This window comes from Rhipicephalus sanguineus, chromosome 8, assembly GCF_013339695.2.
Source record: "Rhipicephalus sanguineus isolate Rsan-2018 chromosome 8, BIME_Rsan_1.4, whole genome shotgun sequence".
In the NCBI taxonomy this organism is placed as follows: domain Eukaryota; kingdom Metazoa; phylum Arthropoda; class Arachnida; order Ixodida; family Ixodidae; genus Rhipicephalus; species Rhipicephalus sanguineus.
The window spans coordinates 14,503,771-14,646,562 of NC_051183.1; the positions used below are offsets into that span (position 1 = coordinate 14,503,771).

General features: G+C 45.3%; 6 protein-coding genes and 1 long non-coding RNA gene across 15 annotated transcripts; 3 read left to right on the forward strand and 4 right to left on the reverse strand.

The window, feature by feature from the left end:
* The first annotated feature begins 4,665 nt into the window (after nucleotides 1-4,665).
* Nucleotides 4,666-12,378, forward strand: LOC119401425 (uncharacterized). 2 transcript variants are annotated; one of them, XM_037668214.2, is made up of 4 exons: nucleotides 4,666-5,533; nucleotides 7,482-7,563; nucleotides 9,020-9,055; nucleotides 11,480-12,378. In XM_037668214.2, the coding sequence occupies exons 1-4, from the start codon at nucleotides 4,740-4,742 to the stop codon at nucleotides 11,492-11,494; spliced, it is 927 nt and encodes a 308-aa protein (XP_037524142.1). In that variant the 5' UTR covers nucleotides 4,666-4,739; the 3' UTR covers nucleotides 11,495-12,378. The 2 variants fall into 2 exon arrangements, with proteins under 2 accessions (XP_037524142.1, XP_037524143.1); XM_037668215.2 differs by having other exon boundaries at nucleotides 4,666-5,529.
* A 4,978-nt stretch (nucleotides 12,379-17,356) lies between these two features.
* LOC119401426 (uncharacterized) lies at nucleotides 17,357-36,153 on the forward strand. 3 transcript variants are annotated; one of them, XM_037668220.2, is made up of 8 exons: nucleotides 17,357-17,666; nucleotides 23,599-23,677; nucleotides 24,355-24,390; nucleotides 26,447-26,482; nucleotides 26,570-26,605; nucleotides 29,369-29,407; nucleotides 31,521-31,651; nucleotides 33,089-36,153. In XM_037668220.2, exons 1-7 carry the CDS (start codon nucleotides 17,383-17,385, stop codon nucleotides 31,626-31,628), a joined length of 618 nt encoding a protein of 205 aa, XP_037524148.1. In that variant the 5' UTR covers nucleotides 17,357-17,382; the 3' UTR covers nucleotides 31,629-31,651; nucleotides 33,089-36,153. The 3 variants fall into 3 exon arrangements, with proteins under 3 accessions (XP_037524148.1, XP_037524144.1, XP_037524146.1); XM_037668216.2 differs by lacking the exon at nucleotides 17,357-17,666 and adding an exon at nucleotides 18,167-19,309; XM_037668218.2 differs by lacking the exons at nucleotides 17,357-17,666; nucleotides 31,521-31,651 and adding an exon at nucleotides 18,167-19,309.
* A 2,418-nt stretch (nucleotides 36,154-38,571) lies between these two features.
* On the forward strand, nucleotides 38,572-61,687 carry LOC119401427 (oocyte zinc finger protein XlCOF20). Of its 6 annotated transcripts, none has more exons than XM_037668227.2 (9): nucleotides 38,572-38,744; nucleotides 39,945-40,011; nucleotides 42,429-42,464; nucleotides 42,585-42,620; nucleotides 42,719-42,754; nucleotides 43,903-44,041; nucleotides 44,387-44,487; nucleotides 60,572-60,697; nucleotides 60,881-61,687. In XM_037668227.2, the coding sequence occupies exons 2-8, from the start codon at nucleotides 39,988-39,990 to the stop codon at nucleotides 60,590-60,592; spliced, it is 393 nt and encodes a 130-aa protein (XP_037524155.1). In that variant the 5' UTR covers nucleotides 38,572-38,744; nucleotides 39,945-39,987; the 3' UTR covers nucleotides 60,593-60,697; nucleotides 60,881-61,687. The 6 variants fall into 6 exon arrangements, 4 of the variants coding, with proteins under 4 accessions (XP_037524155.1, XP_037524149.1, XP_037524153.1 ...); XM_037668221.2 differs by having other exon boundaries at nucleotides 38,584-38,744; nucleotides 44,387-44,501; XM_037668222.2 differs by having other exon boundaries at nucleotides 38,670-38,682; nucleotides 44,387-44,501.
* A 3,588-nt stretch (nucleotides 61,688-65,275) lies between these two features.
* LOC119402552 (uncharacterized) lies at nucleotides 65,276-72,410 on the reverse strand. Its single transcript, XM_037669703.2, has 4 exons — nucleotides 72,289-72,410; nucleotides 70,552-70,766; nucleotides 69,159-69,442; nucleotides 65,276-65,717 (listed from the first exon to the last, which is right to left on the reverse strand). The coding sequence occupies exons 1-4, from the start codon at nucleotides 72,377-72,379 to the stop codon at nucleotides 65,435-65,437; spliced, it is 873 nt and encodes a 290-aa protein (XP_037525631.2). The 5' UTR covers nucleotides 72,380-72,410; the 3' UTR covers nucleotides 65,276-65,434.
* A 2,333-nt stretch (nucleotides 72,411-74,743) lies between these two features.
* On the reverse strand, nucleotides 74,744-78,684 carry LOC119402606 (uncharacterized). Its single transcript, XR_005185844.2, has 3 exons — nucleotides 78,583-78,684; nucleotides 78,366-78,453; nucleotides 74,744-74,899 (listed from the first exon to the last, which is right to left on the reverse strand). It is a non-coding gene; the product is annotated as an uncharacterized LOC119402606 (long non-coding RNA).
* A 5,557-nt stretch (nucleotides 78,685-84,241) lies between these two features.
* LOC119402553 (uncharacterized) lies at nucleotides 84,242-95,562 on the reverse strand. Its single transcript, XM_037669704.1, has 7 exons — nucleotides 95,464-95,562; nucleotides 93,645-93,803; nucleotides 91,767-91,911; nucleotides 90,244-90,458; nucleotides 89,427-89,710; nucleotides 85,504-85,648; nucleotides 84,242-84,289 (listed from the first exon to the last, which is right to left on the reverse strand). The coding sequence occupies exons 1-7, from the start codon at nucleotides 95,560-95,562 to the stop codon at nucleotides 84,242-84,244; spliced, it is 1,095 nt and encodes a 364-aa protein (XP_037525632.1).
* Nucleotides 95,563-109,581: 14,019 nt separating this feature from the next.
* Nucleotides 109,582-138,791, reverse strand: LOC119402607 (venom metalloproteinase antarease-like TtrivMP_A). The gene is made up of 14 exons (XM_037669738.2): nucleotides 138,620-138,791; nucleotides 131,827-132,014; nucleotides 130,674-130,772; nucleotides 127,795-127,906; nucleotides 127,088-127,153; nucleotides 126,230-126,345; nucleotides 125,466-125,537; nucleotides 125,264-125,394; nucleotides 124,575-124,627; nucleotides 116,276-116,384; nucleotides 114,211-114,378; nucleotides 112,886-113,024; nucleotides 110,880-110,999; nucleotides 109,582-109,744 (listed from the first exon to the last, which is right to left on the reverse strand). The coding sequence occupies exons 1-14, from the start codon at nucleotides 138,687-138,689 to the stop codon at nucleotides 109,718-109,720; spliced, it is 1,470 nt and encodes a 489-aa protein (XP_037525666.1). The 5' UTR covers nucleotides 138,690-138,791; the 3' UTR covers nucleotides 109,582-109,717.
* Nucleotides 138,792-142,792: the final 4,001 nt, after the last annotated feature.

The window sequence follows — 142,792 nt, forward strand, 5'->3', positions numbered from 1 at the left end:
GCGCATGCGCAGCACGGCTCATGATGACCCACGCGAAACCGGCTCTGGCTAGGCAAGTGTAGCTAACGCTACAAAAAGTGGCCGCAGGGGAGGAGGGGGAGTGCGGGGGGGGGGGGGCGCTTGCTCGGTCATTGGCGCTTATTTCAGATCTCCCGAAAAAGGGAGGGGGGCGCTTTCTCGGGTGGCGGCGCTTGCTCGGCATTTTACGGTATACACAATACATATATGGGACATGATGGCAACGCCGACGGCAAAAACCAGCCGAGAGGGTCCATATAATTGCTATCGCAATAAAAGCCACCTAAACATTGTGCAGCGTTGGCGGCGTAAGCACGTTTCATGGTGGCTATGCCCTGTGCTGCCGAGCAAAATTAGCGCTGTGGTGTATCCAGAAATTGCCTACCGTAAAGTCCCGAGCAAGCACAACCCCCCCCCCCCCCCCCCTACGGTGGAAGCTAATCGGACAAGATATGGAGGGGGGCCCTTGCTCGGTCGTGGACCAAAATTCAAGATGGCTGCAGAAGAGCCTCTAAGAATAATGCACACTTGTGCTTCTAATTAAGCGCGTTATTGAATACGCATGCATTTACTGTTTAACTGAACTGGGGGGAATCCTTGTGTGACAGTTCATTTTTTATGACAAGAGGGGAAAGACGTTCTTGAAATGCTGCGAAAATATGTGACAACTGAGAATGCAACTCCGAGGCACGACAATATAAAAGTACTAAGAAATCGTGCACATATCTAAAGACTATCGGAACTTGGGTTAACCGCTCCTTCGGGATACTGCTATTCTGCAGCGGAGGACAGGTTGAAAAAAATGTGTGAGGGAGGGGGAGGGGCGCTTGCTCGGTCATTGGCGCATATTTGAAATCTCCCGAAAAGGAGTAGAGGGCGTTCGCTCGGGTAGGGGTGCTTGCACGGGATTTTGGCAGTCAAGTTGACAAGAGGAAGGTGAAACTTGGAGGCACTCAACAGCGTATCTGTCCTGCTTTGTTGAGTTACCAAGCGAGTGTTCACTTGAAAGTAACAGAGATTGCTAAAACTTTGTGTACACTGTGGTCGATCAGTTTAGATGAATTAACCGTGTGGCCTATCAGTAGGGCTCCGTGTTTCCGGTGTTTATTTTTCTTGAAAATCGGCGGGTGTTTATCGGAGTTTATATTTTTGGCGGAAATTCGGCGTTTATCGGAGTTTATTTCTCATATCTGAATACTAAAACACCAAAACACACGAAGCACATTTTTTTCTAGGAGGTTTGAATGCACAAAAACATATACGCACAAGCGAAATACTTGAACACATAACACCGGTATTTGTGCGTATAGCAACCTTATGCTTAAAGCTTATTGTAAAACACGCAAGCATACTTTGCGAGGTTGCTGTCAGTGATCGAAGCGCGCTCCTTTCGATTAACGACCCTCAGCTTTCAAAATGCCCTTTCAACGTTAGCGCTAGAAACAGAAAGCACCAGAAGACGCAGCGCGCAGCGAGAAAGCACTGGCCACTGGACATTGTGAAGTCTCCAAAACGACAGGGTTTCAACAATGTTACATATTTCATAGCACTAATAGTTCGCAAAATCACTCAGGAGCTGGCTCATGTCGTTAGTTTCAAGAAGCACTAATTGAAAACTAGGCGCATAGGTTTCGAACACGGAGGCAGCTCATGCTTCACATTTGGATTCATATTTGAACGCAGTATCAAAACGATTCTTTGGTGTACGGTAGTTGATCACACAGGTTCCTCTCAGATGTCTGTCTCCACTTTTCGGCGACAGCAGCGTAGTATCTGTGAAAGTCTGCGACAGTCGTTAAGCGGTCCGGCTCGTCAAGAAGGCCCAACAGACTTGTGACATCTGATGCGAAGATCTCGGTTGGATCATGTCATTGACTGGTGAGTGCGTGCAAACGAACCCCCAGTATGGGATAAACTTGGTGTACCAGGGCACTCTCTGCCTCAAGTTCCTTAATGATTGAGAGCACGGCACACGAATTGGTCTTAAACCTCATCTTAACGAGCAAGTCATGCACAGCTTCAGGCGATGAAATAAGACTCTTGAGCTTCTCACACTTCGTTCCCTTGGCTTCGTCGCTTCTCAAGAAAGACAAAATGGCGCGCCAGTAGTCCAAAATATCTTCTAGAGCTTCATAAAAAGCGAACCACCTCGACGGACATATGGTTTTCAGCGACTTGATGGACATGCCCATGGCCAAGCACACAAACCAAACTTACTGCGCAGCTCCCGCGACGACTTCAACAGGGCAGAAAAGTGCACAACAAAATCATGAACTACGTTAAACGAGCTTGTATTGATTCCATCCTCCAGAGCGTTGTTGAGTAGGTGGCACGGATCTTTGAAGTGAAGTGCCTTGAATTCGGGGTTGGAGAGTTGCAAGTCCTTGTGAAGCTTCTGCATGTAGGAAGGTGAGTCGGAACACAATACAGCTATGTCGCCTGCGGTAAACTTTAAATCGGTCAAACCAGAAGATGTATCAATGAGCGCTTAGAACTTGCCCTTTCGATAGAGAACGGAACCAGGTCATATTGGACCTTGAAATCGGAGTTTATCGGATAAATCCGAATTGTCAAAAATTTTACCGGCGAATGTTTATCGGATTTTTTCGGACAAAACCAAAAACCCGGAGCCCTAGCTATCAGTGGTGTTCCGATGTAAGCGCATGGTAACACTCAGTGCGCTTCACAAAATGAGGGATTTGACTTGGTAAGCTTCACCGCTGCACAGTGGCGTAATGCGAAGAAAACTAAACGTCATGCTGTGAACCGTAGTACTGCGCCTGTAGCGGCGTTTGTTGCCGGAAAGAGAATCGCCGCATTGCGTCGAAGGCGCAAAGTGTTCCCTTCACCCACAAGCACGTTTCACAAGAAGGGGTTGATCAAAAAAAAAAATTCTCCCACCTCGCCGAAGGGAATCGTGAGGAAATGCGAATGCATTTCTTGCGCCGAGAGAGGGTACCGTTGCCGTCAGACATTCGCCTTCACCGACTTCTGCCATCGCCTTGAGAGGCTCCCAGCCAGCGAACGGTCGAGAGTGAGGCGCGAGCGGACGGGAGATTGGGGCGTCAGCGTTCTCGGCTCGGCGTTGGCGCTTTACAGCGGCGTCTCGAGCACACATTTCCGGATGTCCTTGAGAGGCGCCCAGCCAGCGAACGGTCGAGAGTGAGGCGCGAGCGGACGGGAGAGTGGGGCGCAGGGAGGAGAGAGAGCGAACGGCGAGAGAAGGAGCGGCGAAGCACTGCACCTACCCTCTCCTACACTCTATCACACCACATGCTCCGGTTGCTAGGGGCGAGGATAAGCGCGCGCGCCCGTAGCTGTTGCTATGGGAGATGGCGCCGCGGACAACGCCGGGCGCCTGACATAGCCCGACTAAGAAATGCATTCGCATTTAAAATGAACATTAGGTAAACTTTTACGGCTTTGGAGTCACTTTTAAATAAAGCTTTTGGGCGCATTTTCCATTTGTAATGATGGATACATACAACTATTTCGCGATTCCTTTCATCACGTGGGAGTGTCCGGAAAGGCCTCCAGATATTACGAGCTGGAAGGACCTCGACCAAGCCCAGCGAGCCGCTCGCGCCAGTGGAGCCCTGGACTGAGGGGCCAAACACGCTCGCCTGACAATTTTTTTTATTTAAGTTCATAGCACTTTAGGGGCTCGACTTGTCGTCCATCCAGTGTCTCGTGCCGCATGGTCACGCTCAAAATCAAGTGGTCAATATAGGCCTAAAACAAGGCTAGCAATGCTCAAAGCCGGGTTAAAATAAACGAACTTTGTCTAAAATAATATAACTAACAGAAAGAACGAGGAAATAATCGCCATAATTAGCTGAAAATAGCTAAAAACGCTTGGGTAACATGCGGCTAACACCCGAGCATCGCAAGAGAGAGCGATTGCTCCTCCTACCGGTGCTTCGCCGGCGCTTCGTCGCTACATCTGAAGGGAAAAACAACCTGACGGAACTCGCTGCAGTCGTCACCTATCTCAACTGCCGTAACAAACATGAACTCGATAGAACTAGCGCGCTTGTCGGACAGCGAGTTTGCGAGTCTCCCTAACAAGATTCTACTTGTGCCGCGGAAACCGTACATGCTTACCTCGCTGGGAGCCCGTGCAACGCATTTCCTCATGTTTCACAGCAGTGGAGCCGTGGAGCTGCATTTATCGCAGGATTTAAAACTCTGCACCAATCGCTACACAACAACATTTTTGCTTCTCAACCCGCCTTCCTCTGAAAGCTCTCTGCACCTAACGTGGTTTTGCATTGCCTCCAGGATCGCAGGCATTGCAAGCTTTGTGCACCTCAAAATTCTAGAGGCCCGTGTATTTAGATTTAGGTGCGCGTTAAATAACCCCAGGTGGTTGAAATTTCCGGAGCCCTCCACTACGGCGTCCCTCATAATCATATCGTGGTTTTGGGACGCCACACAAGGAGCCCGCATAGACACTAGCACCAAATTTCCCTCTATGAACCTCTCTTCGCGTGTGCAGGGAAATCTCGGAGGTCATAAGGCGAAAAGTGGAGGAGAGACGAAACTGCCCTCTCTTGTCGGCTGCGGTGGCTACTACGGTCCCTAAAATTATCGGGACCGTAATTCCCGTAATCTGGCTCGGTTACCTTGGGACACAAGGTACGTGCACTTTGTGTCCTGTAGCGCCCTCGTTCAGTGCCACCGCCACCACCGCTGGCTGTGTGTCCACGTGTATCGTCGACATGGGGCGCCGGCGTATCGTGAGAACGCCGTCCGAGGAGCGCGAATACAAGCTGAGACGTAAGGAAATGAGGCGGGCCCGCATACGTGCCCGGACAGATGAACAACGTGCGATCGAAAGAGCGAAGCACGCCGAACTTCAACGTCGAAGGCGACAGGATGCGGCGCTGCGCGAACGCGAGGCCGCGGAGAGGCGAAAGCGTCGGGAGGACCCCGAAGTTCGGCAGCTGGAAGCGGAGGCACAGCGCGCACGGCGAGAAGATGCGGCGCTGCGTCGTCGGGAGGCCGAGGCGAGACGTAAACGGCGACAGGACCCGGCACTTCGGCAGATGGAAGCCGAGGCACGTCGTGCACGCCGCGAGGACGAAGCCGTGCGAGCGCGCGAAGCCGAGGCAAGGCGCGAACGCCGGCAGGACCCCGTAACTCGGCAGCTGGAAGCGGCCAAACACCGTGCCCGCCGCGAAGATCCAGTAGTACGGGAACGTGAGAGAGAGACAAGGCGACAGAGACGCCTGAGGCAGCAAGCTGTACAAACGGGAGGACGATTCAATGATAACCCTTTCGGATATGCATGCGATGTTTGCAGTAGTCTCGGGTTTAAAGCAGACCTTTCGCCTGTCAGCAGCACGCACGTACCTCTGCTTGCTCCCAAGTTTCCATACGAAGATGTATCTTCATTTATGTTGTGCTCCACGTGCCACCGCATGCTTCGAAAGGGCACAATTCCTACTCGTCGGACTGATTGCTTGCATCCGGTGGATCCCTCTGAGTTACTTGAAGTCGACGTTGTGTGTAGGTAGTGAGCCATTGCACAAATTTTGTGAAAATGTTGTGACAGCCCTGTCTGACCTAAGTGCTGCATGCTGACAAAGAAAGTATTTTTCTTCCTCCATACTCGGTAAACCATTGTAGATGTTGCTAGGGCAGCTTATACAGCGTGCAAATTTTTTGGCCCACTAGTATAGTGCATGTTTTCATGGAGAAACCATACATTCTTGAAAATAGGTGTCAACTAAGGTGTATATCCGCACCAGAAATCCTGATGTACTTGGCCGACGATGAGCATACTGACCATAAATATGTTCTTTTGCAATTGAACAGCAGCGCAAACTATATGCACAGATCACAGAGAAAAAGCACAGCGATGTACTTAGTCGACGATGAGCATGTGGCCAATACACATTGAACTGAGCACATTTGCGTTGCCTTTCAGTGCACGTAAATTTTGCCATTGCCAGTCAGCACTTGCATACATTACATCCTTGTCTCTCGTTCAAAAATACTGTTTCATAGACTATGGAACATCATGTTTGTGTAGCTGTAACTAGGTGATTGTGTTCAATGCAGGTGTAATAATCATACCCTGACCATAAATACAGTTACACAATTGAACAGCAGTGCAAACTATACGCACACATTACAGAGGAAAAGGACAGCATAGTTTGCACTAGCTTTTTATTCATGTGCATTTCATTCAACTCGCCCCAGTATCAATGCTATTACATGTAGTATTGCTGCCATGTTATCATGCGCATAGGCGTGTGCACAGGGGGGGGGGGGGGAGGGGGGCGGCCGCCCCCCCTAATCACCTAAGAGGGGGGTGCAAAATCGGCCCTGTACATTGACCCTTCTAGTTACCTAAGAGGGGGGGGGGCACAAAATCTGCCCCATACGTTGACTTAGTAGGGGGGGGGCGCTGCGATGAACCTTTGCCCCCCCCCCCTCCCCCTGATGGGGAACTCTGCGCACGCCTATGATCATGCTTGTTTGCCACAGTACCATCTGTTCAGTTATTTCCAACTTCTCTAGGTGTCACTGGGATGCGTGGTAGTGTTCTCGGGTAGTGCGCACATCATTTTGCACTGTGGTAGTGCACTGAGGTGTGCCCTGAAGCACAACCGTAAGCACGTTGCTGCATGTGACCCCAGGAGCTGTGTTGCGGCACTTTCCAATGGTGAATGGTCCAGTGCTACATCTCCGTCGATAGCGTATTTACTGCTAAAACACAACCAAGTGGGCATGTCATGATCTTGTGGTTAGCTCAGCTTTGCAGTGGAACTGGGGCACTCTAGTTCCTTCTGCTGGTAGCACGACACATGAGCATTTATGCCTAGTCGCTCTGTGAATATCACGCTGTGGTTTTTTACACAAAGAATTTTTACTCGCAACGTACCTTCTATTTATAAAAGCCCAAAGAACACAATTTGTTTTGCATGATGTGATCACACGCCAACCGTTGGCAAGCAACTTATTCATTAACTAAGTATTTATATACTTGCATTGGTTTGTAAGCGTTTAGTATGCCGTTTTCACATGTATGAAATGATTGTGGTTTGAAAGCAACGAAGTGCGTGAAAGAGTAATGGACAGCAGCTTTGTACATGTGTGCAGATTCGTAGTAGTACGTGAAGTCACTTGCTATATAATCTGAGGCTGTCCTGTTTTGTAGACAATTGTAAGCAAAGTAATCTTTTTCGAAATGCTGTGGCTTATGCCAGGATGCACACATTTGCTTGTGAAAGATGACATCGTGCGTTTAATTTAAGTCAGCTGTTTAGTGCAAACGGTTTGAGGGCCTTAATGAAGTTGATGAAGTGGTGCTTTCTCACATTTGCTTTAATCTGCCAAGAGTGAATGTTGAAAGAAAAAATCTTAATGCCTGAAATTTGTGCATAATGCCCGAGACATCATGGAGTTCGCCGATAAATTGAGCAAATGTTGTCTATGCATTTTCTGTATTGCAGCAGCGATGATGAAGACTTGCAGAATTCCTTGCACAGCCTTGCCAAACAACTCGGTTGTGAACAGAATGCTGAAGAAAACAAGGTGAGGTTTAGTCAGTGCAATGGCTTAGTGCTGTGTGCTTCGACCCAGGAAGAGGACTGTATGAGGGATGTTGGGTTCAGTTCAGTTCATTAATGGAGAAGTTGGCAGCTATTAATCTGTCCTTTTGTTGTTCTGTCAAGAGGCATGCTTTACCGCCAATGGAGGCTCTTTCCTTTTGCCTTGAATAGTGTCAGCAAGCGGCGTTCCTTCCCCATTTTCTCCCATCTGCCAGAGTGCCTAGGAGCCACGTCACATTCACATGGCCACTCCCACCTCCTTGAATTTCTGTTCCTATTTTGCTTCGTAGGACATTTCCTGTGGAAGCAGCATGTATTTTACATTGGATGAGTAACATTAGTCATCGTCGGGGCAAAAGTTGTGCCAACCTTTTGGCATATTTCTCCGCTTTTGTAGCTATCCATGCAATCCTTTATGAATATAAGAGTCAATAGAAGACATTCTTTTCGCACAGCTGAAAAAAGTAACCTGAAATCACCTGCCTGTCTAAAGGCGTCACGCCCTGTCAAGATCATGAAAAAAAAAAGAAATACACATGTGTACAGTAAGTGAACGTAACGTTTAGAAAAAAGAGTTCTAAAAATTAATCAAAGGCCTTATAGACTTTTGTGTCGTGCAGTGGCGTGAATCCAGCTAAATCACAAGGGGGTACACACATCTTGCCATGTCAGCCATTCTGTTTTTATTTTTATTTATATAAAAATAAAAACCATGTTTTGAAATAAAACTTTAAAAAACGAGCATGGGTTTCCAGATCATGTAATTGCAGTGTTCTATTGAGTCTTCTCCGAAAGCGGTCAAGCGGCAGTTGCGATTTCAATAGTCTCACCCAGCTAAAGTGTATTGAACACAGGCCTACACACACCACAAAATAAACAGGCATTAACAAAAAAGGTTGATTGCACTATACATAACTCTCGAGCAATTGAAATATACGGCATTTGAAAGATAAATGTCAAGGGGGGCAATGCAAGGGGCGTTCCCCCCAGCCTGAACGCAAGAAGGGTCGGGACCCCCCTGACCCCCAGTGATTTGCGGCAGTGGTATCATGAAATAATTTAAACACACAACTAGCAATTGAACTCCTACATTCCTAAATGTAAGGTACGTATATAACTGGCATTCTTATTTGATTAAAATAAAGAACATAACAGAAATTTATGTATTTGTTCTCATACTGGTTGATTGTTGCTTGCAGACAGATGGCACTGGAAAGCTGATTTTTAAAACTGTTTGCTTCTTTCTTTTTAAACAGTTGGGTTTCATTTAAGGGTAGTGAATAAATTATCAGGTCTGTAACAAGGATCTTTCTTCCATTCATATTGTTTTGTGCAAACAGAAGATTACACAAAGTGTGTGCAAATTGTTCAGTTCATTGACAACTTTATCCATCTCATAAAGCATTCCTGCCTGCGATGATGATTTTTTTTACCTGCAGAAAACTTCTGATGTGCCAAACAACAATGATGTGAAGGTAAGAGCATGTTCCTCTGTTCTGCTTTTTATGTTCAGTTATCTTTTACAAGAGTTTTATTTGCAACATACCTTATTTATTGAAGGGACACTAAAAGTAAAGAATAGTTTGTCAGAGTGAAATTTCAATGCTTGAAAAGGTCTAAAACAATATTATGAACACCAGCACTTTAGTAATCGAGAAATTTCGGTAAGTGTAGGACACGACTTGTGCCGCCAGTGGGACATTTTGGTGGTCATCACACGTACTCAGACTATCCATGATAAAAAACTGCGGGCAGTTTGCACTAAGTCACACAGAGCTTGGCACAGCGAAGCACAGACCCATCGCCACTCGTACTCCCCATCGGCCAACATGTCTAGCTTCAAGATGCATGGCTTCCTCGTCGGGAGTACGCAGCTAGGCTGTACATTATAGAGTGGAGGTTGCGCGTGATGTCTCCGTCGGTTGGTGTGGTTTAGCTACTGCGCGGCTTGACCAGGTGGTGCGGTATCTGGTCGCTAGACGACGCGATGCTTGCTTCCTCTTTCTTTCTTTTTCCTTTCTTTTTCCTTTCTTTCTTTTTTCTTTCTTTTTTTCTCTCTTTGCTTCTTTCTCTTTCGTTGATGTTCTCTCTGTCTCTCTTTTTCTTTCTGCATTTCTTTCGTGCTATTTCTCTCTTTCTCATTCTTTCTGTACTATGCTTTACTCCCTCTCTCTCCTTTCCCTCCTTCTCACACTCACTTCCATCTCCCACCCCCTTGCTACACTATACCATATAAGGCTATGCTATGCTCTGCTAGCATGCCTGGATAGCTGGTTAGAACACTCGCTTTCGGTTCGAGGGTACGCTGGTTCAAACCCTGCCTCGTGAATACTTTTCTTTTTCTGCAAAAATTGTTTCTTTATCTTTCTTTATATCTTTCTTTTTGTCTATCTCTTTGTTTCTCTCTTTATTCCTTTCTCCCTCTCTCTCTGTACTAGTTCTCAGGTGGCCGCACAGTGGCACATACCCGTTAAGATGATAGTTTTCTGCGATTGACTCACAAGGAACGATTTGATTTGCTAAACAGCTTCGCTTTAGTGCCCCTTTAAGTACTCTCAGAAACATTGTTACGAGGCGTTTGCCTGTCAGTGCTCTGCAATTGGAGCTATACATTGCAGCATGGAGACAAAGAGCAGATCTGTAAGCTGTTAGTCAGATGGTCAGCCATGCTGTTTCTGCAGCCTTTCATACGATTGCAACATACATGCTTATATATTTTCTGTTAACTTGCAATTCCCATCACAATTTTATGGAGACCTCATATGATCACCCGGATTGCTGGAAAATTTTGATGGATGCTTAAACTTCATCTTTGAACGCGCAATGCTATAGCGTTATCAGACCCCATTCACATCACCTTCTCATTTACTTGCCATGCTTCACTTCTTTGTGGAAACTCAACCGTGCTCTGAGGGAAGGAATGTCTGTGAGTGTGATATCGGCCATTGCAAACTCTCCTCGGGCGCCTCCTGCAATTACAGTTGTGAAGTACCCAGTACACGTATGTAAGGTAATACGCACACCTACATAGCTGCACACTTTGTTGATGCTGTGGCTGATGATGAATGATGGCTCAGCCCTTTGTAATAGGTTGGCAGCTTTCCACCCACTCGTTGCGCACTTGCCCGCAAAAGACAGCCTACCAACAATGCTGCGGATAAAGAGAATAAATGTCCATTTGCCATGGGGGTAGAGTGTGCAGAGTGATTTGAATAACCAGGAAAGCCAAATTTGTCATTCCTGTGCAGTATGTGTGGTTGCTTTTTTTACGTTGTCTTTCTTGTCCAGTTTGAGTAGGGTTGAAAAGCTTTGCAGGCTATAGTAAGTATTATAAAATTCATATGTTACACCTTATGCCCATTTGCAGGTGTGAGTTTGACATTCAGTAGCACATTTCATCATGTAGCTTCCGGAATTTCTTTACCTCTATTTAATACAGGGCTACACCATGGCACCTTCATGAACAATTGCAGTAATGATAAGTGTCATCCTGAGCTGTAAACAGCAGTGATTGTGTACATGCACTCTCCATTTGTCCCTTTCCTTTTCTTTCTAGTCCATTCCCCACTACCCGTGTTGGGTAGCAAACCAGATATCGGTTCTCTGAAACGTTTTCTTTGTTTGCTTTCTTTATTCTTCTTTACAGCACATTCCCAGCCCATTGAGTTGTGCTTTAAAGCTGTTAAATTTTTTTTTGCTTGTGGAAGTGTCCTTCAATGCTCTTCAAGCAGAGTCCTTCAATGCAATGTCCTTCAAGTATTGAAGGACACTGCCTGTAGTATCCTTGTATAGTTCCTTGTTTGTTCTGATTCACTATTGCACTGTTTTTGTTTGTTTCATAAATGGTATTTGGTTTCTTCTGCTGCAATGCCCTTTCTTCTCTATCTGCATTCTTCCAGAATCTACATCTTTAATCATGAAAGAAACTGACGCTGACTAGCGACCTTCTGTGTACAACATCTTCTAGAAGGGATTTATACACAGAAAAGGTGCACAGCATGAACCTGGAGGTCCACGCAAGAGAAAAGCCTTGCAAGTGTCCACACTGCAGGAAGCACTCTGCTTGACGCACCCACTGTTACATGTGTCTTCTCTGTGATAAGGGCTTCGGACTCACACAGCCTTACCCAGCATGTGATAAGCCCCTCATCTGGCAAGAGGCCCCGCACGTAGTCGGCAAGAAGTTCATGCAATGGAGTAATGATAAATTGCATGGGAGAGTGGTGCATACATGTTAGTACCTATTGCATTGTCTGTACTGCAGAAAACAATGCTGGAGCACAGTTAAAACTACTAAACTGACAACCCACATCCCTAGCCATCGCAGTCATGGTGATGATAATAGCCTGTGGTCGTGTACAGCTTTAGAATGGAGTGGCACTTAGACCTCGGAGGCACCAATGAGCGCAAGCTTTAAATAGACGTCATAAGCCGGACCACTGGTGACCCATTTGTTGGAGAACATCACTGGATATTTGAGCAGGATTATTTCTTAGTCGTGGAGGCAGTTGGCTGCCATGTTTTAGTCATTTGGGCGGGGTGTCTCTTGCCTTCCTAAGTTGTATCTGATTACAGCTCCACTTGACACGAGAGGTGAAAGGATTGTGACTGCCGAAGATGCATGACTGAACTAGGTGGCAGAAAGGAAAGCTTGGCAAATTGAGCAATGGGTAAAAGAAGGATGTGTCAGGAGTGAGTGTAGCTGTAGCATATTGAGATGTGAGGAAGGATGCTTAGTGCATGTGACAAGCCAACATATGTCAGCAAAAAAATTGGAACTCACTCAGACTCGCTCAAGAAATATTGTTACGACCGCAGTCACTTAGAGTTGTGGGCACAGGTTCGCCCTTAATAAATACGTTTGTTTGACTAGTCTCTGTGCTTCAGCATCGCTACAGAAAAAGAGGACTCATGGTTCTCAAACCATGTCTTTGCAAAGTCTTCTAAAGCAAAGTATACACGACGAAGCTTCTCCCTCTCGTCCCATCCATTCAAGTTGGCCACTCTCTCAAGAGGTCCAACCAGTCCTCCACGTCCTCGAACGAGTCGCCATGGAATACTGGCGGCTTGTGAGGTTGATTGACGACCACTTGCGACGGTGTTGCCTGACTAGTCATAGCGGTGGCGTCCGTCGTCTGAGTTCCCCTTGGCATGAAGTGTAGAGGACTGAACTCAGGCGAGTCACCTCGAAGACGACGGCTGGCCCTCTGGTGCACAGGTGTCAGCTCCACGCGATCGACTCGTTGTTGGTCGGGGCTAAGCTCTCTTGCGTTCGTGGGGCTTCGATTCATACCCCGCACCTCCACCAGAAATGTAGCGATGCTGAAGCACAGAGACTAGTCAAACAAACGTATTTATTAAGGGCGAACCTGTGCCCACAACTCTAAGTTACTGCGGTCGTAACAACTGCGACACAGTCGAACACCATGGAGGTCATCCCATTGTCTTCCTCTTTTTCTTCATCCGAAGTCCCGAGCGCGTGGTGCATGCGAGCCGGGTCCGACCAGGTGCGCGTGCCACGATGGTCTTTGCGCGGCAACGACAATACGGCGCGCATGCATGTCCTGTATGCGCATGGATGGGCGCGTTATTTGAATGCGGCTAAGATGACGCGGCAATATGTTTTGCTCTGAAGGCTCACTCAGACTCGCCGAAAGTTTCCTCAGTCGGACTCAGACTTGCTAAACTTTTTCTCAACTAGACTCACTTGGACTCAAACTCACCAACATATTGCTCAGCCGGACTCACTCAAGACTCACGGCTTGACCTGAGTCTAAGTGAGCCTGAGTGAGTCAACTCATGAGTATGTTAGCGTAAAATTAGCTTTTTTGACAACGGTCTTTAACGTCAATAGTATCTCATAATCGGTGCTCTACAATATGCCTTTTGATCTTGTACCTTCAAATATGAGTTATCATTGGTTTCAATCCAGTAAGGATATTTTATATGAAATACGCGACTCACACAAGATATTGGTTTCAAGAACTTCCCGTGAAAGAGCTTGCGGGGGGGAGGTCATGGCGCCCCGCCCCTAACTCATGCCTCTGATCAATGAATATTGAGGTGGTGCATGAACACAAGTGCATTGAGACGTGTGAGTAGACTTCAGTATAAACGTAAACCAATATACAGCCGATAGTAAGGCTGACAGGGAGTAAATGGGACCATAGGTCGGCAATAAACGGTGGAGCTCACTCAAGCTCGCTCGCTTAGAGCTTACTTGGACTAAGACTCGCCAATATTTTCGTCAACCAGGCTCACATGGACTGAGATTCACTAAACGTTTATTCAACCGGACTTACTCGGACTCAAACTCGCCAAAATATTAGTCACCTGGACTCAGACTCGCGGCCCAACCAGAGTCTGAGTGAGTCGACTCATGAGTGAGTTTGCCGACCAATGCACACCAAGCAGTGTTGCATAATAAGCATGAATGTGACTCATTTGTGCTCAACTTCTTTACCAAGTTATAATGTATGCTAGTCTTTTTATGAATTTTAACATGAGGAAAATTATTGGGAGAATGTATAACTGAAATATGAACACAGAACAATAAGACCCAGCAGAGTACAATAGAACCTCACTTATACCAAACCCCTTTCTCTGTGTTTAACGTCTCTGGCATTCAGTTCCAGCATCTACGGACATCTATGTATTGGAACCTCCTTGTCGCATGTCATACCCGCAACATTCCTGCCTGATACATTCCGAACTGTCGCTGCGGTAGAGGAGGTGCGTCAGTGAGTTTGGCAATGAGGAGTGCCACTGGCCATCCGTATGCTCAAAAAGGGTCTAGTTCAGATAGAGGTGCAAAAGAAATGCCAGCCTTGCACTGAGGATTTCTTTAAGCCTTAAACTGATTAATAAATAATAATTATGAGGTGCAGCTGTGTGCAATGCGTCTGTTTACAAGTTTGCAGAAAATTGTGTCATTTTAACTGCATGTTTGGGTACGTATGTTTCTGGGCTACTGCATTGTTTTTTTTTTCGCAGTCCCGCAAAAAGCCTGCCATAAGTACGGGAGGTAGCCAGAAAATTTATCGGGAGGGGGGGTTCTATCTTTTTTATGTATCTTCATGTGTATATACACATGCAAAATTGAAAAACTTTCGGGGGCGTTTGAACCCCCTCTCCCTGGCTATGCCAATGCATAATAGTACCCATACCACACGGGTGCGAGAAATGGCATTTGGTAGTTAAGGCACTAAGTTCCTGAATTACATATTTTGCAGCCGAGCTGCCATGTCTAAATTTATGCCATTTGACCTGATGATGTCGATAATAACAACTTTTTAAATGACCAATTTTAGGGTAATAATCAAATACAAACACACATTTTAACAACTCTAACCTGCATTCAGCAATAGGGAAATGTAGAAGTAAGCATATTATATTGCCATTAGCTTGGGTTTGTTCCTGTCTTTTACAATGTTTCAACCAACCACAGCAACTTCGGTCACTGCATGTGGAATCCGAATTCTAGAATCTGACATGGCACTGTCACGTCGAAACCGTTGTAATTCTGAAGTGAATTTCGCTATGGTGCAACTGAGGAACATGCCTTGTGTTGAAAGTCGTGCATAAAATATTTTTTACACTATAAATGCTATTTCAAGTGTTTTATGTGCACTGCACTGAGCAAGCTTTGGCGATGAGAGTACGTATTTCTCAGTCGAATGAGTTCTAGTGAAGGCATTAGGTGACGATTGGCACGGCCGCTACATAAAAAAACGGGTGCGGCCTGCTGTGTCGCGTCGTGGTCAATGGGGGAGCGCGTCTCGGCTGAGTTGACACTTGCAGCCACTGTTTTTGGTGGGAACGCCACTGCAAGGCAGACGCTGGTTCATGCTACAGTGCGGTCGCCTCAGAATTTATGCATGTTCATGTGCTTTTTTGTGTGATCATGTGTGTGAGCAGTTTGCCTCATGTTTCCTGTGCTGGAGTGCAGTTTTTTGATGTGCGCGTGTGTGGCAGACGGTTTTTTCTAGCGGTGTGATGCCGTGAAGCTGTTTTTTGCTGCTGTGCAACTCGAGCACAAGAAGAGACGCTACTGTGAAGTACCACGAATTTCCCTGCAATCTATAGTGTCGGAAAGCGTGCCTGAAGAATATTTCTCGCCAAGGACCCTCAGGGAAAGTAAGCAAGTGGAAGCCAAGCGACAAGTCGCTGGTATGTTCATTAGATTTAACTGATAATGACTACAAAAAGAACACGAATATTAGGCTTATGCTTCCGAGTGTGGTCTCGACTGTGTTTTCCGGTTGTCCACACTACATGCAAAAGAAGAACACGCAGCCCAGAAAATGCTGGCGAATGAATCCAGCTGATGACGCATTAGTTTGGGCAGGTGATTGTGGAAGCTCAGGAGAAAGCCCTGGGAAAGACTAGATCGAAGCGCTCGTTTCACAGTCGGCCTCAGAATCGTGCGCAGAACGTAACTTTTCTGTAGGCCTGCCAAACTACATTAGATCTTGCGCATCTCTTGGAACAGTCAAAGAAAGCAGTGAGCAGATTGAAAAAGAAAGTTGCTTCTCAAGGAGAACAGTTGAAAGAATTGCAGGTCGATCACGAAATGAAGGAATGCCTTTTAACCAGGGGCGTAGCCGTGGGGGGGCGGGGGGGGGGGGGGGGGGGGGGGGGGGGGAGGGAGGGGGGGTTCACCCCCCCCTTCCGAAATTTTTCGATTTTGCATGTGTAATATACACGCACACATACAAACGCATGCATGAACATACAAAACGGATGGTTGAACCCCCTCTGAAAAAAATTTCTGGCTAAGCCTCTGCTTTTAACTCACAATTATTCGTAATAGAGCACTTCTTTTCATTTCAGGTGAGTAAAGCGGGCAGCCTTCATGGGGAATAGTGAGGCCTACTTTATAAAAGATTGACACTCCTAGGGCAAACTGTCCACATATGTGGGGTAATTGGCACTTCTAATAATGACTTTAGTATACAACCTGCAATGTGCAACTATAAAACGCGTTATTTATGGCCGGCTGTCCGGAGCAATGACACCAGAGCGGGCGCGACAAGAACTAGACCCGAGAGGATGTTAATGCCGTTTCCTGTGCCCGTGGGGGATGGGTCCCTGAGGTGACAGCAATGGAAGGTGCTCGCCCGGGCACACGGTGCCCGCTGCAAAAAAAATTCTGTTAACACTAGGAGGCTCGCCAAGCCCAAAACGAGATGCGACGTGCGAGACGGCGGGAACGGTGCGTGTTCAAACGCGACTACCGCCTGCCGAGAGGAGACAACGTGAAGCCGCTCGAGAACGTTGGCAAGTGGACCCGCAGATTCGAGCGCACAAAGCTCCTGCAAAGCGAGCTGAAAAGGCGGAGGCCGAAAGACGAGTCAACGTGTACGGACCGGTACATTGATTGCACGTCTTTTTTTTTATGTTCTGCTTGTGTTGCACGTTTGTGCGACACGTGCTCGCATGTGTCGTTCGATCAGCAGGTCAAAAAAGCACCTCACGTGTACGTTTGTACTACACACTGCGGTTGGTGCCTCCCATTGTAGAAATTATAATGCATAATTGCCAAGAGTGCAGGAGGGTGAAGCTTTCACCACTTTCGCATACAAATGTTGTGTAACATGATGCCGAAAGTTTCTGTTAAGCACGGCATAAAAACGTCTGTTCCCCGCAAGAAACCTTGCCGCGCCGTTGCCTAGCAACGACCGACGCCACAGCTGCGCACCACCTGGCCTCGCCTAGCCTCGCTACCGCACCAGCTGCGCATGTGCACGGCGGGATCGTTATAAAACAGCCGCGCCTGGTCGTGCCGAGGCAGTTTGTATACATGGGTCGTCCGAGGAAGTACCGTACACCTGAAGAAGACGCTGCCTATCGCGAGGCTCGACGTGCTGCAGAGCGAGAGCGAGATCAGCGGCGGCGATCCGACCCAGCCTACCTGAACAAGAAAGCGGCTGACATGAAGAGAAGGAGGCAAGATCCGGAATATACTCGGCGCGAGAATGAGCGGGAAGCGGCAAGAAAACGAGTCAGGCGCAGTCAACCCGGAGTTGGACGGGCCGAGTACAAGCGACGTAAGGCCCGTGCGAGTACAGTGGGAGCCAATTCTAGGTTTGCACGCGAGTTTCTAGTTTATGGCTCTTGGGTCGACAAGCTTCACTTTATCAAGTATTGCGCGGCCGAGTCCAAGCTTCTTGATTTTTTTTATTTTAACAAATGATTCCCGGCAGAAACGTAGCCAGAAAATTTTTTCGGTGGGGGTTCAACCATGGGTTCAACCATCCTTTTTTTTATGTTCGTGCGTGCGTTTGTATGTGTGCATGTACTTGCAGACGTCACGGAAACCCTGTATGTTGGAGTACCAGCATGTGGAGACGCGACGCTAGCGATGCCACATTACATGCAGGTTATTTCATTACGCACGTGCAGAGACGCTCCTGCCACGTCGTTTTGACATTGTCCCAATTTGTTTCTCATAAAAACCACCATCGTGGAGTACCAGTACATTCAGAAGCGGCGTCCATGACGTCACGTGCAAGCCATCTATGGGGGGTTTTCAACCCTCCCTCCCCCCCACCCCCTGGCCATCATTGCCCTGGCTATGCCCCTGATTCGCGGCCACGGCGACATTATTTTAATGGGCGCGAGGACGCTCTTCTAGGTACATGCATGCAAATGAAAAAGGAAAGGCTGGTCAATAGGTCATGATCATCATCAAGTTAACACGTGCGTAGCAATCGCAGTTCTGGTTCTGGCGCGGAGATGAGAATTTCAGCAAACATCTTGAAAAACTTCGCTGCAATAACGAGCTTGGTAAGAATAGCCAATACCGTCTTTCAAAGGAGATGTTCATAACATCCATCCATTTGAGAGACTGGGAGCTACGCTCCGGACGCTACTCCGCGTTATCACGAAATCTAGCAGGCGGCCCACGTTGCTGTTGTGGCTTGGGCAGCTTGGGTCCCTCGCTGGCTGTTTCTTGTCAACATGGGGCGGCGGCGTATCGTGAGAACGCCGTCCGAGGAGCGCGAGCACAAGCTGAGACGTAAGGAAATGAGGCGGGAGCGCATACGCGCCCAGACGGACGAAGAACGCGCGATCGCCCGAGCGAAGCACGCCGCACTTCAACGCCGAAGGCGACAAAACGCGGCGCTGCGGGAACGCGAAGCCGCGGAGAGGCGACGGCGACGGGAGGACCCCGAAGTTCGGCAGCTGGAAGCGGCCAAACACCGTGCCCGCCGCGAAATCGAGGCAGTGCGACTACGCGAGGCTGAAGCGAGACGACAGCACCGACAGAAGGATGCGGAGGCGCACCGCGCACGGCGACGTCAGGATGTGGCGCTGCGTCGTCGCGAAGCCGAGGCGAGGCGACAGCGCCGACAAAACCCCGAAGTACGCCAGCTCGAAGCGGCCAAGCATCGGCTGCGACGCCAAGATGCGGCGGTACGTCAACGAGAGACGGAGGCCCGACGGCGTCACCGCCAAAGAGCGGCACTTCGGCAGCGTGCGGCACTTCAGAAAGAAGAGTGTGTGTGCGACGTGTGCTTTCGTCCTGCCGAGCTATCGCCTATCCGAATGTCTCACGTGCCTATGCTCACCGCCGAGTATCCGAGCGAAGACGTGCCTTCCTTTATGCTGTGCCCTTCATGCCAAGGCGCCCTGCGGATGGGTGCAATTCCTCCGCTTCCCAGGAGTAACAGTTACGCGTATCCTGCTAATCCGACGGGGTTGTGTGAATACCACTCGCTGTGCAGGTAAGCCGGTGCAGCACTGCTGCGAAGAAGATCTTGGAAGAACTTGACCAACTACCACGTCAATTACACGTTAATTAGTGTTCGTGACAGTGCTGTAATTTCTACATAGCAGCTTCTATACATTACAGTTTACATGTAAGGGCCAGTGCAGACCTAGTCAGCAGGGATTTATACTAGTGCCCGAAGCTTTACATGTTTTAAAGCGATAGCTGTTATCAGGTCACAATGTCAGTGGGAGTTGTCCGCCGCCACTGGTGTACGTGACTCCTATCGCGCGAAATCAGAAAAAATGAAATGAGAAAAAAAAATCTAGAAACGTCAGCCGCTCTTACAGACTACCATCATGAACCAAGCATCAGCACCTCTAGCAGCGGGTAAGGCTTCATGCCCTCTACCTCACTTTTCAAGATGAAACGATGGCATCAACCTGGGCGACAGTACCGGTGGTGACTGTTATTATTTGCTTCCACCTAACTAGCCACTGGTAAGCAGCCACTCTGTGCTCTCGGTCATAGCACTGGTGACAGCAATGGTGTTTGAGGCCCTTATAGATTACAGCAAAAGCTGTTACGCAGTCACAACAAGAGCTTATTTTGGCGCCATAGCTGTACGCCACTGGTGTTAGTAACCACCGTCGCGAGAAATAAGAAACAATTAAATGAGAAAAAGTTTCTGGGGAATGGATGGGATTTGAACCCGGACACTCCGTGTGGCAGTGGAGTATTCTACCACAGAGCCACGCTGGTGCTTGAAAATCTTTCCCAAAAACACCCTGTACAGGTGTCATGTCGGGCAAGGAATCGTGTTAACATGCGTAATATAGCGTCATAAAAGAGTAAAATAACAGCCAGGCGTCACACAATGCAAATTGTGCAACGAGTGGGTCGTTGAATGCTTCGAACCCATTATAAAAGGCTTAGCCATAATTCATCGTCATCAGCCACAGCACAAAGTGCACATAATAATACCTTACAGATGTGTAGCAGGTACCTTGCTTATCCACAGAATGACGAATAATGGCATAGTGGGTGCTTCCTTGGTTCATGAATGTTATGGTGGTTTATGGCGTAGTGGGTACCTTGCATGTGTACTTGTATTGTACCCCTGTCACACAGGACATCTTAAATGCACTTTGAGGGATTGCACTTCGCCATTAGTGTCACTCACATGCTGTCACATGGAAACGCTTAGTGACACTCAATGCAAAGCGCACTTGCCGGCAAGTGCGTTCGCCAACCTCACTTCGACCAGACAAAATGTGTAGCCTCGGTAGCAGTGGCTCGAGAACAGATAAGTTATTATCCGAGGCTGAGTTCACAGTAGTTTTTAAACGATCGTTTTCGTTATTAGGAATACGGTTATGCATTATAACACACTATACCACTAAAAACTACTTTGTTATTCTCATTTTCAGCAAGTTTACAGCCACGGCTGCCAGGGGTATACCCAGCACACTCCATGCAATGGCCGCATCCGCCGCGTTTGTACCTAAAGTTTATTTTAAGGGCTGCTTATAGCTATAACACATTATTACTTAAGAAACATTGCCTGAAATAACAAATATCTGCTGTGCTACTTAATTACCCATCGCCATTACTGTCATTTCCAAAGCACACTACCCTTTCTCGTGTAGCAGCGTGCCACCAAAGTGACATTCTGGTGGCTTAAGTGCACACGCTGAAAATGACACTAAATTTGCCAGTGTGACCGGAGTAGTTGCCCCAAGAGACTACAACATGCTCTGGAAAGGCCACTCTTTGAGCTTTTCCTGTGACTGTGCTACGTGTTCTGCGCTAGCCTGGCGATTTTTTAAGTTGATGGGTGATAAGTTGTAATCAGTCATCAACTGCCGCAGATTGCACTTCAAACAAGCATGCACAAGCACCACATTTCCACTGGCACAAATTAATCGGGCTTTATGTCCCTGTTTTATTACAAGACGCATTTGTCGTGGATTACCCTCATCTGTCAGCAAAGGTATCACTGTACACCTAGAAGAGGCATTCAAATGATAGGACTGGAAAGAAACAGTGATAAAGAATAACGGAGAGTATCTCAGCTACTTAAGATTTGCAGAACACATAGTGCTCTTCACGAATGATGACAATTAATTGCAAGGAATGAGTAATGACTTACACGGAGAAAGTGTTAAATGTAGGGCTAAAAATTAAATGTGCTAAAAACGAGGGTAGTAACTAATAACATGACAAACAAAAAGAATCTGCCATTGGAAGTCTTGGAGTCTGTACCTTGGTTAACTACTAACAGGGAAGGCCACTCGTGAAAAGGAGATCTACCAAAGGATAAAGATGGGCTGTAGGGCATATGGCCGGCGTTACCATATCCGAACAGTGTGTCAGGGGGACCTGATGCCACTTATGCTCAGGTTGCGGGGGGGAAACTCTTGCAAGTGTCCCCCCTTGAAATTTATTTTTTGAATATATCTGAATTGCTTGACAGTTTCCTATGGCGTGTTCAACTAGTTTAATGCCTGTTTTTTTTTTTTTTTTTTTTTTGTAGTGTGTACCGGTTCAATACCCCTCAGCTGTGCCCCTCAGCTATTGGAATCGCAACTGCCGCTAGATCGGTTTCAGAGAAGACTCTACAGAACAATACAATTATGTGAGCTGGGAGCCCATGTTTTTTCAATTTTTTTTCAAAGCATCATTTTAATTTTCATATAAGCAAAAATAAAACCATATTTAAAAAACAATATGGCCGCCATGGCAAGATCCGTGTCCCCCCTTGCAATTTTTCTGTACTTATGCCACTGATGATCGTGATGATGAAAGCTACATGAAGACCAAGTTAAAAAGAAGGGTGCATGTTGTGATGGCAGCAGCCAGCGAAGTCACTTGAAGAAAACTTTGCTGACGGGCGATGCAACTTGGAACTTCTCGATAACCAAGAAACAGCAGTCAAATTAAGGATGGAACGCACACATGTTTGCGAGTCCGGGCTCACCAAGGCCAGCTGAGGCCTCGGCTTGCTGGGGCTTTGAACGATTGGGCTATTACATTCCGTAGACCAGTGCAGTGTCCTGCTATGCATTTTTCACTGCCACCTGAGGTGCCTTGGAGATGCCATAAAAACGTACCATATTATAAAATGTATATGCTGATTACTTGTGTGAATTCTCACTTCCTTTGTGACCCACTGGGGCTTAGCTACTATCGCCATGCACTGTGAAGTACAAAGGCATGTGTTTGATTTCACCACATGATGACTGCATTTCATGGGGGCAGAATGTAGAAATGGCTGTGTATTCAGGTTGAGTCACACATTATATTACCCCAGGTGGTCCAAGTTAATCCAGTGTTTTATATGTACTATAGTATGCCTTGTAATCATTGCCTGGTTATGATATGTAGAAACTCCCGAATTTAATTTTTTTTTTACTTCCTTTATGACCAGACTGAGATTACAAATGAAGGTGAACTGCTTGCACTCCCGAAATATCATGTGATCCACGATAATATCTGGTGCTTGTCCTACTGGCTTGCCCAAGCTTTCACTTCAGAAACTTTAGTCTTATGCTGTGAAAGGCTGGAAAATTCACACTTGCATTGATTTCTGATACTGCTTTCAGGAAAAGCAATGAAGAGAGATTATACCATACTCCCTTCTGAAGAAGAACAGCTGGTTACACTGGGTGCCATTGAGATTGTCAGCCATATGAAAGATTGTATGCTGAAATTGGTGTACACAGCATTCATTTCAGGCAGAAACTACCAGGAAATAATGAATTTATTGCATTTTTCACTAACTGCCACATCTATTGGCAGCGCTGTGGACAGGAGCTGATGATGTTTCATGATTTAACACCCCTGGAAATGGGCGTGCCAACCTTGCTAGCTGTGGCCTGCATCTCTCAAACTGCTCTGCTCCCACTACGGTCCCTAGAATCACTATGATCCGCACTAACAGCGCTCCCAGGTGAGGTAAAGTCCCTAAAGGGCGGGGCATGTCTCATCGCCTTTTTGGAAGGGTTAGAGTGGACATTTGACATCACGGCTGTCGATGCACAGCCCTGCTTGCACTGGCGTGCAGCTGTTGCACGCTGGAAGTTCTAAACGTAATACAGCCAACTGTTTAGAAATATGTGAAATAAGTTCTATTGGAACAGTTGCATCTGGTGAGTGAAATTTCAATGTTTTCTTCAGTTTTTCCTACTTTTATTCAGTATCCCTTTATATATTCTGTACTTGACTACCGCTTATTTTAGATATGTAATATGGATCTAGCAGAAACAGGCACCAATGCAGTCATGTTTCACTTCTTTGTTGCAGTAGTGATTATGAAGACTCGCAGAGCTTGCAGAGGCTTGCCAGAAGAGCCAACTCCAAAAGAAACACTCAAGAAGGCAAGGTGAGGTTCGTTCATATTTGCATGCATCCAAAACTGCCTAAAAAAAAAGGCTATTTCATTGGCTTAAAAAAGGGTGCTGAATCACTCTTGCCGTGAATGACAATCAGCCGCCAGAAAGGTGTCTCTGTGTCACTATGTAAGTGTGTATGTGGAGTCATGTCTAGGTGTGTGCATCATTCCTCTGTTATTATTAACACTTCTAAACAACATGAATGTGATTTTCGTTACTGCACTTGTTCCCCCCAGTGTAATGCCTTTGAAGCAATATAGGCCTTCTGTAAATAAATACAAATAAAGGGAAGTCAGATGGCTATTGTGCTGAGGAGTTCCTGTGCCAACTTTTGGCAGCAGTGTTTGACGTCTACTTTGCTTTGGCTAATTTCCATAAAGAATTGCATCATTGGTGTTCTGATACTACATTCATGGTGTGAAACAAAAATAAAAATTAGCCCTACCGATCTTCTACATTCTGTTTATTAATAAGCCTTGTTTCTCTGAAAGAAATAAAAATGAACTTTTCTTGCAGCAATATGTGATGCGTGTTCACCGATTTATTATTGCTCTTACTATCCTGGTTTTTCATTTTTCTCGTAAAACAAATGATTGAGTTGCAATTCTGGTGTGTTTATACTGGAAAAAAAAACAATTAACTTATCAAGAAAATTTCTTTGTTACAGGTTGACTGCTGCTTGCAGACAGATGGCACTGGAAAGGTGACATATTAAAGCTTTTTTTCTGTTACAGCTAAGGTGTTAAAGGAGTGGTGACACAAAAATTCGGACACAATTTGACTGTTGAATCACACTAATGGGTGCATATAGGTGCCATCTGTACAATATCAGCCACAAATACAGCCTACAAGGTATTTTAATTGAGTTTTGAAGTTCGTGAAAGTGCCGGATCGGAAATAGAAGCAAAAGACGATGAGGTCACCGAGTGGATACCACGTACGTCACGAGTTCTGGCCGGGTTACCGGAGGCGTGTACGAGACCGACAAAGCTGGTAGCGACACCTGATGATGCATAGCCTAACCAGAGACCTACAATATAACATCGCAGCGACTTACCCGCTTACTGATTCTATGTAAAGCATTTGCAGTGAGATAATTAGCAACTCACAGTATTCTCATTGCTTTTTTTCCCGACAAGAACTACAACGCGACGGAAAAAATCGGAAAAAAAATTACTGTAGTTGGACAAAACGCCACAAGATGTCGCTACGGGCTCCGCAGTTGTACGCAGTTGCTGCTGCCGCTGCAGCCGTCAACAGCTCCGGTAACCAGGTACCCGCAAACGACAGGAAGTCTACAGACGAACTAAAGCTCTCTGCTGCCGGGATCATATTGCATAGTGGACAGATAACTGCTTCGACCCTCCGACGTGCGTACGTGGGATTGGTATGCCTTGAGAACGCGGCGTTGCCTGATATAAATACGAGTCAGTAAAGCGTACATCACGCCATTTGCATGTTACGCATAAACACTGTTACAGAGTGCCAATGTTGTGATTTCAGTGCTTCCTTCGTCACTTATCATCCTGCTACTTTACGATTGATCGGAGCGAAAATGTTTCAGCACGTCTAATGCTGCGGCTACTCCAAGCCTGGCGGAAAACGTCGCCTCAGTTGGACAACGACTACAAGAACAAAATAGCAGCTACCGGCGAGATTCGCAAAGTGAATTGAGCTTTTCTTACTTATTTTTACACTCCTGCCAGCTCTTTCGTCCATCGCCGCACTAGATAAGCAACGTAGTTTGACAATCGAGGAAACAAGCACTCGCAACGCACAACACCTGCTCAACACAGCAAACGAAACAGCAGCACTGACAACATAGCAGAAGCTGGCCAGTGACGTCACTGGTTCTTGCGTTCTTGTTTACCAAGTAGACCATCTACGTCACGGGGCTACCGAGTGCTCTTCGAAATCGAAACTGCCTCCGGTCGTAACATACGAGCATATAATTAAACATTCGTCTCGTGCTGGGGCAAATGAGTTTCGTTGCCGCTATTATCGAGTCAGTAGCCATTGATTAAGAGCAAAAAACAGAGGTTCACAAATTTTCTGTCACCGCTCCTTTAAGGAAGTACTGCAACAGTTTCCGTGCTGTGTCTAAGGTCTTTGCGCAACAGAATTGCGAATATTGAATATAAATACAACACAATGCGAGTTGAAGCCAAGGTTTAGCTTGAAACATAAGAAATGATTATACAAGTTTCTTGCATTTTTCTAATTGAAAATTACACGGCAACTTGTGTGTGCGTACTTCAACCAGTGATTCGTAATGTTTGTTATATCACTTTTTATCATCTGCACATTAGAGGTGGGCTAAATGTTTGTATGCTGTTGAGGTAGTGAAAGCTGATGCTGTGGTGTTGCAATTCCGCCTGTGTGAGACCCATCACGAAGAATAGACAGAGCGCAGCAAGAACTGCAGCTGCATTCCATTAAGGTGATACCCGATATGGCAGTTTAGTGGCTAAGGTGTTGCCCTGCTAAGCATGAAGCACGATTCCTGCCACAGTGGCCGTATTTCAGTGGGAGTGAAATGCAAGAATGCTTACATACTTAGATTCAGGTGCTAGTTAAAGGAATACTGACACAGAATTCTAAAGGCAGGATAACTAGCTAGATCGATTTGTGTGGACACATACGTCCACACAAATCAAACATCGGTGAGGCATCTCTTTTGTGGGTACATATTCACTTGTCACTCCTTGCGTTATATGGTAGTTAAAGATGGTCTCTGTAACAAGCATGGTTTCTTCCAGATCGATTGTTTCATGCAGACTGAAGATGCTGCAAAGGTAGTGTGTGCATGCCCATTCTTAACACATCATCGCATTGCAAGGCACTTCAGCCGGTGGTAACGGCCCTTTTTTTGTTGTTCGCAGATAACTTTTGAAGTGCCATCCAAAAAATTCCTGAAGGTAAGAACGTGTCTTACGTTTACAGAATTTTCCAAATCATTACTCAAACCTCTCCCTTTCCATTTATTTTTGCAAGTTTTAAAGAAGAAAGACTTGATTAGCATAGAGAAGTTATGCATGCTTGCGCACTCGCTCTAAAATGCTGTACTCTACTATTCCAAGGCAGTAGATTTCCACGCACGAAATTTGAAGAGCCGCAACCCTTAGCAGAAGAACAAAGCTTCAGCTTTGTCTAAATCTTCAGCCACGTGTGGCATAGTGAACATGCTACTCATGCACCATATCTTAGAAGTAGCATGTTGTGGGTGCAAAGGTTGGCTCGCTGGCGCATTACCTGCATGCCTATTGAGGCATCTAATGTGAACTTTCAAAGAGGCAGCAAAACATTTGGTCGCTACCGATGCTTGCCATCGCCCAGCATTGTGACACTGAATGCCTGCAGCCAATGAGTGAGGATCATGTTTGCCCTATCACACGTGACACTATGCGTGTAATTTTAATTCGTATTTGAACTTTTCCAGCAACTTGCATGGTCACAGTCTTGCATTTCAGGTGAAACTGAGAAATTCTTTATTTCTCCTTATTTTTATATCATGGGCTTTACATGCACTCTGACTTGTCTCTATAGGGGCCCTGCATCCCAAATTGCTGGTGTCGCTTATTAACGCGATAGCGTTAGAGAGCTCGTGTCGCAGAAATTCCGGTGTCGGTGTCGGCACCGTTGGTTGTGAGCGAAAAATCGACCGTGAGCGAAAAATCGAGAAAGAAGCAAATAAAATAAATAACAACAATTTCGGTTTCATTGAGGATCGAACCCGGGCCATTTGCGTGGCAAGCAGGTGTCCTACCACGAAGCCACGATGTTACTTGCAGCTACTTCGGAAAAAAACACTACATAAATGCTATGTAGTGGAAGGAGTCTCCTTAATGCATTTTGTTCGACAGGTGTCGCGACGAAAACGAGCCCATTCGGCGATTTGTAGGCGCATTTGGGAGACCATCAAACTACGTCGAAAAAGGCCGGGATAGTGCAGCCATCGCCGCTAAAAACATGCATGAACTTTCAAACAGCTCTAAAAATGGACAACTATGTCCATCTAGCGGAAAACATATCAACAAGCATACAGCAAACGCTAGATAATGTGCTGCCATCTGTGAGGCATTGTGAGACTCTTCATGGCCTCCGAGATGGCGAGCGCGCGGCGTGTATCTTGGAGGCCATGCGACTCTTGCTTTAGATCGAAAACCTGTGCCATTCGCGCACGCGTGTGTGTGTGTGTGTGCGTGTGTGTAACAAAACACATTAATAAGTATGCACTTAGTGGTTGAAGTGCGCACTAGGGGCCGGATTTCGCTATTGCGTTCAACTCTTAAAGGCGAAGCTTAAGGGTCCCCCAATTTTTTGTTCGTTTGCCTACTATAGGACTTGATAACTGTAGCACCAGCAAAAGCAGTGAGGGAAAAAGTGTTTGATGCCTTAATTTGTTCCTGAAGTCTATTTCAGTGCTGACTGCAGTGTCGTACATGAACAATTTTTGGGAGCAGAAGTGAGATATGCTGACCGTTTTGATTGGTTGGGAATGAAGAATATATTGTGCACACTTGTGATGTACTTGCTATGGGGAATTTAAAAAATGAAACACGATTTATGCTTGTCAGACCTACAAAAGGACACAATTTTTACATTGCCATTTCGTTTTCTGTGCAAGTTATATGAGGGGTACTGTCTAACAGCCTACACAAAGCATAGTCTCCGTCATTATCATCATGTATTGATGGAAATGCCCAAGTAGGAATGCAGTGAGGTTTTTGCGAGCAGTAAACTGCCCCTTTTTCTGGGGAAAGCTCGTAGCCAATCTTGGTAGCAGTGAAAGCAGTGGTGGTGAGAGAAACCGGTGCCATTGGCATCCATTAAAACAAGAAGCCCACACTTGCCCATCCTTAATTGCCTACAAAACTTTGAGACACAGTGCTTGCAAGCAAGGAGTAAACTGCAGACACGCCTCAACCGCCCATAGGCATGCGGGCAGACGCTCGGGAAGCTTTTGAGCACTGCCGTGGTTGAGTTTTATTGTAGGCCAGTGCTTGTGCACCAACAGAAAAGCAGGTAAACACAAGACGTGTGTTTATTTAGCTATAGCAGAACACACAATTTCTCTGTACTCTCAGCCTATCCGTGTTTTTTACGGAAGTCACTGTAGTTTCAAGCTGCCCACGTTGTAGCGGCTTGTGGTATGAAGGCCACAGTGTGTAGAAAGTTTGTGGTACCACAAGATGTAAGCTGCGCTTTGATTGGAAACAGCAGGAGACATCACTGGGTGAGTAAAATGCGGAGGGAGACACCAATTTGTGCTGTCTGTGTTTGTTTTGAATTTGTAAGTTGAATGACTTTTGTTCACCTGAATCAATCTTCAAAATTCTTTCTGCATTCATCTCAGCACGATACAGAAAACTCTTTGTAATGTGAAACTTGGAAGGTAAAATTTGAGCGCAGGACCCCTCTAAAAGCAGTTAAATGCAATAATGATTACTTTTTGCTTCTGTCACGGCACTAGTGCTTATAAAAATACTTTGTGATGTAGGAATAAATTGAAATTGTAAGCATGTTTGTTCGTCCTTTTTTTCCCAAATAGCGTGGAAAAAAGAGAAAATGCTCATAATTGGGGATTAACTTTTCATCATTTGCTACTAGAGAGTAGAACAGAAATTTAGGCCAAACACAACGTGGAGTTGAGCCTTCTATTTTAAAAACTGTGTTTGCAGGTCGCTGAAGTGCAGACTGATGAAAGTCCATGGCTACAGGTAAGCTAGTTACCGACTTATTCATGTCTTGCAGTATTGACAGACTGAGAGATTTACTTTAGGCCCTAATATGCGAACACATACAGTAAAAAAAAACAGCACTATCTTTCATAATATTATTCACTAATAGGCTTAAAATGCGCCGAACAGTCCTAGAGTGGTGTCTCAACACCAGAACCAAACATGAAAAAATCACCAAGAAACTTCAGAACAAGTAGTAAGTGGGTTAAAAAAAAAGTTACAGAGAACAACACTGCATGCCATTCAACAGCAATTTCCGTGGTAATCCAGTGATGGTTTGGGGATAAACCACAGCCTGGCTAGGCTTCATTAATCTCATTGTGAACCAATTCCATACATTATTAACACTTGTTTTTCTCTGCACTTGGCAAAATGTGGTCTGATGAATTTTTCTGTGATAATTTTTGCACAAATAAGGAGTAGTAATGAATGTTTCATTTGTGTGCTTAATACTGGAGCGTATTTTTGGTCTTATTCTTAACCTACGTGCAATTTGCATGAAGCCCCGTTTCTCCTTGCTTGCTTATTTTTTTATCTGGGTTGTTTCCTGTTTGGCTGTATTGCTACGAGGGTGTAAGTGCTTAAATTTTTGTGTACATAAAGAGCCCCATATGGTAAAAATTATCCTAAGATGCTGCACTAGTTCGATCTATAGTATATTGTTGCACTGGCTAGGAGAAGGTGGTGGATTTTAATTTGATCCTTGTTGAGGCAATCACATTCTCATGTTAGGCGAAATGCAACAGTACAGTTGTACTGCTCATCAGACGCACGTTAAAAGACCTAAGATTGTTAAAAATAACCTGGAACGTTCCACTAAGACGTACCTATGGAGACACCGTGCAATTTTAATAGATTAAACTCCACAGTATTTTAACGTGACTCCACGGCTTTTGACCACAATGTCTCTCTTGGAGAGTTTACCTGTCATGGAAGCTTTGCAGCTAAGCTGCTTTTCTGCCAAGCCCTAGGATGTGGGTTCAAACCCCTTTCATGGCAGCCATATTTCAGTGGGGGTTAAATGGCATAGCACCTCTTTGCTCGGACTTGTTCATACATTAAAGAACCTTAGGTGGTCAGTATTATCTATAGTCCTACACTACAGCATGCCTCAAAAATATTTTATGGTTTTCATGCATAAAACACCAGAATTTATCATTTTCAGAGAGTTAACGCGAGTCCTGGGACCCTCAATTTGTCTTGATTTCATTCTAGATCTAAGGAAAAAAAAAAACACAAGAGTAGCTGGTCGACAAAGATACACAGCAAATTTGATTACGTTGATTGTTTGTTTTTATAGAGGTTTATGAAGAACTTGGTTTGACCATGTCATCGGCTGCTGCCGTTAACTGACTCTGGCATTCTGTTATGTACACGAGTTTAAATACTCTAGCTTTAACTGTGCCAGTTTCGTTCTAGTTGGGGCAGAATGTAAAGACATCCATTTATTACTGAGCAGTACGGATTATGAACAACGTATTGTCATGTTGCCATCGATTGATCTCGGCTCTGCACTGAATTTCATAGAAAAAAAGGCAGTAAATTTTATTAACGGTTCTACAAGAACATGAAAGGTTCCTCCAGTTTTATGCAGAATAACCGACATTGACTTACAGTGTCTGTGGGCTTCTGTTAATATCAAAATTTCCTGAAAGGCACTTAAAGTTCTGGGAAGTGGTGATGCACCGCATGACTTCTTAAATTTGGCTCGTGTTTTTTTTTTTCATTTGCGCTTATTTTTATCGCCACTTTCTTATGTTTGTTTCATCATGAAGATTGATGGATCAAATGAAAAACATGGCTCAGTTCTCAATTCTACGATTAACTGTTAAAATGAATGAAGCCTTTATTTCAGAAATAGGGCCAGCTCTCGGCCACTGTTGCCGATTAGGAGGGAAGGGGTCTGTGTTGGGGAATAAATCACATTGATTGCAGTGATAAGCTAGCTCTTCTGAAGGAAATCTGCATAGCCATTTTCAAAGTAGTGGTCGTTGCTAGGGTTGTCTGTATGTTGGGCAGGTAGTTTTGGAAGAACAGCCTACTAATTCTTAGATGCCTATTCTTGTCTTTTTCTTTTGTAACTCTACCTCAGTACCCTGAGTCCACCTCTGAGGATTATGAGTGTGAAAGTAAATATCTGCTTGGTCGCAAAGTGGGAGTGAAAATTATCTGCATCAACGAAGAGGGCTGCACACTTTGATGACAGGCAAGGCATCCTATGTAGTAAGTGTGCCTGCTTTTACTTACAGTGCATCATGCCTTGTTGCTTGGTCAGATTGTAAATGTTCACAGTGCTTCTGATTACTACTTCCTTGTCAAATTTCAGGGGGGGTTCTCTAACGTGTTGCATACTGTGAATAGTAATTTTGAAGTTCATATACTGTAGCTTGCTTTATGTAACATGTTCTGTGTGTGCTCCTGCAAATAGGACCGTTATGGTCACATTGTAGATGTACGGTACTGCAGTAAACTTTCATTCAGCTCTAATGAGACCTACTAAACTGATCTAATTAACCACCAGGTAAATTAAACAAGAGGTAATAAAAAACTGACAAAACACATGATCAACTAAGCAAATTATGCCTGATTCAAGGATGCTCTGAATGAAACTAGCTCCCACTTGATTTTTCTCTAAGTGGCAAACCAATGTAGAAATGACATTACCTCCTGACGAAGGTGAGAGGTAACGTGCATCTCAGTTTTAGTGCAAAAAGGTGCCATCTCTCCGATTCGTGCAAGAAAGAAAAGGGAACACTAACAAACTTTATTTACAGGGAACTGGAATTTCATTATGCCTAACGTCTATCATGAGCTGTCTAAGGCAGCACTTTATTGGTGTGTATGAAGGACAACATTCTCCCAACCCCCTGGTAACATTACAGAAGTTACGCGCATGCGTGCTGATGGGTAAAGTTGAAGTTGTCCAGCAAAGGCCAGTTTCATGATAAAAACCCAGAGGGATTACGAGCACTAGCCAAGACCCTTGGGCATGATTAAATCAATTGCGCTTGTGTCTTTCGTGTCCTCGCTCGTCTTTCGTGTCCTCGCTCGTCTTTCGTGTCTTGTAAAAGTTGTGCGCTCCCTACCAAGATGGTGAGACCCTGTTCAAATTGTCGTATCAAACACCGCGACGTTCTAGATTTTGACGCCGTCTACTAGATCCGAAGTAGTTCCTAATCAGTAAAGATAAAGTACATTGTCCTCTGAGGAGGACATAGACTTAACATACCGAGTTTAGGGAAATTTCGTTGAGGCAATGTTGCCCAAATACGGAAAATACAATTTAAAATCTGCGACGTCATGCGTGTAGATTTCGGCTCGAAATTTAAAAATGAAGCTCTGACCTTGATTTTTTCCTCTATCAATAAACCTATCATTGTGAAATTAACAGCATCAGAGTTATCAGAGTACAAATTATCAATCTAAACCAATTCATTAATTCACTGTAGTATCCCTTTAATGTTGATAAACTGTCCCAGCATCATGTACTTCTTGCATTGTAAATTGTGCTTGTGCTTTTTTCAATTTCTTTCTTGCATCCAAGTAGCTCAGTTGCAAATTTGCTCTGCTTCACTCTTGCAGCATTCTTGTTTGCTTTACAAATTGGCCCTCAGTTTATGCCTCTGTTGCATCTTTTTTCCGATCTCCATTCTTTTTCAGGAGCCACTTCTCCGATGATGACAGGACCAATGCTTGCGAGTGACTGTTCACGCGTGACATCTGCCAGAAGGACACTTTTTTTGTAGACAAAGCTTTGACGGCACACCTAAAGGTCACACGCTACAGAAAAGCCTCGCAAGTGTCCAGACTGTGCCAGGAGCTTTGCTTCACGATCTCTCAATGCATGTCATCATTAGCTACAATTACGAAGCAGTTACACAACTCTGCTGCATGAAGAGAACTTCACATGCAAGACCGACCTCACCGAGCATGTGATGAAGCACTCGGATGAGGCATCGCATGCTTCCTTCATGTTCAGAAAAAGAGTTCACGCAACACAGCAGCATGAAGTTGCGTAAAAGCATCGTGCAGTGACCAGTACCCTCTGCACTGTCCAATCTGCTAGAAAGGATGCTGGGCCGAGGTCTGGGCTAGGTGCAACTGACAACCCACGAGCGGCTGTCTTAACAGGGAAGCTCCACGTACAACAAGAAGTGAAAAGGTCGTTGTTGAAGTCGTCAGGGACGAGCGAGAAGGCAGGAGGCCGAGTTACGTGGACACACGTTTATTCCAAAGTGAATTCTAGCCTAGGCCAAGCCACGCCCCACCGCACCTTGAGCACACGCTGTCACGAGCTTCGCCTGGCTTTTCCTAGATGGCAGCATCTACAACATCTCCCAATGCAATCAAGCGAAGTCCGCTGCAGCAGGCGGCTTCACGCACCTGCCACTTCTGGTATGCCCGTGGGAAGTGTCCTGGCAACACGAATGAGTGTCTCATTGTGCTCATAGCTGTTGGAACCCCAGATGGGGATGTCGTCCATGTGACAGACAACTCGACTGATGCCTTGTAAAATGTACGCCATCTGCTTCTGGAAGTGTTCAGGAGCTGACACAATGCCAAATCGTAGTCGGTTGAAGTAGAAGTGCCCAAAAGATGAGATGAAAGTGGTGAGTTTCCTTGATTCTTCACAAAGTGGAATTTGCCGAAATCCAGAGTTGGCATCGAGTCTGGAGAATACCTTAGCTCCATGAAGAAGTCCGAGCACGTGCTCCACGGAAGGAATAGGATGCCATTTTCTGAGAACGTGGCGGTTCAGCTCTGTGAAGTCGACGCATATTTTCACGTCTCCGGAGGGCTTTGGGACGACTACCATCGGTACACATTACTCGGTCGGCTCATCAACAGCTGATATGACACCGAGTTCCTGGATCCTTTGAGGTTCCAACTTTGTCTTCTGGTACAATGGAATTGGGATGCGCCTCGGGGAGCTGAGTGCGAAAGCTTTTGCTCCTGGTTGAAGCTGAATCCTGTGTTCTTTGAGCGGCTTGCCGAGTCCTTGGAACACCGCTGGAAATTCTTCTTTCGGGTTCACTTTGTCGGCAACGGCGTTTACGCAGGTCAGCATATGTAGCTTCTTGATGGCTGGCTTGCCTAGCATCGGACTGCAGATCTGATCTAGGACGTATATATCCTGAGTAGTCACGTGGTGGCATTAGATGAGTAGGAGTTGCACCACTCCTGCGTCTGGAAGATGCTTTCTATCTGGGCCATACAGCTGATGAAGAGGAGCTAAGAGAAGCGGCCTGTCCTTGAGCGTCTGGAATACGTGCGTCGGGAGGATGGTTTCGTCGGCACCAGTGTCAATTTTGAAGTCTACTGGCTGGCCTTGAACCAAGATTGTTGCTTCCCAGTTTCCAGCATCTGCTGTCTTGACTGCTCCAAGGAATCCTGCTTCTAAAGTTGCGTGCTCAGTTTCAACACAATCGAGGCGTCGCGACATGCACATGGAGGCATAGTGACCTTTCCTCCAGCAATTCCTGCAGACTTCCGAGCGTGCTAGGCAGAGAGTGCGAGAGTGACACTCTTGACCACACCAACGGCAAGGTTTCTGCTCTCTGTTTTTACCGGAGGGTGAAGATGGTTTGCTTGCCCCGCGTGGATAACTGCCGCTTTTGTCTTGCATTGAAGCACGCCGACTGGTCTGCGCACCGGATGCAACTTTCTTCAAAAATGGCACTTCCTGGTGGAGCTCCGCTTGTTGCTGATGGACACTCTCGATCTGGCGGACGGAATCGAGAGCCTTTTGTAGTGTGAGCTCTGCGTCGAGCTGTAACCTGGCGGATAGCTGCTTGTCTTTTATCCAAACCACAAGGCGGTCGCACACGAACTCTTCTCGAAGAGCACCGAACTCGCAATCTTTCAAAAGCGTGTGAAGCACAGTGACGAAATCTTCGGCCGACTCACCATCTTGCTGCACTCTGGTGTTGAATCTGGCTCGTTCGAAGATTACGTTACGTCGCGGAATAAAACACTTGTCGAACTGCTCCACGACGACGTCATATTTCTTGGAGTTCTCTTCAGATAAAGTGAAGGTGGCGTAGATTTCCTCGCCTTGCTCACCCATGATGTAGAGTAGGGCATCTACTTGATGTTGCTCGGGCTTCACGCACAAGCCTGAAGATGTTCGGAAACGTTCAAAACACTGTTTCCACTTCGACTACTCATTCGGCGACGAAAAATTGAAGGCGTCCGGTGGTTGAATAACGAATGACGCCATGGCCTAGAACGTTAGAAGGTCACTCCGCTTGAGTTCCGAGAGTATGCGCATAGGGAGCAGCTCACCGGCACTTTTTTGCTTGCGGCGTCCTTCGCAAGGATGATGACTAGAAGACGATGTCCACTGGTAGCACCTGTTCTTCTGACACCAGGTTGAAGTCGTCAGGGATGAGCGAGAAGGCAGGAGGCTGAGTTACGTGGACACGCTTATTCCAAAGCGCGTTCTAGCCTAGGCCAAGCCACGCCCCACCGCACCTCAAGCACATGCTGTCACGAGCTTCACCTGGCTTTTCCTAGATGGCAGCATCTACAACAGTCATGATCATGGAAGTTGCAAGAAACAAAAACTTGACAAGTGGAGCAATAAGTGAGAGCGAGAGATGCAGGAGAAGCAAGTGTCGCTGACCAGGAATATGCTGAACTTCAGCAGTGAAGGGAGACACCTAGTGTAAAGAACTGGCCATGTAGGGTGGCTGGAAGGACATGGGAATAAATTATTGATAGGCGGCTTTTGACTAAACTGCAGTGTCGAAAAAATGTCTTGTGAGCAAATGGTACTAAACTCAGGGCACAAAAAATAGTAGACACAGGATTCTGTACTGGCTTCTAAGTGGAATGTTCAGTTCGTACACCATGTTATATAAGTTATATAATAGTAAATGCGTGAGGTACAAATTAAAGAAAAATACATCTATATAAAATGTTGCATGTCTTGGTCAGGGAGATCATATCAATATTAATGGGTGACTTGTGTAACTGCTAGTACTTCAGAAAATACCACTGCATTGTGCATGTTATTTGTAGCAAAATATTTCACAAGCTTGATTGAAGAATAATCCAATCTTCTGCATGTGTGTTTGTGTCCGGTTTGCTGAGTGAACCTGATAGTACTTTTAAAAGGGTACATGCATAAGGAATTTTATCCTGAAATATTGCAAGTTTATCAAACATTAATTTCACGAAGTATCCTTGCAAGTGTCCAGCGAACGATGTTCTTGGTGAGTATATTCTCAGTCATTCCACACTCACAGGAAGACAGGCTGACACTACACACACAAGCATACTCATCTGTAGAATGTCATTTTTTCATGAACATGTTAGCATATTTACTTTGCCAAAACAACTTCAGAGGAATTGATGCACAAGGTCGTATCACTGCCTTTCTTGTGCCATGTCACCATTATCTGGCTTGATGGCACAGGGTATCGAGCAGCCTGCAATGTGGACTTCATTACCTGCTTGTACATAAATTATGTGGAAGGTTCAGGTTTGTACACAATGTTGGTCTTTGCATACAAACTAACCACATTTTGCATTGCACATTTCCCTGAATTTGCTTGCTGTCTGGCACAAATTGTGTACACACATTCATGTACGTTCTAAGTTCCAAAATGCTTCTCGTTGCTCTTTCACATTCAATGAAATGTGGCACGAACTCAAAGACCACTAAAATCATTCTCGGAACTGTTCTGACCGAAATAAAACTTTTGCTAATATTTCTCAGCTGAAAAAATGACCAACACTGTACCATCTTCGACACTTTTCTAATGAACCAAAATGTTCTGCGCCTTGGTCACAGTATGCAAGAGGTGCTCTTATCCCAGAGCATTGAGGCCCCCCTGCACAAATCTGGTAAGGTCCCCTAAAAATCTAGAGCGCTGAAGCGCTGCCGCCTGTGCTGCTCCAACGTATTCACTGTCTAAGAAATGGCGTCACAATTTTTCCCTAAATGAAACCGAATCTGGCAGTATAAGGCTGCTTACTTCAATTATTCAGTGCATTTTGGTGCTTGGCAGTACATTTTCCATGATTTTGACGTCCTCGACCGTAATACAACACGAAAAGTCAAGTAAAAGCATTTGTGTTACTAAATCGTACGAATGTGTCCAACACGACGAAAGTCCCCAGTATTTTCTTTCTTTAGAACACGGGTTCTCAAACTGGGTTTCGCGGAACCCTGGGGTTTCGTGATAGACATCTTAGGGTTCCGCAAGTGGTAATTCATGCCCTTGAGCGTTCAAACTGGCTATAACGACATTAGGGAGCTTTCGAATAGTGACGCTAAGTTGGCGTTAGCGTTTGCGGCCCGCTATTTCTGTCACTTAACGGGAGCCCGCAAGTGGTTAGCGTACGACGCATGCGCAATTGCGCGAAAAGCCAACGCAAAGCTTTGGCAGTAAGACTTTGGTCTGGGCGAGTTGGTTCATAGCAATGGAAAGGCACAGCGCAACTGCGACAATGGATAAGAACACGCAACACACGCAGCGCTCGTGTGTGTTGCGTGTTCTTGTCCATTGTCTCAGTTGCGCTGTGCCTGTCCATTGCAAAGCTTTGCGTACGCTATTCGATACGTGGCACAGTTTTCATACACGCTGATTTGCCACTGCTCTATGTCGGTTTTGAAATCAAAACGCGCAACGAGCGCTTTGATACGCGTGAGGCGTCGCTCCGTGCCCGCTGTCGGTTACGCCAGCATTTAGGCTTAGCTTTACGACCGGTGTATCGGTCGACGGCCGTTCGTTGTGCGACTGGCACAAGATGTTCTCTGACTGGCATGCCTCCTGTGTGCCTCCCTAGGAGGACGTGCCTCCTGTGGTGTGGTTGTTTTTAAACAGGCCTCTGTACGTCCGGCGCTTCTTTTGCGTGTACACAGTGCGGTGCGCGGTGCCTGAAGCATGCAGGGTGCTTTACTCGGCTCGCGGTGTGGAATCGCAAGGGAGTTCTACATCAACGGTGATGACCTTCGATATTTAAGAAAATAGAACAGGCCAGCGCGGGCAGTGTTTGCGCGCGTCGAGGGGAACCCCCACTCTCGATCTCAACAAAATCTAGGGGTTCAAAGCCGTTGGGGTACCCCAAGGCCAGAAAGATTGAGAACTCCTGCTCCTGCTCTTCTATCTTAGCTTCTATCTATCTAGAACGCAACGGCGGGAGTCGTTGAAAGACAAACCAGGCAAGCCATGTTCTCGGACCGAGCCAAGCCAACACGAATCGGTTCTGTTTTGCCCCTTTTCGTTTGACAGGAGTGTCCATAGGTAGGAGCTTCTTTACGCGGTGATTTCGCTTTGTTTACTTGACAGCGTCGACCTCGTTCACGGTGAGCAAACAGCATAAACATTCTGCCTTTCCACGTGGTGTCAGTTACGAATGTTAATTTCTAAACAGCACATGTTGCATCAGACGGACGCTGTAGAAGCGCACCGCGCGGTTGTTCTCTTGTATCGGTACTTTTTTGCCAAATGCACTAACGAGAGAAGGACCAGGTTTCTGATCGGGAGAGGTTTGCGTAAGATTATATGCTGTTTGCCGTGTCACCTGCGTGCAAAGTTGTCATTTTCAGAGTATGACAGGCGACCTTCCTGCATATCTAGACCGCAAGTTGTAAACGTTAGCTCAGTTACTAGGAGTTTGACTGTTCGTAATGCAGCATGCTCGACAAGCTAGAGTTGGTCTATTTCAAGCCATTGTCTTTTTGTTTCTACTCTCCTGAAATGAAAGAGGTGAGGCACATTGTGATGTCTGGCGGCTAAATCTAGCACTGACTCCATTGAAATGCAGCCGCCGCGACCGGGATTCGATCCCGTGACATTCGGAGACTACTGCGGCGGGTATTATATGCTGTACTGTCTGGAAGAAGTACAGCATAAAAATGTTGAGCCTAAATGGACTTTGTCAATTTCTCTGTTGGTAACCTCTCTTTGACTCGCATAATACCTGTTTCTATTCAAAACGACATTCGCCGGAGCTAGTTGGTTCATAGCTGACACTGGTTTGAGCATCGTAACTTAAAACGAGGGACAAAAAGAAGACTGACAAGAACAGCGATGTCCTTGTCAGACTTCTTTGTGTCCCTCGTTTTAAGTTCCGCTGCTCTAACTAGCGTTAGCTGTTTCTATTATTTGTCATCACCATCGATTTTAGCGACTTGGTAGATAGCTGAGAAAATGTATACATTCAAGCTAAGAACCATGAAATGTTTTTTCACCAATGGCTACACACTAAATACACGTGACAGTGCATACAATGAAATTTCTCTCGGCCCGTTGGTTTATTAGTGGTTACTGGACGTTGTCTTGTGCACTGTGCTCAAGGCTCAGACAACGTCATCTAGCATGTTTGCAAGGAATATCTTGGTGTAGGCGCTCTACGTCAGGCTTGCTTGTTTGTACATTTGTCCGATATTTGACATGTTATGCTTACAAACACCAATGCTGCGTGTATAATGCTTGCCTGGAACATTGAAAGATGTAGGTTTGCATAAACGTGTCGAGAGGTTGTCTTACATTGTCTTCTGCAGGTGATGGTGTTGATATAAAGTGCTGAATTTGCCAGACAGAGTCATGCATTGTACCGGAGGCTTGCAGGTCTGTTTCTCACTCAGGTTTTGTTCTAATTTTCTTCACTGCTTTTATCACAAATTCGCTCTATTCCCAGCTATTGCATACATCATAATAGCACTTTGATGCTACACAGATTACCGGTGTCACTAGGCAGAGTTAATTGGGAGATCACTTGTTCTCTAGCAGTGCATAGTGACCAACACTAAACCGTGAATGCACTGCCCCAGATGTGATGAAAGCCCTTTTTTTTTATTTTGCCGTGGTCATAGTGCATGACAAATGGTCATTAGGGAACTAAATATGAAGTTCCATGATTTGCTTCATTTACAGTCGGGTATTCCTCGTGGAACATGTACATATAGAAGAAAAAGGAATGTGCTAAAACTTATTTTATTTTATATGCATGGCAAAACAATATAATTATGGGGTATGCCATAGTGGGGACTCTAGACCAATTTGGGTTTGCCGGAATTCTCTATAGTGCCCCTAAATATGTATACCCAAGTTTTTTGTTTTGCCCCTGTCAATATATCAGGATCGAACCCTTCAGTTCAGCTGTGAATTGCCATAGCTTCTGGGCTCCTATGGCGAGCTTTTGTGATGAGTTCATAGCAATGCTTGCAATAAACACTTGTAGTGCTGCCACCGACAACAAGGAGGCGCTACCACCCTGCAGACGCCGGGATCACCGACACGGTTTCGCTACTTAGACACATCCAGTCAGCAGTATAGAAATTTGCAGGTAGTGCAACTTAAGGGCAGATACCATGCACTGATTGTGGAAAACACTTTTCAGAATTGCCAAAATGAATGAATTTTTAATCACATGGTTTACTCTCTCTCTAAAGGCTGTGAGAAAATCCGAGCCATGAAAATATGAACCGGAAAGTGATGAGGCTTTTGCGGTAGCGAGCTGAATAATTTGCTTTTTGTAATTTGTGTGCAAACTATTTTAATACAAATAATGCAGTGCTCCGGCATGTCCAATGCAATGCCTTTAGTGAAATTCATCCCATTCAAAGCGTACTACTTTACAAAAGTTATTCTTTGCATGCCAGGGTTAACTATATAAGACACAGAAGACTAATGACACTGACTTGTAAGTAGGTTTATTTGGAGAAACTGAAGCACATTATCACTTTGATAGCATTTGCTATACTGCCTAATTTAACCTCTGGCATTGCCTTGATGACTATCGCACTGTGCTGCTAAGGGCATGGGTTCGATTCCCAGCCATGGGGGTAAGAATGCCAAAAGGTTGAGCTATTGGTAGGGATTCATCATGAAAGGTTTTAAGCCGTGCCAGTATAGGCATTGAAGAAGACCGGACAACAAAAACACCGGCATTTGTGTTGTCTGGTACTCTGTCATTGTATTTGTGTCATAATGTCTCGCCTCCTTTCATGGCTAATGCATTTTGATTGGGGCAAGATGCAAAAACACCTGTGTACATAGATTTAGGTCGAAGTTAAAGACTTCCAGGTGGTCACAATTATTCCCAAGTTGGTCACTATAGTGTGCCTCAAGGTCATACCATGAAGGGTGAACTTGTCGGCTAAGTGGTTGAAAATTTTGTAGGGGAGCAGTGCAAAAAGTAAGGACACAAAAGGCACACATACATACACACGTCGTGCTGACTGGCAAATGAAGTTTATTGTGGTGAAGAATGTAAATAAATTCATATCTACGTATCAGCCTGGACACCGATGCAAGAAGCTGTGAGTGCATGACAACAGTGGTTAACATGAGGACTATGGCATTATGCTGCTATGGGCAGGGGCTGATAAGGGCTGATACGTAGTTATGTGTTTATTTACATTCTTCACCGCAATAAACTTCACTTGCCAGTCAACGCTACGTGTGCTTGTGTGTGTGCCTTTTCTTGTCTTTCACGCTGCTCCCCTGCGATCATACCATGGAGTAACACATAAAACACCAGAATTAAAAAAAAAAGTGATTTCAGAGTGAAAAACTTATGTGTCTAGCTGGTAACCCTCTGCATTTTACGAGTCTCTCTTGCTGTGCTGCTGCACTGACATTCGTGGTTTAAGTCATGAGTGTAGCCTAGAAAGAAAAAAAAAACTGATAGTTAATGAAATTTGCCGGAAATTAATATGATATTTTCACTCAGTGCACTGCAAAAAATGCAAATAAAGATTAATCTAGACCACATTACGCGCAAAAATCAATAGTTGTGCCACAAATTGTGATGTCTTTTTTTTTTTTGAAAAAAGGGCTTCATCATGCAGTTACTGAGAAAAGAATCTTTTTCTTTCTGCCTTATGTTTTATGTGTTTTCATATTTTATGTCCAAAACACGGGTGTAGCAGTGGCTTGCTTATGTTTGTTTATGAACTTATTGAAACTAGTGTGCTTACACTTTTATGTCTGCGTGTACAGAAAATGCCACTGAATTTCTGTGACAACCATTTTCCTTATAGGTTGATTTTTGTGGGCAGACAGAAGGAATTGGAAAGGTAATGTTTCCACTGTAGTCTATAAAACATATTTGTTGCCATTTTTTCACTCCAGCAATTCATAATGTTTTAGAATGGAGACCATGTGGTTTTCACACACACAAAAAAATTTGCTTCTAGGTTGACTGCTGCGTACAGACCAAATGTTCCATTAAGGTATGGCCAGTTATCAAAATTTGTACCTTACTAACTTTGCACTCTTGTATTCACTTTGAGTTGTGTACGGTAAAGAAGTTCACCTTGTCAATTTGCAGAGGAATCGTGAAGTACAGACTCAATATTTTGCAGAGGTAAGGACATCCTTTGTATTAATATTGCTTTGGGTTTTGTAAATGAAGCCTTATTTCTACCCGGGCACTTTTAAATATGTAGCAAGCTATATTCCGAAGACACCTGAACTAAGCTAGCAAGCTTATAAAATGTTTTTGTGCAAGAATGCTCAAAATGAACGCTTTGGATTTATTTTTATTGTGGTGGCGTTATGGTTCTGAGGTTTTGATGTGAATCTTAAGCAAGAACATTGGGCTTGTAATCATTCATATCCTCCGTCAAAACTGGGGCCCTCCACGGTGGTCTAGTGGTTATGGCGCTCGACTGCTGACCCGAAGGTGGCGGGATGGAATCCCGGCTGCGGCGGCTGCATTTTCGATGGAGGCGAAAATGTTTTGAGGCCCGTGTACTTAGATTTAGGTGCACGTTAAAGAACCCCAGGTGGCCGAAATTTCCGGAGCCCTCCACTACGGCGTCTCTCATAATCATATTGTGGTTTTGGGATGTTCAACCCCAGATATTAAATTAAATTATTATCCGTCACAACTGGAGCTTCTAGGAAAGCATAAATTGTATGAGTTCAATGTTCCTGTCTCTCCACAAACCTAACAGCCATTGACTCAAAGTAATATTGGCTCTGGACAATTGAAGCACATTCAGGTATAAGCAAATTTTGATTTGCAGTAACTCCAACACCAATGACATGTGTGTGTGTGCGTGTTTAGGGTGGGGGTTGTGTAGTGAACTTCCTGGTTGACATTCACACCACCTTTCACATGTCCACTCCTCTTCTGAGCATTTGCCTTCAAAGGCAAACTTTGCCTTTTTTTATTGAAGGACAAAGTGCCGACATCGCATGCTAGCAACTTGCCAAAAATTTTGGTTAATATTAGACAGCAATTCTATGACTATGCAGCATTGGAACCGCTACTTGTGACACTGTGAGCTTCGTGGCTGTAGTGACTTAGTTGGTGCATGGTGAGCTGTTGAACACTTGCCTTCATGTGTCAGAACAGTTGTAAATTATGAATTGTCTGGTTTCATCAATTGAAGAGGGCTGATTGAAGTTACATAGACTTATTTTGAATGTATGTGCACTGGGTGGTTAATGTTCATGCTTGAAATGTACTTGAGGATTCATAGCCTATTTTTTTCTTTGTGTGATTAGGCATTAGAAGCATTTGGGTATGTCCGAAACAAGAATTTGCTAGCAGAGCACACCAAACGACTGAAGATATTGACTGCTCCTGCCAAAGATAACGCTGTGCAGTTGCACAAGCTTGCTGTTGATGCATGTCACCAAAAGAGTGAGTATATGGCAGGCTTTTTCAATGGCATGGCAAATACTTTGTCCCTTGCTCATCCTAATACATAATTAGTTTTATGCTGCCTGCAAAACAACATGCTTTTATGTGCTACTTCATGTTGTTCAACGACTTTCTGTCTGGCTGGGTGAAACAGTGTATCGTAAGGACAACTCCCCAGCAAAGATTTATTTAAAACTGAAACCCAGCATTTCTTTTTTCTTTGCTAACCTTGGCAACACACAAATTATAGGCAACAAGAAGTGCACCTAAACATTTTCAGCTATGACTCCATCAAAAGTCTTGCAATATTTTGTAACCAATGTTCTTTTTTCTCTTCGTCCCAAGGTGCTCAAGGTGACAGCAGTTTCCTGAAAAGAATTTCCGCCTGTCCGGAATGTGGTGACCTGTTCTTGATGCGAGATGCTTTGGATGGACACTTGCAGCAGGTGCATAAGCAGAGGTCAGGAATGCGATAGTGCTGCTACTTTCAATATTCCATAATTTTGAAATGTGCATCATCCTGCTTCACTCTGTCTTGTGATAATGCATTTTAGCTGTTGTCATCAGAACAGTAGTAGCACCAAAATGCAGACCAAAATGTCTCACTAATGCTGGAGTAGTGGCTGCCTGGCTGTCTGTTATTCAGGTTCTGTTGATCGTAATCATGATGTTCTCAGCATTTGTAATTTGACTGTTCCATGTCACCATGTACCACATTGCACTGACAGTTTTTGTAAAAGTTGAATGAGCTGCCCTAATAGTTTCACACAAGGTGTAATTCTGAAATGATTTTTGTGCTAACTGAATTGTCAGAAGGCACTCATTTTTTATATCTGTTCATTATGGGGCTAGTATATGACAGCTATTGCAGTGACCTTTTTTTTCACAAGGCATGTTCGAAGGAATCGGGACACGTCTCCTCTTTGATTGTATACAGTGCTATGAATCCACAGGACTTGAGTTAAAGGATACTGAACAAAATTTTTGCCCCCAAGTTTTTGAGCCATATGGAAAGATTTAGTGCTGAAATTGGTAGACATGACCTTTCATTTCAGGCAGAAACTAGCTGAAAATAATGAATGTAATGCGTTTTTCACGAACTTCCACGTCTTGCGGTTACGTCGTGAACTAGAGGAGGCGACGTTTAATGTCCCAGAGAACAGGTGTGACAATCCTGCAACCATCGCCCGCGCCTCTCAACCCACTCCACTTCCACTGCGGTTCCTAGAACCAGTACGATCGGCACTTGTCACACCTGTTCTCTGGGACATTCAGTTAACAACGCTTCAGGGGGGGTAAAGCCCCTAAAGGGTGTGTTGTGTTTCAGTGCCTTTGTGGAAGGGGGAGTGGGATGTAAACGAGGTGGAGAAAGGGAAGTAGCTGGACGGGAAAGCGTGTACCCTGCATCACTGCAGGCCCATTAGACATCACAACCATTGATGCACAGCCCTGCATGCGCTGGTGTGCAGCCATTACTCACTGACAGTCCTTCAATAATACAGCCAACAGTTATAAATTATGTGAAATAAGCTGTGTTTTCGGAACAGTCATGTGTTCTGAGTGGAATTTCGACGTTTTTGTAACTTTTCCAGTATTTGTTCAGTATCCCTTTAAATACTTGTATCAATATGTTGCCCATTGAGATAATTTTTATACTTACAGGAAGCTAGACCCCTTGGTGAACATCTCTGCCTGTGGTCATTGGTCTAGATTTTGTTATAAAGGCTACTAAAGTAAAATTGAAAATAGCATCCACTCGTTCATTCATTATGTAAATTATGGACAGCATTGCACGGGTTTGTGGATTAACGGAGAGTCTGCATTTCAAATTACTTTTTAAATCGTTTGCATCAGACCATAGCATCAATGATTTTCTTTGGAGCATATATCTGATATGCATAAATAGCTAAATCTTTGCATTGAATGCTTTCTCCACCGTAAGCTGGTTGTCTGTAGCATAAATCAATTACAAAGCTTTATGTATGCATACCTGCCAACTCTTCTGAATTTTCCGTAAAATGTACGAATTTCGACCTCGCTTACGATTTTACGAATGTTACCTGAAATTTTACGGAAAACATCAATTCCGATTAAAAAAATTAAAAATCTATTAAAACAGCGTGGCCTTCGCGATCAGCTACTGCGCATTGCCGTAGCTAGTCGCGGAGGCCACGACTCCGCGACTAGCTACGGTAGCTGATCGCGGAGGCCACGAAAACGGCGTTGTGGTACTTTCCGCCGCTAGGGGAGGACAATACGTACTCGTGTTATCATCATCAGCAGCAGCTTCAACATTTAGTTAGAGTGTACTAGATAGGGGTAGTGGGACGAGGGCGAGCTCTCCGGTGAGGCCATTTGCATCGACGACGGAAGATGGCGCCACTGCGACTTTCACCTGGGCGCCGCGAGTGCGCTGGGCTGGCCGCCTACGAACCTATTCGTGCACCCTCGCTCTTATCCAGTTTTTAAAGTAAATCCGCGTACTTTGTCAACAAATCAGTCGGCCAAAACTCTATTGCATTTGAAAACAAGCAGGAACATTTTATTCACAACAGGATACATCGGCAGCAAACGTGCGTGAGCGAGTTGAAGGCTCATGAATTTGCGCACACTTTTTATCTAAGTAGTCCTGCTCAGTTTAATGTGCTTGGCTCTGTGACGCTGAGTGCTGTTAGCACTGTTGAGGCCTTTAACCAAAAGGTGCAGGCGCGTAAGAACATTAAAAAAAAAAATTGGGCGAAGCTTGCACTAAGCCACGCAAGGCTGGAAACAGCGAAACTGGGCACCCGTCCTGTGTACTTCCCTTCGTCAGTGTTTTTTCACGCAGTCCTGCTGTGTGTTCAAGAATGCTACATGTGTTCAAGTAGTGGGATTTACCCAATTTCTGTGGCACATACGCGTTTATGATTTGTTGGGCTAGCTGTTGCCTCGCCCCGCCACGGTGGTCTAGTGGTTCACTTGACTGCTGACCCGAAGGTCGCGGGATCGAATCCCGGCCGCGGCGGCTGCATTTTCGATGGAGGCGAAAATGTTCGAGGCCCGTGTACTTAGATTTAGGTGCAGGTTAAAGAACCCCAGGTGGTCGAAATTTCCGGAGCCCTCCACTACGGCGTCTCTCAATCATATGGTGGTTTTGGGACGTTAAACCCCAGATATTATTATTATTAGCTGTTGCCTTCGTAATTTTTAGACCAGTGGTGAGTATATCTTACCCAATTTCTGTGGCACATACCCATTTTTTGTTATGATAGTTTTTCTGGCAGGCCGAACACACAAATTACGGCTAGCTTAAACAGCTCCGCTGTTAAAAGAAACAACTTTGAGACTATCCTCACTGCGAAATCCCACGATGTTGCAAGGAAGAAAGTTCTTGCTTACAAGGGCCACAACATCACATATGCTGTTTCTTTCAAGCCTGTTGGCGCTAGAACATTCTGTGAATAGGTCCTCAACTGTAGAGATGGAAGTGTGAAGCTCCTTTGATGGATATAGAAGACCGCCCCGGTCACACTGTTCTGTGAACCCTGACGGGAGCCGATTTTCCGCTGCCTCACTTGGATTTAGATGAAGATCCCTGCATGATGAACAGTCACACTTCAAAACAAATTTCGTGGCTACATAACCCGCCATGTAGCAGACCAGCCGTGAGTCACTCTTTTCCACAACTAAATACAAGTGGTGACTGCAAGGAGCTGGGGTTAAAACCAAACATTTCTGTGCTTCATCCAACTTGCCTTGCATGAGCATCTCATCGATTTTCTTAGGTGACGCCTAAGAATATACTTTGCTTCAGACTTTGTACTTTGTCCCTCAATATATATTTTGCTTCAAAATGAAGTTCGCAGACAGCGTCAGTCGCTTTTGTCTGCACAGCGGAGATTCCACTCCCTCACTCGACGACGCTCGATGTCGTCGGGCACACCAAACAGAATGTTTAGGGACATTTTTCACACCACCGTATCCTGTCTTGCAACCAGGTGGAAAACAGTAATTTCTGTGACGTGGTTTGCTCATCTTGCGAGACTTTCACGCAAAAAACAGCACGCGATGGCGATAATGCCAAAAAGTTCTGTAGAACATGTCGAGGCGCGCCAAACATTCCAACTGACCGCGCCCGGCATGCGCGCCGCCAGTGCCAGGTGAAAGGCACAGCAACGCCGCCACGCGGCTGGTTAGAATTTCCGTACTCTGAGGCTCACTGCGCGCCATTGCTGCCGGCTCTCCCTCGCCCCACTACCCCTATCTAGTACACTCTACATTTAGTATGGTGGCTAGAGGGGGAAGTGTGAAGGGCGAGAGCCAACGTGAGCGGAGGGCTGTACGAATTCCCAATGAAAGATGGCGGTCACACCAGGTGGCGCTACCTGCGCCGTAGGTGCTTGCGGCGGCATTTGCCTGCTTTGCGTATGGCCGCTAGACGTTAGTTTCACTTGTTTCTAATAATCGCTTATACCCCGCGCCCGTGCTGTTAAAGGCACTACGTGTTTGTTTCGCTAAGAAGCATGTGTTCATGTTCATAGCGGTGTTAAGCAAGATGGAAAAAAAAAAGAAAACCAAGAATGCTTTTAAATCAGACCGAACTGGCGTGCCTCCAGGTTTTCATATTTAAATGTTTCTTGATATCGGTTTGCTTTGACATGTTTAATCTGCAACAGTGTGCAAAAACTGGGCTAGTTGGTTGATTTTCATGGTAAAAGCAGCGCAAAAAGACGGCAACACGAGAAGAAGAACGACACAGGACAGACGCTGAACTGGTCAGCGCTGGTCCTGTGTTTATTATCGTGTTCCTTTTGCACTGCTTTTACCATATTTATAGGCTGCTTCAGTTCAACTAAACCACTTGCTCGGCTGCATAGCTCAGCTTACTTTAAAGTAGTTTTTCCTCTTGGTGAAATGTAAACTGTTTACAATCGTTCATAGCGTGTATATTGGCTGCAGTGCAGTGCGGTTTTTTTTTTCTTTCTTGGTCCGCACCCCCCCTCCCCCCTTCATTTCCTCTACATTGTAGGGGGTTCTCTTGAGCGCGAAATGTTCAAAGCATTTAGATTTTCCGGCTCCTTTCCTTGAGAAACTTGAAGTGGGGATCGGAACTGTAGCTGGAGGCTCTTTGATACTGAACATTTTATCTTATTATTTTAGCGATAGTTCTATCTATACAAGGACCAATGATTTCTGTTAACTTACGGCTTTAGATGCATACTAAATACACGCAAGGGAAATAGTAAAACATGTTTATTTATCACACATTTGTCATCCCATACTTATGTCAGACATTTGTTATCACATACTTCCCCATCACGTCAAGAGGTCAAATTACTTGACCCTCCTCAACTTCAAGTGGTTTTCGCGCTCACTTTGGACACTCCTGTCTCCTTTTCTTTTTTCTTTTTTTTTTTGTAAAGTACTTCGGTGCGTCCGGGAACACCGTAGGCACAGCGTCTTCTGACAAACGCGGGGTATCTCAACAACCTCACCGTTTATAATGTGTTGGTATATCCTTTCGATGAAACCCATGTTGAAGTGCCACTCGCAAACAACGCTGTCCCTCGTCAGCTCTTTGTCAGTCCGCCTAATATTTCGAGCTCATTGCTCTCGCCTCGAGAGATCCTACGGGGCTTTAAAGACCGATAGCTTCTCCGAGCACGGTCTACACCCACCTTTACAGCCAGGGACGAAGCATGTACTTGCGCGATTTGACGGCATGGTTCGCAGAACACGTGGGTAAACAAACGACGACAGCGAAGGCGAGGCATCCGAACAAGGTGACGGCACAGCACAGAGAACGAACGACGCGAACGAGCCTTAAAGGGGCCCTCTAACACTCTTCAACCCCCCATTTTTTACTCGTGGATTGCGTAGACTGAAGTACGGACGAACTAGTGCAGCAAGAACGGCAGCGATAGCGCACGCAGTACGAAGTTATTCAATTTAGAAAATTCAAAATACAAGAAAAAAAATGCCTGCCCTCAACTCGATTTTCGCGGGGTCACGTGACCACATTTCACTCTCTGCTGTGACGTCGGATGGCGCTCCAATGAAATGGGCTGAAAGCTCTTACGTAGGGGAAGCTCGCACACCATTGTTGCTTCTCCTTTCCAACGTATTGTTGACGTCGTTGCCATAGTAACAAACGTGGTTCCTCCTGACTTGTCAGAACTTGAGCGGGCACTACACTCTAAACCCGGTAACTCATACTGCAACCCATACGCAGTTTTAACCCATAAAATAAGGGTTACAGCGAGAGTTGTTTTGACTTTTTAATGTTTTCCGCGATGTTTAAGGGATACGGTGTCCATCTGCTCAGAAAATATAGGTTTCGGAGCGCTTTTATAGGTTACATTAGCAAAAACTAAAGTGTAACCCTTACACAGTAACCTATACACGGCGGCGCAACTTTCTCACGCAATAAAAGCGCTAGAGAGGCTCGCTTGTTGCCTCTCGAAGGTTCAACAGGAGACGCCATTTTGTCAGTTTCATCTCTCCTTGATGCTTTGTTTTCGTGCTTTATGGGAAGCGTGCTATTATGGCGGCGTGGCGGTTGTACGTTTCGCGCCTCGTGAATTAGTTTTGGGTGGTTTGGGGTACCTCTCTCCGCATCCATGGCCTCCACGAACAAGGACATGTTCGGCGTTTTAAGAGGCCGATGTAACAAACAGGTGTGCGACTGCCAGCAGTGTACAGTGACTGGTCCGTCGAAGATAAAATGCGAGTATTGCGACCATTGCCCGGGAGTCCACGGGAAGGTAGTCGAGCTTGGTAAGTGCCGTTTGTTCAAATTACATGTGCCTGCGCTTAGCATTTCGAATGTCGGTAGCACTTGCAAACTCTTCTGTGTTGTGGACTGCGTCCTTAACTCTTACACGAATAGTTTCTCTAGTAGCACAGTGCGACATTGCTATGCACCGTAGCCTCCTGTCAACGAGGCTACGGTGTCTGTTTAAGCATGGCGCATGTGGAGGTGAAGTGGGCGCGCGTTTATTGTTTTCGGCTTTGTGAAGGCGCTGCCGCCGGCGCCCTCCATACTCAAGCTTGGTAGATATATTGCGTTCATTACGTGTTGCATGTCCATTTACAGATAAGATTTCTCTATGTTATACCCGCTCGCCTTTCTTTGCGGCTCCTGTGGCTTTTCGTAGCGGAGCCGTCGTTTGCGCCTGGGGGTTATGCAATTACGAAATGCCTTCACGAATTTCCTCTTGACCAGATGTAATATTATGTATCTTGTTCAAATTTTCTCTGTGTTACTTTGCACAAACTCATGTCCTCATCATTACCTTTTGCAATACAGATTATATTATTTGTTCAATAATTCCTGAAGTGGCTGCTTGAAAGCTTGCCATCGTTTTTCGGAATGTGTACAGCCACTGCTGCAAGGAAACGCTAGTTCGGAAAGCCAACATGAAAGGTTGTGTTGCCAGCTTCGAGCTGAAATTGCTCTATCCTTAGAGTAAGTCGTATCGTTTTCATCTCTGGTCTTCTGATTTAGCTCTCAATTATTACCTAATCATGATGCTTGCGTGTTATGTATCTCTTGAAACTAACCCAGAAGCGTTATTGTTATGAAATATTCATTGTATTTGACATTTTCAGTGAAAATCAGATTATTACGAGCTGCAACACAGCAGAGTGCCGCTGGCGGTATGATGCGCTTGGGAAGACACCTTCTAAAAAGTATCGATGGTACATGTGGGAAGATCCAAAACCAGGCAGGCGTCTTCAGCAGACACGAAGCCATGTCTATGTAAGTCAAAGGCTAAACATGAGCTAACAAATGCAATCACATTCAAGTTGGTTAACCGAGTTTGTGCAACATTAAATTAATCAATTTTCAGCTTGAATAATGTTTTCCTGAAATTAATCAATTTTTAAAAAGTACTCAACAGCTATGAATAGCAGTCTGTACTTGCTGTTTTTCATGATTTTTATTTGCCTTTTTACTTCGTTTTACCATAGCTTGCAAAGGCTTTACAACACCCAAAAGAATTGATGGATGTTTGTTTTGCAGAGTATGCTCACACAAAGACTATCAATTGCACGCAAAGTTAGAAGGCATAGGGAAAAGAAAAGAGCAACAAGTTTCCCAGCCTCCACAGACACCTTTGTCCTTACAAAGGAAAGTGCTGCCTCTGAGTTGCAGGTTTGTTGCCTGGCATGTTTGCACAAAAATTGTGAAGTGCCTAGAGTTGATTAATCATCTGCATATTGCATGAGGTCCTATGCAGTTGGATTGCTTGACATGGTACTCACAGAAAAATTCATGAATTTCAGGCATTGGATTCATCTAGCTTGTCTGGTGTGGTATATGATATGGCAAGGATGAGGCGCCTTCTGGAAATACCTATTCCTGAATGCTGTGACACATGCAGATCATTTACCTCGGTACTTCTTGGTGGACGAAATTGTAAGTAAAGTGTTGGTATTCATCGAGTGTTCAAAAATGCCTATATTTGCATATAAGACTTTTCACGACTCTTTTTAGTGATTCACAATAACACTTGCTCACAGGATGGGTGAAAAAACCAACTTAGAAAAGAGATGCTTCTTGTGGAATTTGAGGTTTGCCCAGCTCTGCTCTATTTGATTGTTTTTGCACTTCAGAAGACAATATTGAAATAGCTAAAAGGGTGCACATTTATTCACAAAAAATGACCATTGTAGCAAGCACTGAAAAGGATACTGTGCAAAATATTTATGAAAAGTTTACCCAAGTTTAACACATCAACTACATTTCATTATACATGGCCCGTGTACTTAGGTTGAGGTGCACGTTAAAGAAACCCAGGTGGTCGAAATTTCCGGAGCCCTCCACTACGGCGTCTCTCATAATCATATGGTGGTTTTGGGACGTTAAACCCCATATATTATTATTATTATTATTATTATTATTATTATTATTATTATTATTATTATTATTATTATTATTATTATTATTATTATTGTTATTATTATTACATTTCATTATACATGTTCACTTTTACCTGGTGCTAGGTTATCGACAATGAACAAATAAGCTACGAAAAATTCTCAGCGATCCACTGTTTAGATGAAATTGTGATAAACCTAAATATTTTGTCACAGTATCGCTATGATCAGAAATGTGCATTGAAATCTAGTGAATAGAGCTAGTCTGAAGCACAATATGCTGTTGTTAGCTCCAAATGCTTTAATTTTGTTTTTTTGCGGTTCCTTTTAGCTGTGCATTGAGGCGGAACTGAGGTTTCAGCTGAACATCAGTGACCTGGAGAAAAAGGTGACCAGTGCCCTCAAAGTGCGCTCCGAAAGACAAGGACATGAATGTACACTTTTGGACCTCATGAACTACTTACAGCCGAAGTCAACATATGCTCTCATAAGTGAGGTAAGTGAATGAGCTGAACAATATATTCAAATGCTCTTCAAAGCGTGTTGCTGAAGGAAATAATCCAATGTATAATTACTTAAGTACGATACACAAATTAGTAAGAATTTAGAATGGTAAAGCTACTCGGCAAAGCTTTTAACGAAGCGTTATACGTTCTTGCAACACGGAGACCATAGCAAGACCATGCCGACGTAGCAGCAGTTGAATAATACTCTTTTGCAATTGCCTCGTGGTTTACTTCTCTCTCTGTCTCTCTCTCTGTCTCTCTCTCTCTCTCTCTCTCTCTCTCTCTCTCTCTATATATATATATATATATATATATATATATATATATATATATATATATATATATATATATATATATATATATATATATATGTTTATAACACGTATGTTTACATTATTTTTTACACATTCATAGATGCCGCTGCCTTCAGGAGAGCCTGCTGTTACCACTCCACATATAGTCACTAGCTCGGAGGGAGTCCGCATTTTTGCTGGCGGTCCAAGTGAAGTGATTCAACTTTCTACTGGTGGTCTGGAGCGTGCTCTCATCCTCTGCCTTTATTGTACTGTATTAAGAGCCTGGAGTACCCTTACATTTTTTCACAAATGCTTTTGCTAACGCAGAAGCTTGTGCTGTCACATGAAGTTGTCCCCGCGGCAGCACAGCAACATGCAAGCGTTTAAAGTGTTTTTTCACACACTTGAACAAGAGGATTACTCCTTAAAATAAGGCACTTTACAGGGACGGGTCCCCGTATTGTCTTTTATGGTACATGTAGCTTTTATCTACGAACTTCAAATACTACCAGTAGTCGAGTTTCGCGACATTGTTCTAAATATATATATATATATATATATATATATATATATATAGGAATAGAAGCCACTTTTTTGTGCATTCCTAGTAAAGAGTAAAAAAAATCTCTCTGACTTTTTTTCAAGCCAAGAAAGCAGGCAAATTTTTATGGTATTTCGAAGTGCACAGTACTGTTAGCATAATTTTTACGTTACTTTGGTTTCATTGTAGCCCGAACTAATCGCTGTTTCTTGTTTGCTAGTTTCGTCCTTGGGACTAAGTTAGACCTACATAATTCTTGTTGTCTGCGATTTTCCGAATAAAAATCTTTCGATTGCGTCACTTTGAACTCTTTTCTAAGTATGTCACACATCTGTGTGGCGAATTACGCAGCCTATATACTTAAGCTGAAATATTTTATGTGGTATAATTGTAGCAGCATACAATACACTACCGCAGCATCATAAGCAGTCACGTGGAGTGCTATTGAAATTAGAAGTGAACTCCCGATGTTCAATATATATAAATATCTGCTTATGTTGCAAGATACGTGGCTTCTTTATTCCAGTGCTTTGTGTCCTAAGGCCACCCCAAAGTCTGCAAAGGTCTATCTGGATAAAATAAGCCGTATTTCAGTGCATTACAAGCAAAGCATTTATCGAATAATATAAAATGTAAATAAGGTTTGTCGAAAGCTGACATCCCTCTAAAGGGGATTCTTGAGTCGGGACTCATGTTGTAATTTGTGAAGTCTGAAACAAAGGAATGTGTGTGTTTGTACGAAAGACATGCCCGCCAGGTTTATATATCGGCACTTCGGCAAAACACCAAAGGAATTGATTGAACGGGATTTTCGAAAATTATATTTCGAAGCAGTGCCCATGCCTCACCATGTTTTCGTTATAGAAATGACAAGATGTGACTTCTTGACAATATCGCACATTATTTGTGTTCTGTGTACTACCTGCCGTTTTTACGAAGATTGGTAGAAGATTGAAAAGATCATGTAAAATTTTACGCTCGAAATTGGCGCTCGAAACTGCGCCAATGTTTGGGCCGATCGCTGCCCAAAACATTGGAATATACTGCAAAAACCTTGGTCGTGTGTGAAAATCGTCACTATACAGGATAGCTGCGTCACAGCTTCTACACCGTTTATATATATATATATATATATATATATATATATATATATATATATATATATATATATATATATATATATATATATATATATTCCAACGTTTTGAGGGGTGAAAGGCCGACAAGTAACCTTTAAAATAAGTATCTAACACGTACTCTACTAAGGGTTACATATTTTCCTGTATACTTATAATAAGGGTTACGCGCATATAAGTTACTTTTTAACCTTTAAAATATAGGTATACCAGGATTTGAAAATGTGCACCTATAATAAGGGTTACTCGGTTTAGAGTGTACTGCTTCGTAGCGAGGCTGGGGAGGCTTTGTCTGCTGTTCCTTACAACGACATTCCATGTCATTCCCTCTTCTCATTCTAAGAAGGGAATTTGTGGAGCGGCATGGGCGGTTAAACACGGTCGCCCCTACGCGGGTTGTTCGGTGAGCAGCCCGACGAGTTACAAGACGAAGAGGATTACTTGCACCGTTTCAACAACAATCATGAGCCTACCGCACATGCGGAAAATGGCAGCTCGCAAACGTACAGACGCAAAAAGAAGGAAGAGGGGCAAGCGTTTCATATGGACATCCGACCGGCGCAGGCAAAAAAAAAAAGAAAAAAAAAGAAAGCCAGAGCAACCAGAGGCGAAATGGCAACCGGCGCCTCTGTCGTACTTTGTGGTTGTAGTGATATTTTTTGTTGCGACGGCGGCTATTTGGAGTTCATTGAAAAAGCACAGAAAAGAAAAACGAAACACAATAGTAATCTCAACTTTGATGCAACGCCGTTATTACTTCTAACGTTACATTTATCCAATCATAGGCCAGCGCCCATCTTCGTCATTTCCGCCCGCAATAGTTCTGGCAAGCGCCACTACGCGCTGATGCGGTCAGCAGCGATGTAGCGACTTCAACGCGTGATTAAAATACTAAATAATTTGATATCGGTGCTTAAACATATGCTAAAATTATCCCCAGCCATCAGTCTACGCAACTCGCAAGTAAAAAATGGGGGGTTGAATAGTGTTGGAGGGCCCCTTTAAGCAAGCGCGGCGAGCACCTACTACTACACCAGCGCTCCTTGCGGCGGCCAGAACTTTCATTGCGTTCCGCTCCCACGGCGGGGATGCAGCGCCCGTCACACTTCCCCCTCTAGCCACCATACATTTAGCGACTTCCGTCGCCTTCTCGGGGGGTGGCCAGGGCACGAGGTCGTGGGCCAGGGTGGCTACGAATCCATGCCGCTTTGGCGCGTATGCAAAGCGCAAACATGTGGCAGAGGGCTTTGTTCGCGGGTAGGCGGTGAGGACTCTGTTCGTGTCGCTTTTCGTATGACCGGCTGCCGCGTCCGATGCAGTAGGACTACTGTGTTTAAGCCCAGGTGCGACGTGCAGTGGGCACGTTTGGGAGCTGCTGGAAGTGTTGATGGATCGCTCAGGTTCCATAGAATTTCATTGGTTACGCTGGGCATTCTCTCCATTTCCCACAGTAATGCGGAATGCGAGAGAATTTTCAGCACTGTCAACAAAACTCGAACGGAGTTTCGCTCATCTGTCTGTGAAAAAAGTCGCAGTTTCACCGCAAGGGCGAAGCAATTGATGAATGCGATAGCAACAAATTGTAGTGTTACACAAAGTGAGGCTGGCAGCTAACTGTTTTGTATTGGATCTCGCGTAACTACAAAACGCTGATGTAAGAGAATACAGCCGCTCCAGGGAGAGACGCTCTCCGCATAGTCAGTTCGCGTTGAGAGCGCAGCACGTAGAAGGGTATACGAGCCGCCCGCTGTGATGGCTTTCGAGATAGCGCCAGCGACCGCGCCCTTAGATTCAAAGTTGCTCCTCGCTCGACGCGACACTCCCCCCCCCCCCCCCCCCCCCACGCGTCTTTTAAGGCTCGTTAAAAAAGGCCGGGCGTTTCCTGTCTTTTTCGACGGCAGGCCTCCCCTGAGCGGGGTGATGTTATCCCATGCACCCTCCGAGCGATGGGCCGGCTTGTTTGAACTCTGGTTCGGCCGCGTTCATCGCCCCCGCTCGCGCGCTTTTACCCGCGGTAGAACATACAATGCGCGGGGGGATCTTATCAATTTGGACTTCATAACGGAAGGACATGACGGCAACGGCGACGGCAAAAACCCGTCGAGACTGTCCATATAATCGCTATCGCAGTAAAAACTCTCGAGAGCCTGCTGATGGTGAAAGGGCACCAGAGTGGAACTTCCTTTGAGCAAAGTTACACGGAGAACTTTCTCAAGCGGGCTAAGTCCGCAACAGCAAAGTCACTGCAAAAATAAATTGTTGTCCGATTGAGTTGTTGCTGATTACTCTCTGACCGATTTTACTTATGGCTGCAAAAACATGATTAAGCTTGTCGCTAAAGGCAAAACCGTCGGAACTTGAAAACAAAAAAAGTTGGTTGGCTACCCCCGCCCCCGCCGCATGGGGGTTTTACTAATTTCTATGTCGCCAGGTTGGTAGGTATGTGTATGTTGTCCTTTCTGGGTATTGTGTGGCCTAGAACTACTGCTTCTGTCACTGTACTGAAAATTTTCTTCATTGTTATTTCATTACAAGCGTTGGCTGGCATTAGAGCAGGGCATTGGTCACTGCTCCAATGCTCCTTTTAACACATCCTGCATTGGTTCCCTCCAAAATGCCGAGACCTGGGTGAAGTTTTTCTGACAAAAAAGCCATTTGAAAAGCACTGCTGCTACTCCTGTAAAAAGCTTTGATGTTGTAATATTTTAGAAAGCATGCACAACAGGCCCGTAGCCGGGGGGGGGGGGGCTACCCCCCCCCCTTCCTGGTAATTTTGGTCAAGTCTGTGTTTTTACCAAAAATAAAAAAAATAGGTTTTTTTCTCAAAAAGTAAAGGTTTTCAGCAAGTGCCCCCCCCCCCGAAATAAATTCCTGGCTACGGGCCTGATGCACACCAATGTTTGTGTCCTTGTTTTCAAAGCATGGTCCTCAGCTATTAGCATGCAGCATAGGTTGCACTATCTCTGCTCAGCATTGGTAGTATGCATAGAAGATAAACTCTCCTGCTGATTTTGTTGACTGGGCATTCATCTTGTGACATCGCAAGATTTGATTCCCTACCCACAGCACCTCGCCCAGTCATGCTTTCCCATCTGCAAAGTGAGAGCCCATGTGGCTTTATCAACTTTGAACATATTGTTTTCAGAAACTGTGCACTGTTTTCTTTGTCTTTTAGTTCTCATGCTGTGCGTCCACTGTTTTTTTTTCCACGAAAAACTAAGCCTTACACATGCTGCACATATTTGTGGAGTAGGCTTTGGGTGGTCCACACTGTCTTAATCGTGCAAAGGCACTGTCAGCTACAACACGGTCTGTTTTTTGTAAAACCCATGGTGGTCATTTTATTGCGCGTTTATAGTATGCAGTGAGAAGTTGAAGCCTGTGTACAAAGGCTACTTATTTGAGCAGCATGCATGTGGGGAATTGAATTTAACTGCTCCATCTGTGTTGTTTGTGCCAGTGATGACAAATGAGAGAGAAAATAAACACAAATAAATGCTTGCGAAGGTTGTAGCATGTGATGGCAAGTACTGTCATGACCGATTTTCCGGACCTGGCGAGGACCGTTAAATAGCAAAAAAAATCAAACAGTCCGAAAAAGTGAAGACATTACAATGAAGTTTATTTGGACTAGAGTTACCTAGGAAAATCTCTAACCCTTTCAGCCCTGGATTTTTTATTTTCGCTGGAGACATTTTTTGTGCGTGTTTTCCTAATAGTTAGGACCTCAGAAGACCAAAAACGAAAAATTGAGCCAGTGGTGCAAGTATTTATGGAATAATTAGCATGGAATCAAATTAGGTCATCAGGGCTCAGTGGTCGTGAAATTAGGAAAATGGCTTCTTTATTTCTTCTATTCACTAGATCACACAAAATGTGAACCACGTCTCATTTTTCATTGTGATACTCCTTGAAATAGCTTCTGTACGACGTCCCGAAAACGGCGCTTAGCCGCCTCACCTGACCCGCCTCGCCGCCACCCATGACTTCGGTCAAGCGTTTTCTTCTTTTTGGCTCCCAGCTCCGCAAATATGTCGCAATTTTGGTGTCAATCACAGTGGGGATCATTGAAGAAGTATTTCCCCAAGAATGAGCAGTTTTGGTTTCATTCCCGAGGTGCTAGGGGAACTTTAGTGCGGTGTCGTCAATTGACGACACCAGGGCCGAAAGGGCTAATAATGCCTTGCTTCATGCTGCGCTTGCAGGCGAGCAGTTTTGGTTGTATATGGGCTACAGTGACATTGTCAGCATGTTGACGATCACTGCCACCAACCGTTGCGGGCGCCACAGGATGTAGCCTCATGACACCAAGCACACAAAATTTTAACCCGGACACAAAAAATGCACACATCTCGGTTGGTTGGTGGGATTGAACGATGCAGTAGTGGAGGGCTTGGGTTCTTTTAACTTGCACTGACATCGCACAATACGTGAGCCTTCAGCATTTTGCCTCTATTGAAATGCGACGGTCATGGCCGCAATCGTACCCACATGTTTCAGGTCAGCAGCCGAACACCGTAACCACTGAGCAACTGCAACAGCAGAGAACATGTGACGTGCACAACTTCTCAAAAGTACACCTGACACAACACCAACATGGCCACGTGTGGAATAACAACCAAGAAAACAAACCCACAAAAAAAACCTACTCGAGTAGCAGTGGTGATGGTAATGCTGACTGAAAGAAAGAAGTTGCGTCCCCTAGAGCGTTTGTCAGCCAAGGAAGAGCGGGCGTGGCCTCCGAAACCGGAAAATTGTGTGCACTCCAAATCCTGGAGGCTACACACAACTGGCCTCTGGAAGCCAAACTTGACCAAGCCAGCAGAAAATTCAACATGGCGGCTTTCAAAATTGAGTGGCGTGGCTCAAAACGAATAAGTTAGTCCGAAAATTTGGACTTTTGGGCATAATTTCACTTGAAAAATTGGTCGCAAAAATGTATTAGTGCTATTGGAACTTGACCGTGCATTTATGAAGTCCGAAATTCCCATCAAGTCCAAATTTTTGGAGTCCAATAAATCTGTCAGTGACCGTGTCTGTTTTCCAAGTTGGGTAGATATATGTGTGTTCTAGTTTTCACAATAGAGAAATAAAATTAAAAAAGAAGGGCTGCTCTTAAGTGAAATAGTATTTGTGTCAGATTCTGTGCATGAACTCATATATTTCCTTGTAATTCTGCACATTCGCAGGAACCAGCGTGGCTTGCATAAAAAGAAGCATGGAGGCAGGCAGTCATTTGAGTGCCAATTCTGTCAAAAGCTTTTCATGAAGCGGGAACACCTAGATTTTCATTTGAGAAACCATGCGGATGAGAGGTATGAGAGTATATGTATACATTTATTTTTTTATTTAGGCGTGTGAACACAACACTCCAGAAAGTGGTGTAAATTAAAGATTAAAAAAAAGCTCCTGTTACATAACACAGTATAGTACTTGTCTGATATGCTATGTCAGACTGCATTGCTTACTTGCATCCTTTCTGCACTCCACATTTGCAGGAACCATGTCAGCTTGCCTAATAAGACCAAGATAGGAGAAAAACCATTCCAGTGCCAATTCTGTAGAATGGGCTTCAACCGGCGGGAGCTTCGTGACCGGCACTTGAGAACCCACTTGAAGAAGACCAGTTGGGCGAGAAGCGACATAAGTGCGCAGACTGTGGGGAATGTTTCACGAAGCAGTCTTATCTGGCATGCCACCAGATGTTGCACAGCAACCACACATGCACTAATGTGTGTCCCAACTGTGGCCGGTCCTTCACACAAAAGCATATCCTCATTCAACATATGCTGTCCGAGCATACTGATAAAAGGCCATATGCTTGCCTATTGTGTGGGAGGACGTTTACATCAGCAGCAGGTGCAAGGAAGCACGAAGACGTGTTCCACAATCATCACCTGTATCACTGTGAATTGTGTGGCAAAAAGTATTCCTCAAAAAGTTATTTTACACGACACTTGCAGTCGCATCATGAATTAACAAGTCAGCCTTCTGGAAGCATGGAACAGCAATTGACCATCGAAGCAGAGGATGATGATATAGCGTGAAAAAATGAACACTGTAGTGGCTTAGTAGATGGGGGATTCTGGTGCTGATGACAAATTGTTGGATCGACATTCAGCTGCATGGGCTGCATTCTGATGCAGTTGGAATGCTACATTTTGTATTAGATTTAGATTTGTGTTAATGAAATCCTACATCACTAAAATCAACCTGGGGCTTACCACTTCATCTCTTATGAGCCCCTGTGTGCCATGTGAAATTGTGCGTTTAAAATTCAATAAAAGAATTATGAAGTTTCTGTGCATCTGTATTTGTATTTGTATGAACTTCTATGAGGCCTGTATGGTGATTTGATGCATTACAACGTGCTTAGGTGAAAAAGGTTAGTCAATTGCAGGGTAGTTTTGCACTGCGTTTGGATGTAGGTAGCTCTAGGTCACTTCTGCATGCTTTTTTTTTTTTTGTGAAAGCTGTGCCTACAAGTGTCCTTGCTGCTGGCCATATTGTTTAGCGAAGGGCTAAAAAATATCTTACAAGTTGTTTTTTTTTTGCAGTATATGAAATTGTTTATTTCGAGTGTATCGTAACAGGTGAACATGATGCATTTTTCTGGGTTACAGTTATCACGTCAACATTTCACATGTTAACACGAGCTGCCTTGTGCACAATCACATTTACTAGATATTTTGAGTGTTAAGAAAATCATTATTTACTCGAAAACTTTTATGGTAGTCAGAACCTCACCACGTAGAATGTTTAATAGATTTACTGGGCATGACGTCCTCCTAAGCATCACCGGCCACACGAGACCTTTGAACCGTATGATCTTCCTGATGCTGATACTGCAGTGATTCCACTCCTGCGCCAACTGCGCCAAAGTGCGCCAAATGGCATTTACTGCGCCATCCTGATAATATCGACGAAAATTGCGCCAAAGTCTGGGGTTTGGGGGCGGCAATCGCACAGCCTGCGCGTCAGAACATGTGCAGCTTGATCTTGGGGCTGACAAAGTCGCAACCATGGACCGAGAATTATTCCGCTGAATAAATAGCGCTCGCGCGTGCGTCCCGAGTAAGCCACGATGCCATGCATAGTGCCGACGCAGCTTCTGTTCTGCAAGTCGGCTCGACAGCAAAACGCGCTCTCCGTAGAGGCCACGACCTCCTCTATAGAGGCCACGACCTATACAGGAGGTCGTGGTAGAGGCTCGTGAGGTCTAGGCCTATCGGTAGCGAGAAAGTGCGACGGCGATGCATCGGTGGACGTCGTCTGTTCCAGAAACGCTGCTGATAGCTCGTTTCAAGCGTCGCACGGCACGCAAGGAAAGCAATGTTCAGTAATACCTAAATGCGTGCCGCTAAAATGTCTGTCACTTCTGTTTCTGCACATCGCGGAATGAATTCTGGGATCGCTAGCAGTAGATATATGGAACGATATCGAATTTTCCTTGCTTCGCGTTTACGGAAGAGCACGCGAACGGTGGGAACGCGTTGACACTTTTCCTCAGATATACTTTATCCATGGATCTTCATCCAGAAGAGCTTTTTCGTAATTCCTTCCACCAGCACATCCGAGTTCGTAGTCACTCTGTTGTAAATACCCCCTAAAAGGCCCTGCCCTTTCGAGCTCACGTGCTAGGGTACGAATTCGAATTTTTGCTTGCTTTTTTAAATATGTAATCTCATTATTAAAGCATATCTCCTGGTAGGAGCAGCCACAAATGCGCAGCTGTCAGTAGCGGGCCCGTCGCTGACGCCCCACAGTGAAGCGGCTACGCCATGTTACATGTCCGCCCCTCGCTTTCGAGGGTCAATAGCTGACGGTTAAAAAAAAAAAAACTCAGTTTCGCTTACGGCCGAAACAATGAATGCGATACCAACAAATTGTATTGTTCAACGAAGTAAGGCTACCAGCTAACTCTTTTGGATCCGATCTCGCGTAATTCATCATAACGCTGGTTTAAGGGAATATGGCCGCTCCAGGAACCGAAGCGTTTTCGTGCTCTGAGGTTTCTAAACGCGAAGCAAGCGTTGAGAGCACAGCAAGTTTACGAACCGTCTCCTGATGCCTCGAGATAGCGCGCGTGCGAGCTACTGCGCCCTTCGAACGATGCATTCCCCTCCCCCCCTCGCTCCCCTGGCGCCCCTTCGTGCTCTTTACGAAAGACGGGCGGGGCGTTTCCTCTCTGATGAGCAATCGACGGCAGGCCCGCACGCGGGAAGATGTTATCTCATGCGCTCTCCGTGCGACAGAGACAGACGGCCGGCTAGTTTTATCTCCGCTTCAGCCGTATTCGTCGCCAGCGCTCGCGAGCTTTTACCCGCGGCTAGAATGCGCGTGGTGATGTTATTAATTCGGACTTTGTACGAAAAATTACGGCAACGGCGACGGCAAAATTCCGCCGAGAGTGTTCATATATTTGCTATCGCAATAAAAATTAAAAATAAATTGAGGAGCCGTTTTACTCTGTGAAGTGGATGATAAGCGAAGCTATTTCGCGCATGGCACAGATGTGACATGGTGGAGGACAGTTTGGTATGTAAGGCCAGGCTGTACAACCGCCAAGCTGTTAACGTTCAATACGCAATATGAATGCAAAAGCCTTAGATGCTTTATCAAACGCGAAAATTGACCGTCGGCGGCGTCAATCGATTGATGCCAAAAATAATAATCATGTGATGGCGTTATCATCACGTCATAGATCGTCAAAACTTGTGACGTCATCATTGCCTCATATATCGTGATGTCACTTGATGACGTCATCAAAGGACATTGTCGCTTTACACTGCTTCCGTGATCGGTGCGCCGATCATGGAGCTAGCGCAAAAGCAGGTGAGGTGCACAAAGCTTGCAGAGAGGGAGGGGGTGGATCTACCTGTCGATCGAGAAGAAAAAGAACCTGGCTTTCGCCTTGGAGTTTTCTTAGGGGAATGCATTAGGGACAGTGTGGCTCTTTGGCATTGAGGCACTGCTGTACATCACGGCGTTTCTCTACCACGTCTGCTGATAGCCACGTAGGTGTATTTAGAGTGTTATTTCATAAAATGCAATTTTATTGATCCGGATTTCTGTTTATTTGTTAGTGTGGAAAATAATCGCCGAAGAGGTTAATCCAGAACACTCAATTGCATGAGCTCTTATTTTTTCATTAGCGAGTGAAGTATGGAGTTCTCCTGAGATGATTTTTTCCATGAGATTTGCAATGAATCGAAATATTTCTAGCCTTCATAAGAGCCCCATAATAATATTCAGGGGCTTGAATGTTAATGCAATATGCTTCTGTAGTGCACTCCAGGATGTAAAATTTGCTGCTCCAGAGTGCTCCCAGATGCAAAATTCTCTGATCCAAAGTGCTCCAAGATGAAAATTTTTGCTGCTCCAAAGTGCTCCAAAAACGGAAATTTTGCTGCTCCAAAAATTGCTCCAAATCAGAAGTCCTCGGTAGCATCACTGTGATAGAAATGACTTGAATTACACCGCTGGCACAAGCATTGTGTGCAAATATATATTAGCATTTCTGCTGAGCAGCTAAATATGTGTAACACTTTAAATGCTGATCATTGTCGACAGTATGCCGTCGGTGTCACCTCATGCATTATTATTATGTGATTATCAAGGTGTGATAGTTGCAGTGCTGCTAATTCTAGCCACCATACTGTTGGCACCCACCTCATCACCCCAGAGTCCTGCAACTCCTTGAACACTAAATCTACACCTCAATTCCTATCGCATTCAACTCTGCTTTCCGTGGAACCGACAGCTTTAAAAAAATCATTTACGGTTTCTAAATTTGCAACACAGTGCAAACAAGCCAGACGAGAGAACTAGACGAACGCACTGCTGGATTACCAGTACGCCTGATGTTTGGTTGACACCAGTCATATCTGTGCTTGACACCAGTCACACCTGTGTAGCTCATGAACATACTTAATTTCTTAATAAAAAAAAATTGGGACAAAGACAGTCATGTGCGGGCCGGGTTCACTAGCGAAATATGCGTGCGCCGCGTGTTTGAGGCCCCTTGTCTAATCTGATTTAATGATTCACTTTCACTGTTTCGCTTTAGTGGCCATAGCACTGACTCGTATATTTCCGAGTGTCATCTGCCGTTGTGTTCGACGCCTGATCATTCTAGTCGCGGACACCCACTCGGCAACCAACGCCAGCAGGCTGGCACAGATTCCCACCACAAGCATGACGAATCCACCTTGGAGGTCCACCATTGCGAGTGGCTTGATGCCATCGTCCTTTTCATTCTGGCACATGGTGTAGTTGCGCAGGCGCCACTCCATCTCCTTGTGATAGAAGTGACACTCGTTCACGTGTGTGATGCTGCGAAAGTAAAAAAAAAAGTGTGTTGAATTTCTGAACTAAACTTATTTCTACAATAACGAATCGATTAAAAAAAAAGTCACAGTTTCGCCGCAAGGGCGAAGCAATGAATGCGATAGCAAGGAACTAATGCTATACGAAGTGAGGCTCGCCAATGGATACTCTCAGTTTGAACAGCGCTTCTGTTGCAAAGGCGGCCGAAGCAGCGAAGGAAACTAGCGTGCTTCAAGTGTCGAGCTGTGACACTTGATAGTTCGCGCACATCTTCTGTTTGTTCGTTTAGCGGCGTCCCTGAGCTCGAGTGACATTCGTACGCGCCGTAACATGAGCGCGGACATCACGGTGAAAGCGTGAAACATTCCTCTACCCCGCGCCACGAGAAAACCGCGCGAGCAGACAGCGGAAGGGCAAGCTTCTCCCATGCGCAAATATAAGAAGAAGCGAGCGAGCTCGCCGACGACTTTTAAATGCGCCCGTCGGGATCCTAGCGCCACCTCGCTGGTAATGAACAAACGCTTATTATCGCCTTCTGTCTCTGAGTCCGTCCAGCGCTAAATGGTGTGTATATAACGCTCGCCGTTAGCTACGTGGAGGATCTGCGTTTCGTGGCGTAGTGGATAGCGCCGCTCGCTGCGGAGCAAGAAGTCCCTGGTTCGATTCCGCGCTTCGGAAGCATTTTTCTGAGTTATTTTTCTTTGAGGCCTTTATATATATATACATACTTATACATATACGGTGCATGACGGCGGCGACGGCGACGGCAAAATCCAGCCGAGACTGTCCATATAATTGCTATCGCAATAAAAATGTCACCGCCCAAGCACTGTACACAAGCTGCAACGTGCGGCCGCAGTGTTTACCACGAACGGGGATCTATCGAAGTGTCTTCTGTTGTAGTTTTTGTGTTCCCTATCACCACATTTAGGAGATGCGGGCTTCAAACTTTGTGTTTGGTGTCGTTAGCTTAAAGGATATTAAGAACACCTAAATAATTTTATGGGTAGTGATTCAAGCTGTAGCGGGCATCATCCCTAGCTATATATGCTGACAAACCTGAAGAGAAACTAGCGTAAACGCGGAGAGACCCTTTGAGGAAGCGCATGCTAGCATTGCTTCTTTATTTTAGTTTCTGTGCACTCACGAACCGCGACATTTTCCCACCTCCTAGCGATATACAGCCTCGCTGGGAAAATTCGGTAAAAACGGAAACATACATTTGGGTCCGCTGGAGGTTCCTCGCGGAGTTTGAGCCGCCACGAACAGAGCGCTTACGGCTTGACAACGCGCTAAACCGTGCAAGACAGACCATGACGAGACACCTGTGTACTACCCACGTTGTGTTAACTAAATTTCGTCGATGTCTAGCATTGGCGTAGCCAGGGGGGGGGGGGGTTGTTTCAAACCCCCACGATAATTTAGAGAGAATAAGAATAAAAGAAAGGCGGGGAGGTTAACCAGGGCTGAGCCGAGGCTACCCTGCACTGGGGAAGGGGGGAGGGGGAAGGAAAGTTAGGGAGGAGGAGAGAAAAGTCACTCAGCCGACGTAACAGTTCTGCGTTTGACATCACAAACGGCGACTCAGTCCGGTATCCTTGAGAAAGCGCAACAGCGCTTTCGTTGCCTTTCGGAACTGTGATGGGCAGCCCCATGGTCCCAGTATTTTCGCGACAGTGAAAGCGCTTCCGTCCATTTGATTTAGTGCAGTGCTGAGGTGAAGCCTCTCGTTGGCGTATGTCGGGCAGTAACACAGAAGGTGCTCAATAGTTTCCTCAACGGCACAGTCGTTGCACTCGTTGTCGGCCATCTCTATCTTAACTGAGTAGGCGTTGGTGAATGCTACACGCAGACGGCACAACACTGTATCTTCCTCCCCGGAAAGACCAGGTAGTAGCCGCAGTCGTAGAGATGGGTCGAGAGAATACAGTCGATGGTGTGTAAACTGTAATGTTTGCCACTTTTGCAGTGTCATGTTCTGCGCCAGCTTACTTAGGTATCGAGCCGAATTTCAAACGAAAATTTAAACATACACATCACACATACAAACACACCCGTGAACATACGTAAAGGTTGATTGAACCTCTCCCTTCCCACGGAAAAAAAATTTCTGGCTATGCTTCTGATATCTATAGGGACTGTAATGTCAACCACATGACATTCGTACATAAAGCGTCATAAAAGCTAGGATTTTCTTCATATTGATAATTAATCTGAGTAATTGAGCTTTAGCTCTATTTTTTTATCCTCATTCTATAGCGCTTATTGCTACAGCTATAGGGTGCGGTAAATAGCAAAAGCTTACATTCACTGTGTTTGAATGGAGCAAGCATGTGATATGAACGGTTCATATAGATAAATATAAGTTTTGACTACGTTCCGACTGGAAGAGTAGCATACACGTGTGCGTGTGTGCTACTCTTCGCACACGCAAGAAGGAGGACAACTCACGTAAAGGCATAAATTAATATAGTGAAAACTAAGGGCAACATAGGGTGAATTTAGTAAACTTGTAATTTCGAAGGCTCTGAAAAGGTTATGACGATTTTGTACAAATGCATTGAGCCCGTAGTGTAAGTTCTTCGGATCATAATTATTAAGCGAACCGAACTGCTCTGCGGCCCCGACTACCCGGAGAAAAAGTTGAAGAAAAGCGCGGTTTGTTCATCGTCACAGGATAGCGCGCACTTACAACGGGGACAAAGGGAGAAGAACACGACAACTCGTAATAGTTTCCTCAACGGCACCGTCGTTGCACTCGTTGTCGGCCATCTCTATTTAGTTATGTTTTCTGCGCAGTGACGCATGCGCGGTATCTTGTGTTATTTTCTTCTCTTCCGTTTTTCCTTGAATAAACTTTAGTTGAAAGTTAGCGCTTGTGTTGTCGTGTTCTTCTCCCCTTGTCCCCGTTGTAAGTGCGCACTATCCTGTGACTATGAATACATACCAACTCGCCCAGTTTTCTGCTTTGTTATGCGTGGTTTGGGGCGAGCGTTTCATTTAATTGCCTGCAGCTGCCTTGATACGCGGAACTTGGCTGTGAATGATTTGTTCTACTCGTACCTTAAACGCTTCAAACGATCATTTCTGGGGCAGTTTAATATACTCGTAGCATGACCGTGAGTTCCGGTGGTTAATACGCCTATATTTAAGTATATGGTACACATTCTGATGAAAACACGTCTGCCCAACGCAGCATGCCAACAAAACGGACCGTCTATCCGCCTTTTTTCACCGTGCTATGGCTATGCTATGGTCCATGCGCCTTTCCCCTAGCGGGAAAGTTGCGAAACGCTGTGCGTAACGCTTTCGATCTCTGAGGTTTTTGTTCTGGCGATCTCTATTGCACCGGATCACTCGGCAAAGCTCCGTCCCTACTAAAACGGCAGAGGGCAGCACATGGAAATAAAAAAAGCCGGATTGTTGCCAAAGCCCCAGGATCCTTACAATCTATCCAGCTTCCTCTTGAATTCTTTAGGCAATGTCTTCCGGAGGAGCATCACGATGTGCATGGTCCCGCCTACTCCCTTGGTCACGTGGTGCCGGCACGTCCCAGTCTTGACAAAATGGTCCGCGATGTGAGACTTGAGCATAACGTCCGTGCCGATCATGACACGTTTTTGCTTGACAACGTCGTCCATTACCGAATCGAGCACCGGACCTGCCTGGTAAATACCGACCACTTCCTGGTGCCGGCTGCTAAGCTTGCTGAAGGTGTCTCCCACGGGATCCTGCGACCAGAAATAGTGCAAATAAAAACGCTGCACTGAAGGCATACACGATATTGTAAAGTGCAAAACTCCTAAATGTGACTGAGTGTCATTAAAGAACGCATGCTAAACAAATTTCTTTCATTATACATACAAGACGATGGCTGTTTGGTGGTACTTAGGATATGCTTTATAGGCCTTGCAGGGGCCCAGGAAGGAGAAGCAGAGGTCATGCTTCCTGACGTTGTGCAGAAAAGTCTGCGAGCATGAGCTGAAGAATAATGGATGGCGCTAATACAAAAAAAAAGAAAGAAAAACTATTGAAAATGATACTCGCTAATAAGCATAGCAGAATTAACTATAAAATTATCAACCGAGGCGTGCGCCAAAGCGGAACGATAAAACAGCCGTACAAATAAGCTAGCCAAATGATGACGTTTGCTGAGCAGTCTGAACGTTCAATGCTATTACTACTTCTACGAAGAGCTGAGATAACGTATTCCATTCGGCTATTGTGCGCGGAAGCAAGTAGTGTATTTCGCTGTCTATTGGATCGCATTTATGAGAATCAGCGGCGAGGAAGATGCAAAGGCTCGTGTGACAGAAAAATGATGCCAGTAGAGTTAGGCTTTCATCAGTTATGTCACATCAATTGTCAGTTATAAATATTTTAAATAATTTTATATTTTGCCTGAAAGGCCTAGCAGATGACGATCACAAAGTACTCGGCTCGAAGTTTAGTCGGCCGCACATGTCTAGCATTTCGCGAACAAATTTAGGTAATAAATATATTGTTACGTGCGCACAGGCAAGCAGCGACATATCTCACTCAGCGGCCTGGAACCCGCTGTCTACGCTAACGTGATGACCGCCAGGGAGCGAAAACTTGTGCTGCCTTTCGCGCCAACGCGACGTCCAGACATCTCACGATAAATAGGTACTAAGCAAAAGCCTCGTTCTCCGTTCGGTATTTGGAGGCGTCGTGTGTATTTCAAGTCCTGCCAAAGAGCCAAACATATGACATCGAGGGCCAAGGTTCGATTCCCGTGCTTGCCAATTTAACTGTTGTTTCATTTCGTTTTTTAAGAAGAAAACATTTGGCATGCGCTTCAGGTATTTGCATTGCTTACCTTTAGGAGTCTCGAAAAATAGGTCAGTTTCTCTGTGGCGATCTTGATCTTGGGGAAGCGCACCAGGTCTTCAAAGCTGTCCACGTAGTCGGCTGTCTTCCTCACAAGCATCGTAGAGGTGAGCGTGCAGTTGAGGAGGCCCATGATGACTACCAGAGAGAGCAGCCATATTCCGACCAGTAGCCGAAACCAAGACGCCTTGTTGTTAGGATAACCTGCGTAACGTTGATTAGCGACAGCCTCTGAAGTGTTCTTTGTATATACAGATTGGTCATACTTTCTTAATAACGCGCAGCTTTCTTTATGATGTCTGCTGGTTTTAGATGTAATGGATTGTTGTAGCAGGTTGTGTAGAGAAGGGTACAGCGCAGTGAGGAGTTGCTGCGAAAACTAGAAGCAGCGCGAAAAAAACGACGACAAAAATAGGAACACACACAACAGGACTAGCGCTGAACTGCCAACTGAATGTTTATTGAAGAATCACCACTTATAGCTATGCCACCAAAAACGCCTTGTCACACAAAAAACGCCACAAAAAACCAACGATTGCGGACATGCGTATTGCTAAACTAACAGGTGTTTATCGAGAAAAGATCTCTCATGAGTAGTTAAACTAAGTGACGCCGCGCTGACACACTTATCTCCAGCTTTATTGATAAAATAAGCTTCCACGATTTCTCTTTTTGGATTTTCCAAACGTCAAAAAACTAGTTTGCCCGAACTTGGGTGTGCATGCGCATTTTTTACAGTGCGAGGCTAGATGGCTGCCATAGCCATTTTTGACATTGTTCTTATGTTGCCTGGCCCTATCATTAAAGGATTGCCCAGTTTGTCCGATGTACACTTTCCCACAACTCAATGGTATCTCATAAACAACATCAGAAGTGCACTTGGTGAACTTCGTTTCATGGTTAGTAGTACATATCATTTGTTTTCGATCTTTCATAGCATTCTAGTTTTCGCATCATGAACTAGTTTCTAGTTTTCATAGCATTCTAGTTTTCGCATCATGAACCGACTCGCCCAAACCTACAAGTTGTTGCTAAAAGAGGAGTTGCTGTATTGAGAGTAATAAGATGCTGTAAGGGAAACGCGTGCCTATTGGTTGACGCACTCGTTAACGCCCTCAGGCGCTGGTGGCAAATCACGCAAAAACCGCGCGCACACTGAAAACCGCGGTGCATGTAGTGTATGAATTGTAGCAGTATGCGAAGTTAAGCGACTTCGTGACCATGCATGCTCACGAGGACAGAATAAAGAGTGAATAACACAAGACAGTGTCCTGTACGTATTATTCACTATTTGTTTTTCTCACAATATTTGCGCTGTATCTCTTTACCAAGTGTATGAATCCGCAGTAACTTTTAGCGCAACAAAACGACCCAAGACAGGATAGAGCTCTTTTGTTACGCTAAAAGTTGTTATGAATAAGCACCGACTAGCCCTTAAACGCATTGTGTTAAAGTGTATGCGTGTTTTATGAGAATCCCTTCTAAAACTACTCCAGGTGTCTTCTAAGTTATCTATGCACCATGAAGGAGTACAGCCAACGCGCAGCACCTTCATGTCCTCCACTGCGCTTGTATCTCACGCAATCGTGGGAATCTGTATTAATGGGAATCATTTGTTGCTTTGTAGACAGGGCTGCCGATTGTCCATTACATGGAGGACTTGCGAATTAGCTGCTTTATCAAGAGGGGAAGCAACGGAGTGACTAGGATTAGGCGAAAACCTTACTGTTGGGAAACAGCAGCTTGAAGTAGATCCAGGAGTACTCGGGAAATGACTTGTTCTTGTACCGAAACAAGGACCCCGAAACTATGTCCATCCTGGCCGTAACGAAGGCCAGAAAGATCCAGGAGACGAAAATACTCAGCCAGACCTGCGTGAGGCAAAATAATAAAGAATCCGGGGTGTTTTGCCATGCCTGTGAAACACATCGGAACTGGGCAAGCGGCGAAAGGCGGGCTGGTTGGTACATAACTTAAAAGTGGGAAAAACAGCGCGAACACAGGAGGAAGAAAGGGGACACGAGGACGGGCGCTGATAATTTTTTCCACGCTGGAACAACACGATTGTTGGTGTACCCTTATTTTCGAGCAGTTCCCTTTGTGAAGCGCCTCCAAAATTGTGAAGCACCTCGGCTCCCTCTTGATGCGTGGTTACCCGCCTTTTATTGAAAGCCTTCACCGCAGAATTGTCTGGTACTATTAATACGAAAATAATGGACGTCCAGAAGGTAGCGTGCGACTTCGTATATGTGCACTTTTCTCTGTGCCTTACAATAGGCACATTCATTTGGTACATTGCTGCACATACGGGTGTTTGCAATGTTTCGCTGTACGTTACAATACACACGTACCTCTGGCGCGTTGCTGTACGCATGAGCAGAACGCGACTTGATAGCGCCGTGGATGCATAAAAAGGTAGGCAAGGGGATGGGGCGCAAATGAAGTTTAACTATTTCATTCGAATTCAAATTGTTTATTTTTCCAAATACATTGGGAATGGATTTCAGTGATAAAAGCTGCGGTCTGCAACTTGATAGAAACCTAGAAAGCAAAAAAATCACAGCATATCCACGGAGTGAATGATGATGAGTGGGCGAAGCTGCGGAGGTTTATCGGTAAACCGTGAATCTTCCGTGAATTCTGCCCAGTACATCATCACCGACGTGAGATCGGGCGCGTTTATACTAAAGGTTCGATGAGAGTTATGACGACTTGCAGCTCGCTTTAATTTTACATGTACGCTGCGAATTTTCATTGTTTAATCACGCACAGGAGAAATCGCACACACGCACTACCTTGGAGGTCAAAATCCAGTGCCTATATATACGGGGTGGTCAGTGAACGGTTGTGTAGCGCGAGCGGTCGGTTTTTTCAATCAAGACGCTGCCGCGACGCTGCCTCGCGACGCTGCCTGCGTCGGCGCCGCTGCGCCGCGAGGCAAGATAGGGGGGGGGGGGGACCGTAGGAGAGGAGAGGGCGATACATATCACGTACTGTCGCAGCGCACTGTCTTTAGGGAGCCTTCATGTGTGCACGCCCCCTCCGTTTTTAAGACTGGTTACACACTACGACGGGACGAACGGGTGCCGCTATAGGGAGCTTCGCCCCTAAAACACAAGGCAGGGCTTGACTTCATGGCACACGTGGAACCCTACCTCAGTGTGCATGCTAAATCATAAACAGAAACATGACCGTAAAAGAGCATTGAAATAACGGGTCAAGGAGAAAATGTTAATGATTGTTATCAATCAATCCATTCGCTAAAGGATTTTCAGCACCATTTTAAAGGACATTTTGTTCCTTTAGCAAAAAAAGAAGGGATGAGCAAAGTTCGGAGGCAAAAAACGAAAGCAAGTCCTTGTCTCTATACTTTTGTTTTGAACTTCTTAAGGCGTATTGAAACTTGTGTTACCTGTCGTGAAGTTGACAGCGGAAGATAACTTACACATGGTGATAATCATCAATCAATAAAAGGGTTAGCTTCATTGTCGCAATTTCGACACTTGCAGCAAGTCGCAATGACTTGCTTCACTAGCAATATCTGGTCTATCTATCTTTACTATCTTCACTAGCAATATCTGACTGTTTATTTACTTCATCGGTCGTGAATACTGTTATTGTACACGCAAGTAATGCTGGATAACCTTGGTAATTTTTGCTTATTTGTTGATTCAGAAATTTGACGAGGTCCTAACGAGGCGCTGACATAAAAAAGACGCACACAGCCCTATCAACAATACCAACTGTGTGTGTCACGTATTCGTCCCGTATAGTGCTGTTCAAATTTCATTAGGAATGCGTTGATTTTCTTCATCTTATCTAAGCTGCCCATTTATGGAATTAGTTCAAGTTCTTGCTATCATTGGTTTTTCAAGAAATGGGAAAAGGCCGTCGTTATAGAATGCAGAAGCTTTTGTGCAAAATAACAAGGTTAATTTAGTGTCGGGAACGCAGCGTTTACCAATAGTAAGTCAGACTCGACAAGCTGTATACTTGTGAGGTTAACCTACCGCAGCTTCAGAAATATACTACATTTTTGTTTTTAACTTCTGGAGACATGCAAGAGTCGCTGAAGTGGTGGTTGTTGATGCGTATGGTGTTCTTACTGTACTTTTGACGAAAACTGCACGTGGGCACAATGGCGGTTTGATAAATTCATCACCACATAATGTTCTTACGTTCAGATCAAAAGAAAAGACGAAGTTGAAAGGGTCGACGAACTTCACCGGCTTCCAAGTCATAAGGCTGACGTAATTCACATCGTAAGGAGCCGAAAAATCGGCAGCCTCAGCTCTTCCTGTTGTGGGTGCCATAGGTCCGAGCATGATGTCGATGCCCTGGTGAAATGGCGAAAGGTGAATGCATGCGTTACATATATACGGTAAAAATAAGATGTGAGATCCCCTCAAAGTTAAGGACTGGTGACGTTGCGAGCAAATATTGAAGACTTCGAAACCATGCGCACCGTGTACTTGGCTAGGCGTGGTGCGACATTACCAACAATCCTACACCCTTTGTGCTATAATAAATTACTAACCGCTTTACTGAATCGTCACGTGATTGCGACGAGAAGTCATACTCTATACCAGAGTGAATGCTTCGCTGACTTCATGTTGCAAAACTCAGAATACACTTACACCCCGATGGGAATGCTCGCTGAAAGTTCAGCAGCGTTGCTCCGCTTTTCAAAGGCAACAGCTGATGCCATTTCACGTCCGACCACATTGTACCATTGCTCACGTTTGTCTAAACCAGATCTTTTAAATGCGAAGCATTTCTTAGTGAAGATGTGCGACTTTGAGCGTATCTATCTATCTATCTATCTATCTATCTATCTATCTATCTATCTATCTATCTATCTATCTATCTATCTATCTATCTATCTATCTATCTATCTATCTATCTATCTATCTATCTATCTATCTATCTATCTATCTATCTATCTATCTATCTATCTATCTATCTATCTATCTATCTATCTATCTATCTGTCTGTCTGTCCATCTATCTATCTATCTATCTATCTATCTATCTATCTATCTATCTATCTATCTATCTATCTATCTACCTATCTATCTATCTATCTATCTATCTATCTATCTATCTATCTATCTATCTATCTATCTATCTATCTATCTATCTATCTATCTATCTATCTATCTATCTATCTATCTATCTATCTATCTATCTATCTATCTATCTATCTATCCGCCCTACGTCTTTGCGCTCTCCTGGCCGTTTCGTTGATAGGATGTATACCAAAATTGGTATGCCATAACATGACTGTATGACGAACGTAAATGACAGGTCATAACATGAAAATCATGACATGCATGTCATGAACGGCATAATTTACATGCCATGGTCTTGATACTCTTGTGGCCGTTTCGTTAACTTTATATGGACAAAAATTGGAATGGTGGGACAAGAGCGTATGACAAACATAAGTGACTGATCGTAACGTGCAATTCATGTAACGCATGTCACGTACCGCACGATTTGCATGACATGGTTTCGGGGCACTCGCGGCTGCTTAATTAAATGGATATACACCAAAATTGGTGTGACAAAACATTTCTGTATGACGGACATAAGAGGTGGTAACATGAAAATCATGACATGCATATCATCTACGGCATGATTTACATGCCACGCTCATGGTGCGCTCGCGGACGTTTTGCTAGCTTGACATGTGCCAAATTTGGTATTGCGATATATGACTGCACGACGTACTATCGGCGTCAAATGAAACCCTAACAGCGGCAAGCATTCGCACTGGTATAGTGCGCGCCTTCCAGTCATCACCATGGACAGGCACGCGCATCCGGTTCGGCAGCGGTGCGCATATATGCGCGCCAGTCCAAGGTGATAACTAGGCGGCGCGCACTATACCACTGCGAATGCTTGCCGATGTTCGGGTTTCATTTGACGCCGATAGTACATAAATGACAGGTGGTAACATGGCAATCATGACGTGCATGTCGTGTAGGGCATGATTTACGTGCCACGCTCATGGTGCGCTCGCGGCCTGTTCGCTAGCTTGATATACACCAAAACTGGCATTGCGGGACGTGATTGTATGACTGACATAAATGACAGGTGGTTACATGACATGCATGTCATGTAGCGCGTGACTGACATGCCACGCTCATGGCGCACTCGCAGCCATCACGCCATCTTGATATACACCAAAATTGGTTTTGCGGGACGTGTCTGTACGACGAACATAAATGAGAGGCGGTAGCATGAGAATCATGACGTGCATGTCATGTAGGGCATGATTTACATCTCACGCTCATGGCGCGGTCGCGGCCGGTTCGCTAGCTTGATATAAAGTGGTAATGCGTGTCGTGAATGTAATACGAACATAAATGACAGGTGGTAACATGAAAATTATGACGTGCATTTCATGTACAGCATGATTTGCATTTTACGCTCATGGTGCGTTCGGGGCCGGTTCGCTAGCTTGATAAGCACCAAAACTGGTACTGCGTGACGTGACTCTACGACAAACATAAGTGACAGCTGGTAACATGAAAATCATAACATGCATGTTATCTACGGCATGACTTACATGACAGGCTCATGGTGCGCTCGCGGCCGTTTCGCTAGCTTGATATGCACCAATATGGTACTCCGCGACGTGTCTGTATGATGAACATAAACGACAGATCCTAACACGCAAATCATGACGCATGTCACGTACGGCATGATTTACATGACACTGTCTTGGTATACTTCCGGTTGCTTTTTTAACTGGATATGTACCGAAATAGGTATGGCATGACATGAGTGCGTGATGAACATAAACGACAGGTCATGCATTGTATGTACCAGAATATATGTTTCATTAGCATGGTATATGCCATATTGTACATGCACGCATGCATGTGCAATATATGCGATACTACAGTGATAGTCCAATATATATGCGATATATAGTGGACTAAACGTCATGATATGAATGACTTCATTTGCCTCAAAGACAAACAAGGCGTTGTATGCAGCTGTTTGCTGGTTGCTTCGCATTACATCGATTCCCACAGTGCGTACGTGGGATCTGCCGAATTTTTTTCTACCAAATGCGCTTTATCTCGTTTCACCATATTGGTTGGCATCAGTCTCGCCTTAAATTTGCAGTTTTGACCAACCGTGAGAGCACAGAGGAATATATTTCTTTACGCATGCAAAACTTGATAGCAATATGCAAAGCTGACAATGCGGCTTGGCTTATAAGCTAGGATTCTTGATGAAAAACAATGGATATCCGTACAGTGGGCCAAGGCGACTTGAAATGCTCTTACAAGCGCGTAAATATTACACGTCAACATCCAAATTTTCACAAGACGAGCCATAGGTAGACGTTTTGAAGTTTTAGTACCGCCGGCATGGTTATTAGCATTGCGGGATAACTTTTGTTTTTGTTATGCACGTAAAACAGCCACATTGGGCTCAAGGCCACTGATTGATAAGTACTTAACAATCGCACTCTAAAAACAATATGTGGCGCTACCGTTATTGATGTGGCGATGAAGACGACGTCACCACTATCAATATTATTTAATATTCCATATATTTCAAATTTCATATGAACAGTTATTGGCCAATCCCCCAGTGTGAGTACGAGCCATATGACAAAGAAATCATCATCATTATCAGAAACGACTTGACGCTACCTGCGCCAAGTAAGCTTCGTCGTCGTCCCCGCCGCATGAACGGTGCGGTGCGGCCACACATTCACCAATAAACTTCAAAAGTTGTAATTGTCTATAAGGTTACTGTGAGCACTCTATGTTCGCATTACCCCTCTTTGCACCATTCCGAGAAATCCAGAGAATGTTCCGTTAGACTTGATGCCCCATATTCGTTCTTCTGGAAACAGCATTTGAGATCTGTGGAACGCAAAAAAGCCACATAACACACAAATATACGCGACCCTTCCGTTTCTGATTTGACAGTGCACCAACTCTGGCATTTTAGTTGGTAATATCGCGCAAAACACAGGAAAATGAAAGTCGTACCTCAACTTGAACTTTCGTACTAGGGCCTCGGCGATTGCACCAAGAGGGCCTATGATTTTTGTTCCATTCAAGAACTCTTCGTAGTGCACGTATGGAACTATCTGTTACATTGCAAGAGAATCAAAGAAAAGCAAAATGTACTATTGTAATTATAATGGCTGCTCTATACTCTCCGAGCTGCGATCACTTGGATGAAAATGGTTTGATGAAACTTCTATGCTCTTCACTTAAATAGAACGGCGTCATCAAGCACCATGCAAACATAAGCGAATCGAAGCACACAGGTTCAGGCTTGTACGAAAGCTCTTACTGGCGGCAAGATCGCGTGAAATCTGCACCCTGATTTGATGTCTTCTTCATTTGCCCAATTATAGCTATGATCTTTGTTTTACACGTTTCCTCTTTGTAAAACATCCACAATAAATCTTCCTACAAACTGCGTGTGCTTGAATTATAGTTTCTATATGAGCGATATATTTCTGTCCGAAGAATAATTAAAAAATTTTGAATGGTATCACTTTGTATTAAGCCAGAAGTCAAATATCCTAAACGCACACGCTTGAAAACGCCCACTAAGACATTATTGCACTTTGGCACCGTTGCTCGAGTTCATTTCCATGCGCTTATTTGAGATTTCTTGTATCCTTGAGCTTTTTTAGAATTAGAAGTTGTTGCAAGTATCATACGTATCATATTTTCTGTCTCCAGAAAGCGTGCATAGTTCGGTGCGTGAAGAGAACCTATTACTTTGGCATGACTAATCTGAAAGCGAACTTAAACATGATCTTACTTTACCAACGTTGAATCGCAAGCAGCCTTCGTCAAACACACAAGGTTCGCTGCTATTAGGCACGAACATGTCACTTAGCTTGTGAAGCCTTGCTTCCGAGTCGGGTAGTGAGCGGCTGCAGCTGAAAACTGAGAATATGTAAACCTCCTGCGTGTATTTATAGGAACAAAACTTGCACCGCTGATGGTAATTCATTTCGAGATCGTATCGTCGGGATACATAAAATGTGGGAGCGGCGGGGATACAAGACCACTCATCCCGATTCTATCGTAAGTCGACTGTCGCTCCGAAAATCGAACGATAGTTCTGGTAAAAGTTGGAACGAAGTAGGCACCAAAATGATCCTAGTGGATTCGGCATACGAGGCTCGTTATATTACCCCAGGGTCGTTTTTATTCGAAAAAAACAACAACAGTGTAGCGTTTATTCTGTCAGAAGTGCACTTTGCGAAGCAACCGTACAGGGAAAAGCAAAGAGCACTTAGTCGGCTAAATAAACCCCAATTCATCAATGTCAAGCGCATATGCAATGCGTCATACATGTGTGCTTCGGATGAACTGAAAGATGTAAAAGTTTTACGCAGAAACAAAGGGACAAGCAAAGGAGAGCACGTGGCGATGAACTAAACGAAAATAAATGCATACGTTTATCTCCGGAACAAATATTTTAGAACGCGAGTGTTCATTCGTCGCTATACTTATAACTTCGAACTTGCATCCTTGACTTTATCCGTTGTGTCAAACCTTTTCCCATTTAGTATTTACGCGTCATCACTTACGGCAACGTCGAACGTCAGTATGCTCATGGCTTGGACTAATTGTGCCTGTTAGAAGTGTAGTCAAGAGCTAACAGTCTCATAATTAAGCATGGGGTATACAAGACGACGTGAAGGTGCATGTAAATGCATCAAGGCATGCCGTGTTCTTTCGTGATTGTTCGATGGAAGCTATAGCGCAGCATATGAGTAGTAAAATCATGTAATTCCTATTTATAAGTCTTTTTCCCCTCAGCTATTAGAAATCAGCATCACTTATTCACATAGTTTTGGTTCCTCAAAAGCACGAGGTTGTGGATGTGTTCTCTACGTGCGAATATTTTTGAAAGCACTGCTGGCATTCATGAAGAAAGATGGTGATATGAAATTCACGAGTTCATATTTATGTCGACTGCTTAAAAATAGATACTTGTGCGTTCTTTTTCTGGATAATGATTTCAAAACCGCAGAAGGAAAGCAGGCAAACGCCTGTTGAAACTGAAGCAATCATCGTTATATTCCTACTGTACCTAAAAAAAACGTACAATTTCTCAGTAAAATGATGAATGGAACGCACAGGGAATTGTTTGTTTTCGGTTCTTTCTGGTTATCAGATGGCTATGAGTGAGCATTATTGAGTTGGTTGGCAAATACAAGACGGCGTAACGTAGTTGGGAAACGCTGGATCTGCGCATCGTAAATTTTTGTGTATACGTGCACGCAGCTTTATTACAAGAGAATGTTTGTGATGGTAATCTTTGCCATTGCGATTGAAAACATCAAATGAAGTATAACCCCGTGACAAGGTTCACATTGACTGTTATCTGCGAACATTTAATAGGAAGTTGGAGACGAAAAGTTCGCGCGACTTTTCTCGATGTAGTGAACCTAGGAACCAGAGCCATGTTGGCCAACCACAAAAAGCGCTGAGCTTTTCGTCGTCATGACAAACAATATTTAAGGTCGTCTCGAAGTATGGGACCTTGTTTCATGTAAGTTGCAGATGTCACTGATTCATATTGTGATTACAACTTACCGAAACGTTTGATCTAAGCCGAGCAGCGGTGAAACATGTCCACGCACGGCTAAAAATACGAGTTGGTGCTTGCAGATTTGACTTGGGCTGCGTGGAGTATCCTCTACAGAGCGCGGCTGCACCCTGTTCATATGCAGGACTTCCTTAAAACCCATGCCATATGTACCGTAGTGTCATGAAAATCTTACTGTGTCGCTACAATGCTCACGAGACATGACAATAAGCTGTTTGTTTCAGCAGTAGCAACAAATAATAAATATTGAGGGGAAATTAGCTTGCAACTGAATTTGTCTTCGCAGCTGATTTCACCTTTACAATATTTCAAGACGCAAAAATTCAGTACTGAGAGGTCTAGAATGGGGCTGGGCCTTTCCCTTGTACTGTCTACCGCAAAATATTTCTCGTTTGTGTGACAATTGCTCGACTGCTTCGTCTGATTTCCCGGGTCGTCTTTTTAGAGCGCAGCTCATGGGCGCCTGTTCCTGCGTTGAGCGGCGTCGCCATCGGGGGCGTAAGCGATAGACATGAAAAAGTAAGCGATAGACAAAAACGAAAAAAAATTACCCCGGGTCGAATTGGATTCGAACCCGGGCCATCTACGTGGCACTCGAGTATTCTACCACGGAGCCACGCTTGTTTTTTTTTTCTTTATTACCGGTTTCATAACACGGCAAAGGAATAACAGAAGAAAATACAACAATAGACACAGCTGAAGCAATGTCAAAGCAGTGCACACCTATGATTATTTACATGCCTAAAATTCCTTTAGGTAAGCCAGGGGCTCAACCCTGGAAAGCCAGTCAGGGACAAAGTCTTGTTGTTTGAGTACATCAACATATTGACAAATGCTTTCGCGAAAAAGCACGTGTGCAGGTCTCCTGTCAGTGTCGCAGTGGAAACCGGCCATCCTAGCCCGCCATAGACAATGGAGGCCAAGAAGCATTATTAGATCGAAAGGCAGTCCATCCTCATTTTCTATTGGTAAAAATCTTATTCCAAGTGAATGCAAGGGAAGTTCTTTTTTGAGCGTTCTCTGTAAAACATCCCAGAAATAAACCCCTTCCCAACAATGCAAAAATACATGATCTATTGTTTCTGGCTTTCTGCAGATAAAACAATCGGAACCCCACGGCATATAAACACCTCGCTCTTCTAAGAAGGTCCGAACCGGCAGGGTGCCCGAATGTAACTTAAAGAAAAAGGTTTTTGCGCTCGCCTGAATTTGCATTTTCTTAACACGTTTGAGAACATCGTTACCCTTGCCCCCACTATTTATTACCCTATACATAGGTACCGGAAAAATTATGTCGCATATGTCTTTTTTTTTCTTTAATTCATGGAAATATGACCCGTTATTGCTGTGAACCACACACTACATACTTCGTCACATTAGAATTACCTTAACATTCAGAACACCCACATTGTTGCCTGCAGTAAGATGCTGTTCTTTAAACTCACTTGCAAAAACACTATACAGGCGTCATGTCGGGCAAGCAATCGCGTTAACCTAAGTAATATAGCGTGGCAGAAGGGTAAAATAATAACCAGTCATCACAAAACGGCAATTGCGCAAGAGTGTGGTTTAATGCTTCCCACCCACTGCAAAGCGCTTAGCCATAATTCTGCATCGTCATCAGCCACATGCAGCATCAACAAAGTGCGCATTATACCTCACAGACGTGTAGCGGGTGCCTCGTTTATCCGCAGAAAGACGAATAATGGCCTAGTGGGTGCTGTCCTACTTCACAAAAATTACGCTTTATGGCGTAGTCGATACCTTGCGGAAAGTCAAAACTTCAGCCGCAGTTGGCCTTCCCCCAACGCGAAGCTGCGCTCAGAATCAGCATTAGGCAGTATCGTAATCGTCGGTGAATTTTTTTCATTTCCTTACTAACTTAATTTTGAGGGCTGTTTCTTGGGTGAGTTGGAAATGCATTCTGAAGAGGGTAGCGCTTGTGAACACGGACTACAGAGAGACTCACGGACACGCAGACGGAAGCGCTTCCGTCTGTGTGTCTGTGAGTCTCTCTGTAGTCCGTGTTCACAAGCGCTACTCTTTTTAGAATTGATTTACAGGCTCACCTGTTCATTGCTGCAGACCAAACGTATAGTCGGAAGATTATGAAGCTCGCAAACGTTCACACACGCAGTTTACGATCATTGTCATTGACGCGGTGTTTCTAAAGCAAATTTAATGTTCTCTATAACACTATGTCTAGAGATGCACATGAAGGTATATTATGTGTAAACTTTGGCCTACTAATGCATTGATCATGCAGAACAGTTGTATGCTGTGTGGCTATACTGAGTGCTCAAAAATGCGGTTTGATGGAGACATACTGGCGGCTGATCAGGCGAGAAATTGATGAGTGAAAACCGTTCACCCACACTGAACGCAGCATTCGTAAGCTCAGCACTAAACGCAGCATGGTTCGCTTTAATACTCTGCAACTCTAATCTTTGCCAGAAACGTATACATAGTCTGAAGTGGAAAAGGCTATGTGAAATAGTATTGTTTTTTTACGCTAACTGTAGAAACAGCGCTAAGAGACGGGACGAGGAAAGGACACAGTGGTTTGTGTCCTTTCCTCGTCCCGTCTTTTAGCGCTGTTTTTACAGTTAATCATGAACCAACCAGCCCAAATGCGTACCTTATTGCTTTTTACGCTAGTTTTGCCAAATTCCCAATAAGAAATTACCGGCATATGTTTGATTGTGATGAATAAAATATTTGTATTCTCTTTATGTTCTAACAGGAGCCGCTCACAGGAGTGTGATGTAGTTTTTTATAGCAACAATATTGCTATATGCGCGATGTTGCATGTTGCCGAAACTTACAGAACTGAACTCACTGATTACAAAGTATAAGCTAATCCTTCTGCTTCAGTGTCTTTTGTCAGCATCGGGGCGCAGGGTTTTGTGGGCGGTTTTGCTTGCTTGAACGACACGGTGATATTTCATATTGCACATGGCCCTATTTTACGTAATATACATATCGTACAACGAGAAGTTATTCTTGTGAACCGGGAGTGTTGTTTTAGTTATTCTGGACTGCCGCCGCTTGTCTGCGGCAGCTAATTCAGGAATACGGCTGGTACCGCTTCCACGCAGCCTCAAAGAAGCGTAGCTAAGACACAAAGAACAGGTTTAGACTAGGAAGTTAACAACATGTATTTGGCGCAGTTAGATGCCGAAACTGCGCCACTAGCACACTAGTACATGAAACACTAGTACACGAAATAGTACGCTGGTACACTAGTGCACGAAATATACACTGAAAGATTGAAAGCTCAACACTTTGACCAAAACCTGTAGTGCGAAGCCTGCCTAGCGTATTTACGCGCACAATACCAGCTGTGGCAAATTTTGGCTAACTGGCAGCTGGTGTTGACAAGGGCCGGATATTAGTGAAACAATGATAGCAACAACGTGTTGACTAATGTTGCTTGTGAGCTCTTCTACATGCCTATGTATATTAAAGGGGTGGTGCCATCAAATTTCGAGGCTATAACAAGCCTGTTGCAGGTTTCCTCTGTATGCAAGGGTACTCCAAACAAAGTGTCGGACACAGCAAACGTTTACAATATATTTTAATTCACTTCCAAAGTGTACCTAAATGCCCATTCTCCCGATCGAAACCCATCGCTAGCGCGCCAACTCTGACGTAGATCTATAGGAAGGGCAACGAAAGTTGTAGTGACGTCACACGAGATCTCCTGTAGTGACGTGAGTGACCTCCGGACCTCCGCCACCTCCGCAACGTACGTACGGGCTGTAGTGAACTAGAATATATTCTAGTTCACTATAGTACCGGCAAAGCGTCGGTTGCTACATCACTCGCCGAGTTTCAGTCGCTTCCTGGCTAAGTGCGTCACAGCCTTTTGTGGACACTTCTACGTCACTGCCCAACCTCGGCGCCCAGAAACCGAAACCGAAAGTTGTCGACATCAAAAGGCGATATTAAATTATTTAGCGAGTATACATGAATCTTGGTGCGTGCATCGTGCTTCCTGGATCTATAGGAAACGCTTACAGCAAAGAACGCGCAAGCCACAAATTTGGTGGCACCACACCTTTAAGTACGGGTGTAGAGCTATGCGTATGGGCCTTGCTCCGTGCTTCGTTCAGGAAAACACTTGCGGTTCGTAAAATTCGCCTCGTTTCTTTTTGTTTACGTTAGTTTCCGGCATGCCAATTTCTCAGCGCATAGTGACGCTGGCGTATTCGTAATTTAATGTGCCCGCCAGTATAAGGCGTCCACCATTTTGTTCGGCTGCTGGTAGCACTTATTGTGTGCGCCCACTCGCCGACAAACGCCACGAGACTGGCGCAGAGTCCGACCACAAGAACAACGAATCCGCCCTGGAGGTCGACCATGGAGAGTGGCTTGATGCCGTCGTCCTTTTCATTCTGGCACATGGTGTAATTGCGCAGGCGCCACTCCATCTCCTTGTGGTAGGCGTGGCACTCGTTCACGTGCGTGATGCTACAGGAACAAAAATAAAACGGTTATTATGAATAATTTGATTGTCCCATTGCTGTGCACAATTACTATGGCGAAAAAGTGCTACATTAAATTTTTGCACTGCTTGAACTGCACACCTATTACGATGATGTTCAGGAACAATTTTTGAAGCTCCCGTTTTATGTTGCCGGCGCGCCGTATCCCAACTTTTCTGAATACATGCGCCCAAGCGACAGGCAACACAACGCACGTACGTGTTTTAACTACATATTCGTAACCGTACAAGGATGCACAAACTGAACACGAGCAAGATATTGCATTCTAAAAAGAGACAGGGCGTGCAAACACGCCCTGCCGGACAGTTTGTTCTCAGAAAAAGCATTAACAGCCATAGAAAAGAATTTTAGGACGGTAAAACTTAAGCCATCGGTAGTTAGGCAACGTGCTGTCGACCTTTTGTTAAGACATAATCTTGAGAGAATAGCTTGTAATGTCAAGAAGGCTAAATCACTTACTTTAGAATTGTTTTTTTCAGCCAAAACACATAAGAACGAGATTCCGTTTCGAGCAATCGTTTCAGAGCAAGGCACCTGGCAAGTCGCTGTATCTAGTTATTTCAGACATCATATTTTTTAGCGCAAACAGGAAGAAAAAGAACGAACTGGCTGAGAAGAGAAGAAGACAGTGCACAGGGCAAGCGCTAAACATCAACTGGTTTTATTTAGAAAAAACCACGGAAAAGACAGATCACCTAAAGCGCATGCGCGCAGTCGTAGCATAGCTAATCAAACATCGACATGAATAATCTGAACTCGTTGCCGTACAAATGTATAGACGTATCACTAATACACTCTGTGCCCTTGCTCCTAATATGGAAAGCTTCCAGCAACTCCCTTCCCAAGGTATCACCACCCCTACCCAGAATCTTGATCTCGCTTAGCCGCGGTGCACACGTGCAGGCTGCGCAATGAACCGGTAAATGCGCATTACTACCATTTTTCAAGGACAGCTCATGTTCCCGCGCACGATCGTTGATGCACCTCCCGGTCTGACCTATGTAGGTCTTCCCACATGATAGTGGTATGGCATACACCACGCCTATTGCGCACCTCACGTACGGCCTGGCATGGTTCTTTTTGCATCCATGCTTGTCTTTTTCATCGCATACGCGTGCGCACAGGCCACCCAGTTTCCGAGGGGCGCAGAACACGACAGAAACGCCGTGCTTGCTGGCAACCTTCTTAAGGTTGTGGGACATCCTGTGGATATACGGTACCACTTCAGGTCCCCGCCTCACTCGTGCGTCACTGGGAATTTTCGGTTTCATGCCTCTCATCTTCTTCAAGATGTTTTGGGAAACTGCACCAACGACCGCACACGGATAACCAGCTGCCCGTAGCCTTGCTAATTGAACTTGAAAGCTGTCCTGCATAGTGTGTGTACACGACTTCACCAGAGCAGACTCGAGGCAAAGCTTCGCAATACCCCTTTTCACTAGCTTAGAGTGCGCCGAATCATAAGGCAACAAATCTTTTTGCGCACGTGGGTTATACTGCCAACAAACATGGTCTTCTCTAAGATGTAATTTCAAATCTAAAAACTGTATGGAACCATCTGATGGCAGTTCATGAGTGAAGTTCAAGCCTTGCCCATGTTGGTGAAAAACTGATAAAATGTGGTCAACGCAGTGATCCAGGGAAGAATCCGTGTTAGTCTTTAAAATGATCAAGAAGTCATCAACGTATCTAAAACCCTTCAGGAATACCTTTGCAGAACTGCTTAACCTCTTTAAGTTTTTCAGACCCTTTTCGTATGCGTAATTCTCAGGCGCTAGTTCAGTTCCTCTCAGAGGAGAACCCCGGCTGTTGTAAAGCTTTTAGTATGGATATTGAAGACCTATATTATTCTTTGCCGCACAAGGACTTGTTAAAATGTGTTAATGAATGTATTAACGAACAAGGCGACCAGACGGTTTTCACCGATAAATGTGGTGTTTCTACCGGGGCATTTCTAGAAATCCTTTCCATGTATTTAAAGTCGACGCTGGTAGGTTGGAAGGAAGGCGTTTATGTGCAGAAATCAGGGATATGTATTGGTTCTAAGGTTGCTCCGGTTCTTAGTGATTTATACCTTAGCAAGATTGACAATCTTTTGGAAGGCGCCTTAGGTAATTCGGTTATTAAGGTTTTTCGTTATGTGGACGACTACTTGATTTTTTGTAGTGATGAGGACTTTGAAAAGGTGGTAACTTCTGTGAGCGAAAAATTTGAATTAAATGAAGGAGGGCTGAGCTTTACTAAAGAGGTGCCTCAGAATAATGGAATACAATTTCTAGACATTTCCTTAACGTTCCAGAAGAACCACGTGTGCTGGCAGTATTCTCCTAGATCTTCCAAACCGCTGTTAAATTTTTCGTCGAAGCACTCGAAGGTTGTAAAAAACGGCATCGCCATGTCTTGCCTTAAGTCAGCCCTCACCAAGTCGTGTGAGCACAAAATGAGTGATAGCTTTAGCGCACAGGTTACGCGTCTTTTAGATGTAGGGTATCCTCGTGATGCAGTGGCCACGGTCGCTGAGCGTTTAAAGAAGTCTATTGTGTTAAGTCCGAGCATGGTTGCAGAAAGCGATAGGAAGAAACGTGTCGTAGGTATTCCGTACATTCATTGCATATCTCACAGGCTAAAGAAAGTAGGAAGTAGATACGGCGTTAATGTTGTTTTCACGGCTGCCAATAAGCTAGGTAAGATTTGTGCCGCTGTGCAGAGGAAGAATGAGCGAGTAAAAGACAAGAAGCGGACCGATAATTGTTTTGTAAAACACACCAACAAATTCACTGATTGCCGTACGAGTGTGGTGTATAAGGTCCCTTTCAGCTGCGGCCGCTTCTACGTAGGACAGACGGGCCGATGCATTAACCAGGGATTGTTGGAACATAAGAGATCGCTAACAGGAGGCTCACCATCTAATCTATCTTTACATTGTCGAGATTGTAAGTGCACGCCAAAATTCGATGAATGCGCAGTGTTGTACCGGCATAGAAATGAAGAAACGCGTCTGATGATTGAAGCATGGCATATCGAGAATAGTGGTAGCGCATGCGTGAGCCAACCGTCGATTAGCTTGCATAAAGATGAAATGAAATGCCTTAACAGTTATCTTCCACGTAGACCGCCACGCGTGCCGGATTGATAGGTTCGCCGGTTGCATGGGCATGCGCAGATAAGTTTTCGTGCCTTCTTTCTTTTCAGCCGTTCTGCGTCTCTTCAGTTGTTAGTCGGCGTTTGTGGTGTCCTGATCTCTTTCTTGTGTCCGTGTTTGCACGCCCTGTCTCTTTTTAGAATGAATACGTACCAACTAGCTCAGCTCTCTGTTATTCTAAGATATTGCAAATTGCTACAGACTCCGCAAATGAAAACTCAAAATAACAATTTCGTATCAGTAATTATGCATTTGGAATAGATTGTTTGGGCCCCACATTAAGTGTGGAAGCCGAGATCACGGTGAAATTAAGCGAGATAGGGAAAACAAAAACAAAGTGACGTGTTATAGTTAACCTTCGTAATGTATCGACAAATCACAGACACAGAGAAAACAACGCAGGCAGTGCTGTATGTCTGTATGTCATTGTATTGGTGTCTTCGCGCTACATTAGGATGATAAGCAAACGCCAACTAGCCGAACAAGTCTTCCTGCAGCGTTCTAGTTAGCCCCAACTTATTCGTACTTCCGTGACCGTAAGTGTCGTAGCCCAACTAAGGTACGTGTGGTATCGTCACAACTAGAGTCGCGGGTTCCTTACAATTTGTCTAGTTTTCTCTTGAATTCATTCGGCAAGGTCTTCCGGACGAGCATCACGATGTTTATGGGCCCACCCGTCCCTTTGGCCACGTGATGTCTGCAAGTCCCAGTCTTGACAAAATGATCGGCGATGTGGGACTTGAGCATGACGTCCGGGCCGACTATGACCCGTTTCTTCTGGAGAACTTCGTCCATGAGCGACCTCAGTACTGGACCGTCCACGTACACGCCAACGACCTTCTGGTGCCGGCTGCTCAGTTTTTTGAACGTCTCCCCCACGGGATCCTGCGACCAATGTAGTCCAAAAGAACAGTAGCACAATGAACATTATCGGGCGGCATTACAATTTCAAAGATGGTCCAGCGTCCTTACCAAGGAGCTGAAACATGGCGATAAAATTTTGCAAGGATAGTCATATGTGGTTGTCATGGTAACGGAAACTTAAAATATTTTCTACGTTGTCTCTGCAAAATTGTCTGAAGTTTAAGCGTTAACCTGTGCGGCTGTTTCACGTCTGCACTTCAGCCCAAGGCAGTCATCAAACTGGCGACGGATAGTGAACTTCTTCAGAAATGTTTGTCTTGCTTTAATGATCTAACGTATGCTGTTACACAAACTGGCATGACACATGCGGTGGAATGTACCTTTGATGATGCGGTTTTTGCACGATAAGTTCCATATATATATATATATATATATTAGGGAGAGCCAAGTTTCACCGCAGCAGGGCCGAGGTTCGATTCTCGAGTTGGCCCGACATTCATTTCTTTCCTAAAAAAAAGACATTCCGAATGCACTCAGTTTTTTTGCTTTTTTACCTGAAATATCTTGGAAAAGTAGGTCAGTTTCTCTGCAGCGATCTTCACTTTTGGAAAGCGCAATATGTCTTCAAAGCTGTCCACGTAGTCGCTCGTCTTCCTCACAAGCATCGTCGAAGTGAGCGTGCAGTTGAGGAGGCCCATGATGACCACCAGGGCAATGAGCCACACTCCGAATAGGAGCCGAAACCAGGACGCCTTGTTGTTAGGGTAACCTGCGTAACGGTTAAGCAGTCGCCTACTATACAGTTCTGTCGGCATTGCTTGTGAAATTACTCCACGTTGTCTTTAAGGGAAGCTGAATACAAAGCAGAAAGAACATGAATGAGTGCAGCTTCTCATCATGCTTATATGCTTCAGTGAATTCAATGGGAATCCTCTTGGGTCTGCATGATGGCTTAGCTCACAAAATAATTGCCTTTGTGAAGCGGCTGTAACTTTTCTTTAATTGACCTTGACTTTTATGGACCAATATGTCTGTTGAAACGGTGTCCATAATCGCTGAAACCTTAACTAAGGTTCTTCCAGCATAGGCTTTCCTTCGCAAATTCATATGTGTGCCAGATTAGTAGCAGGTTTTGTGTAGATTGTGCGTGTAATAGACACAGGCTTTCTGCTGTTGCCGTAGTCAGTGCCCTCGGAACGCTTGATGCGCCATTCAGTTCGCGCATGGTTGCCAAAAGCCCCCAGAGTAACAAGGGGGTCGTTTGGCTTACCTTACATTCATACAGTCTATTTGTGAACGGAGAGAATAAGAAGACGACGATGTTTCATGATAGGAGTTGCTACGTGGTGAAGGCTGCCTTTATGTCTGACAAGAAATAACGCGCTGTAATGGGCTATGTGACAGTGTACCGCCTACGGAGCCAAACCCAGGCTGTGACGGAACACTTGAGAATGTTTCTTCGACAGAGTACAACAATGGCGTCAACATACGGACACTTTCAGACTAATGTCATTGTCACCTTACTGGTTTCATCACACACACAGCCGCGCTTTATATACACATTTGCTGACGTTGTTCATCCGCAAATACATTGCAACGTATTAAATTATGGTACATAGCCAGCAGCATGATAAGTTTTTCTTATAACATTGATCTGTAGTCCGCTAAATTTGCTCGATATTTTACTCTTGACTGAACGCTCATATATCAGGCTTTAGGTGGGCATCTATGCATATGGAAATAACCTTTAAGATGATAACTTTCAGGTGAACTACTGAGGAGGCGTTCATGCTAAGTGTGGGTCGCACTGTAGCAAGCCGCTATGCCATGATACCTGAGGATACCATACTGGTGGAAAGAGCAACGGACTACAGAGCTGAGGTCACGACCGTCTTAAATCAAAGATTTGCTCTGAAATATAACAGGAAGGACGTCAGAAGTGAGATCCCCATCTGAAGTGTCGACAGCACCACTGCCATCTGTAATAATCGGTCTTCGGTAGCAGGCGTAATTCAACTACTGCGCATGCGAGGAAGTGATAACTAGAGTAACCAGGAATATAGGAGCTGAGGCTTACAATTTGGATACAGCAGCTTGTAGTAGATCCAGAAATATTCGGGGAATGACCTCTTCTTGTGTTTAAACAACGAGCTTGAAATGATGTCCATCTTCGCCGTAACGAAGGCTAAAAGCAACCAGCAGAAGAAAACGCCCAGCCAGACCTGCATTTGGGAAAACGGCAGAGAAGTATGTTGTAAAGCTCTGATGTCGTGGACTGCATTAGAACGACCCATTCGTATGTGCTTCTTTATGTTCAAAGAGCTTAACCACGCGTTTTTTATTTGGAAACGTGACAGATTCCATCCACTTTTGCTTTTGAATGTTTAGAAGTGACGTTGACTGAATTGAACGCCTACATCGAAATACCCGCTTGTATTAGTAATAACGGACTACTCAGAGTACTGGCGGTGTTACGGATTTCTAATAAAACATGCGCCTGCAATAGGCGCTAACGCATCTGGGGAACACGTGAAGACTCGTAATATTTATTGAGGGCGCGTGAGGATTGCACCTCACGTTAAAGTTTTGGAGAAAACTTATTATTTTGAATGTGTAAGACACGTTAACGTGCATAATGTTAATGTAAGCATATAATTTTGTATTTATGCAGCATTCAGCGCCACGAACCTCCCATTTGAACACAACTGCCGCCATGCCATAATGCTTTTGAATGTATGAACATTAGTCGCGAAGGTTTCTTTCAGCATATGCGGCCTTTTTACACTCAGTGTCGTGCTTTGTTGTCAAGCGGCATTGCTAGTTACACCATGAGTAAATGAAGCTTTTGTTTCAACGGAATTCAGATACTCAGGACAACGATATATTAATGAGAACTAACAGACAGTAATGCCAAGGAAAGCATCGGACGGGTTATTCGAAGGTCGCAGGTTCGGTCCCTGCCGGCGGCAAGTTATCTTTTCGTCCACCTTACTTTCTTCACATTTACATCCTAACTGCTACAAATAACATCCCCTTACTTTCCTTGGCATTATTAACGCGATAGCGTTAAAGAGCTCGTATCGCAGAAATTGCGCTGTCGGCGTCGGGGCCGTTGGTTGTGAGCGAAAAATCATCATCATGTCCGTGACCGAAAAATCGAAAAAGCTGCAAATAAAACAAATAATAAAAATGTTGGGTCCGAATGAGAATCGAACCCAGGCCGTCTGCGTGGCAAGCAGGTGTTCTACCACACAGCCACGCCTCTGCTTGGAGCTGCACTGAAAGTAACTTTGATGCTTCCCAAAAATACGCGTCCTGTATAGAGGTGTCACAGTACGAGATGTAATATCGCAGTAGTATTGCGTGGTACAAGTGTACATTGCCATAGGGCGTCACACCATGCCAATATCATAACGACTTCGTGGTTTAAAGACAGCCACCCATTACAAAAGGCACACACATTACTGCGCGTATTCCCTTAAGACCACGTAGTGGGTGCATCGCAACTTCGAAGAAGTTTCTCGCGCATAATTGCTCCTGGTTTAAAGCATGCTACCCATTACATAAGGCACACGCATTAGTGGGCGCATTCTGTTAAACCCTCGTAGTGTTCGAACTGCGCAGTAGGAACAGAATATCCCTATCGCGTTCAGCTCTTAAAGGCGAAGCTTAAGCGTCCCCCAATTTTTTGTCTGTTTTTTCTCATTAATAATGTGTTTAACAAAGAAAAACGAACCCTTAAAGTCATCTTGTTTCCTTCACGACAACGAGGAAGTTTTGGACAATGAGCCACAGCTTCTGTTCCCACCGCGGATTTTATTTTATTGAGTCAATAACTGCGCTGACACCGTAGTGTACACATAAGTGTGCAAAAATTAACGAAGTTCTGCATTTGCAGAATCAGTCCCACGCAGGAAACTCACTACTTCACGAATTCAGCGCGTCGTTCTCTCACGTTTAGGTCGAAGGAGAGGACGAAGTTGAATGGGTCGACGAATTTCACTGGCTTCCACGCCATTAGGCCCACGTAATTGACGTCGTACGGGGCCGAGAAATCGGCAGCCTCCGCTCTGCCTGTTGTGGGTGTCACAGGTCCAAGCATGATGTCGATGCCCTGGAGAAAGAGGCGAATGATGACGTATAATATGGTGTTGCCCGAACATAGCCAATCGGACGTCTGTGGGATTATTAGAACCATTTTTTGTTTACTGAAGCAAGGTGTCGCTTTGCTACGTCGTTGTCTTTGTAGGCACTGATTCACAAGATGTATTATAATGAGAGTATTCCTAAATTGAAACATGACGTCATTTCTTTCCTTTTTTAGTATAATGATTGCTATGAGCTATTGCTCGTCATAACCGCGTCATGTGGCTGCAAATCTGGCTGCTAAAGGCAATGTTGACTCTGATGTAAGTGCTCGAGTCAAATTACGCCGATATGACACGAACTGTAGACGTTTAAAAATGAAAGTGTGAGCAATATTTAGCCCTAAATTTTGGCGTTTCAATCCGCGAGTTCTGTACCTGTTCGCAGATGAGCAACACTAAGACCTATTTGGACGTTTTCTATAGCTATGGAAAGAAAATCGCGAAACAATGCATCCGGCTCACACTACTATTTTAATAAAAGGAGCGATTACATGATTCATATTTCAAATAGGAAGAATAATGAGAAATAGAGACAGGGGCACAACAATCCCGAAAAACAAAATGTTACTCTGTCTAATATATATTCTTCTTTGATAAATGGACTTGTGGAGATGACCTTTTTTTTTCTCATTATTAGAAATGGCATTGAATATAGGAAAGGACTTTCTCATATTTCATATTTTCAACTCATGCATTAGTAAACTGGAACATCGCTTCATTAATGGGAGTAGTTCGCCAACGTCCGGGCAAGCGAACACATGCTTTGTGTTTGGTTGAAGAGCGAATTGATCGCAAACAAAGAGTCACAGTACCGCCCAGAAGGTCAATAATTAATTGCGACAGCACTTCATCAGAATATCGCGGAAATTACGGCTTATCAGGCCATAGATACAGTAATAATTCGAATGGTAATTAAAATTAACGAACACGGTTCCGTGCTCGTGCAGACAAGCACGAACACATCTTACTCGATTACCGTGAACCTGTGCCTTTTCTTACCCCTCTTTGCACCATTCCGAGGAATCCGGTGAAATTTCCTTTGGACTTGATTCCCCATATTCTTTCTTCCGGGAACAGTACTTGATATCTAAGAAACGCCGTGAATGGTGTAAGAATGTGTAATTTGTCGGTTTTCGTGCTTATAATGCACAAACTCGCTAGCGAGCATTGTTACTCGAAGCGACACACACACACACACACACACACACACACACACACACACACACACACACACACACACACACACACACACACACACACACACACACACACACACACGCACACACGCACGCGCACGCACACACACACACACACACACACACACACACACACACGCACACAACACGCACTCGCACACACACGCACTCGCACACACACGCACGCGCGCAAAGCAAAATAGAGGCACACCTCATCTTGAAGCTTCGTACCAAGGCTTCTGCGACCGCAGCAAGAGGCCCTACGACATTTATCCCATTCGAGAACTCTTCGAAATGCGCATAGGGAAGAATCTGTGGCATGAAAGTAAAGTGACAGAAAAGCGAGAGCCGTAATGAAACTCTATTTGCTTTCCTAGTGCCGGCATACCCACTTAATACTAGCATAAAATCGTTAACTTCGTTCGCTTACTTCACCAATGTTGAATCGCAGGCAGCCTTCATCGAATACGCAGGTTTCGCTGCTATTGGGGAAAAACATTTGACCGAGCTCGTGCCGTCTAGACTCCATGTCGGCGAATGAGCGACGGCTTCGGAGAACTAGCAATATATATAATGTCGTTCGCGTATACGCATATTGAAGCAACACTTTCGCTACTGTCTATTTTGAATTTGAGATTGTATCGCGTGGATGCATAACATGTGAAAGCAACCGGTATGCAAAGCCTCTTGGCCAATCGCGGTCTGTAGGGTGCGTTGATCGCAACTCCGAAAATCGAAGAACGTCTCTTGTTACAGTCGAAACAAGCCCTTGTTGATCCAGGAAACGGAACCCCCAGTGATGTCTGTTTTTAGTTGATTCAGTTTGCTGTTAATGATGTACGTACTTATTTTAGTTAAAAGAAAGCTAGATTTTTATTCGTTTCCTGTAGAGCAGCATGGGAGGGAGCCTACAGAACGAATGCAAACAGTTTTTAGTCGACAGAAGGTACGTTAATACAACAAAGTAAGTATATGTAGAAGATGCGACGATTGACCTCGAAGGAAACAACTATGTAGTAATACCTTCACTGAAGGCCTTTAACGGTAGTTTAAAGGAATAAATAAATAAACGGAACAAGCAAACCATTATATTCAATTTAAGAGGCACTGACATTACATAGATGCCTAACGACGAACAGTGGACAGCACGATATAAAAAAGCGGGAAGCATCAAAACGTTAGGGTGGTATAACTTACATATAGTTACGTGCCGTTTCTAATCACTAACCACTTTGTGAACAAGTATAACGTTACACATGGCTGTTGGCGTTGAGGCGCTTCATGCGAATGAACTGTGCTGGTGGACAGTTATTTCTTAATAATTCACGTAGGTTAAAAGAAAGTCTGGCTCATGATTTTTAGGCTTTGATTTATAACTTACGGGGCAAAAATTTGTTGTTGTACTATGCAAACTTTATTTCTTAATTGGAATAAAACTCGGAGGACCTCTTGCAGTGGTCGCAGAAGCCTTGATGCCTCTATTTTTCATTTTTTTTTGTTGCGTGAGTTTTCGAGTGACGTTGCCCAGTTTAGAAGGCGAGTTTGTGCATTACAAGCACAAAAACGGACAAATCACGCGTATTTACAGCGCCCATTGGCAATTCAAATTGTAATCGCACACGTATCTTTACAATATCTTGAAGCCGTGGATTGAAGCGTTTAGCATTGACTGCTAATCTGTACGTACCATTTGTGCTCACTGCAAAGAGATCCTAGTGAACTGATGAGTGTGCCCCGTCGAATTTGTCTATTTCTAGTTGTTAGAGATTTTCTGTCAGTAATGACTGACTGCTTGCTCTTTGAGCGGTGCAGGCGAATACGTTCAAAGGTCGTCACGTCAACCCTGTGTGTGTGTGTATCAACTGCTTGATTTACATGAGGGCTTGTAGGGATGGTAATCTCTGGTTTCACCACAGAAAACTTCAATTGCCTCACTCAGCGTCATGGCCGTTGGTGAGCCTTGATCGCTATCTCTGCGAACTTTTAATGAGAATCAGGAAACAAATGGGTTGGGAAGCCTTTCTCTACGCAGTATATACTTGCGATACAATAACGAGGTTTGACCCACTACGGACGCGCTGGCGTTTTACATCATGATGAAACCATTCCTAACCCTCCCAGTCCTTGTATGGTCTGCTTTGGAAAGTTGTCTGTGATTGAGGTTGTGATTGAAAGTTCGCGAGCTGATTTATCCTAAGTAGGACATCGGTTTGTAGTTGTGGCTGTGGCTATACACTCGCTGATGTTTATGTGATGTACGGGTAAAAATATCTGCTCCATGGTTTTCGATTGCTGTTTGCTGCGTACGGGTACTGCCTGAGCTCCGTGAATTCCGCGACTTTAAATGAATTCTATGGCCTTGCTTAAAATTTATAACTTTGAAAAAGCAGGACCGGAGTCAGCATTTGTTCAACCTATATGTTGGTCCTGAAAACCCGCGATTTTATAAAACATATGCATGAGCATCTTTTTTCAGAATAACGATAAAAAGGCTCTCTAAAGATATACAATTATTTTATTTTGCTTGAGTTAGCTATGAGTAATACATGACTGGTAAAAATTTTGAGAAGCTATAACTTTATTCTTCAGGTTCAACAGCCTGTGAAAATATTCCGTGCGGCAGATGAGTGTAGAACATAAAACATATGTATTCTAACTACTGCTGCGTAAGTTATTGCAGGCGCATTCGAGATCTATTCAAGGTAGTCTTGCCTCATTGCATCGCTCAGGAGTTCGATAAGTGAAAATTTAGTTATAGTTTCTAGTTGAGAAGGAATGACTGCTTTCACCTTCTTGTTCCTTCTTTCAGCGTCTCTCCTCAATGACTAATCGTATCAAAAATCTTCTTGATATTTTTAGTTAATTGCCTTTTTTTACACACCGACGCTTATGACTGATCTCAGAGTCATGCATGAAGCATTTCAGCGTTTAGTTATTGTGTTTCAGACAAAAAGAAAGAAAAAAAACAAAACAAAAGAAAACATGCAGTGTATCGTAAATTCGGCAGTCGTAATGAATGTTTGTGGTGCGTGGTGTGACACGGTGTAAAGTTTATGGTTATTGAATAATATCAGCATTTGCCGACGAAGACATTGCCAACCAATCCTTATCTGCCTTTCATGGGAAGGTGTGCTATAACAGACAAATCGCGCGATCAATAAATTGTTTTCAGTTTTTTGAGCTTCGATGCAAATGGTGCGGTGATATAGTAGTCGAAGGAAGGTCGAGATACGCAGTTAAGTCTCGATCTAACGAAACCAGGTTTTACGATGTTCCCGATCTAACGAAGAAACTTTGATTCCTCGGCAGGTGCCCTTAGGGGAGAAATTCGGCCTTGCTGGTAAGACATTAGGAAAAATTCAACGCAAAATGACACAAGGACGAGAAGGGAGGACACAACACGTGCGCGTGTCATTTTGCGCTGAATTTTTCCTAGTGCCTTTAGGGTTCTATGTTGTCATCAACCCGAATTAACGAAACTAATTTGGCCATCAAACACGACTTAGCGAAGTTTTTCCTGAAATAAAGGATGTCTTTCTAATTTTGACTCGGACCGGTTCTTCTTTGACCGTGAGCTCTAATGCTGACGCGTTAAACACGTAGGCGCCACAGTCGCTGCCCAAGCTTTATTTTAAGGAAGCTACATGCTGTGACCACGTACGGAACAGCAGACTGGGCAGTCGGTAGCACTCTTACGTACCAGATGCCACTGGGGAGGTGGTGGTTAATTGCTTTCGTTATTTCATGGTTTCGGGCCATGCTCGCGGACTTTTCGCACGCGCAGGTGCGGATTAGGGACCAATAAAATGCCGCGGTAGCCTCTGGGCGTTGCTATGTTAGATTTAGATTTCGAAAGAAAAGAAAAAAGTTGTTTATCGATTCTACGAACCTCCCGATTTAACGAAATAATTAGAGAATGGTCACCGCTTCGCTAAATTGAGTTTCAATTGTACTATCGTGAGAAATATGAGCGGGAACTAGCGAGAGCATGGCAAATAGCCTCAAACCAGAGCCATATATACCCTTCGGGAGAGTTTGGCGATTGTTTCATCTCGCCGCTCTCCGAGCTCCGCCCCAGCGCCGCCCTCTTCTCGTGACGTAATCTCTCTCTCTTCACCGGCGGCGGCGGGCGGCCGTAGCGACAGCGCGGCGCGGAGTCCGGCGCTGCCGCGACGGAGAGACGCCGGCGCGCCGCACTTACACGATCGCTGAGGAGCGCGCGTAGGTTACGAAGCTCTTGTGCGAAGCCGCTCGTATTCAAGCGTGAATTTGTTGCGTGCGATGGGCTGCTGTCGCGCGGGTGGCTGTTCAAACAGCAGCGCGCAGGGTTTCCGCCTTTTTAGGCTTCCGAAGGAAAAGAAGCGACGACGCCTTTGGATCAGGAACATCAGACGCAGCAAATGGACCCCGACCGACTGCTCCGTGCAATGCGGGATACCTACTTGAGTATTTAGTTTGAATATTGCTGGTATAATAAACAGCGTATCATTAACACAAACTTATTATTTGTTGTGCATGGGGCCCTTTCAGGTGCACAAACTTTAAAAATAATTTTGTCACGCTGAAAAAAAGTTTAATGGTTCGCGTTTCGATCGCTTGGGCAGATTGGAATTTTGTAGCGATCACGCTATAAGTGTCAAGCGTGATGTGTTGCGTTTACGTAATTTATCGCGCGTTCTGAGCACGAGCTTGGGATGTTACCGTGATGTTGTGAGGGGAAGATTTATTTCGATATAGCAGGTTACCTGGCATGTATTGTACGTTATGTGGTCTGCGTTTCTGTGGCTGTCAGATTGTGGTGTCATTTACCGCTGTGTTGCCGCTTGTGTACATGCTACCAGTTGCACGTTTAATTCGCGCATGTAAATTAATCTGCGCCTCTGTGCTAAGCGAATGTGCCTTGCGCTTTTTAGTCATGCATTTATAGTGCACGATGTCTGTGCTCGTGCAGGAAGCTCTTCCACTATAGCAAGGGGCCCTTATGTGCTCGATTAAATTTCGTGATTAGGAAATATAGAGCGCGAAGAAGTTGAGCAGAAAAATGATTTTGTAAAGTAAACCAACAAGATGTCCGCTATCAGAATAGCTGAACGAGGTATTGTTTCCATTTAACACGCGCCTACTGGGGCCCTGCACCTGCTCTGACGAAAACCTTAGATGCCTCAGCAAATGTGAAAATTGACCGCCGGCGTCCGCAGCGTCGGCGTCTCGCGTCGGCGGCGTCAACAGGAGGGATGTCAAAAATCATTACGTAATGACGTGACCATACGACTAAAGATTGCGACGTCATCGTGACGTCGAATAACGTGATTTCACGCCATGACATCAGCACATGACCAGATGTGGTGTAGAAAGAGTGCAGTGCCTCCGATCTTGGAGGCAGTGCAAAACGGTGTTAGGTCGCAAAGCTTTCGAGGGGGGGGGGGGGGGTGCGGAACAATACATCAACTGAAGAAAAGGAAGACGGCTTTCGCCTTCGAGTGGTCTTAGGCGAATGCATAAGGGACCCTGTGAGTTTTTTTTTTGTCTCTTATTAGAGAGTTTTAGTGCCGGGGATTCCAAGCCGCTTCCTTATTCACCCTCTTACGTTCCCTTGTACTCTCAGCCGCACCCATGCACTATACAAATGAACGTAAGGAGCTTACATACGCAAGGCACTTTGGGATCCCGGCACTAAAATTCTCCAAGAGGGAATTTTAGGGCTCGAGATCCCCAAGCCGCTTGTGTACACCCGCTTTTGTGGCCTTAATATAATTACGTGCGCTGGTATCCCTGTTTCCTTTAAAAGCAGAGCTGTTTAAGCTTGGAGAATCCCCGTTAGTAGCGAATAAAAATTGTCATCATCATGAGCCGGCACGCAATCCGTCCTCTTCTACATCTTCTGCTTTGCTGCCAGAACGCGTGCACAGACTTTACCGGCGTGGTATGCAATGACTCTCACGTGACACTTGTCACGTGACATGTTCCAAAAATCACACCTGTTATATATGCTCGTCACAGAGTCACATCACGCAATACCAATTTTCGTGTATATCAATCTGGCGGAACGGCCGCCATCGCACCATGAGCGTGGCACGTAAGTCATGCTGTACATGACACGCGTGTCATGATTTTCACATTAACTCCTGTTGTTTATGTTCGTCACACAGTGACGTCGCGCACTACCAATTTTGGTGTATATCAAGCTAGCGCAACGGCCGCCAGCGCACCATGAGCGTAGCACGTAAGTCATTTTATACATGACACGTGTGTCATGATTTTCGTATTAAAGCCCGTTATTTATGTGCGTCGCACAGTCATGTCGCGCCATACCAATTTTGGTGTATATCAAGCTAGCGAAACGTCCGCCAGCGCACCATGAGCGTGGCACGTAAGTCATGCTGTACATGACACGCGTGTCATGATTTTCATAATACCTCCTGTTATTTATGTTCGCCATACACTCTTGTCAAGCCATACCAATTTTGGTATGTATCAAATAAACGAAACGGCCGCAAGAGCACCAAGACTGTGGCATGTAAATCATGCTGTACATGACATGCATATCATGGTTTTCATGTTATGACCAGTCATTTATGTTTGTCATACAGTCACATTATGACATAACAATTTTGGTGTACACCCCATGAACGAAACGGCCAGGAGAGCACAAATTCGTAGGCGGCTAGATAGGTAGATAGACAAATAGATACGCTCAAAGTCGCAGAAGTTCGCTAAGAAATGCTTTGCATTAAAAGAAAAAAGATAGACGCAAACCCACAGCTCTTCATAGCTCGAAAAGTCACCGATGATCACGATACTCCCTCATGCGAATTCTGAGCGCAGCTTTGTGTTGAGGGAACGCGAACTGTGAAGTTCTGGCTATCTGCATTGGAACATTCGTTACATATTACCACAGAAACTGCCAGTGCTCGATTGCTACGCACGCCACTCTGTGCATTGCAGGCGTCATCGACATTCCCGTCACGACAAGCGAGACAGTAGCAGCGCACCCACTAGCCCTGCATGCGCACGAGCTCCGACCGAAGGGCGAGCACGCATGACGGAGGAAGAAAGCGATGTTAGAGGACAGTGGCTCGTGATATCGACAGAATCCACGTTCGCTGTCTTTCGTCCTCGTTCGCTCTATCGGTTACGCCGACGACGCCAACGGCGATGCCGAACAAGGCAGGAACAGGCGCCTAAGAGCTGCGCTCTAAAAGCACAGCGCGTATCGTAGAACGTCGTGGACTCGAATCTGCGTGCACAACTCAGTTTCACGATGATTTGGACACGTCTAATTCACTCCATATTCTTCATTACATTTGTATAACAATGCTTTTGCACAATTTCACTTTCGCAATTTGTTTAGGAGCGCTAGATTTCACAAATGAACAGCGCGTACATAGCCTCAGCCATGCACCCGTCGCGCGGAAAGACTATATATGGCGGACGCCGCCGGAGCGGAGGCGTGGCGGTGACGTAAACAGCGTCATCGCCGCGCCGCGACGTCACTGCCCCGCCCATTCGCCAGACTCTCCCCATCGACGGCTCTGCCTCAAACCCACGTGGGGCGACTCGCGGTGGCCGCTGTCAGAAACAAAGATGCATCTTTACGCACAGCGCGAAATAAATAACAAAGAAATTCGAAAAAGAAACGACGAAACACGAACGCTGACTAACGACTAAGGGTTTATTTACGCCAAACCACATAAATAGTAAAAATTGCACATGCGTATGCCAGCGCACCTGGCCTTCGATTAACAACGGTGCAAAAAACCACCGGAACATGATAAATTTTGGGGAGGGGGGGTTATTGATTACATACGTTTAGGAATAGTGTTTCCCTGCTGTTGGGTGATACTTGACTACAAACCTTGTTCATCCCTCTTCTTATCGCCCATGTCTCGGCAGTTGCGCAGTGGTTCATCGTGCATAACCAACTTGCCCAAGTTTTTGCGTTGTGGACCTACGTTTTGCTTTGAAGCTTTGCATATCTAGGTCCATCTTGGCTTGTGTTCCCGAATCTGAGTGGTCCTGATGCATCGACGAGTGTGTTAGCACCATCCAAGGAACTCTGGGTAGGTCACGCTTGCTTGGAAACTCACGTTCTGTTGTTGACTACCTTGTATTGTGTGATCTGCGCTTTGTTGTTTCTGACAAAGAAGGGTACATTGTGGTATTACCCGACGAAAAATTTTCTAACAAAGCAAAGCAGGCAGTTAACAAGAAGTTTTGAAGGAACACCGGTGAAGGAGTCTATTTTATTTTATTTTATAAGGCTGTAAGCTTGTTACAGGAACTAAGCCTTCACAATTTGTTGTTAAAAGTAAAAACAGCCAAGAAGCACCAACTACGAATCTTCTTCAGCGTGAACGCCCATAAGTCTAACATTCTGTTCCGAACCATCTTATCAGAAAAGAATTCGTGACTGTTGCTACGGTCGACATACCTGCAGAAACACTAGTCAACTCTGTGCTTTTATGATCCTTCACTGCTCTCATTTCTGAATGCATTATGAAGTTCATTTTCTTCGTTCAGCGAACTGGGAGCGCGGAAAAAACACAAAGGACGAAGCGAGGAACCACATACGACGAGCGCTCTTATGTGGTTCCTCGCTTCGTCCTTTGTGTTTTTTCCGCGCTCCCAGTTCGCTGAACGAAGAAAATGAATTACCAACTGGCCCACCTTTCGATCCTCCTATTATGAAGTTCCTTAGAGACCATAATCCTGGTAAGAGGAAGGCTTTTAGCCTGGTATTGAGGATCTATACTACTCGCTGCCACATAAAGAATCGTGTAAAGCTTGCATTTGTGATTTAAATGACGAGAGATGACGTATTGATCAGTGCGACGTAAGTGTGGACTCATTCCTTGAGTTACTTTCTGTGTAAAGGTACTCACGGATTGAATTGCGACAGTGGGATCGCGTGGCCACTGGTGCAAAGAGCGCCGCCCGTGGGGGCCGATAGACGCAAGCATCCAAGCAGCAAGTGCGAAGTTTGATTCTATGGGCGTGGTCGGGTTGTTGGTGACGGAGGCGGGCAGGTGGTTCCGTTCAGATGCTGTCTTTGGCAGGAGTGAATTGAAGAATAGGTTCGTCTGGCAACTTGGCTAAGGTTGTGGTCGATTCGGGTTGATGCGTGAGTGGGTGGTGCGAGAAAGTCACTATTTATTTCCGGGTTCGTAAAATAACTTTTATGATAAAGACAAACAGGCGAGCTTCCTTCTTGATGACAGGTCAGGCAGATCAAGTCTAGTGTTTATGGTGAATATGCTTGCACTGCGGGAGTAGTTGCGCTCGATGAAACGCGCGGACCGGTTCTGAATTGCTTCAAGAATGTATGAAAAAAATCCGTAAACAGGGGGTGTGTGCTCGAGTCGACCTTTCGACAAGTGGACTTGTCTTCCTCAAGGCTGAAACTGATTTAACTGATTAAACTGAATTACACTGATTTAACTGAAACCGATTCAAGGCTGGAGCTGGAACTTCAAGGCTGCAGCTGAACAAATCGGTTCCAGTCTTGAAGAAGACAAGTTAACTTGTCGAAACGTCGACTCGAGCACACACCCCCTTACGGATTTTTTTTTATCGCAAGTTTCCATCATCCACTTCCTGCGTTTCTTTTTTATTTCAAGAATGTATGTTAGATGAACTGTAGGTGGATCCCAACTTGGTGAAGCTTACTCATGTTCCGACCTGACAAGTATTTTTTTATCGAACAAGCTTGAGAGAAGAGGGGGCACGGGAAAAATTTCGACGTAAAAATACAAGTGTCGGATTTGCGGGATTAATCACATATTCAGTATGAGTTTGCCATGAGAAATAGTTAATGATGTGAACACCTAAACATTTATAGCGCGTAGCAGTGGAAAGACCAGAGTCAATTAACTCGGCCTCGTTTGTTACGAAGCATTTCCTAGCGAACCTCAGGTATTTTGAGCGTTTCTATCTACGTATCTATTACGTATCTATCTATATATCTGGCCGCCTACGTCTGTGTGCTCTCGTGATCGCCTGCTTAGCTTGGTGTAGACCAAAATTGGCATGGGAGGGTAAGAGGGTTTGACGAATATGACTGTACGGTCATGCCTTGAATAACGTGAAAATCCTGTCGCGTACGTCGCCGAACCCTATCCTCCAGACACGTGTGGCACATACCCGTTTACCATGGGCCGCGGTGTACGGGTATGCGCCACAGGCGACTGACAGTTTATATCTACCCAGGAACGGCGGGAAGAGACATTGGTAATTTAAATGCGAGAGCTTTAAGAAAAAAAAGCCGGCAGATCCCACGCATTGTGGGAATCGATGTAATGCGAAGCAGCCAGCAAAGAGCTGCATACATCGTCTTGTATGTCATTGAGGAAAATGCGTGTCATGGTTTTCATGTTAACTCCTATTATTTATGTTCGTCACACAGTCACGTCGCGCAAGACCAATTCCGGGGTAGATCAAGCTAGCGAAACAGCCACCAGCGCGCCATGAGCGTGGCACATAAGTCATGCTGTACATGACATGCGTGTCATGATTTTCATGATAACTCGTGTTATTTATGCTCGTCACACGGTCACGTCGTAAGAGACCAATATTGGTGTATATCAAGCTAGCGAAACGGCCGCCAGCGCACCATGAGCGTGGCACGTAAGTCATGCTGTACATGACATGCGTGTCATGATTTTCATGATAACTCGTGTTATTTATGTTCGTCACGCGGTCACGTCGCAAGATACCAATTTTGGTGTGTATCAATCTAGCGAAACGGCTGCCAGCGCCCCGTGAGCGTGGAACGTAAGTCATGCTGTACATGACATGCGTGTCATGATTTTCATGATAACTCGTGTTATTTATGTTCGTCACACGGTCACGTCGTGAGAGACCAATATTTGTGTATATCAAGCTAGCGAAACGGCCGCCAGCGCACCATGAGCATGGCACGTAAGTCACGCTGTACATGACATGCGTGTCATGATTTTCATGATAACTCGTGTTATTTATGTTCGTCACACGGTCACGTCGCAAGATACCAATTTTGGTGTGTATCAATCTAGCGAAACGGCCGCCAGCGCCCCATGAGCGTGGCACGTAAGTCATGCTGTGCATGACATGCGTGTCATGATTTTCATGATAACTCGTGTTATTTATGTTCGTCACACGGTCACGTCGTAAGAGACCAAAATTGGTGTATATCAAGCTAGCGAAACGGCCGCCAGCGCACCATGAGCGTGGCACGTAAGTCACGCTGTACATGACATGCGTGTCATGATTTTCATGATAACTCGTGTTATTTATGTTCGTCACACGGTCACATCGCAAGATACCAATTTTGGTGTGTATCAATCTAGCGAAACGGCCGCCAGCGCCCCATGAGCGTGGCACGTAAGTCATGCTGTGCATGACATGCGTATCATGATTTTCATGATAACTCGTGTTATTTATGTTCGTCACACGGTCACGTCGTAAGAGACCAATATTGGTGCATATCAAGCTAGCGAAACGGCCGTCAGCGCATCATGAGCGTGGCACGTAAGTCATGCTGTACATGACATGCGTGTCATGATTTTCATGATAACTCATGTTATTTATGTTCGTCACACGGTCACGTCGTAAGAGACCAATATTGGTGTATATCAAGCAAGCGAAACGGCCGCCAGCGCCCCATGAGCGTGGCACGTAAGTCATGCTGTACATGACATGCGTGTCATGATTTTCATGATAACTCGTGTTATTGATGTTCTTCACACGGTGACGTCGCAAGATACCAATTTCGGTGCATATCAACCTAGCGAAACGGCCGCCAGCGCCCCATGAGCGTGGCACGTAAGTCATGCTGTACATGACATGCGTGTCATGATTTTCATGATAACTCGTGTTATTTATGTTCGTCACACGGTCACGTCGCAAGATACCAATTTTGGTGTATGTAAAGCTAGCGAAACGGCCGCCAGCACACCATGAGCGTGGCACGTAAGTCATGCTGTACATGACATGCGTGTCATGATTTTCATGTTAACTCGTGTTATTTATGTTCGTCACAAAGTCACGTCACAAGATACCAATTTTGGTGTATATCAAGCTAGCGAAACGGCCGCCAGCGCACCATGAGCGTAGCATGTAAATCATGCTGTACATGACATTCGTGTCATGATTTTCATGTTATGACTTGTCATTTATGTTCGTCATACAGTCATGTTACGCCATACCAATTTTGGTGCACATTCGATTAACCAAGCGACCAGGAGAGCACAAAGTCGTAGGCGGCTAGATAGATAGATAGATAGATAGATACGGTCAAAGTCGCAGAAGTTCGCTAAGAAATGCTTCGCATTTAAAACTAACATCGGCAGCGTTGACCCGACGAATGGAACGACTAAAGATCAGGATCCCAGCAGGGATCAAACCCAAGCATTCTGCGTGGCAGTCAGATATTCTACCACAGAGCCACGGTACTTCCTGAAACTGCTTTGAAAAAAAAAAAAAAAACCCTATGCGTTTGTGGTGTCCTGACTTCTTCCTTGTGTCCGTGTTTGCACGCCCTGTCTTTTTAGAATGAAACACTATGCATTCGTAATGTCGGTACGACGTCAATTGTGAGTGCAATGCTAGCTATCTTATTTTATAAAGAAGCAGTAAACATTACATATGTTCTCCTATGACGCAGGCGTCATGCCGGGTTAACGTCAATTGTGGTTCCAGTGTTGGCTCCGCTTTTATCGAAGCCTAATATATATTACATTTGTATTCCCATGATTAAGCATGCTATATTCAAGCGTTGCTCAGTCCCGGAGCAATACGCTAACGAAAGTTACATGCCATATTTACGTCGTCGCACCGTAAAGTGCACTTCGTTTCCATAATACTGACGTCTGTGCTCTAAGGTGATCGCTGACGTTACGTCAGACCATAAGTTACCCTTGAAATGCCAGCGTAGTCGACGTGCCTGGTAAAGCCACGATGTGCACACACCTACTACGCTTACAAAAACCCGTTGATACACCTTGTAACGCTTGGCTCAAAGCAAAAAAAAAAAAATGCTGCATAGGCAACTACTCGTTCATTGCTTCGCATGAAACCGATTCCCACAAGGCGTGGGATCTGGCGAATTTTTTTGATGTGCTAATCTCCCAGTCAGTTAAAATTGTAGATATATACCGACGCTGAAAAAAGTTACGGAATAGAACTTACACTCAGAGAAAGCCTAGAAGATACTTAAATGTGAATTAGTGACATGCGAACACAATATAAAGCGAAAGCAAAGGCTGATTTCTGAAATTATGAATTGCATTAGTACCTTAAATGTCGATGCTTTCGTTGTAATCGGATATGATGCCGGCTATGATTCGATGTGACGTTTTAATGGATCGCACATGTCACTCACGTAACAAAAGGAAGGCTGGAAGTGCTGTCACTTTAGAAACTAATGGCCTTATTGTATGAAAATCGCGACCTTCTGCAATTTATGTTCAACGTAAATGTACGCTCTTTTTTTCTTAATTTCTCTTTGTTGACAAGGGTAACGCTTAAGATAGGATTATCCATAAGGTTGGCAGAACTGCTGTGAAACATATTGCCATCATAGCAGCAATCGAGTCGTCGCGCCATCCTGTATAACCAGCCGCAACAGTTATGCAAAGTCTGTTTTCCGATTGAAGCCTGGTGAAAGTTGCTCGAAATTACACAGGCCGTGTGCCTCTCTATTAAGAGAGATTGGTGTAGCTACACAAATTCATACTCTGATTAAGTGGTATGAGAAAAACTAACACGAAGTATCATAGAGCACACTGTCATAATGTAATGCAAAAGTAGCTTCGTGCACTCATGTTACCCAATAGTTAATATAGTCGGACAGAACTTTAGAAGTCTGCGGCATTTCCTCCTCAAATGCGGATGCACACGAGCCTGCACCAATGGGCGCGCGCTCCGGAATGACGTAATGAGATGGCTGGCCGGTGACTCCACCTTCGGAGAGCATGAGCGAGCGCATGAGCCGGACTATATCTTTAGTCGCGGAGGCGATCGCCTGCCGCGCTACGGTCACCTGGGCGAGGCGTCTCCAGACTTCTTAAGTTGTATCCGGCTATAGGCAATATATCTGTGCATGTGATACAGGGATCAGTCTGAATTATGAGGCTTAATTGATTCACACTCGAGTCGTTGCCGAAGGAAGGAATAGCAGAGAAAGGAAAGGCAGGGATGTTAACCAGTCTAGGACCGGTATGCTATCCCACACTGGGGAAAGGGATGGGGGAGATATAAAGAGAGAGAGAGAGAGAAGGAGAGCACGCACGCACAGAAAGCCACACACATCTCACAGTCATGCTAACGTCGTTAGTCTATAACCGCCGGTGCAAGTCTGATGTCTTCAAGAAGTTGAGCCCTGCTTTCGTCGCCTTCACCAGCGATGACCTCTCAGGACGACATTCCAGAATGGTTTTTGCCGCCATCGAGTTTCATGCACCGCAAGTAGTGCTGAAGAAAGTTTCATTATAATGTATATTTCACTTTTGCGTACACTGTTGCTGTGTACGACCTTTCCGCGCCAATAACTGAGTAGCACAATCAAATGCCATTTAGGACAGCGAGGATTTATTAAGTACTGTTGCACGAAGTGCAAAATTAAATAACGCAGCGGCCGCGCGACGTTTTATACACTGTACAGAGAGGATTTCGTCGAACGTCTCCTCTTGATTATTTCCTGGACGACTTCATTGACACACGCCGTTGATGCACTTCTGAAAAATGCAAAACAGAATACAATTTATAAAAGCGCGTGCATTTGTTCCATCAATGCAAGTAGGCAAATGTTGCTTAGAGTTAAACTTAATGGAGAGAATTGTCATCACGAGCATAAATATTTCACTGCCCAACGATTCTCAGCGTCCGGCCATGTGTAGTGGCGTTCAGTTAAGCATAAGCTCATTTGTCTGCTTCCTGGACGTAGTTGTATTGAATGAGCATGGATCAATGGGTGGTATATATTATGGTCTGCTGTAGCATGCACTGTGGTAGTAACAACTACTTGAACTGTAGCATTCGTACCCTGCGGTGGAGAGCAATGTACATCTAAATAAACTGGGTACTCTTGACTGCGACGGCTGTCGTTGCACTTAGGCTTTTCGGCGAAAATCTGAGACAGCTGTTAAGGGGTTCCCTCATTACTTGGCCACTTCAAAGAAAGTGCAAAGAATAACAAATGCATGGTACAATCAAACTGTACATGACCAATGCATTTTAATGCGAGGGAGTTTAGAGAAAATAAACTGGCGTTTTCTTAGACTGCCTTTCGGTCATCATAAAGATTTAGAGCTGAATTTGTGAAATAAACGTCTGGTGGTGTAAAAGTACAGGGTAGCTACCATATTAAGCTGTAATTACGATAAGCATTAACTTACTTTGAACTAAATATTTCATTGAAAAGTGTTTCTGAAATATAAGTGGGGAAGCATAATTTCCGGGCCGTAAAAAATGCTTACAAATGTACAAGAGTGAGTTATACCAGCAGTTCTCTCTAATGTTAACGATCTGCTTTTATAACAATGTAATAAAAATGCAAGTGTCTTACTGCACCTCTGCCTAAGGCCATTGAGTGCTTGTCACACAATGTTTCCTTTAGCAGAATTTGCCGCAAATGCAAATGCTTTTATAATAGAACTTGTGTAGGCGTAGTGTTTGCGTGTCGAAATTGCAAAAAAAAAAGTGGAAGAGTGACGCTTCTTGTGATATGAGAAAATATTCTGACTGGTAAAGAATTCACAATTTTCTAACGACCTGCAGCTGAACTGCTATATCGTTATTTTTTTCTTCGGAAAGTTCTCGCTGCTCCATGTTTTTATTTGGGAATAGTGATCGCACATGTAACGAGCTTACCTTGCCGTCTGCGCATGTCGTACCGTCCAGTGCGTTCGCTTGCCTGTACACGTAGAGACCCGTATATGGATTTACTGGATAGCTGCAACGTATCTTGCACTGCAGCAAGTCCGCCGGATTCTGGTACAAAGCAATGAAAAGTAATTAAATATACATTTTTCAGGACATTACCGCCGTACAGCTGTAAGAATCGACTCCCAGCTATCATTTATAAACTTTAATCTCTTAGGAACTTCTGCTAAGCAGAAACACCAGTGCCGCAGCAATGTTCCATCTAGGAGCACGGCATACTAACCGATGCACTTTATCCTTATAAGCCATTGTAATCAATTCGTCGAAGTTCCCATTATACAGTAAAGTGTGGATACATATTATAATAAAAGACCGCCATATGTTAACGTCACGAAGGCATGAACTTAAATCTTTGAAGTCTACAATATCAGGCACCTATATTTAGAGGCCATATTGATGTGCAGTAGGCGGAAATTATAATGATGGGCGCGTAAACTGATGCGAAGTCTTCCTCTGAGTTATTGCCATTGTGCGATCATAGCTTTCTTTTCTCAGTGCCTTTGCATAAATCTCAATAAGCGTTGAGCTCACGACCACCGTGTGGAGGGTCATATTGAAAGCTATCGTGCATTCTATTGAATATTTGCAATCGCTTACTATTCCGTGCTGAATGCGGGCTGCTGATATTACAAGACAAGCTTGTTTGGTATTTAAACAGAAAATCTAGACGAACATATGTTGTGCTTCTCGCATGCGTCAGTTAGAGTTGTGAGTTCTACCGAGAAATTTCTAAAAATACGCGTGAATTACATCACATTTTGAAAAGAATTCGTGTCAGCTTTACATGAACTTTCTCAGTACCATGGATGACTCTTACATTAAGAGAAAATACATATTAAGGAGCTTGGTGGTGTAGTATTTAGGTTTTTATTCTTATTTGTCAGTAGTTTCGCTCCAAAAATGCGCCACCGACTAACCTGACTCCACAACTTATTGACGATTGCGTCAATAGAGGATGTTTTATACATCCTTTTCATACATAAGGTGCAACGCAGTGGAAGCTATGCAAGAAGTTCGCTCAGCAAAATGTGTAAGTCCGCGAGTCTCGCGCTTGAATTTCGTCGTTGTAAACGTGGCCTTCGTGATTGGCTCTGGTTGCGTTCTACCAGAACTAATTGCAAAGGCCACAATACGAAAACAAAGAGACTCTAAGCGAGCGATAACAACCCATGACAACCGCATAAATAAGAGGGTTTGTTTATTTCCAAGGCACAAATCATCTTAATTTATTACTCAGTCTAAAAACGAATAAAATAAGATCACATTACGGGTGGTAAAATCGTTGAACTATTTCATGATGCGAACACATCTACTGCAAGTCTCGCTAGCTTCGATGGCGTTGTACCTGATGCACAATATCAACGGACAAAGATTGGCGCAAGTGACCGGTTGCCGGAGCGGCAAGATTGCGACGCGCGGCGCTGCATTTTTCCCGAGCACGCCGATATCGAGAATGCCAAGCATATTCCATTTTCCAAAGCAGGGGTGGCCGGCAGAAAGCACTCCAACAAGCAGCTTTTTCTGGGTAACTGCGATAAAGATACGGTTGCTCGCAACTTCAGCCAAAAAAGAAAACCAAAAAGGATATCGTGTGCATAGCTTCATCAAGCGATGAGCAATGAACTAGCGTTTCTTTAAGATATGGGCTTTCGGATGGGCCAGCAGCAAGGTGGGATGCTTTCCGCCGGTCCGCCGGCCACCCCTGCTTTGGAAAGTGGAATGTGCTTGGCAATCTCGCTGTCGCAATTTTGCGGCTCCGGCCACCGTTCACTTGTGCTAATCGTTTTCCGTTGAGACTGTGCGAAACGGAGTATAGCTGAGTTTGTGCGTGTAATACACAAGACATCATCAGTACGCGCCAACGTTGCCACCGTTTAACACTCGTCACGTATGCAGATTTCTTTTTGATCGTGGCAGAGAGCAAGAACACTCACTCCGTCCGTCCATACATAGGGTATTTCAGGAAATCGTATCCGGCAGTAGTCGATCGGTTGCAGTTGCTCTCCAGGGAGACGCTTGTCTAGTCTTAGAGGATAGTTGAACTCTTCCAAAAGGCAGTTGTGGCTCCCACGTCTGAAAAGAAAGAAATATCATGCAGGCGTGACAGTGCGGACATTATTAAACCAGTAGTTTAATCTAACGATGTATACAACTTCCATAAAAATTAATTTGTATGATTTTTTTCTTGGTTTAATGATCTCATGCGAGCTGCACGTTCAATAGAGAGGGACGTGTTGGTGGTTTAAGTAGAAAGCGAAAGGAAACAAGTCCACCCATGCGCAAGATGATTAGGTGGTATTCTGGATGCCACAGAAAAATTTCTCGATGAGCTTAAAGAACTTTTAATAAATGAGTATAACTGGCGCTCATTTTCGCATAGCGGCATCAGGAGTGTCGAGGGTGACTTCATGGTTCTAAAGAAGATTCACAATTTGTTCTTACTCTTTCTCTTTAAAGATTATGTTTCATTGCACAACTTACGAAACACTAATTTGCGACATTTATGCGCACAGTGTGAACTATATAGTTGAATGTACTCTGGACCAATGGGGGTTCAATTACTCCCCCCTCTGAAAATTTTCAATTTTGCATTTGTAGATATGCAGGCACACATACAACCGCACGCACGGAAATAGATTAAGTATGGGTGAATCTCTCCTCCTCCCCCCGAAAAAAATGGCTACGCCCCTGCTCTGGATGTCCGGGACATTGATTTCCAGTATTCTGTTAGCACGCAAGTTCGATAGTGAATGTCACCGTTTAAGTAACGAATTTTTAACTTCAATCAGAGTATCGAGACGCAACAGCTGCCGTAAAAGTAAAGGAAAAGTGTTTTGTCTTTATAGAATTTCGAGACCGTTTACTTACAAAGTATGACAATGCTCCCTTTTTTACGACGAAGTTTTCCTGTTTTTCTCAGCCACAGATGCTTTAATTCTTGTGACTATTGTCACACCAACGGGTAAAAAAGGAGGAGTTTGCGAAAAAAACTGCTAACGAGAAACGGCGATCGCAAAGTTACAAAATCAGTGAAGCCTTCTACGCGTTCGTGAAGATCACCCGAAGACGCTTCCGTTAAATTTGACGCGTGATGGCTCTCGAAATTTGAAAGTTGTGAACTTTTTCTCTTCCAGCAGCTTGCTGTTGGATGCAACAAAGATAATGCGTGTATAACTGCGGGAGAATGTGAAGAACAAAGAAAGTATTTCTGCATATAGTTTGACAGCCCAAAGAACAGAATGAAACGCCTATGGCTCACCTGAGCAAATGCCCAATTTGGTTGATGCAGCACTGAGAGAACATGTACTTGTTGAGGCCACCATCCTTGTAGCTCATGATGAAGCCGTCGTCCCAAGGACAATCGGTGGCACCAGGGGAGTCGGCCAGGTAGTCCGGTGGAGGATCACCGTCGTGAACACACCCCATTCTAAATGAGGACAAAGCAGGAAAAGCTTCGTTGGTTAAGGGCACTTTCACAAAGGCCGTGATAAGGATGCATGAATACTGGAGGGTCACGACGGCTAAAAGTAAACTATCATCGACAGTGTGTTCACTAACGTATATCTGACTAAAGGATAACAAACCAACGCTTGAAATTAGTTTTATGGGCAAAGCACCTTCAGGTCTCGCCTTGTCGGCGTGTCCTGTCGTAGCGACGTAGTCACGCCACCGACAAAAATTGGGCAAATCCCACTATTCGCCACTGGTCCATACTGTGCATATTTTGAGTTAAAGGTTCGTCGTTACTGCCTAAAACATCATGTTTGGCTTAGCAGCGGTGTCAGATGCCCTGACGAAATTTACCAAGGCGCTCAAGTTTATTTTCTAAAACAAGAGACACAAACGTGCATTTCTACGGCACTGTCACCTATTTGAAACTCCACTTTTTGAAACATATCTGCAAAGCGATGGTGCGTTAGCGGACCGGTGGCGAGTAAAGCAATGAGGAGTAAAGATTTTGCTGTGGGAAACACCGGCGCACACTGCATGCTTCGCCCCTCCCCAGGTTTTACGTTAGTGGAGATGAAACACCTTTCCCTACATGCTTCGCCCCTCCCCAGTTTTTATAAATTGCGTGGATGCTAGAGTTTAGCCGTAGTGGAATATTACTACTTTCCGAATAACGTATACGATGCAACAACCTAAGTCCTTATACTTATATTGTGAAGTAGAGCACTTTGGACAGATACAAAGGAGACAAGATGGACACGACACTCGCTACACTCGCAACTGAATTTATTTCAGGAGAAATACTTCAATATATAAGCACCCAAGCACCCCCGAGCGACACAGATATGAAATAACGTCAATACAAACTTATACCTTAGCACAGGTATCACAGACGCAAATTAGGAATGACATCATCTGTGGGGATCGAGAGCGTCCTCCTACCTAGCGCCTCGTTCCCCAGCTGCCGCGCGCGGGCCGGCCGCGTAGCCCGGGCGCACTTAGGCACCGGCAATCGCCAAGATGGCGGCCAGGGCGCCTCTTTGGGCGAGCCAAGCGTCGGCTCCGTCCCGCGCTGGCATGTCCGGGCACGCTACCACGCTACGCTGGCGCGCTGCGCGGGCCTACGTCACAACGCAGCGCCATTCCCCATTGGGCCGCTGGTGACATCCTCCTCTCCTACGAGCTAAGATGCGCCCGACGATTCGCTCGTGGCGAGAGATGCTCTCAGGCTAGCATGAGAGGTTGACGCGCTGCTCTAGCAGGCGGCTTCTCGTTCGGGTGCTCGACCGCTGCCCTTTGTGTGGTAGTCTTAGCGCCGCTGGCAAGCGTACTCGATCGGTCTTGCGGAGTTCCCCTTAGGGCCTGCAAGCCTGTGAGTGTCGTACTGTGCTGCATCTTGGGTTAATAAACCCGTTGTTGTTGTTACCCTGCCTCGTGCGTGGTTTCTGCGCCGTGCCGGAGAATCGACGAACCCGGCCGTAGCGTCTTTGTTCGCTGCGGCAGTGGAGAACGTCGCGTCCCTACACGGTCGCGCTCGTAGGTAAGCCTAGTGCAAACCTATCTCCACACATCTTATCTAAATTTGTGAAGTAACCCTAATTTTCTGTAGCATTGACAGAATACTGTATACGTGAAATAACCAGTGACGTGTTGCTACAGGAGAAAATACACTGCGCTAGGCGCGTTTTTCTACGACGGAACGATGCTCATGAGCAAGTGCTGAAAGCATTTTGTTATGTTTTGATCTATACATTCAATCCTCACTTGTGGCAATAAGTGCGGAATTGAAGCAAGCAAGCACACGTGTTTGGTTCAATTAAATCACTATAACTTGCATCTGTAATGATGGAAGAGGTACAAAAGCTGGAACTCACAAGTGTGCCATTTCGTGCGTTGCCACGTGGACGCCGTCGTAGGTTCCCGGTATATCTTCGCCCAAACCAGTCCTCTGCGCCGTGCAAGCACCTCCGATATAAGCCACGCCTGCAGAAGAAAAATCTGTTGCTCAAAACTTCGTAGAAGGAATAACATTTTACCTCGTCACTGTGAATTGATAATATTTTTTTCAATTCTCTCGTGAACATCTTTGCCTGCACTCTTATGCACAGCGCACTCAAAGTTTTGCTGACATATATATGTGAGCTCAACGATGCCAAATGTTGTCATTTTAAAGAAGCTGTCGCGTATTATTGTCCTTCTGCCCCGCCACGGTGGTCTAGTGGTTATGGCGCTCGACTGCTGACCCGAAGGTCGCGGGATCGAATCCCGGCCGCGGCGGCTGCATTTTCGGTGGAGCCGAAAATGTTTGAGGCCTGTGTACTTAGATTTAGGTGCACGTTAAAGAACCCCAGGTGGTCGAAATTTCCGGAGCCCTCCACTACGGCGTCTCTCATAATCATATCGTGGTTTTGGGACGTTAAACCCCCGATATTATATTATTATTATTGTCCTTCTGTATTGAATCACTAAAGCGCTACTGTACTCCCTATATTACGAATGTACATTGTTGCCTTTTGGATTTCACCCCGCTGTCGACGTGTTAAGTAATGTCATGGGACACTCGACGTTTGCTCAGAGTGAGCGTGAGTCATCTCCAACAACCACCGCATTCATAACAAAGCAACGTTCAAGTTTTTTATAGTGCTGTACATGCTGTATTTTTGAAGCTGACGCTTATAGCTTTGGTGTAGTTCTGAGCGAATATATCACTTTTGCATTAGGGCAGTTGAGCAAAAAATGATATCGAAACAGCTTTGTTTTCTGTCCAAAGCCACGTAGTTTTCGTCGAGGTGCGAAAAATGGAAATGCATGTGCACATGAATTTCCTCTATTTCGATATGCCCCCTAGCCTAAATGTCACCATTAAAGAATGTGTGTCCTTAAAAATCGAAATGAAAGCATGGCGGTCGAGCAACGCTTCTAATAAAGCGTCTCCATCGTTTTGATGAGATGTCATTGCTGCTGCCACTGCAGACCTGTCGAACAATTTGTGCGCCAATTACCGCGTGTGGTGTTGGTAACACCCATGTTGCTGTTGGCATCGTTACGCAACTGTAAACAACTGCTTACCTAATACATATGTGACTATTCAACATATGAGTGTGCGTATACCACTTCCACATTTCTCTAGCGTCATTCCGTGACGTTTCGCTCAATGTAAAAAATTACGCCACAGTCACCATCCCGCGCATGCTTCGCATAACATCGATTCCCACAGTATGTGGGATCTGCCGAATTTTTATTAGTATTATTATTACTATTTGATTTGCATACATATTGTCACGTGGTCGTGACGTCGACGAAGACAACAGTCAGCACGTCCGAGATGAAACTGTTTATTTGGCCGAACTTGTGGCCAGGAAATTGAAAGTCAAACTACAACAATACACTGGTAGCGGCGAACACAGCGTCGACCGTCGATCAACTGACTAGCGGTGAAGCGCGTCGGCATTTAAACATGTGCCGTCGAATATTCCAGCGTTATCGCTGGCTGTCGTGCAATTTCTAGAATAAGCTCGAGTGTGCGCGTCTTGCGCGCAATCTTAACAAAACGATCTACAATGGTCGCGAAGGTTCTCGAACAATGAGGCGCAGTTCGCGCTGAGCGTTGCTGACAGCCTTTGTGGCCGAAAACCGAATACACCAAAAGTGATAAAGAAACGCACGTGTCAATGCCCCCCTCTGAAAAAGCATCGTCCCGATGCTTAAAACAGAACAGGCTAAAGCATGCAACAATAAATAACAAGAATAAAGCGACAAAGTACAATACACAATAACAACAAGAAAGAAAGCACAATAATAAAGCAAAATGACAGTCCTCAGATTCGCTAACGCGCGTAATATGGTTTGAGGCGCACGACATGGACGACTTCAGATCGTGCACGGCGCCGCTGAGAGTTCGTAATGCCGTCAGGGACAACCTCGTAGTCGAGTGCGCCGAGGCGTCGAAGTACCCTGTACGGTCCGAAGTATCGTCGAAGAAGCTTCTCACTGAGTCCCCGTCGGCGTATTGGCGTCCATACCCATACACGGTCACCGGGTTGGTATTCCATGTGGCGTCTTCAAAGGTTGTAGCGGCGGCTGTCAGTCATCTGCTGGTTCTTGATCCGTAGGCGGGCGAGCTGTCGTGCTTCTTCGGTGCGTTGTAAGTAAGCGGTGGCGTCGAGATTTTCTTCGTCGGTGACATTGGGTAGCACGGCGTCGAGCGTCGTTGCCGGGCTTCTTCCATAGACAAACTTGTACGGCGTCATCTGCGTCGTTTCTTGGACGGCCGTGTTGTAAGCGAAGGTCACGTACGGAAGTACGGTGTCCCACGTCTTGTGCTCAACGTCGACGTACATGGCCAGCACGTCGGCGATTGTCTTATTTAGGCGCTCGGTGAGGCCATTGGTCTGAGGGTGGTAGGCAGTGGTCCGGCGGTGGCTTGTCTGGCTGCACCTCAAGATCGCCTGAGTTAGTTCCGCAGTAAACGCCGTACCTCTGTCGGTGATTAGGACCTCTGGGGCGCCATGACGCAGAACGATGTCTTCAACGAAGAACTTCGCTACATCGGCGGCACTGCCTCTAGGTAGGGCCCTTGTTTCGGCGTAACGGGTCAGGTAGTCGGTAGCTACGATGATCCACTTATTACCACTAGTCGACGTTGGGAACGGTCCCAGGAGGTCCATCCCGATCTGCTGGAACGGTCGCCGAGGTGGCTCGATCGGCTGAAGAAAGCCCGCTGGTCTTGTTGGCGGTGACTTGCGTCGCTGACAGTCTCGGCATGTCCTTACGTAGCGAGTGACGTCGGCGGCAAGGCGCGGCCAGTAGTACTTTTCCTGTATTCTTGCCAGCGTTCGGGAAACACCGAAGTGTCCTGCTGTCGGATCGTCGTGCAGGGCCTGGAGGACTTCTGGCCGCAATCCTGAAGGCACCACGAGAAGGTACTTGGCTCGATTCGGTGAGAAGTTCTTGTTTTGGAGAACGCCGTTGCCTAAGAAAAACGACGCCAGTGCTCGCTTGAACGCTTTCGGAAAGACGGCGTTCTTGCCCTCGAGGTATTCCATAAGGCCTCTGAGTTCCGGGTCGGATCGCTGTTGTTCAGCGAAGTCGTCGGCAATTATGGTTCCCAAGAATTAGTCATCGTCCTGGTCGTCTTGCGGCGGCGGTTCCACGGGACACGAGACAGGCAGTCGGCGTCAGAGTGTTTTCTTCCGGACTTGTAAACGACGGTAATGCCGAATTCTTGAAGTCTCAAGCTCCATCGTGCGAGACGACCTGAAGGGTCCTTCATGTTAGCTAACCAACACAGGGCGTGGTGGTCGCTCACAACTTTGAAGGGCCTGCCGTAAAGGTAGGGGCGAAACTTTGATGTAGCCCAAATTATGGCAAGGCACTCCTTTTCTGTCGTAGAATAGCTGGCTTCCGCCTTTGATAGCGACCGGCTAGCATAGCTGATTACCCTTTCCAATCCGTCAGTCCTCTGCACAAGAACGGCGCCGAGTTCTACATTGCTTGCGTCGGTGTGCACTTCCGTTTGGGCGTATTCGTCGAAATGCGCAAGTAACGGAGGCGTCTGCAGGCGTCCTTTTAGTTCTTGAAATGCTTCTCGCTGCGGCGTTTCCCACTTGAACTCGACGTCGGTCCTGATAAGGTTAGTAAGTGGCTCGGCGATGCGGGCAAAGTTTTTGACGAACCGCCTGTAATAGGCGCACAGGCCGAGAAATCGACGCACGGCCTTCTTGTCGGTAGGCGGCGGGAATGTAGCGATGGCGACTGTCTTCTGGGGGTCAGGGCGTACTCCGGACTTGCTTATCACGTGTCCCAAGAACAAAAGCTCCTCGTACGCAAAGCGACACTTTTCTGGCTTCAAGGTGAGTCCGCAGCTCTTTATTGCTTGAAGTACAGCTTCAAGCCGCCGTAGGTGTTCATCGAAGTTTGAGGCAAACACAACGACGTCGTCCAAGTACACGAGGCAAGTCTGCCACTTCAAGCCAGCCAGCACTGTATCCATGACAAGTTGGAAAGTTGCGGGTGCCGAGCAAAGACCAAAGGGCATGACCCTGAACTCGAACAGGCCGTCTGGTGTTATGAAGGAAGTCTTTCCTCGGCCTCTCTCGTCTACTTCGATTTGCCATAGCCGGTCTTGAGGTCCATCGACGAAAAGTACTTGGCGTTATGGAGTCGATGTAGGGCGTCGTCTATCCGTGGGAGAGGGTACACGTCCTTCTTCGTGACCTTGTTCAGGCGACGATAGTCGACGCAAAAACGTAGGGTTCCATCCTTCTTCCTCACTAACACCACAGGTGACGCCCACGGACTCTTGGACGGCTGGATGATGTCGTCGCGTAGCATTTCGTCGACCTGCATCTTGATGGCCTCGCGTTCTCGCGTCGAAACTCGGTACGGGCTCTGACGGATTGGTCGGGCACTTTCTTCTGTTATGATGCGATGTTTCGCGACTGGGGTCTGTCGAATTCTTGACGACGACGAGAAGCAGTCCTTGAATTGTAGGAGCAGGGCTTTTAGCTGGTCTTGCTTGTGCTTCGGGAGGCTCGGGTTGACGTCGAAATCGGGTTGGTTTCGTCGATCCGTTGAAGCAGGTTCAGTAGCATCGAAGAGGGCGAAAGAACTGCTGGCGTCCACGAACTCGTGGATGTAGGCGACCGTCGTACCAATGTTGAGGTGCTTATATTCGTGGCTGAAGTTTGTCAGCACTACCTTAGCTTTGCCATCACGCCGCTCGGCTATGCCTCTTGCGACGCAAATCTGATGGTTCAGAAGTAGGTGCTGATCGCCCTCGATGACACCTTCAAGGTCTGCGGGTTCTTGAGTTCCGACGGAAATGATGATGCTGGAGAGAGGCGGAATGGTGACGTGCTCTTCTATCACATTCAACACGGGGTTTCCTGGCGTCGTGTGTGGCGGCAGCGCTTTTTCTGAAGTTAGTGTTATTGACTCAGATCTCAGATCGATGACGGCGCCGTGGTGGCTTAGGAAGTCCATCCCGAGTATCACATCCCTGGAGCAATGCTGTAAGATTACAAAGCTCGCAGGATAAGTCCGGTTATTGATGGTGACTCTTGCGGTGCAGACTCCAACCGGAGTTATTAGATGGCCCCCAGCGGTCCGGATTTCGGGCCCTTGCCAAGCGGTCTTAACTTTCTTCAATCTTTTGGCGAATGGTCCACTGACGACGGAATAGTCGGCTCCAGTGTCGACGAGAGCGGTGACGTTGTGGCCGTCGAATAGTTCGTCGAGGTCGCTAATCCGTCGTCTTGCGTTGCGGTTAAATCGCGGCGTCGGGTCACGGCTAGGTCGGCTTGTCCCGCTGCTTGTACGTCGCGTCGACAGGTCTTCTTCAGGGACCGAGGTTTCGTCGTCAGGGCTTCGTCTGCTTCGCGTCATGTTCGGCAGGTCTCGTCGCGTAGTCGTCGTCGGCGGCCGCGGAGGATCTTCGGCATTTCGTCGTACAACAACCGCACCTCCATCGGTTGCTGCCCTTAGTTTCCCGGAAACGGGCTAGGCGACCGGCCCCGGTTTGGGCCAATGTGCTGCCGACGGTGCGGTGACATGTAGCGGCCGGGCGACGGCGAGCAAGAAGGTCGTCGTTCTTGCCACTGTGTTCCGGTCAGGTAGTCGTCGATGTCGCGAGGCCGTTCGCCTGGCTGCGGGCGTGGCGCGTTGACGGCGAATCCGCGTAGTCCCATCTGTCGGTACTGGCAGCGGCGGTACGTGTGGCCGGCCTCCCCGCAGTGGTAGCAGAGCGGGCGGTTGTCAGGGGCGCGCCAAAGGTAGGTCTTTCGGGGGGTGTAGCTTTGGCCTGCAGGCGGGCGGGATGGCGTCGGAGGTGGCGGCGGTGTCTGGCGACGGAAGTGCGATGGCGCGGGGCGTTGGTGATAGCGCGGAGTGGCGACAGCATGGCGTGCAACGGCAGCATAGCTCATGGCTTCCGGCTCAGGTGGCGGCGTTGCAGCAACTCCCAGCGAATGCTGAATTTCCTCGCGAACGACGTCGGCTATGGAATGCACTTGGGGTTGCGATGCAGGAAACATCTTTCGGAGCTCTTCGCGCACGACCGCCCTTATCCTCTCACGCAAGTCGTCGGAGCCCAGCGCATGTGCTTCCCCGTAGTTCGTCGTCGGCATACGGCGGTTGGATTGCCTCGTACGCATTTCTAGGGCCTTTTCAATCGTTGTGGCCTCCGAACTGAACTCCGCGACTGTCTTGGGCGGGTTGCGTACAAGTCCGGCAAAGAGCTCTTGCTTCACTCCCCGCATCAGGAAACGAAGCTTTTTTTCTTCGGACATAGCCGGGTCGGCGTGCCGGAACAGTCGGGTCATTTCTTCGGTGTACATCCCGATGCTTTCATTCGGGAGCTGTACACGGGTCTCCAAGAGCGTTTCGGCTTTTTACTTGCGGACGACGCTGCCGAAGGTGTCCAAAAATGCGGCGCGAAAAAGGTCCCAGTTCGTCAGCGTGGCTTCTCTGTTCTCGAGCCATGTCCGAGCGGTGTCTTCTAGCGCGAAATACACGTGCCGTAGTTTGTCTTCACTTGTCCAATTGTTGAAATCGGCGACCCGGTCGTACCTTTCCAGCCAGCTCTCTGGATCTTCGAGCGACGACCCGTGGAAGGTTGGCGGCTCCCGGGGCTGATGCAGCCGGATCGATGTTGGAGCTACTGGGTCGGTCATCGTTACAGTCGAGGTCACGGCGTTAGGTTGCCTGGCGTTGCCGGGAAGAGGTCCGTACTCTGGCTTGAGTCCTAGCTGCCGGCGGCTAGTTCGACGGTCTGGGATGTCTTGAAGTTCTTCTTGACTACTTGGACTTGGCTCCCGACTGTGTGTGGGCGTCCGGAACATGGATGAACCAGCACCTCCACCAGATGTCATGTGGTCGTGACGTCGACGAAGACAACAGTCAGCACGTCCGAGATGAAACTGTTTATTTGGCCGAACTTGTGGCCAGGAAATTGAAAGTCAAACTACAACAATACACTGGTAGCGGCGAACACAGCGTCGACCGTCGATCAACTGACTAGCGGTGAAGCGCGTCGGCATTTAAACATGTGCCGTCGAATATTCCAGCGTTATCTCTGGCTGTCGTGCAAATTCTAGAATAAGCTCGAGTGTGCGCGTCTTGCGCGCAATCTTAACAAAACGATCTACAATGATCGCGAAGGTTCTCGAACAATGAGGCGCGGTTCGCGCTGAGCGTTGCTGACAGTCTTTGTGGCCGAAAACCGAATACACCAAAAGTGATAAAGAAACGCACGTGGCAATATATACACAAGGATTTTAGAAGAACTTCTTGCTGGGCGAGTTGGTGCATGTTCGTGGTGGGAATCATTGCGCATTCAATCGGACGAACACAGGAAGGAAGGACAGAGTAAACGGAAAGAGCGCAAGATATCAACTGATAGCTTGCGCTCTTTCCGTTTACTCTGTCCTTCCTTCCTGTGTTCGTCCGATTGAATGCGCAATGATTCCCACCACGAATATACACAAGGACACACGGAAAAGAGAGAGAGAGAGAGAGCAAGCTGGTAACTGCCTCTTAGAGGGGCACAACGCCTGCCTACTCTTTAAAAAGGAGGGAAAGGAAGATAAGAGAAAGAGAAAGAGGAAAGCGCACTGTGCTCCCAATATTACCAATATGTATGGTTGGCTTTTCGATTTCAGCCTGATGTACGGCGTGGCGCAGTGGTAGAGTAATAGCAAAGCATGTACATTACAGATAACTCAGACGTTGATTGGTTATAAATAGTGTGGTTGTACACGTTTTTAGTCATCTCAGGTTAAAGTTTTTTGCGTTTGAGGTTTAAAAAGGTGCCCGTTCTAACGCCTTGGTAGTTTTTATAGGCGAACATGCGATAGCCAGTCTTATGAAATATCGCGTCCTGTCTCCATCAATAATATTATTGATATAACTGTGTATGAAATTTTGCGAAATCTGTGGAGCATTATGAAGTTCGATGTGCAAGATGAACTCGATGTCCTCGATGAACACTAGGTGGAGTATTCGGCCGAGCTAAATAATTGTTGCTGGATTAGACACAACGGCCCTGCCGAGTCTTGATACGGAAGCGTTCTTTACGAGCTTGTGTTGTGAGCATTATGAGTATGTGCATTATGATGCGCCAAGTAAAGTTCATGTTACAAACACTCGATAAAAAATGATGAACTAATTCCTCACCGGCAACGGCAACGTGGAGAGAGTTGGACGGGGTCACTTGCGCAATGTCTCGCCTGTAAATTAGGACAGACAACTTAGAATTTCTTCGCGTTTCCGTTAATAGCAACGATATGCACAGGAAACTGAAATCGGGGTCACAGGTATTTCTTACTGCTACAAAATTAGCCACGGAAACTTATTGTATAACAGCGTTCGTGAATACACAGATCACCAACTTTGTGGCCACCATGACAAAATTTTGTACTTATGAAAAAATATACATGTCAGCCTTTTGTTGGAACAGTGCAAAGTGTTATCAAAATTGCGAAGTCGATGTGGTTACACTTTGTGATAATTTCGGCACGTGACATTTCAATTGATGCTACAATGAAGGGGAACGTCTGACATACGGATGCAATAAAAGGTGGCCTTTAGGAGAATAGGATGTGAGTTTTAGATATGAGAAATGCTTTTGACTGTGTTGAATAATATGATGAAAATAGAAATTCATCACAAAAAGCTTTCAATAGACACCAAGAATACAGGACAGGGATGATTTCCAAGATTTGTCTTTGTACCTGAGTTATCAGGCAATACACAAGAGGGTGACACCGTTTGCTAGAAATTTTCACGCATTGAGCTTATATGGGAACTAGTGGCTTATTTCACGCACTCTGTAAGAGAATGTACTGCGAAGGGCGCACTCTCACCCTGTGAGCATGTATGCCATGTCGAAGTTTCCAGGAATGTAGCCCGAAGCCAATCTTAGCGTCAGCGCGGCAATGGTTTGGTCGGCGTTGACGTAGTTTCCGGCGTACCTGATGTATGTCTCTTGATCCGGCTGATGAAAAATGAAGTTGTAATGAAGCACGTAACGATGTACCAGGAAGCATTTTCGGCGGTACAACTCACTGTGCTAATGATGATAGCAGTAAGTTTCATCTTGATGTCCATTCCTGCTGCTGTTGCGTATCTGAGGTTGACCTGTAACATTCAAGCGCTGTGTGAGCAGTGAAATCTCACATTGGTGCACTGCGAAGCACTTAACAATAACGTTGACTCCTTTCAAGTTTTGCTGAATAGCAGACAGACTGCTGTTGTCTCTCTGGTAAGATATTCTAGACAAAGTTACCGCAAAATTTGATTAGACTGACTGTGGAAAAACTCGTATGGCGAGTTCTTCCTGCCTGAATCATGACTGCAGGAGGAAACCTTCTTTCACACAGTGCGAACCTATGTGCGTTGCTGTGCCGTACATTTGCCAGAGCTAGAATTATTTCGAGCTTGTTTCATCCATTTCGTCGTTCAGGAAGGTAAATCAGAGCACCAAGAGTGCCTTGCATGTTCACCAATTGGAAATTTAAGCTTACAGTTTATGACAAAGCTCGCAGTCGACTGTACAATACGAGTGAAACTATCATCCGAACGAGCAAAAACTCAAGATTTTCTCATGGAAAATTGTTTAGCAGAAAATTCGTAAACGAGACATGGTGTTTTCGTCAAAACTCAGTCTTTGCGGGAATGAGTACGTTGGTTTCATTTGTCAGTGCTATAGAATTATTTTCTGTGTTGGGCCCCATCTACAAAAGTTGGCGGGTATAAAAAAATAGGGCATCGAATGTGCTGAGAAAATAGCGATAAGTGATTCGTCACATTAAATGTGTTTTTTTACTCACAGCGTTCATGAAGATGCCGATGTAACGGATGAGATCGCCACGTGTTTTGAAGCTGCGGTTGTGCACAGAGTCTGATATGATGACCACTTCGGGACGGACTTTCAAAGTTCCGTTTGCTGCAAATGAGGAATTGTATTCGTGTTAACCGCATGAAAGAAAGCGTGATGTAACAACTCGACACATGTAAAACCTGTTGCGGGACTAGTTGGTGATGCATATTTTTTCTTTTGAAAGATACCCAGCGCTAAACTTTGAACAGAAGGAGCTACACAGAAAGACAAAGTGCTTAAAGTTTAGCGATGGATATCTTCGAAACAGCAACAACAACAACAACAACAACAACAACGACGACGACGACGACGACGACGCATTCACTTACGCTCTGGAGCAGTATTTTTAAGGCAAGTACGCGCGTGCTTGCATTTTGGATGTAGTGGCTAGAAAATTGCAATGTGAGCAATGAAATTCTTGGCAATTAAGGCAAGCAGCAGCAGCAAGAATCATTGCGGTTGCCTGCGATATTTGATATGCAGAAAAAAAGGGTTCGCTGTGGAACCAAAAGAAAATTACTTCATATTTCCGCTCGCTTCACAGAGGATAATATAACGTCGGTGTGAAAAGACGTAAAGCAAAATAATTGAAATAGGTCATATTAAAGTCTTCGTGTGCTTCGACTCCGCAACGTGCACATTTCGAAATAGCCTTGGCGTGTCGTTTCGCATAGTTGTGGTGCGAAATGATACACCTGCTAGTGAAACAGTTACGAATGTTTTCTGTGAAGCCATTTATGTATAGCAGTATAACTATTCTGACTACTATGCATTATTTAAACGCGCATCGTGTCCGGTGAGTACTCACTTAGGTCTTGTTTGGTGACTTCATTGGACGCCACGTCCTCAGCTAGCGATGCGTTGTTACTAAGAACTGCAAAAAAGCAAATATTTCCTTAAACGTCCCCGCCTCGGAATACAAGAACGTCATATCACCAAAAAATCATTTTGCCGAAAGCCATGAGAAGACTTGAAGAGAGTCTTTTAAATATGATTGTCCTTGTCTGTTCAGAAATTGGCGCCACACAAACATGTCTTTATAGAAGAGTCTGGTGTTGGGCCTCTTGGTACATAGCTTGGAAAATCGACGAACTCAGCCTTGAAATACACATACAAAAGAAGAGAAGTGTGGACGACAACACCCAGCGTGTGTGGTCGTCAAAACTTCGGTTCTTGTGTACGTGTCTTTCAAGGCTGGGGTCGTCGATTTTCCAAGCAATGTCTTTATATATCACTTAATGTTCTCAAATAAGTAAAGAACTTTTGACGTGTGCAAATAAACAGCACTCTATGAACTGCTACCGGGTTGTCCGTTTTGCCACGATTAAGGAGATACGGAAATGGAGGGACGGGGGAAGGAGTGGAGAGGTGGGGCGTGCCTATTTTCCAATGCAAGGTAAAAAATTAATAAACATAAAACATAACGTACTATACATAATAACGGCAACAAAGAGAGCAAGCTTGCATCAGGCGATGTTGGATTAAGCATTGAGTGATGTAACATAGTGTGCTTACTAGAATCCAATACGTGAGCGGTCTTGTCCTTGACACGGAAGACCTTGTGCGCGTTTTTGCGTTCTTTATCGTTCATCGGAATGATGCGCAGGTCGTTGTCAAGAATTCCTTCCTGCAAGGAAGCGTACGTCAGGTGGTACTGCAGCAGTAATAGTAATAATAATTCGCCGTGTAAAGACAGAGAGTTTCACAAAAAAGGAAGAAAAAAATTGGCCGCGTATCTGCGTGCTTCGCTGCAAATGTCGTCTAAAGACGATAGAAGAGGCGCTGCGTGAGATATGGACGCCATCTGGCAATACGTCGGGAAACATGAGTGCTGTGTTGCGGGATGGTAGTCCCGGCGCAGCAGCAGGCGAAGACCGGCGGTGACCAATGCGACCGGCGGGGACGCCAGCCAGCCCGAACACGCGGTTTGGCGCGAAGCGCTTAAGCAGAACAAACGTCCGCACTCAACGAGTACTCTCCACACACTCTTTTATTTACACGTCGCCTGGGTAAATCAGGAATGCCAGAGCGGCGCCCCATGGCATTCATACAGTGCAATACGGAACCGAAACCGAAACACAACAATGAGCTCGTGCAGAGGGCACGGAGGAAGACAAGTTTCAGCGCAGTCGCATTTTCAGCGCAGCTTAAGAAACTAGGGTCTCCAGAATTACGTATCTATGCATTTTCTATTAAAGGAACACAGCACCTAATACTTACCTAGTGATGCTGCGCCTCAGATGTGCGTAATGTTTGCTTTTTAATCAACAATGCACACAAGTATGAACCTAGTCATACGTTCAAGGTGGCTGGCCCTTTGGCAAGTGGTTCAACTTTGGCCAGGCGGCTGAATCGAGTGACGTGCCGACAAACAGAAAGACAGACAGAAAGACAGACCAAAATTTCTGCGTTTAAGTTCCCCAAGAAAGACTATCGTCTTTAAAAAGCGAGCCAGCAATTGTTCCCTGACATGGGCACCACGCTCGCTCAACAAATGCGAGAAATAAATGTGGGAGAACGAATGAAGGAGATAAAGGAACAAAATAAAAATAGACAAGAATGCATTTTGTGACGCATCACATTGCATGCAGCGTACGAGCGTTACAGATTCAGTCAACATATCATTACAAGCTTGTGACTGCTTTTATAAAGCATAATAAACCACAGAAATACTTCTTCAATGAGATGCTTATGTGTTCGTACAGTTTTGTTAGCCTCGAAAGAATATGCACCCTCCGCAAGCAAGAACGACAGCCCACTTTGCCAAAAGCAATTGGCTAATGTTTCCAGGAACTAAAATATCGTCCCACAATGTGGCAATGTAACAGGACTTCACAAACTTCTGGTTACGCCAGGACAGATTTCAGTTAGGATCTACGCTCCATCTAGACGTGTACTAGAAGCTGCAAGCAAGTTAACTGCCGTTAAAACTATCCTTATGGGCAAAAAGCTTATATGTACCCGAAATGCACAAGATGTATAGAAAAATGATCTGTAGAGAGAGAGAGAGAGAGATGAAAAGGAAACGCAGGCAGCTAAACCTGGTTCGAGTAACCGGTTTCCTACCCTGCAAAGGGTGATAGGATAGAGGACAGAGGGAAACAGATAAAATAATAATGAAAAAACACGCCCACACATGCACGCACACGCAGGACGTTCCACTCAAAGCCGTTCTGAGAGACCAGTTGAACACGTTTTCTGTAACTAAATGTACTGTAACTGTCTGAAGAGGTAACAAGATAATTATTATGCAGCTCAACTTTTACGGTAGGAAACTTGGGCCAAGCTTGGTTGGGCCAACCAAGCTTGTGAGAGGAACTTGTATTAGAAGTATTCTTTTATATACATATATAAGAAGGCAGGGAAGTAATATGCGTATCTCTGCACTACATAATGCAAAGAAACTGCCAACTGCAACATTTGCTCCCTAGACATAATCACTAAAGCACGTGGTACAGAGCTTGAGGAGTCTCGCGACAAAATTGTGGCTTACGTATGCAGCACGCATCCAGAAAAATCTCATGCTGACCGAGTAGCACGCGAGAAGGCTACCGCGTGACGAGAACATTTCACCATTTTCTAACGGAGGCGGAAGCATAACGCTCGGGGCGCTGTAATGATGCGAATGGCGTCATTTAATCCATAGAGCAGATTCGCGTGCCGATCGCTGCCCTGATGGCACGCGCTCCAAGGATCAGGGACGCACCTCTTACCGTGAGGGTGGTTCTCTTTAATAATGAACCGTTCATCTACGTTTGCTTCGGAACATTAAAGCAACTCAGGACTGCATCAACCGCGTCGCTCAGCGGGGAAGAAGAAACGTCCTACCGTGCCTCAGGGGCGCTTTTCCACAGGAGCAAATGCTTAAAATCCTTCACAGCGGGACGCACTCTCGCACGAAAGCGCCGCGGAGGCGGGCAATCTGCACTGACATCTAGATCTCTCGAGCTTCTGCGAAACCGTTGCGCCTCGTGGCGTGCGATATGGAAACCTTAATTAGAACGCTATGCCGAATATTGAAACGCATAACTGCGTGGAGAGGAGTGGAGCTCGTTCACTTCAAGTTCTTTAATTTTGTCCTGCTGTTTAAAACGAGCCCGTCGGAGGTGCTTCCGATAGCGCGCGGCGTTGCCTGTTCGTACCGGTCCCGACTTAACGAGGCCATGGAAACTTCAGCCCCTCCCGGGGGGACCATAAAACGCACACGGTCTCAGGTGTGATTGCATCGATTTCACCGTTTTTCCTGCCTTTTTCTTTCACTTTTTCTTTTACTTATGTCGTCGACGCGATAGCCGAGGTGGGGTCGAGTTCAGAGGCGCCTGCAGCGCTGCGTTTCGCGTGGACGCGTTCTTGCGTACTTTCGTTTGTCGTCACTTTGGTCTCGTCTTACGTACCACGGTCGTTCGATTGGTATCGCGGTTCCGTCGGATCATGACGCTGACGCCGCCGTGTTCATCCGAGAAGATGTTCTTGCCGATCCTCGTGGTCCGCATCTGCGAAAACGAAGATCAAAAAGAAATGTACACCAAGTCGTAAAGCTTTTATGCGTGACGCGGCCCCTCGCCTGGCAACTACCAAACGTGCGCGTGCTACTTCGCGAAACGACCACAATTGTAACGCTGAGTGTTGAGAGAAACGCCTGTGCTCGCACGGCTTCAGTGGAAATGGCTTAAAAAGGTGTGGTGTGATAGAGCGTGTAGATCACCTAGAAACGCTTATCACTTGGTCTTTACTGTTACGGTTGGCCGCGCAAAACAATCCCACTGGCATTTATATAGTTCACTGCTTGCAGTTATAGTTTGTGTTATATTATATTTCCTATATTATCGTTCCGTAACATTGAGTCGTGTTGTAATCGGTATTGAAGACCTCAAAGTTGTATTTTGCAACTATTTCCGTGATGAGCAAAAGTTCAGTGCGAAACGAAATGAAATCAAGCTTACTTATTGTATTTTGGAAGTATATTATGCAGCAGTTGGGGCGATAAATCAATTGTGTGTGCTTTTGCGAAATAAGAGAAGTATTCGGGAGCTAGTAAAAGCAGTTCAAGTTCAAAGCCTTCCATGACCGCATCTCTCATAGTGAGTAAAGTTGTTGACACTACTCGCACAAAACTATCAACGTCTTTTAATTTTTTTTGCCGAAACCCCTTTGGTTTAGATTAAAGCAGTTGCAAAATAATTTCGCGATTTTTGCTGATTTGACAAAATTGACATAGACTAAGGCGGTAATGTAATTTGGTCTTGTATCAGCGGTAAAATAAGCTTCCTTGTCTGAAACGTGCCCAGCGTGGTAGCAGTCGCTCCGCTTCATATAGGAAGAAAGTAGGCTCGAAGGTGTCACCTGATTGTCCGTACTTGCTTGTAAACGCGTTGCGTTTTCATACGACACTAGCAAATATATGGAGGTACTTTTCTAAAATCCACTTCTGAACGGTTGCATTGACATGCCTAGTGGCGAAATGCTCCAACGGCCTGTCAACGTGCGGCATCAGTCATATTTGCTGTGCATCGCGAGCAACGTATGTAACGAAGATGGCTCACTCACAATCGTGTCTACGGGCTGTCCGTCCTTGAACGTTCTGACCAGAAGCCTCGGAGGCAACACCGAGTCCTGGTGGAGCATCACTTCGTATTCGTTCGTGATTTGGAGAAGCACTGAATTGTCGTCGACTTCCTGCAGTTCAGGGTACACTATGGTCTCGGTGTCGAAGACTGGGATGTAGTAGACTGAGTCTGCAATAAAGAACGCAAGCCAAGTAGTTCATTTTCTACTGATGGTAGCTCATTCATATCGACTATTTATATCATTCACATCAGACATGTCAGACAAAATACAAGAGACGCTTATTACGGTAGTTTACTCGTAATATTGCGAAACAGAAGGCACTAAATCATTGCTATAACAAATTTAATACAGAGGAATGGTTTTTTCCATGGTGTCAGAAATGAGACGTAGACTGGTCTCTTAAAATTTAAGCCTTCACAGATAAATGCCAATTACGAAAAAGAAATAAACCTTATGAAAGCAGGCACAATAGACGCGAGCAAAAATAACTTCAAATTCATGGATACAGAAGCAAAGCAAGGGAAAAATTTTCGATGTCCTCAAATTAAAACTAGTATATTTTAAGTTATAATTATAAGCATCAGTTTCGAAACATTAGGACACTGTGCACTGCCTTATGTTTATAGTTTCATCGTAGAACGTCTAAGGGCATGAATTTCAATTTGCTAAGGCCTTAAATGATGACATATAATAACCTCCATTCACTGTGCCTCAATTGGACGCAGATACCTTAAGTAAACTGGTGTGATTTTTCAGCATACGGTGACATTTATATCCGCGCAAGTTTTCACAAATGTAGTGAACGTGCAAGTAAGGGATGGTTGCCTTAAAGTTAAATATCAACTTCACTAAAAAAAACTTTTAAAACAATCTCTAAACAAACACAATGACACCCCAAACGTTTGACTCGCGCCTTACACCTTGGTATGGTTTGCGGCATGAAAAACAGGGCCATAAGATACGAAGGGTGAAGCTGAACATTCCGAAAATTGTTCCACATAGCTGCGGCACTCTCAATCACATGGAACCTCCGCTGTTGCCGACAGCCCCTTCACTCAGGCTTAAATTTTCACTTGTCTGGTATTTTACTCGGCGCTCGTCTGTGCTTCTCTGTGTTTGCTGTCTTCGTCAAACTCGTGCTGTATTCGTCCAAAGAATGTACCAACTCGCCCAAGTCAAAGTATTATTGAACTTCTCACTTTTCAGCGATTCAAATTTTCACTCTTTTGTCAAAGACAGGAAAAAACCGCTGCTTCTTTATGACATTCTATTGATAAGGCTAGCTAATTGCTGCATGCTATCGAAAAAAAAAACGCATAGAATGCCTTGAACATGCGTTAAGAATCGCAAACACAATTCCTGCCAGAAATTCCTTCATCATCTCCACTTTTTTTACAATGGATTTGCATATTCAGCTGCAGTGTAGGAAATGGACGTCATCCAAGTAAGCACGCAATCTGCGAAAACCTGCGCAGATTGCGCAGGTTTAGAAGAATACCGTCACTGTTTATATAAAACAGCAGGCAGCCTTGAACGCTGCGATCGCTTTGTGTATGTCGTTTTAAGCAGTGACGGTTTCACGGTTAAGAAAGAGTTACGAGCGGATTGAATTAATACTTCGCGCTGCTTCAAAACCGCTGTGGAAACACTTTCGCTTCTGGCATGGATTCACGGCGCAATATTTCATGGTCAGGTGCAAATTCATTTCAAAGTTCCAGCTGGTCACTTACGCTTGCGGCAACGGTTACATTTATCGCCTACCTTGATCTGTATGTGAACGGCCACGTCTCTTCATGGATATCACGCTGCGCCTCTGACTTGGCATATGTTTGTGTGCGGCGAACAGCTTGGCATATTAGTATAAATTCCAGTTTCTCTACCGTTACTAGTGTAATATCACCAACAACTATGGAGTTTTTCGACGTAAGTGTGGCGTTTTGCAGTCTGTCATTTTGTAATATTTGCATAAAGTACGTAAAGTGAACGGTTTGTTTCCTGTACGATAAAGAACGTCGGCACAACGAGACTCGTTACTGTTTCTGACAAGTAAACGTATTTTAAACTATGGCAGCTGATTGTTTGTTTTACTACGAGATAAGCTGTGTAGTCAGGAGCGCGTTCGCAAACAAGACACAGGACTAGAAGAAAGTAGACGAAGAATGTGTCGCCTGCATCAGTCTAGTCTTGCGTCTTGTTTGCGCTGATGACCATGAGTATATTCCAGCTTGCCCAATTTGGTACCTTATTAAAGTTGCTGTTTTTCGCTACTAAGAAAGAGGAGTTCAGGGAATCAAATCCCAAATGTTCTTGAAGATGTTTGCCGCTCAAGGTGGTAATAATACGAATGTTTCTTATAAAAACTGATCAAGAGCTTCTCCAAAGGGTGGCACATTTATTACGCATCACGTAAGCTGTCATATCACGCGTATGCAGGTAACTTGAATGCAATCACGACCCGCAGGTCGCGGGATCGAATTCCGAAAGCGGCAGCCGCATTTCGATGGAGGCGGAATGCTAGAAGCCCGTGTGCTTAGATTTAGCTGCACGTTAAAGAACACAGGTAGATATTTGTGGAGCCCTCCACTACGGTGTGTCTCACAATCATATTGTGGTGTTTAGACTTAAAACCCCAATAATATTATATATATTACTGTAATTGAGAAAGGTAATCGTCGCAGCATCTAATTCTGTTGTACAGAACACCTTAACTTCATTTCTGTGGTCGCACTTTCTCACCCCTTTGTGCGAAACAGTTTGTAGTGCACTGCAGCCCGGCGCTCTTTTAAGGCCAACCTTTCATTACGTTCTAACTTGTAAACGCCATCTAGCTGATATATCTTTGTTTAATTTAAGACAAAAACATTTTTTTTTAGTGCGTAAAAAGTCGAAGGCAATTAATGTGATAGGACATAGCTCGCGCAAATCAACTTCGTATCTTTCAACTCCTCCCCCCCCCCCCCCCCCCCCCCCCGACGGAAATATATATTTCAGTCAAGGGTGAAGTCAGCTCCCCTGAACTGACGCCGCTTCTCAGGAGGTGAGAACCATATTATGATTCTTGCACAAGCTTCGCGTGAGATCATATATCAGTACACGTTTAACAAGAAAGATATTTTCAAAAACTTTGAAAATACGCAGACGGTAAATTCTAGACCAAATGTAAAAATTTCCCAGTAGAACGTAGCGTGTATTAGCGCGGTACGTAAAAGAAAAGGACACGACACAGACGTAGAGATAACGTGTTGTGTCCCTTTCTTTTATGTACCGCGCTAATACACGCTACGTTCATGGATAACCAACTCGCCCGATCAGCAACCCTTCCCAGAAGAGCGCGCCTCAACACACAAAAAATGAAAGACATTTACAACGTCTCGCTGCCAGCATCATTCGTGCCTCACTTTTCATCAATACCAGGCAGCAGTTCACTGAGCCAGGAAAAAGATAATAAGCTTTTAAAAGCACGGTTTACCAGCCCGCGTAGTTTCACTTTTACTTTATAGTGACTCCGTGGTGCTTTGGTCGGGTAGTGGGTAGGGGTGTGCGAATATCAAATTTTTCGAATACGAATCGAATACGAATATCCACCTTCGAATATCGAATCGAATATCGAATATCAAAGGAAAAATGTCTCCACAGTAACAATATTTTATTTAACATGTAGCTATTAAAAAAAAGAAACATTAACAGCTTGACTGGCAACAAAACATACACTGCTATCTCCAGAACACAATGTCCAGGCTAGCACAATGCACATCACAACGCAAGGAAATATCACGGCACAATGAAAGTAATGACTGCATGTTATCATGAAGAAATATGAGTTGCTCCACATGATCAGGCAGCAGGCGCTCCCTTTTAACAGAGACGCCCCCCCCTCCCTGCCACTGAAAAGGCACGCTCGCTTGGAACACAAGTGGCTGATATAGGGAGGTACATGGGGCAAAGCTTTTCCAGACTGGGGTATCTGAAGGTGCCTACAGTCCGCCACCAGTCACGTGGGCCACTGTCTTTCTACAGAAGTGGTCCCGCATAGTGAACGAGTGGTAGTGCGGCACGTTACGGCCGCATAATATTGAAAATGTACGGTTACATGATCGCCAACAGCGCCGCACGTCGGAGATGAACCAGCAATAAATCATACTTATTGGGGCGCTCGTCGCAGGCAGAGATCGTGCCTCCGTGTACTTACGATGTTTATCGCTCCTCTTGGCAACGTTTTTAGCTATACGAACGCAGAAAAAATGTGGAAGACGAGTTATCTTATGCATGATAATTGAATCGCATATTCGAATTTTTCGAATATTCGAAGTTATCGAATATTCGAAACTTTTCGAATACACGATTTTCGAATCGAATACGAATACTTCGAATGTAATATTCGACGAATATTCGAAACTTTCGAATATTCGCACACCCCTAGTAGTGGGACTTTAATGAGAAGAATATTTGAAAGCAACCTTGGGCAAGATGCTTCGTGTATCGATTGGTGATAAAAAAAGAAAACGCGTGCTTCGATTTCCTGACTCTCCTTTTCTCGCCAAATCATTTTGTATTATTTTTTCTTTATTTCATTCTTCTCGTGATCTCTGTGTGGGTTGCGATTCTCTCTTGAGATACCATTTCCATGGTATTGGGAATGGTGTATATCTCTTGCCATTACATTTCAAATCTTGCTGCCAGTGAGGCGGTCTGCGTTCGTGTGATAGCCTTCAGGGCTGTTCACCATCTCCAGTCCTAATATCGTACACACAGTTTGAGACGAACCGCCAATACCTAACTTATCTTTTCCTATCAGTGAGTCGTAGCCCTGGTGTGGCGCAATTTGTAAGCATATCAACAACGGTAGACGGGTGAATTTGGTGATATCTCCGCTTCGAGTTAGAGCGGTAGGAAGTGGCGCCACTTGTTCAGGCTGAAAATTCTAACACTGAAGAGATCAGAAAAAGAAAAGAAAACAAAACAAAAAAACGTCGGGGCGCCGGTAGAGGTACTGAAAGTTGCCGTACATCTTAGCTTGCGTCCTGTATGGCGCGTGGTGTTTTTAAGGTCACAGCACCCCTAATGGGACAGACAACTGAGAAACGCACAGAAAACGGAAAGAAATTATTCATGAAAGGTTCCTCTATCATCAGACTTTTCCTTCACGAGACCGGAACGTTCTCATATTCATTGTAATCTGCTGCGGTTACTTTTGCATTCAAGTATTTAACTGGGTCGTGTTTTGTGTTAAAGTAATGAAATCTTTTTTGGTCGTTGTTATTGAAGTGCTGCGTTACTGCGCCTATAGTTTAGTGGGTGTGTCTGGAACTTGCATGATGTCATGTGGCAATATACTTTACTAAAGAAGGATGATCTGCTGATTCTCTCATTTTATCTGTAAGTAAAACGACATCTGTACTGAACACTACGCTATTGGTTTGCCGGGTTGTTCATCGGCTTCTCTCTAGTTTTCTGCTCTTTTCTTACTGAAGCAAAACGCCAGTTGAAAGTCATAAAAAGGACCTAGTTGAAGCTGTCATGCTTGCATTTTCAGTGCATCCACGTTACAAGAGGAACGAAGTGTAGTAATTTTGTGGCGTAGAACTTTGTCGAGATTGCTGAACATTTTGGTCTGGTTTTTGTTCCTCTGAAGTCTGCCAAAAAAATTACACAACCATTACTGCAAGCCACGTAACATCAAGTGGGTTTTCGTGAATAATAATTGAAAACGCGCTTTGTGTGTAAATGAGCTCTCAAACACAGAAAAGTTAATGCAAACGCTCTTTTGACAAATGATGTATGACCGTCTTGCATGTGTATAACGTACCCTTGCTTCTTTGTATAACTCGTTCTAACTCTTCTCTGGTTTCTCGGTTGACCAATATAAGTGCAATACAAGTATTAACTCAAAGACATCGCACGCGCCATGGAGCCTCTCGCCAATTCTCGCACCGCGATCACATTATCACCTTCGGCGCTTTTTAAAACGAATAAGGGTAACGTTTGATATTAAGACTAGCCGACTTCCACATTTATTTGAGTGGCAACTGTTGGAGCGACTTCACTTGTGGCAGGAAGGCGAAGTTGCATAAGTAACAACTGGGGGGCAAAGGCTGCACTGATGAATACGTAGCTGTCTAGGAAGCATGCACTACAAAATGCAGATGGGGCTGGCAATTTTCCAAATGTATGCATTGTCCAGCAAGAAATGCAGCATGCCTGCATGACCCGGAATATTTCAGGTTGACAGGCAGTCCGGTAGCCCCTGCTCTTTGAATTGATTATCGGTGGGCTATCTTGATTCATCTGTAGGAAATATATTTCGTGGGCGTGTTTATGCTTGCTTACTTCAAAATATGGCGGCGCAAGGTCAAGAACGTGTAAAAAAGATCAACATATGCGTACTTAACTTGGTGTCCTATGGCCTTGTCCTTTACGATGCAGTGTTACGGTTTCTTTATTCTTTCTGTTTTCGTTACACGTGAGCTGGGCTTAACGATACTGAAATTAGATTATGAGGGATAAGGGCTGAAAAATTTATCTACAACATTAAGTTTTGTTCATTGTGGCCTAACCACTTGGGGAGAGTGCTATTATTAGTATAGCGCGATGAATTTCGAATCAACTGCCGCCTGTCTCAATTCGTTACGCCCATGAACAAAACAGAACTAGTACCCTCGCCTCCTACTCCTCCTAACTTGGCCATATCGTTTGTTTATATCAATGCACGAGCGGCACGGAATCTCGCTGACTGATACCAGACACTGACAAAGAGGAAATCTTTGCCCCTCACCTGTTGGTGCGGACGCCACCAGCGCCACGCAGCAGGCGGCGAAAGCGGCCTGGGCCGCTCGAAGACCCATAATCCCAGTGAGTGCGCTTGGCTGACTTCCGAGCGACTGAAGATCCTCGCCGGTTTCCCCAGCAGCGGGGATAGGCCTGAGGGCCGCCGCTTAGCGTTGTCGCCGGCGTTGTCGTCGCCGAGCCCGACGGAGATGGCGGTGGCGGCGGAGGGACAAGGCCAGCCGAGGTCGTCCCCTTTCAAAACCGCTCTTGGAGCAGCGCCTTGTTGCAGCGACAAAAATCACCCGACGTTTTTTTGCGAGTTGTCGGTGCTAAACGAATAAAAGCGCGCCGGAAGGTAAAAAGGCACAAGTGGAGCGCGATACTGGGGCGATTTCGCCGCGAAACCAGGAGCTCGGCAGGCTCGAAAAGATTCCGTGACGGAGGAGGAGAAGGCTCGACTCTTCGATCGCCGAGACTGCTAGCATCGGGACACCTCTCAGTGTATCGATGCAGTTATAAGCCTGTTGAAACTGCGACTCTCAGCAGACGCGATTATCGAGCACGTAGCACGTTTTGTCTCTAATCTGAAGCGGACAGTGGTCGGATGGGGAGCTTGGGGAGCTTATATGCACTTCGCGATGAGTTGTTGCGAAAACGAAGAAGAAAAAAAAAAGGAGAGGAAATCGACGTTCGAAACACGTGTTTTGTGTTGTTTTTGTGCTCGGTTAATATGAAACCCCCATTTCCACATGCGAACACCTATGTACTATCTCTCTAAGTACGCGTACGTTGCTTGAGGGCAGCCGAGAGAGAGGCGGCTGCTGGCGGAGGGTACATTCGCGTCAAAAAGTCACGAGATTTAGTATGGTTGCAAGAAAGAGTTGCGTCACAGACAGATGCCCCCGACTACGTGTCAAAGGTGATTCCCCGAGGCTTGGCAGAGAAAGCGTGCCTTTTCTAACCTGTTGACTTATTGAGCCTGTTCAATAAGCCGATGCAGACTTCTTTCTTGAGTGGTCGGTTTAAGACTTCCAGTCTTTCATCTCCTTCGCGTAAACAGATACTCCACCTGACTCATGAGCTGCAGTACTGACGCGTGCTTGCTTTTAGCTTGCATTCGACTTGTGACAGCGGTCGCCCACAGTGTCCTGAGCAACTTAAGCCATTCGTGCCTTTCCGCAAGAACGTTGCACGAAGTCAAATTTTTGTGAGCAACAATGTTTTTTTTCTACTGAATTTGCAACGCTGCTTGAAGTGGCCTTATTCACTGAAGATTGAGTGCTTTTCTTACTCCATCTGCGGCTCTGAGTTCTGCAATGCGCGTGATCTCAGCGATGAACAAGAAGATGGACCCTTGCGAGTTGGGCAAGCTGCAACGTTTGTCTAATGCCTAACTTCTCCCTGCATGTACAGGTGCTTGCTCGCAGGCTTGGTACGACACTCCGGAAAAGGCGTTGCGAGACTTATCGAGGAAACCATGACTTCAAGGCATTCCACGCAGTGATCTCAGCGGGAATCTGTGAGCTTGTGTGGTCAGGAAATGCTGACAGAAGATTATGGATTATTCGAAAACAAATCGCGCGTCATGCCGATGGCCGTATATTGCTTCTGAACATACCTGGAACGTGGCAGTTGGTTATGGAACATCTCCATGCAGGAAAAGAAGTTATGACGCTGAGGGTTTCCGCGTCATGCTTGATTTAAGATGGTGATATATGAGCCATGTTGCAGAAGTACCTATGCGTAAGCTTGCTCATTATTGTTGATATAGTGAACAGATGTGTTGTACAAAGACTACCAGTCGTAGTGTGCATCAAGTTGGTACCGGACACCTAGAAGTTTTAGAACCTCCGTGCCTCAGTAGCACTGACCAGGGCGTCGAGCGAGTAATCTTGACGTCGTGGCTTTATTACTGGCCGTGGTTAGTACATATAAAGGGGAGAAAAAATATTTGAGCTTGTATGTACAACAGACTCTCATACTGAAATGTATTGTTAGACAAAATTTATGCCGATCCCAATGCCGTACATATTATTAGTAAATGCGGCCAGCCAATCGCAAAAATGACTCACGAACGAGATGAGTAAATTCGGCTTCTGATGCATTTATATTATAAATGCGTTAAACCAGGGTTCACACGACGGTTTAAGTCCGCGGACGAGCATCACGGGGTACAGTGTCATACAATCACGGCACGCCCGTCTACGGAATTTGACCTTTCATGCTGATTCACGTTGGAAACTTTCTCGATGGCTTGGAATATCGGTGCTAAAAAGACAGCATCGTGACAGCTACAAAAAACAAAAAACAAACAAACACTGATTTCGTTTTTATTACTAACATAGAGTCGACCAGTGGTCATGCATTCTTCTTGTATGACAATTTGCAAAGTTTGAATTTACGAAAATGTGAAGTCAATATGCCCAAACTTCACCAATATACTTACAATGGGACATAACATAAAGCTGGGTGTTTCGTGCCAAAAATATTAAACACGCATTGGAATAATGTGTATGTATCTGGAATCTAATCCTTCGACTGTATATTGTCAAGAGACGGACATCGTGCCAACAACAAATGTTTGGTGGCGACTAATATAAAATTTCATTCTGCTATATGACAGAGCCTTCACATGCAATGTTCGCAAATCATTGAGCTCTTCTGCCGCCATCTCCCGAAATAACAACAAAATAATTTTGGACAACCATTCTTAATATCTACAAGTGCTTATATTTTGTGACGAGTGGGGGACATTTTTGACTGAAAGCGGAATTTGGAGAGAGAGGAAGACGAAAGTGCGTGTGTGGTGCGCACCGGCGCCGCTCGTGAGGGAGCGCGAGGAAAAGGATTTGGAACGCTCGAGCAGCATTATAGTTCTTATCTAATTTCTCTCCTTTTTATTTTTTAGCCAGCGTTGTGTAAACCATTTACATTATAAAGTACAGTGTGGCCAATCCCCCTTGTGGGTATGTGCCAAGATCTAGGCGACAAGACAAGACAAGACAAGTCGGGCCGAAGCAGTCAGTGCAGCAGTGGCAGAACGAGGGTTCGTGGCGGCTACCAGCCCGTTGCGGCGCTCAACCTGTCACGGGTGGACTGCGGACGGACTCGGGCGACGAGCTGCGCCAGGCGACGACGGTGCTTGCGGTCACGGTCGAGACCTGCGGGCAAGCGGGCGGTTGCGCGGAGCGCCGAGCCGGGAAAGCTGAGCAGTGCTGGGCCGGACTACCGGTATTCTCGGTAGTGGCCGAGCACGGGTCTGGCCATCCACCACGTAGCGAGGCGGCCGTCCCATCGACTGCCGTCGTGGTGGTTCATCAACCCCGCGGCGTCACACACATGAGACACGGCGACACGTCGGACCATCTCGCCGACAGCGACGTGTGAGTGGGTCACGTCGAGTGGTGCGCGAACTAGATGCGCTGTGTCAGGGCCGCGAGAGCCGTGCAGTGCATGTACTAGAACGCTAGAGACGGTTGTACCGGCAAAGGTTTTGAGTTTATGTATCTAGTTAGACCATCTATGTATTTATGTCCATGTGTATAAACGTCCTGTCTTTGTCTGTGCCCCATCCCTTGTCGGTTGAGCGCCTAGGCCCACACTAACATCTCACAAATTGTGTGACAACAAACTGAATATTCCAGTGAAACTAATGTCTCTTAAACCGTCAGATTGGTTGAAGAGAGGCATCCGATCATCCGTCAGATTGGTATGATTGCCCCTCTTCAGCCGTCAGAACTACGACAGATTGTGAAGGTTAGCTATGAATTAAAACTTCGTACATGGTTTTACTATAGTATCCTCGGTAGCCACTCAGAAGACGAAAATCTTGCTTATAGTTCAAGATAAGCAGCATTTTCTCTAAGCTTGAGGGAAACATATTGTTACACTTATTTGAAGTGATAAACTGGACAGATGAACACTGCCAGAAATGGGCAGAACGAACCATGACAGCGCTATGGGTCGTCACGCTTTTCTAAACTGCCACGCGTGCTTCTTTTTCTATGTTTATGTAACCGGTCCGCTACAAGTATAATCACTTTCTTGGGCAAACCGCGCCCGAATGTCTGGGAACCTTCCAGATTATTTCAGAATCTTCTTATAGGCTTGAGCGCGCAAACGCGAACAGCTGAGTTCATTCTGGAAATAACGCTGCCACCAGCGATAAGGCTCGAATGTT

Excerpts from the sequence above, each read along its gene's own strand:
- LOC119401425 (XM_037668214.2), top strand. The coding sequence starts at position 4,740 with ATGGGGCGCCGGCGTATCGTGAGAACGCCGTCCGAGGAGCGCGAATAC. Across the intron at positions 5,534-7,481 it reads GAAGTCGACGTTGTGTGTAG|CAGCGATGATGAAGACTTGC; the intron begins GTAGTGAGCCAT and ends TCTGTATTGCAG. Across the intron at positions 7,564-9,019 it reads AGAATGCTGAAGAAAACAAG|AAAACTTCTGATGTGCCAAA; the intron begins GTGAGGTTTAGT and ends TTTTACCTGCAG.
- LOC119401426 (XM_037668216.2), top strand. The coding sequence starts at position 18,543 with ATGGGGCGGCGGCGTATCGTGAGAACGCCGTCCGAGGAGCGCGAGCAC. Across the intron at positions 23,678-24,354 it reads GAAACACTCAAGAAGGCAAG|GTTGACTGCTGCTTGCAGAC; the intron begins GTGAGGTTCGTT and ends TCTTTGTTACAG. Across the intron at positions 26,606-29,368 it reads CATCCAAAAAATTCCTGAAG|GTCGCTGAAGTGCAGACTGA; the intron begins GTAAGAACGTGT and ends CTGTGTTTGCAG.
- LOC119401427 (XM_037668221.2), top strand. The coding sequence starts at position 39,988 with ATGCATTGTACCGGAGGCTTGCAG. Across the intron at positions 42,621-42,718 it reads AGACCAAATGTTCCATTAAG|AGGAATCGTGAAGTACAGAC; the intron begins GTATGGCCAGTT and ends GTCAATTTGCAG. Across the intron at positions 44,502-60,571 it reads CAGCAGGTGCATAAGCAGAG|GAACCAGCGTGGCTTGCATA; the intron begins GTCAGGAATGCG and ends GCACATTCGCAG.
- LOC119402552 (XM_037669703.2), bottom strand. The coding sequence starts at position 72,379 with ATGGACATAGTTTCGGGGTCCTTGTTTCGGTACAAGAACAAGTCATTT. Across the intron at positions 70,767-72,288 it reads CAAGCTGCTGTTTCCCAACA|GTTATCCTAACAACAAGGCG; the intron begins GTAAGGTTTTCG and ends AACGTTACGCAG. Across the intron at positions 69,443-70,551 it reads ATTTTTCGAGACTCCTAAAG|GATCCCGTGGGAGACACCTT; the intron begins GTAAGCAATGCA and ends TTCTGGTCGCAG.
- LOC119402553 (XM_037669704.1), bottom strand. The coding sequence starts at position 95,562 with ATGGAGTCTAGACGGCACGAGCTCGGTCAAATGTTTTTCCCCAATAGC. Across the intron at positions 91,912-93,644 it reads TCCTCTCCTTCGACCTAAAC|GTCTGGCTGGGCGTTTTCTT; the intron begins GTGAGAGAACGA and ends TCCCAAATGCAG. Across the intron at positions 89,711-90,243 it reads ACTTTTCCAAGATATTTCAG|GATCCCGTGGGGGAGACGTT; the intron begins GTAAAAAAGCAA and ends CATTGGTCGCAG.
- LOC119402607 (XM_037669738.2), bottom strand. The coding sequence starts at position 138,689 with ATGGGTCTTCGAGCGGCCCAGGCCGCTTTCGCCGCCTGCTGCGTGGCG. Across the intron at positions 125,395-125,465 it reads CTGCTATCATCATTAGCACA|CCGGATCAAGAGACATACAT; the intron begins GTGAGTTGTACC and ends ATTTTTCATCAG. Across the intron at positions 116,385-124,574 it reads TCTCCACGTTGCCGTTGCCG|GCGTGGCTTATATCGGAGGT; the intron begins GTGAGGAATTAG and ends TTTCTTCTGCAG.